We start from the raw sequence: 144,179 nt of genomic DNA on the forward strand, positions 1-144,179 counted from the left end.
GGGACCAGATACCAACAGAAATTCTGCAGTGTGAATTCTACTCTGGGTGGTGAAATGTGGTAGAAAGCTCCCAGGAGAAATTACTAGATCTTCTTTCCCTGAGATATTTAAAGAAAAGGTAGTCAGTAATCTGTGAGAGGGGGAACTCTTCAGATGCAGTTTTCCAGGAAGCTGGGCATATAGTAGAGTTGATTGCTAGAGGTTCTTTTCTAGTCTTACTCAATGGTTTCTGATATGCCGTTAAGAGCATGCAAAAGACAATTTGGCCTTTTAATGTTTATAATGTTAAGGACTTTAAGGTAAAAGAGGTTTTCTGTTGTAGATATTTTATTGTAATAAATACTATAAATAAAATAGAACCTAGTATATGCAGATATCTTTTAAACTTGAGATAGTCTTGAATATAGTGTATCCATAATTAGCTGTTTGATGTTGAATGCAATTGAGTTTTCCTGTTCCAGTGAACCAGACAATGGAAATCACTGGGGATTAACAACAGGGCTATGTGATAATTCTTGATATAGCAGACCTTTTTTTTCCTGTTCACTGATAAAAATATTTTATCAGTAAAGAAAGCACTCAGTTCAAATGCTTACAGTTTTAAATTTTAAAAGAATATCTAGAATTAATAAAATAATCCAAGTGTTTCTCACTATATTTTCACCAACTGAAATAAATGATACCTAGATGTTCTAATAGTAGACAGATTTCTCCAGGCTGTGAGAGGTTGGAACAATATTTTAATAACTGTGCTTTAAAATTTTTTTGTTAGAGGTGGGCTGTCTTTGGGGTGGTTTAAGAGGACTCAAAAACAATTTAGAACATTATCTTAAAAGTTTAAAAATGACAGTCTTACTTTGTAAGGAGTCATTGTACTTTAATAATACTCTACACATATTAGTGTTATTGGAGCAGTAGACAGTTAATTACAGCCTTTTCTGAGACATGGTAACTGTATATTAACAGTCATGTTAAAAAAGAATGATGTATACTCTTACATACAAGCTGCTGCTTGCTAGACTCTTTTCAAAATAGTCTTTTAGAATGTATGGAGTCAGATTTTGGGTCCAGAATTATCAGAGTGTTTTCTACTAAAGCAACTTTATTTTAAAACTTTTCATTGGGATGTAAGATTTTCAATTTTCTTCTGCTTCTTTTTTTTTTTTCTCTTTCTTTCTTTCTTTGTAATTAGCATTGGCTTGATCACTTTTGCCAGTGGCTTTAGAAATCAGTGTCCCTCAGTAGTTTTAGCTTCCCACATTGTATTTTGAGATGCCTACATTTTTGTTTTGTGATGACTTTGGCCAACATAAGCCATTAAAAGCTTATTGAGTTGATTTAGCACCTCTTAGTACTACTCTTTGTGGAATCGTTTTAGTCACTGTTTCTTGAGCCAAGCTATGTTTTCTTACAATTCTCTGTAACCTGATATTTAAGATACATTTGAGCAATTGATCATAGCAGTAGTTCTAAGAATATTTTATTCTCCAAATCTAAAGCCTGGGTTTTTGCTTTGGCTTCTGGTACGGCAGAACAATGCGTGACTGAAACTAGTGAGGTTTAAAGCTGGACTGAGCCTGCCTTAGACAATTCTATCAAATTGGTTAACTATTTGAACTCCCTTGGTTAACCTGGATATGTTGACCATGTAACCTTGTAATACAGCACCTAAAAATGCACCAGGATTCCCACTTTACAAATCTTTAGGTGCTGCCCTTATTTATTTCTACAAGGTATTCAACTACAAGAAAAAAATTCAATGTAAGGTACATGTCTGTGTTATAGAAAACAGTAGAAGCTTCGCACTTAGCGTTCTGTCTTGCGTGGAGAGCACTCGTTAAAGATTTGCTAAATTAATAATAAAATAGTGAATTTAGCTTGTGCTGATATGGTTTAATGGGAAAAGACTTTCCTCTCTAATTTTCTGTTTTTACTGGGGTTATCTGCACACTTAATCTACACATGCCCGTGTTCTGGATAATTGAGTGTTTTTTTTCTCTCTGTGCTCTGTCATTTTGGACAGTAGCACTGGGGTTTGTTTTATCCTCACTGACCTTGAGGATGAGGCAAAGTCTGTCTGATTAGGTTCATGGTCCTTTGGTGTTCAGTTGTGGTAACAACCTATTCTGGTATAAGCACGGAGCACTCCCTGGAGGTCCTTGCAGTTAGGCTACCATGTAATGGTTTTTCTGATATTCTGGGGCCAAAAATACTATGTGGCCCAAGTCTGATTGACCTCTATCTGTTCTTTTCTACAATAATGATTTTTTTCAGGACCCCACTGGATAAATATCAGCCATGATTAATTGCATAAATAGATTTTTTTTAATTGTAGCTGTATCCATTATTTTAAAATGTTTTGAGAGTTAGGGTATTTATATTAATGAAGATTTCACTCCATTCCTTAAGGGTTGTGTTAAGTGCATCTAAAACATTCTGAAAAGTTCTGGCCATTCTAGGAAAGTTATCTTTAAAAAAGACACTTCCTCTTTAAATTGATTTTCATGTGTGTGGCTCTTTACAGGACAGTGTTAGTTACACAAAGAAAAGTATTCCTGAAGCAGTACACTGCTGTGTGACCTATTCCATTATCATGCACATTCTGTCTCTTTAAAAGCAGTCTCCTCTATTTGCCCTATTAATTGTTGATATGTTGCCATCCACGAGACAAAAATTAGAGCTGTAATTAAATAATCATGTGATGCTCCTTTAGTGCCAGTGAGAGCAAACTCATTTTTCCAGGCCCTGATGGTCACTGATTATTGTATTACTACTGGCTTGTTTTATTTTTTTTTAATGATACTCTATCTGTAGATTACCTAACTACTGTCCTTCTTTGCAAAATTAAAGAACATAGAGAACATTCAGCCAGTTAATTGGCTGGAGGTCCTCAGGGATGTAAGGTAGACATACCTTTTTCTGCTTTTGGTCACCTGGTAGGTTCTTTGGGGAGGCTATATCAGTGGTGTGGTTGCCTGCCACTTCATTTACATTGGTGTTTTGGCTGGGTTGGAGGCATATGGGGAATGCCAGGAGAATTACAAAAGGAGCCGGGTATTAAAATTCAGAAATGATTAAAATTGAAATAAAAGGATGCTGCTTCTTTGCCAGTACTCTGGCAGTCATAATGACACATAGAGATTAGTTTCCACCTTCATCTTTTCCTTCTTTTTCATTTCCTCTTGTTTATTGTTGACACATTTTCCTTATGTCTGTCTCCCGTCTCTGTATCTTTTTGCACTATTGTGCATTCCTAGTTCTCCCTCTTTCCTTAAGCATGGAGAAGCCTACTTAACCTTATTATAACAATAACAGAATAGGTTATTAATATTTAATATGCACATGATTAAAATTTCTCTCCCTTAAACATAGGTCAGCTGTATTATTATTAACTGGCATGTAATTTTTCATTTAAAATATTATTATTCTGCCCTTGCTGTTTCTGAAATGTAGTCTGCTTTACTAGTGATTTAATACATAATGTTTAGAAAACTGTGGTCGGCTAGTGAGAAAAGAATTTACCAGTCATGGATAATCAATTATGCATGAATTCAGATGTAACAGATGGAATCTGGTGAGTTAAAGTTTCCCTTTGCCTTAGTGGTTTTTTTTTTTTAATTTGTTTGTTTGACACCTGTCTCATATATAGATAAACATCTAATGTAGCATGTGACAAATTTCCTTATACATCTCTATATTCTCTTTAAAGTGAACTTGATTTTTTAAATTGAATTTAAGGGCAGAGAATTTCTTTTTTTGTGTGTGGTCTTAAAGACGATCAGATTCTTTTCCAGCACTTTGTAGGTACAGAACCGGGTTCTGCTTGGCTTATGAAGGGTAACTCTTCTAGTTGGTAGAGGAAGAAGCAAGACCTGAATCTAGGCTTCCTACCTTTTCTCCACTTCTTTTCCCACTATGTCATTTATCCTTTTTTTGTAGGAGTTGCCTAATGATAGAACACTATTACACTAACTCTGGGTTTTAAAGACTTTCTGATGAAAATTGTGGTTGTCTAGTTTTAAGTTGTGTGACATTCTCTTGTATGACATGCAAATAGTATCTGTGAATGTATATATCATGTTATGCTATATGTATATCATATGTACATTTATTCATACTAGGTTGTTGGCCAAACAGTTGGATTTTTCAAATCTATTGAGAATGCCCCAAGATTTGGCTTATATCTGAAACTACAGCATATGCCAGCCACAAAGATGCCTTTACCCTAGCTTGCAGTGTTGTAAATTCTTAGTGACAAAACCCCTTTGTGCAAAGTGAACCTAAAAGTTATTTTTGAGAGTCTCGTTACCTCCACAGAGAGATAAGTTTAATTTTCATTAAATATGATATGAATGTGTAGTATTTTTTTCAGTTGCAGAAGTAATAAAACAGTGGGTATTGTCCATCTTTAAAGCAATTACAGTCTCAAAACAGTTACAAGCTGGTCCCCATCAAAATTTTTCGTAAATATGCTGTTTGTTTCTCTTCCAAGTGTATTTATATATAGATTAAAAAATACAAATGAAAATAGTCTTTACAGAATAAACAAAAATAAATGATTAAAAAATAGCCTGAAGGCTCACTAGTTCTGTTTTTAAAATTACACTGCAGCATTATTTATCAACTTTTTGCTTCATATCAGCTGGAAAGTTGCACGTGTATTTATAGTCCACGTTAGTTATCTAATGAATTAAATTCCACAATAAACACACTAATAAAGAAGGCCACACCTGCAAAATAGGTAACTGGATATGCTCTAGCTACAGTTATGCTGTGAAACTATTTTTAGTATTTTATTTAGGCTTTTATACCCAATAAATATGTAATTTTACTTTGGCTTTACTATGTAATCATATTCCTTAGTCATGCATCAGAAAAATACATATATATAGGAATGAACTTCAATGAGATACAATTTATATATGAATTTCCAGTACATTAAAAAAAAACTCCATCATTAATATAAAAGTCCCTAATATAAAATCAGTAAGAATAGATGATACGAAACAGAATATCAGACAATATACTGTAAAAATAAAAGATGATATTACAAATTATTGCATGCAGAAATAAATACTTCAATTGTAATTACTATCACAAAAAAGTGACTGATAAAAATAAATTTGAAAGCCTTTTGGACTTCTTATAACAAAAAATACACTCTTTTATTAATAAATAGGATCTAGAATCTTTATATAGAGACAGTTTATATAAATTATTACTTGACTACATTTATACAGTTGTTTTACCTCTGTGGCTGGACTGCATGAAAGTGTCCTACAGATGTTCCCCTGGGATGGTCTACTGTTTCATGAGTACAGTTAATTTTTACTCATTTGAAAAATATCGAGAAAGAATGTTTGGATATTTGAATGTTGGATATTTGGAGTGTTTGGTTTTTGTCTCTCCTTCCTCTTCTTTTGCTAAGATACAAGAATATAGAAGAAAATCTGAAAAGAGAACCATTTTCTTGCATCAGAGGACCATCAGATTACCTACTTTGGGTGAGATCTTGGTCTCTCATTATCAATCCATGTTACTTATCCTTGGGTCAGGTAATCATCATATGAATTAATTATCCAGCATAGACTGGACTGTGCTGTCGGCGGGTAAGGACAAAGCAGTGGTGGGTTGGCATCAAGGAGGCAGTTGTCAGTGTGTTGTAGCTCATTGTTTTTCTGTGTGGCATGATAATATATGTCTGCCAATCTTAGGAATAGATGAAAGATTGTTTTGCTTTAGTTTTGTTGTTTGTACATTTTTTTAATTGGGGTAAAAGATATATACCATAACATATGCCATTTGGACAGTTTGTAAGTGGCCTTAATTACATTCACACTGTTGTGCACCCAGTGCCACAGTCTCTTCCAGATCTTTGCCATCATCCCAAAGAGAATGTGCTTTAGTTTTGAATTACACTTCTCCTTTGCTTCAACAAATTTCAAGCATTATAGGGGTATTTAATCATTGTCCAGGTGTGTTGCACTTGTTTCTGGTGTGGTGGCTTTTCTTCCCAATGAACAACTCCTGTCCACTGCTTTGTGGCGACGGGCACAGCGGTACAAAATCAGATGTTGCCCTTGGCTGGTCCTCTCCCCCAAAACAATCTGAACCCGGATTCGGGTCTATTTTAACCTCAAACTCTTTTTCCCTTTAAGTAAGCCGAGAAAGATTAAAATAGCATTCACATCACTAAGAAGATTTGGTTGATATGTCTTGGCTAAATGTTGATTGGGAACAGTTCCTGTTTGACTTCATTGGAATTCAAATCCCCTGAGCTTCCTGAGAGCACCACACAGCAGCTAGGTGCCCTGCCACTAGCTCCTGGGCACGGACAACGTGAACACTTCAATTCTGCTTAAGTGCAATGACTAAGTCTAGAAATGAGTTGAACAGTTTTCAACTGTTGCAAAGGGAATCCCACTCCAGGTTGAAATTTTCTGGGAGAAAAAGCCTGCTGGACTATGTTGAAGAAAAAAAAAGAATTAGATAAAACTGGGATGGTTCTGGCTGCAGTAAATAATAGACCAGTTTTGGAACTTTACTTCCACGTGTAATTTTGTGTTTAGTCGCTTATGTCTGTGATGATAAATCATATACTTGCACAGAATTTCTGGCACCCCCGTTAAGTCTCACGCAGGTGCCCAAATGCTAATTTGTCATGGTTCCTCAAACAGCAGACTTATGTTAACCAAATCAATGATCTGATAGCTTGCCCCCTACCTTTTTTTTTTGTTTGAAGCAAGTAGCTTGCCTGCACATATATTTCTTAAATTGGGGGGTGAGTGCTGGTTCCTAGAAAAGCCTTAACTTTTCCAAGTGACCCCAGGATCTTCACCTCACTTGAGGATGTCCTAGCAGGTATATTTGATTTCCTGTCTTCAAAACATTACCTAATCCAATAGATGCCAAACTTGACTGTACCCTGGAATCGCCTTGGTAACTCTCAGCCACCGCATGCCTGGCTCCTACCCGTGGCAGTGGGGTGCAGCCTGGACATCTGGGTTGTTGAAGTAGCTCGCAGGTGATAACACGCAGCAGATTTGAGGAGCCAGCGAACTAACGTCTGATCTTGCACCTGGCTTTACTGCCCAAGATTGCAAGAATCTTTCTAAGATTCTCAGCAGCATTCACTTGTAAGAGCAGTTCCTGGATTCCTTTCCCTGAGAGGGCAGGCACTGTGAGACACTAATGGAATACAGACAGGAGTCCACTCTCAAGATGTTGACAGACTTCCAATTGGGAAGGGCAGACATGTAAATATGAAATGCCACACAGAAGGACAGGGGCTGGGATGGGGCATCGAGAAGGAAGTAGCTAATAGCTGGAGGAGGCTTTGGACAGAAGAGGTACAATCAAGCTGCATGTTAAAGGATGTGGCAGAGGGAGAAGCTGGAGGGCGGGCACTCAGAAGCAATGGGGAAAAGACGAGGCAACCTGAAACTCTTAAGTAGTTTGGTGGCGATAGCTACATAACTATGTGAAGGTCTCAATAGCATTGCTTTTGGAACCTGGCCCCCTCCCTACTCAATTTTGGAGCTAGGTCTAGATAGAGATGCCAGTTTTCATGGAATTATTACCATTGTGCCTTGTCAAGGTTATGCTCCACACCGACATCTATGGAAGGAAAGGTAGCTTTTTAAAAAAAGTTGTCCAATAAATTCTTGCTTTAAAAAAGATAATATTTCTGGGTGAAAGGCCCCGATAGCCCATCAGGTTCTAGAATCCAACTATAATGGCTGCTCATTTCCCTTAGCCCACTCTCTCCAAACTAGCTTAAACATTGGCCTTTCTTTGCTTAGCTTTAATACTGACCTTTGTCTATTAAAACCATAATCCAAATGACCAGTGGGTGTTTACATCCACCTTAAAGTAATTAGGAAACAACTTTTGATCACTCTCAGTCTGACTATAACTGAAACCCCATGTATTAGGGAAAAAACAAAAACAAAAAACCTTAGGCCCCCTATTTAGAGTTCTTTATTATTTCTCCTTTGTCTCTCCGGAAACATATTCAAGCCTTTTGCTATGATTTTCTGCAGTACACCATTGTTTGTTTGGTGTTTGGATGCCCTCCCGGTTTGAGTAGGTATCTACATTAAAGCTTCCAAAAAAGCCATTTCTAATGGCAACTATGCTTATTTAACGTGGGGGTGGGAGAGAGGATGGCAAGTGATTCTGTGGTTTTTAGCTTCACCTATGAGCTATTTAAATGTTCATGGAAAGCAGCATTTGGGGTAAATGCATATTATTCCAAATGTACTCTAGGACCCTTTCACATACAGACAGGTCTAGAAAGTTGTCTTAAATCTGTGTGCAGCGGTACCCAATTCTCATTCCATGCAACCTTACAGATCTATGGGCTCATTCTAAAATGGAAAATGACTTCAATTTGGACATGATTAGAATGTCTGAAAGCCATTCAGCATCTCTAAGACTCCTCCTGGCTAGGTCCTGGATTTACTTAGTCATCTTTGATAGAAGTTCTCCAGATAAATGCTGTCCGATAGAACTTTGTGCAATGGTGGAAGTGTTCTATAATCTACACTGTCCCATAGGATAGCCACTAGTCACATGGGGCTATTGAACACTTGATATATGACTGAGGAACTAAATTGTAAATGTTATGTAATTTCAATTAATTCACATTTCAATGATATAGCCACTTTCCCCTCTGCTAACTCCATCTCACTTCCGCAATCTCTAAAAGGAATTGTCGTTGCAATTAGCAGTGGAATTTGGTTGCAAGTGACACTGTGAGCGTTTGGCTCTCATTTATTTATTCAGAATGTAAATATTGCAAGGACGCTGTACAAATCCCTGGTGATAGGGCAGTGAGCAGGACGAAGCCGCTGCTCTCATAAGGATTACAGTCTAGTGTGGGAGATATTTATTAAGCCAGTAATTATCCAAATTGTTCATTGATGATAACTGTGACAAAGGAGAATTGCCAGAGGCTATGAGAGTGTAAAATGGGGACCAGACCTTCTTGTAAGATTAGTCAGAAAGTTTAATCAAGAGTTCTGTTTATTCACTAAATGAGGAAAGCGTGAGCCGGCTTCCCTTCCCCAAGTTCAAGGCTAGGTCAGGCTGACTGCAGGACCCAGAGCTCTCAGAGTAGGGCAGCTACCATGTGCCATGCCATGACCTCCAGAGATGCGGGGTCTATCTGATTCAGCTGCATACACACACAAACACACACACACACACACACACTGCAAACTTCTGAACTTGATCAAATAGATCCTCTCCCCAAGCTATGCAGTTGTGATGATGTCAGTCACAGATAAGATGTGAGAAGAAGGGTGCAGATGTTTACAGGATATTGCATTTCCTCTCCTATGTATGTTTTGACAAAGTTGTTTGGGCTCCAGCCCCAGTTCTTTTTTCCTCTCTGCTCTTACAAATTTGTATTTGGTCCATTCAAGAAACGATGTGGAAATCAGTCCTGACATCCCAGACAGACAAAATGAGACACATGACAGCAGAACATATGGCTCAAAGAGACATCCTTATATGGCCAACACAGACCGTATTCCCAGAAATTCATATATGGAAAACACCACCTGCAGCTAAAGCCAAAAAACAAAGAGTTGACACGACAAAAAGAGCAATATGCCACGTAAAATGTGCTGTTTTAAGAGTGTGGAGAGATAGCCAACAGTATTTGAATTTAAAAATTTGAAAAAAAAAAAAAAAACCACCATGTCCTTAGAAAGTGCTATGGTGGTAAGCACTGCTTTGCTAACACAGTCACTGGCGGAGCTGCCATATCTTAAAAACGTTCAAATTCTAAATACTTTCTCTGTTTATTACAAATGTATGTGCTATTCAGAACTCTGAATGTGTTTTAATGCTTTCGGATATCTGCCTGCATATTTATCTTAATATGTTGCCATCTGAAACATGCAGTAGTCCTTTTATTATTCAACTTAAAAAAAAATCTTGTCATCTGTTAAAATATTTTATCTCTGCTACCTTTGTGTAGCCAGTCTGAATGCCTTCTTCTGTGATAAAAAATTGATGCACTGTTTTAACTGTACACCCACGTTAAATAGTTCATGTATTTGACTTGCAATATTTCATGTTCCTGAGGTTTTCTATTTTTATAGCTAGATTTATTAAGTTTAACTTTTTTCAATACTCTCTTGCATCTTTGTTGCCAAATTTAAGATGCCTGTGTAGAATAAAATTGATGCCCCCCTATTATGATGGTTTATTTTCACATATGCCTGGAAAGGTGGCATTTTCCTAATTACCTTTCTTTTCTTCTTCTTTATTTTAGAATGAGTATTCTAAAGGGGTAGATAATATATAGGAAGTTCATCAGTGTACTGTACCACTTGGAGACATAAACCTCGGTGCCATTTTACTTATGTCATTTCTTATATAGTTCCTAAATAAAGAAATTATTGCTTGGGGGAAATTAGTTATGTATATGTGATTATAATATAAAGATTTATAATTGTGCTATATATTTTTTTAATAGTAAAGTCATTATTAGATATCTTTATCCTCATTTATTCTGTTCATCATTTTCCAAGGCCACGTCCATCCTTACTACACATTTTTATGTTTTGTGTTTGAGAATTAGCTTATAATTCCTGGATAGAAGGTGTTATTCAGATTTAAAGATTAATATTTTAATCCCCACATCATTAGGAGGCTAAGGCAATCAGGAAACTTTTTGTCTTGTTTATTTGTGTAAATAATGGGATAACCATCATTTACAATATTTTATGCCAATGTGTCTTAATATTGATATTTTCAGTCACCCTTTTTTAGTCTCCTTTTCTCTTTGCTCAAATTTTGTTCTGCCCAACAGCTGTCTTCCTTTTCTTGCTTTCTTTTTTTAAACACTCAACTTGAGTTGCATTTGCATGGATAAGTGATTTTTTGCAGTCCACTATACTTTTTCTCTATTTTTAAATTTTGCTATTGTTTATAAATTTGTACACTTGTGATGCTAGAATGCACTGTCCCTACTGAAAATCAGGCAGGTTTCAGGGAAACATGTCAGGCATCACCAGTTTGAAGCAACTATTAAAATATACATCTTGGAAATTCCTAATTTGACCTACCATATTGCAAAAATCATTGTCATTCTAAGGATAATTGAGTGTTATCCATGTTTTTCTTTTTGAATATCAAACATTAAAAAAAATAAGTTTACATCCATCCATCCACAATACCAACTCTGACACCAGTGCTGTGTTTTGCCATGTTTATATATTTCCTTATTGACTGTATTTCTTATACTTTAATTAAAATACCCGCCTCCATACTTCCCTACATTTCAACTTTTGAAAATATGTTATCATTTGAGCTTTTTAGGAAAGATTGCCTTATGTTTATTTTCTTGTTTTGGATGCTTTGTGTTTTATTTGGATGCTTTGTGTTTGGGCTTTGTGTTTTATTATCACGTTCTTTTGCCCTAGGCTTGGGTTTCTATGCGCCAAGATTCACTGTTGCCTTCCTCAATTTTCACTAACCTTTCTGGTTTTGTGGGTGAAACGTGGGTGCCATTAGAGTGATATATTTTCATTGTGTTTCTCCTAAACTTATCTTCCCTGGGAGGCCATTATTTCCTATACTTTATCTTCTGCTTTACCTTCTGCTTTCCTTAGATTTCTAATGTACACACTAAGAGTGTATTGGTAGTTCTAAAGAGCTTCATTTGCATATTTTCCTCTTATCTCAGTACTTGTGCTAACTTGTTGCTTTTTTTATGTGTAACAAAATGTTTCTCTGATTTTTCTCTTTTCCCTCCTAGTCTATTCTGAAAAATGATTCTTATAACATTTTTGTTTTTGTTTAACGATTAACTGCCTTCAGGGTTCTAAGATGTTAGTACTAAAACCTAAGCATCTCTATTTTGGGCATGACTGTAATGTTCTTCATTTTGTTAGGAACTAGATTTAATAGATTATCTAAATAAGAGGATCATACTTATGTGCTAATGACCATTTATCTACCTGGGTAATTCACCGTAGATTACAGAAGTATTTATTGCTACAACAGAGGTTCTTACCCACCCCAACTTTCTTGTCTTTCACCCGAGGTAAATTAAGAATGGTGGCATGTTTTCTTTTGTAATAACTAACTAGTCAGGTCTCTTTCAAGTGACCCAAATTTTTTTTCACTCGGCCACCGTGGGCCACGTACTTCTTCCTCCGACGTGTTCCCTGGCTCAGAAGGGACGGCGTTTTGAATCTACCTCTGACTAGTACAGAAAGGCTCTTACTCATCTTTTTTGATCGCTGGCTCTTAATAGTTTAGGATTCCCCCGCCTTTGAGGATAAATAGTCGCCAGAGCGTTTCAGGGACCCTGGCCTTTATTTCTCTGCAAACGCCTTATACACCCTCCGCGCTTCTCCTGAGAGCTGCACCTCCCGATGGTCCCCTTCGGCCACTTCCTTGAAGTCCCCCTGCCTCGGTGCTCGGCGCCCGTCTCCCGCGGGCCGGTGCGCCCTCCCCGCCTCGCCAGTCCCCCGGGTGCCCGCCCGCTACGCTCCCGACGTATTCCTTTCGGTGGCTTTTGTGGCGCGCTGGTGGGGTGGTTAGTTTCCCCCGGCCCTCGACCTCTCCTCCCCATCACTTTCCTCCCCCGACACCCCCCGCCGGCCCTGTCCCTCCTCCCGCCCCGCAACCGCGCACACCTGCCCCCGCCGCCTGCGCGCCCGGCGGCCGCGGCCCGGGCAGCGCCCCCCCCCCGGCTCCTCCTCCCCGCGCGCCCTCCCCGCGCGCGGCGCCCTGTTATTCTGGGTATTGTGTGTAATAAACGTCGGGCCGCCTCACTCTAATCAAGCTCATTACAAATTCTTGCGCGCCCGGGGCCGGAAATCGTGCGCTCCCCCCTCCCCGCACTCATTCACTAGTTACTTGTCTCGCTGCTTTTCTAACTCGCCGCCCCCGCCCCCTCCCCCAATCCCGGCCCTCCAGCCCGGGTTTTAATCCCCATCCCTTTTCCGCCTGCTCCGTGCACCCTGCCCCCCCCCCCCGCGCCGCCTTCCTCCTCCTCTCCCGCCCCCTCCCCCTCCGCCGCCGCCGCCGCCGCCGCCACTCGCTAGCTCGCTCGCTCCCGCTCCCCGGACGCGGCGGCGGCGGCGGCGGCGGCGGAGCCGGCCCCGCTGGGGAAGGGCTCGGGGCGGCGGCGGCGGGCGGCCCGGAGGAGGCTGCGTGCTCGGGGCTGGGGCTGCGAGCGGGGTGACTGTATTAAAATGAGGAGGAGGAAGAAGAGGCAGCCACAGCGGCGGCGGCGGCGGCAGCAGCAGCAGCGGCGGCGGCAGCAGCGGCGCGGAGGGCTGCAGCGCGGCCGGACGCGCGGAGCCGAGCGGGGCGCGGCGGCGGCCACCGCGCCCGGGAGGAGTCCGCTCCGAATTTGATGGGGGCAGCGGCGGCGGCGAGGGGGAGAGCGGAGCGGCCCCGTCCGGGGACCCGCGCCCGCCCGCACGCACACACACCGCCGCGCGCGCGCCGCTCCCGGGGCCACCCGGCGACCGCCGGCCTCGTCGCCACCGCAGCAGCCGTGGCCGCCCTCTAGCCCGCCCGGAGGCCCAGGCGACTCCGGGGGGGCGCCTCCCACCCCCCCACCCACCCCCTCCGCTTTCGGGAAACTCCTGCTCAGTTGTGTCGGGGTTTCTGGCTTCCTTTTTCCCCAAGTCCTAGTGCCATTGTGGAGCTCGTTGTTTATTTACCTCGGACTCCGGCTGAGTGAGAACTCGGTGACTTTTTGGGGGGAGGGGGTGGGGAGTCGGTGGCGGCGGAGGCGGCTGGGGTGCCTTCCGATCCCCCCTCCCCTCCTCCCAGCCCTCTTTCTCGGCCTCACTCTCTCGGCTCCCCAGACGCTCGCAGCCCCGCGTCCATGGGCAGGGAGGGGGTCCTCGGGGCTGTCGTCAGCGAGGGCCGAATCAAAAGTGGCATTTTAATGCCTTGCCGGGGCTTTTTCCGCGACCTCCTGCCCCCCACCCTCGCGGCCCCCCGGTAGATGCCCTGGTCGGGGGCGCGAGGCTGTGGGAAGAAAGTTGAAGGTTTGTTACTATCAGGCGCAATTGTTGGGGAGGAGGAGGGGGCGGGGGCGATCGGAGGGGAAGAGAGCCGGCCTTCCTCTCCCTGCGTTCTCCGGGGTGCCTGGAGAATAAGATTACAAGTGACAGCCAGAAGTAGACTTTCTGTCCTCACACCGAAGAACCCCAGCGAGCAGGAGGGAGGGAGGGAAGCGAGGGGAACCTTTCTTGCCTTTCTGGAGACCTTGTCCGCAGTGATTTTTTTTTTTTTTTCTTTTTAAGAGAATCCCCAGTCACCACCTCGCCTCCCCAGCACCGCCACAGTGTACTGCTCTTAAGGGGTTTTGCTTTGTTTTTACGATTCTCCCCCCGCAACGAATCACTTGTCAGATCAATTTTATCTTCTCTCTCCTCCCACTCACCCCTCCTCCCCCATCGAAAACCCCGTTCTCTGAGGTTAGACATTTTACAAACCATATATGTTGTTTTTCGAATTGTGATTTTTTTTTTTTTAACCCTTCTCTCCCATGGCTACTCTTCCAGACGTTTATCGGCCCTTCCCCCGCTTAGGGGGGCGGGGGTGAGGGAAGAGAAAAATAATACAATTTAAGGGGAAGTCGCCTTCAGGTCTGCTGCTTTTTTTTTTTTTTTTTAATTAAAAAAAAAAAGGACGTAGAAAACATCATACTTGAACTTCTCTTCAAGAACCCGGGCTGCAAAGGAAACCTCCTTTGTTTTTGTTATTTATATGCTGTCAAGTTTTGAAGTGGTGAGTTTCAGGTCGGTTTTGCTAATTTCACTCAGTAAAACTGCAGTGTTTCTGTTTCTAGATAGTACTTTGCTTCTTTGTCTCTTTAAAGGGTCACAGTGAAAGCTTGGCCTGGATCGTGCCGGCCATATGGAATGGATAAGGGCACAATCTCTTAAAATGTGATTATGAGGTTCTGTGGGCCGAGGGAGGCGATCCAGCACGGAACTCATTGAAAAGGCTCCCACGCTGCAAAAAATAGGTTCTTGAAACCGGAATTTCGGGCTTTGCTTTTTCTTTTCAAAGGAAATAATTGCTGTGTCTGAGTTCACTGTTTATTTCGTTGATTATCATATATGGACTTCGTTTATGGACAGGGAAATGGGGTTTTGAGAAAGTAGCCTGCTTTCAATGCGCCAGCCAGACGTTGCAGTAAAATGGGTTGTTTAAATGTGTAACTTAAAAGAAACTCTTCAGCCTGGCATCTGTTGAGACTGTACTTAGTTCCCGTGCTGTCAGTCCAGCGGGCCCCGTGGAGGTTGCTCTTTGCAATTCCAAACTCAGGTTTGGTGAACTTTAGCCTTGGGCGTAGAGTTTAAATGAGTAAATTGGGCGTTTTATGTGCATGTAATTTTGCTTTATAATGTAGAGCTTTTTACAAGATGACTGAGTTTGATAGCTGCTTATAGGTGGGTATTCATTCGAAGGACAATTTTGCATGACCTATATGACGTTTTGATTGTCAATACATTAACTAAATTATCATCTAACACTTCAGAGTTCATAACGCTGTTAAGCCTCATGACTACTTAATATGTTTTGTAGCATTAACTTTGATGCTTTTATCTACTACCCCCTCTTTTTTTTTTTTGCTCTTAAGTTGCCCCGCGGGTTAAGTATTTTCTTTTCAAGTCATATGTTTTAAAATTCATCTTCCGCTTTAGGGTAAGGCAGCCAATTTCAGGAGAAGCAGTTCTGTACTGTAACCCATATGAAGCATTATAAAGCGTGTTTTGAATAAGTTAATAATCACCACTAATTTTGGCTTTAGACTACAGTTTAATATTAGTGGAAAAGAGTAATCTTGATAAAAAAGTGGTTAAAACAGGCACATTTATTGTTAATGAACCTCATAACCAAAAACAGATGGGACCTCGATCAACGGTAGACCTTTGGTCTCAGTGTGCCACCCTGGAGTACAAGGATAAATAGCCATTATTTCTCTAACTTTATAGTTCTTCCATTGACATTCTTAAGGTTGCTTTTAAACCTACAGATTATCATTGCTCTCCCCTCCCCATCACCTCTTTCCTTGATTATAATGGACAAAGTAATCTACAGTTAAACAGGGTGAAAAAAAATGCTTACAGAAAGGCCATGCTAATAATACAAGCTGGCTTTCAAATCTGGATCTGAGTAGCTTCTTCAGTATAGTGTGTGTGTGTGTGTGTGTGTATATATGTATATGTATATTTTTTTAAGGGAAAGATATGTCGAATTACCAGACAGCTGGAGAAAAGTGATAATTGTCATATTGTCTCTGTTTTTTCTATATATGCTCCCCTCTCCCTTAGTGTCGTTGAACTCAGTACTTCAGGTATCATGAAAGTTCATAAAAGAATTCTACTCATCTGTTCGTATTAATGCTAGTTAAAACTGTATTTTAGAAGTGAGTTTGATAATGTACTACCTACTTTATTATAAACAGTATGAAAATTGATGTCCAGTGTATAATACAACTGAAAATAATTATCTGTTAATTTTTTTCTGAAGTTAATTGATATGTTGACTTTGCATGCTGAGATTATTTTTGAACACTGGCAATTGTGTTTTACCGAAATTATCAAGATGTTTTTCAAAGCGAGTTTAGCGCTTCAATCTAATGTGTGTATTATGAAATATTTTCAGAATTTTTGCTATTTAAATTGTTAACAGCATTCTATTACTAAAGGACCCCTAAATATTAACCCTAACACACGTGAGTTCTAACACTTCAGTACCGGGGCTATTTGAAGAAATCCTCCACTTCTATCCATTTGCTTAGGGGTGGAATGATTCAATCACATGTTTGAGACAAGACTTGACTAAATCTTTAAAACAGGTCATGTAACTCTTGATACTTTGACAGTAGAAAAGTTTTTCTACAAATTAAATGTAAAGCCAATAGAGAGTTTCAAAAGCAGAAGTTTGCTACCTTCCTTTGAGATGGTGTGTATGTATGTAGATATATTTTCTTCATGAGAATCAAACTGCATATAAAAATATAAGCAAAGACATCAGATCTAACTAATATTTTGGACTGTGATAATCTTTCCATCTTTGATTAAAGTGTTGTTATTGTGTTCTGTATTAAGTTTCTAATTTTTAAAAATTGGGACTACATAAATACAATTTGTTATTTTCTCTTTAGCTATACTTGTAAGTTCTTGTTCTAAAAGTAAGCCCATTCCCCCTGCACCTCCCTCCCCAGTTAGTTTTGCTGGTAGGTGACAAATTACCTTTTTGTTCATGTGTGTTGGTACAATTTCCGCAAATTATTCTGTTACCTTGAACGGAAATATAATGCGGTGATCTAGAAATAGAGTAACGTCTGCATTATATTATATGTCCAGTTAAGCAATCTTACAAATGAGAGAGAAGCATCCAGGGATAAAACATTTACATGGCGTTATAATACAGAGAGAGAGAGAGAGATGTGGAGACCCCCACCCAATTATAACATGTCTTCTTCTTTTTAAATTCTGGCAGGTGATCTTTAGAGAGTAACTGAGTATGGATCATTTGAACGAAGCAACTCAGGGGAAAGAACATTCAGAAATGTCTAACAATGTGAGCGATCCGAAGGGTCCACCAGCCAAGATTGCCCGCCTGGAACAGAACGGGAGCCCACTAGGAAGAGGAAGGCTTGGGAGCACAGGTGCAAAAATGCAGGGAGTGCCTTTAAAACACTCGGGCCATCTGATGAAAAGCAACCTTAGGAAAGGTAAATACTTTCGATCCAAATCCTGGAAGGCTGCAAGCCCTGTGTTCACCCAAGGCCACTTGGTATCGGGGTGGAGAGGCAGAAGGCTTCTTTGTTACATTCTTTTCCTTGATTCTCTTTCTGATCTAGTTACATTTCTGGCTGTAGGTTCAGCCACGTTTGAAAGTGTAGGCTCCGTGCCTGAGCCAGAGCATCTTACTCCCCCATAGACTGGAGTCTTTGGATGTTGTGGACAATAAGAACTGAATTAAATGTCATTGTCTCAGTTACACAAGGCTTCCATTGAGAAGATGTTATTGTAGTAGAGCATACAGAGGTGGCTATTGCTGAAACTAACCCTGATTATGCAGAAGACATGTGGGACTTCCCTAGTGGTCCAGTGCCTGAGACTCACGCTCCCAGTGCAGGGGGCCCAGGTTCGATCCCTGGTCAGGGAGCTAGATCCCACATGCTGCAACTAAGGCCTGACACAGCTAAATAAATAAATAAATACTAAAAAAAGAAAAAAAAAGAATAAGACATTTCAATTGTTTGAGGACCAACCTAGCTTTTTCATAGGATTACTGGTTGTAAGGCAGTTTCACAGATAATGAAAGTCTTCTGCAATATGATGTAAAAGTTTTGTGATGTTGTTTTTTTTTGGTGGTTTGTTTTCTTCAGAGCAAATTCATTATTTAGTAGCGAAAAACCTGATGATTCTAGTGTCTCCCTTTTGCTGTAACTGGGTATTTTTGATAAAAGAAGGGCAGATCTAGACAAGTTTATAAGGAGAGGGTATGTAACTGTGTGATTCCTTTCTACCAATTTTATATTCCATTGATGCAGTTGAATAACTTTGCGTTCAGCACTGTTGTTTCTATAAATCATTGCCTATCCTGGGCGTAGTGTGTGGGCCTTAGAAGGTCTTTATTTGTCTCCGAATAACTGTGTATAGGATTCAGATTTTCCTTACATTTGCTAAAGCAGAGGATAAAAATGCCATCTTGTAGCAACCAAGAATATTAAGTAGATAAAGTTAGCAGGCAGAGGAATTTCATTGTGTTTGATGCATAACATTTATCATACAATCATTTATTTTTTCCTTGGTTTGGCGAAAACAAAGAATATATTGATCCTGAAATGAACAGACACAGCAGTCCGTATTGTTAGATCTTTATCTATTAAAAATGGAAAAACAGCACTTCAGCAAATTCTTTGGCCTCTCCTCATGATTACCCTATTTATTGATTGTTTGCCAAGAATGTATGCATCTTAAGAAAGCCAGGGTAAGAGCATTAAAAATATAATTTATTACGGCTTTTTCAAACAGAGTGCATTAATATTGTACTGCGAAGCACTGGGGCTCTATAAAAAAGACTTTCTGACGCCTGCAAACATGTAAGTTCCATAAATTCCTAAATAGGAGATTTCAGCTGTCTCTGGTATTATGTGATATTTGCACAGCAAACTTTAATGCCAGGACAGTTTTAGACAAGGATTCTACAGACTTCACTGCTCCTTATGGCAGACGTGCTGTTTACACAGGCTCATAAACCTTCAGCAAAAGCTCCTAAGACTGCCTTCAGGTTTAAATCATGGGGTATTTTTAGCAGTCAGCAGTGACCAGCGCACTCCCCTTTCCATGCTGGAAGGTTATGAAGTTGGTGGAGTTGGAAGCCTCATCCAGCACTTACACAAATAATCAGACAGTTCAGAGAAGTCCCGTTCAGCTTGACTCCCAGCATCCGGAGGACAATGTGACAGTTTGCTGGAAGGTTTAGCAGCTAGATTGGGAATTAAAGGCTACTGTTGTCGCTTTATCAGTAGCCACCTTAATGACCTTACAGGGCCCCTCTAAATAAAGTCCAAAACAACTCTCATATATTTCAACAGTTCGAAAAACCTACAGTTAATTTCATAGGTCTCAGGAGAAGCAAAGCGCAGAACAGGTCTGTATCATTCTATAGGAGGAGAAATCAATGTGTATGTTTTTGTTGTGTTAGTAACCCAATTCTTTGAAGACCTCAGGACAGGGGGAGGAGAAACCAAAGTACAGTAATTTCACTTCCTGCTCAAGTGCTTTTTTTTTTTTTTTTTTTTAAGCATTGCATTCATAGTGCCATTTTAAAAATGCAGTTTAATTGTAGAAGTTTCTCTGCTTACTTCAAGCAACAAAATTCCTACAGCCTTTTGGTGGTGGTGGTAGTATTTTTTTAAATCTTTTTCAAGTGCAGGGTTTCTGTTTGACATGTGCTAGATAAAAAGGCGGGCCGGGATGAGAAAGCACACCTTAAGAAAAGGGGTTGGAGGTTTTTGTTTATTTGTTTAGAAGGTTTTGCCAAAGTACCTTCCAGCCAAGGAAGAAATCACCAGTTTGCACACTGCTGTTGTTGCTGTGGTCTCCCCCAGTCTCTTTCTGATCCCTGATGGGTTCTCTCTCTGGTATAAAACAGCCGAATGAGTGACATGAATATTGGCAAGCTCCACAGCTTGTTTTTCCTCCCTAGCCTGTTGGGTCCCTTCAAATGAGTTTGCAAGCCTTTCTAAGTAAACCTAAAGGGGTTTATTTGTCAGAGCTAGAATCTCTTGTGAACAGTTCACTGAAGCTGTGGGGTAGATGCACACGTAGAAAAATGTAGCTGCTTTTACTGCCGGCTTTGTTCAGCAGCAGCAAGCAAAGAGGGCGTTTTTAAAGGGCATCCCTAGTGTCAGGAGGAAATCCTGATTTTTATCTCTGCTTGGCAGGCACTCGACACCTTCAGAAGTTGGTTGGATTCTGTGAGTCCAAAGGGCAGAGCTTATAGAGGCATTCATGTGAGAGCACTAATTGGGGATCCTGGGTGCCCTGTTAAAGTAACCCTAGTCACCATTTATGCTAAAGATGATACCTCCTGGCAGCTTGCCACAGTACAGTTCAGATGCATCTGCTTTTAACCCTTTTCCGTTTATCACTGGAAGTCTGACAGTGCGCTGCATAAACACCTCGAGTACTACCACGTTCCGTGATTTCTGTTTCTAGAAGCCTCTTTGCTAACAGTGGTGTGGCCTGTGTTTATTAATCATCTGGCTACTGAGTTATTACGTGCGATTACAGTAAATAAAGAGAGAACACCTCAAGTCTATGCAGATTCCTGTATCCTAAGATGCCCTGATGAGGCCAGTTTCCTTTCCTCTCATTTTTATCCCATTTGCTATAGCAAAGATTGTTCATTTTAAAGACGTGGTTACTGTGATACCTTTTTAGTCGGGTAGATTAAATGAGTAGCCATCAGAGTAAAATCTTATTCATCTACAGTATGCACATATCGAAATCGTGTATTTTGAACATCAGTTTGGTTAAGTTTTGTGTTTCTTCTATGGACTCGTTAAAGTCAAGGTCTTAAAAAAGGAGGAAAATGCTAATAATTTTATCATCAAATATAATTTGTTTGGATACAGACAATGAACATTTAATGTTAACAAAAGTGTGTAGCAAGCCCAAAGGTGGGTTCTTTTGAGGACAAGTGTAGCGAATTGCATTTGCATACCGGGTACCACTCACAGCAGGTCAGACGAGACCCTGGCTCCCCTCTCATCAGCCTTATGATTTGATCAGAAAGGTAGTTCTGCATTAATTGATGTGGGGAAACGCACTGTTAAAATTAAAGCAGAGCCCAAGTTACCTCAGGACCAAGTTCACATTCTGTTTCAATATTTCTCTTACAACTTAAAAAAATAAAAATAAAGGCAGGTGTATGTGTGTGTGTGTGTGCGCGCCTGGATCTCTGTGCCCTGTCTGCCTTGGAAACACAGCCGCCCCTTCTCCCACTGTGTTGAAGATTTATTTTCACGGCTTCGTTTTTCCTCCCTCCAGACTGTATTTCTGAAGATCGTTGGTTTGCGTCTCTTTTTCTCTGTGTCCTTGATAGGAACCATGCTACCGGTTTTCTGCGTGGTGGAACATTATGAAAATGCCATTGAGTATGATTGCAAGGAGGAACATGCAGAATTTGTGTTGGTGAGGAAGGATATGCTTTTCAACCAGCTGATTGAAATGGCCTTGCTGTCTCTGGGTTATTCGCATAGCTCTGCTGCCCAGGCCAAAGGTAAATAATGCAGACGTGGGGTTGGAAAAATTGCTTGGCATCCTTTGTTTACCTTGCAGAGAAAGCAACTGAATATTTTCATTCAAAGAACTGTAGCCTGTGTGTTACATGGGTTCCTTCTAGACTGTGGCTTTAAAAAAAATTGGCTTAATTCAGTTTGGTTTAGTTAACACACATTTTGCTCATGTGGAATGTCGAGGTAGATTTTTTTTTTAAATTACTTCAGCTGAATCATTAGTATGCTTATTGACCTTAATAATCTGCTCCACTGAGGACCCACAAGGAAGTGAGGAACGTATTTGAGCAGATGGACTGTTGAGAGTCAATTTGCATTTATGACTGAATATCTAGTTCTGTTTCTTTTATTCTGTTTCTGATGGTTTTATGGGCTGTAAAGTATTTTTCAGTGCTGATTCCCATTGCAGTAGAGAATCTTATCTAAATCGTAAAGCCATTTAGAACTGGTTCAGCTATGTCTTATTAGAACTTCCTGCAAGTTAGGAAAATGTGGCCTCTGCCTAGGTTTTATTGATGGGGTTTTATTTCCAAAATAATAAACAACCCCACCGTCATTTACATAATTTCACAATTTGGAAAGCTAAGCTGTGAATATTTTCATTGACCTGCCTTTTTAGAGGGAAGGGAATCATTCAAACAAATAACAATATTGCTTGTGGTGGGGGCAATTAAAAAAGGAAAAGAACAAACCTTCTACTAGGTATGTTATCTGAAGGGTAAAATAGTTAGTGACATATTCTCTTTATCTGGAATAGGGCTAATCCAGGTTGGAAAGTGGAATCCAGTCCCACTGTCTTATGTGACTGATGCCCCTGATGCTACGGTAGCAGATATGCTTCAAGACGTGTATCATGTGGTCACACTGAAAATTCAGTTACACAGGTGAGTCAGGACAGCAACTCTAGGGCAGAACACTCTACTTACCTGATCATCTGAAATAAAGCATCTCTGGTCACCCTTCAGTTGTGATTTACTCTGTGTTTCAGAAAGGTTAACCCAAATTGATTTTGTTACCTTACCCCTTCTGCTTTATTTTCCTAACTTCAATCTATCATTAAAAAGCAACCTTCCCCCCAAACGCATCTATCTGTGCAGGTTATCAGACGACGAGACTTTGTATGTGCAGTGGATTAAATGATGCGTTACAAGAAGGCATTTTACATAAAGTTTACTTAAGAGAAAAATATTTTTGCATATCATGAACAGTGCCATCTGTGTACATTTTGTGAAAGAATGCCTTATTCGCTATTGCCGAGCTCTTCTTCATTTATGTATATATATATTTTTTACCATTTTAACTTGTATGAACAGAGTCCTGAAAGGAAAGTGTTCCCACGTTCCCGTTTTTCACCATGGCTCGTGAGAAAGCAGCACACCTTAAATTGTCTTCCCAAGCACATCAGAGCAGGAAGGTAGAAGTAACGTGAAAAAATAGCCACCACAGGCAGCTGATGTATAATTCATGCATCGATACAGCAGATGTGTTGTATAAAGTAATTAACTAATCGGAACAATCAGGAGACCGAGAGCAATCTCCAGATGCATCTGTTTGATGCGCAAAATGAAATCTGTCTGTCTTAAAGGAACGTTCTGCAGCAGGATGCGATCTGGTCATAATCCCCTTTCTAATCTGTGTCTCCAATAGTTGCCCCAAACTAGAAGACCTGCCTCCAGAACAGTGGTCCCACACCACCGTCAGGAACGCGCTGAAGGACTTACTGAAGGATATGAATCAGAGTTCCTTGGCCAAGGAGTGCCCCCTCTCACAGGTACTTGGCATTGCCTGTCCTAAATGATAGGACATTGTGGGCAGTCCTAGTTGGAGGTGTAATAGGGTTCCATAGTCTAAGGCAACTGGCATCGGAAGCAAGAATCTCCCCAAAAGGCAAAGTGACTTGACCGCTGGTGATTTGCAAAAATATGCCCTATTCGTCCTGAACAGAGCCTTTACACTTTTTCTCCCTTGGGGAAAAGAGTGGAGGAAAAACAGCTCAGCAGAACTCTACACTAGCTCGATTGTAGATTCCTCCTCTTGAGTGCTCTGAGTTTGGAAGCTACATTGTCCTGAGAGCCTTTATTTAAGGGAATAAAGGTGGTATAACTTCCAGGCACCCCTAGGTGAGTGGGAAGGGCACTGCAAGTGTTAATGTTCAAAACTGCACCATGCTACCTCAATAAAACAAGAGTATAGTATAGTTTTTGGATACTTTGTTCATTACCAAAAAAAAAAAAAAGAAGAAATAGCATTAGTAAAAAAAAATTTTTTTAAGTAAGAACAGAAATCTCTTCCCTGTAACTAAAGGTTAAATAGTTATTATTCATCAGGATTTTGTCACCAGTTTTATGGCATTGGTTTACCGCCCCCCACCACCGCCCCAGCTTTTTTTTTTTTTTTAGTGGGATCATATGTTTTCCTCTGAGACGCCTGTCATACCATCAGGGATTTTTGAAATGAGACAAAGATTTATTATTATTGTACTCGAGTTTTTAGAGTGAATTTTGGTAGAGGGGCAATTAAAACTCTACTGAGAGATTGCCTCTGTTTCTAAATGTAAAGCCAAACATCACTTTTGATGATGCAGAGCTGATTTCAAATAAAAAAGAAAGGATGCTGTGGACCCGCTCTTCATGGGTTGCTCGTGTGGTCACAACGTAACTGTGTCATAATGCCATCTCTCAGTGCCCACACCAGTGAAGGTCACGCCACCATAGAGTATAGTTGAAGTGCTGGTCTGACTAGATTTTTACTAAATTTTTAAAGTTTTTTCTTACAAGTTTAAAATGTAAGTGTGAATGTTAGTCTGTCAGTCATTTGGACTTGAACTGTATGAGTGCTGTAAACATTTCTGCAACTGAGATATTCTCAAAATGTGTTTCTAATGTGATGGCCGTGAAGATACATGGGTACCTTAGGAAGGAAGGTTGTGGCCTTTTGTGCTGCCGTTTCATGGAACCTCCATGCATTGCAGGTTTGCTGCGTTACAGTCAACAGCTTTACTTTGTTATTTGTTAGCAATTATAGGAATGAAGCAAATGAATTAAGTTTACAATTAATGATGGCTTTTTATATTCTTTTAAGGTAAGCTATGGCCACAGGTAAAATATTCTCTGGTGTTAAGTGTCCGTTTCTTGAAAATCAGAGCAAAGTCTTTTTGTCATTTTAGCTGATCTTCTCTTTCTCTCTCTCTCACCCTTGGAGTAGGCAGGATGTGAATTTATAACCATCGAATAAAAGTAATTTAAATTAATTAAACACAGTTAAATCAATAGGATGATATAATGAAGCAGGTGACTCTTACCTCTGGGGCTTTGGATTTTGCAGACAACTCCAGATAGTTTGTCACTGGTTTCAGCATTTGAAAATTTGAAATGTCCTAGAATTAAAGGCTGGTTTGTTTGTTTGTTTGTTTGTTTAACTCAGCGTTAAAATACATATAAATACCCAGTATAGGAATCTCATGTATCTTGATGTTACTAAGTGTCCCATTGATTTGGGAAGGCAGAGATTTAAGGCATTTACTGTGAGCCGGAGAAGAGGATGCTAGTATAAGTATTTATTGAAACAGGCAGTGAGAACTAATTGTTAAATGACATCAACATTCAACCAATAAACTCTACCTCACTATAGCTTATAAATACAATTGTGAGTTTACTTAATGTTATCATGGGAAATGAATTGAATACAAACTATTATAATGTTAAACAGAATTGACAAAATGAAATTCAGGACTTGGTTTTGGAGTCAGACATGGGTGAATTTCCATAGAGAGGCCTCGAGAGGAACATGTGGGCCTGGGTAGCTGGGGACCCTGCTGTCATCCTTAAGTGGTGAAACTAGGCTGTAACTTCAACATCAGTTGTAATTACAATCTTCCTTTCTTTAAAAAAAAAAAAAAAAAGAAAAAAGTATACATCGTTCAGCAGTGGCAGCAAACATTTGAAATTAATTTAGTATTTAATATTATGAAAAAGTGCAACTTGTTCTCTAAATGAGGGGGTTATTTTATATTCTGCTGCATCATCTTCTATTTCTCTAGAATGAATTCGTGAATCTGATACTCAATTCGGAATGTTTTAATTATGGACTATTTTCCATTTGCTTCTTTATTTTCTCTTCTGTCAGAAGTTATTAGTTAGAGGAAATGCAGACACTCTAAGGCCTCAGCCCCAAATATATGATGAGCTTGGTAAAACTGCTCTTTTTTTCCTCCCTGGTGAGATTTGGTGATGAAGATGCTGTGGTGAAAAATGCCTAGCAAATAAATACGGCCTCAGTCTTGTACAAAATGGAACCTAACACCAAGAAATGCTACAGCTTAAGACTTTTTCCCCTCCCGTGGAGTTTTGATTCATTCACGTGAGAACTTTTAGCATACAATTCAGCATGCCCATTTTGCTGTACATTAAGGGTTTTGTTTTGTTTAATATGGTAAAATAGCCCAGTCTTGAATATAGCCATTGGGTCCCTTAATGATATGCTGAGCAGAATGTCCACCCTGTGGGCAAGGAGATTCCCTTTACTGAGGAGTGGCCAGGAGGAAAGGGGAGGGGCAGCCCCAGGAATTTGCCTGCGGTGTCTGGCAGGCCACGCCTCCAGTGCTCCCAGGAGGATTGTCCCCTACTTGCAAAGAGCAAGTCCAGTTTGCACTTCGAATCTTAGAACTAGAAGATGTTATCTTTCCCAGAGATTAAAGTCAAAATGCTGGTTAGTGACTGACCCCAAAGTCCTTTCCCAAGGATGCGTTTTAACGTGTTGATTTTAAAATGAAGACTTAGGTTTTCCTGCAGTAATGTTTTCTTGGATAATCTGCAAGGTTTTCTCTAGCTGCAGAAATTCCATTAAGTGTGGGTGGGGTTTGATTTATAACTCAGACCTTTATTTCTGTGACTGATTTCCTATCATAAATCTGCCCAAATAGATTGACATCCATTTATTGTTTTTTCTACCACGTGTTTATTTTTGTAAACTGTTCTAAGGCATAAGAAACCCTTAGCTCATTATGGATCTGAGGTTGGGCGCTGTGTTGTTACTCTTGCTTTTTTCAGTGGATGTGGTTAGGTAAGGTGGGTGTTGTATTCTGACCTGCAAGTAAGGAAGGGAGAATAAAGTCTGACGTGCGGATAAGAAAGCTTATGGTCATGGGAACTTGGAGGGTATGGATTTGGAAGGTAAATTGGGATTTGAAAAAGTAAATATTTTGATGTACAATAAAAAACATTTCATTTTGATTTAAGTTTCCCCTGAAGTTTTAGAAATTGAACTTGAACATTAGATAAATATATATACCTTCAGTACAAGGATAGATTCATTTTGTTAAAAGTATCATAAGTAAAAGGTCAGTTATTACTTCTGCCAGACTAGCGTCTTCCTTCTAAAAATGTTTAGGTCACGTATTCCTAAGGGATTTTAATCTGATATATGTGCATTTTTACCACCCTTCCCCACCACACACACATTCACATTTGTGTACACAAACACACTCACGCTCACACATCACCACTTTCATATTTTTAAGGTGCCGGTTCTTTCTGTTTCATTTCTCACCTGGGAAAAGGAGCTCCAAGCCCGAGTCCTCATAAAGTGAGAACTGTCATTTTTATTTTCAAGTAGCAAAAGATATATAAAATGAATTTAAATTTGAACATTCCAGTTACAAGTAACGTGGAGAAAAATGATATTTTGGTTTTCCTTTTTCTGACAGCATCTAAGGATGTAGAATGTGTCAAACTTTTCATTAGGTATTGGCAAAACAGGCGAAAAAAGCAGCCACCTTGCCCTGCTGAAGCTTGGCGTTTAACCATGCCCATTCTCTGAAACTTGACAATCATTTCCATAGACATTAATAAACCCCTGTGTTCAGCTGGTTTTCAGTCTGTATTATACAAAGCACCAATTTAAAAAATCCCTATCTGTTAGGCTGTAGATATATATATATATATTTAACTGTACTTCATATTATTTTTTTCATAATTTTTGGACCAAAATGACGTTTCTAAAAAAATTCCAGTAAACATTAATAATCACATTTTCTCCAGAGAATATCCAACATCAGTATTCAAATATTGTATTTCACATGAGAGTCTAACCTATGAAATTTATTCACATATTCACATATTTATTCATTCAAAAATATGTATTGACAGTCTTCTGTGTGACAGGCATTCTATTTCCTATGGAGTAATAAGGGTGACACATCTTAGTAGTTGAAATAATAGTAAGTTTCATTTAGTACTTTTACAGTATCAAGAGTGTATCTATCACCCTGTGTGGTATATGGTTTTATATCCCCATTTTCAGTTGAGGAACCCGAGCCATGGAATGTTTAATCAAGTCCCATGATTACGGAGCAGGTGAAGCAGAGGGGCGAGAATTCATACCCAGACCCTGTGAGCTTAATCAAGTATTCTCGGATGGATGGATGGAAGGAAAGATAGACAGATAGATAGATAGAGACAGAGGCCTTTTTAAAAAACCTTTCTCCAACTAATTTGATGTTTTATAAAATACATTTCTCTGAAATACTGATAACTACTTACAGTTTTCCAACTGTATTTATTCTTACTGCTGAAATTTTTCTTTAACGTATGTTTTGTTTTTGTATCTTTGATTTTGTCATTCTTACATTGACTCGCTTTAAAAATACCGTCATGCCCCTAATTTAGAGTATTCGAGTGTGATTGAGACCACGGGGACTGATTCCTGGGATAATCTGGTATTTGGTAGGTTCCAAAAAGTTTGACTGTAAGAACTCTGTTGGCAGTCACTTCTCCCCGTCCTTACATCCTGTCTGGATCAGTAGGTATAATTGCGCTAATAGCCCTTTGTTTTGACCCCCAAGACAATGTTAGATATTTACATGGGAAACAGTGGGCAATTTCTGTAGTCTATGTGAAAATATAGACCTTAGTCATTCACTGGCTCAATGTGGTGACCAAGGGTATAACTGGCAGCTCTATTTAAAGTTCCTGTTTGAGATGTGCTTGTAGGATTTTGTACCTGCCCCTTCCTAGCATAATATTGTAAATATTGTAAATCTTGTCATTAAATATCATATATTTTGAGGAAAAGCTCCACGTAGGAGCTTTTCTTTCCTCTTTTAAATGATAAAACTTTTCCCAGTTTTTACCATACTGTCCAAGGTTATGAATATCTGCTTTGCCAGGCATGGAAGTACTTGATACTAATTGGATTTTATTACCACTTTCAGCGATTGTATTAATGGCGAGATCCATAAAGGAAATGGTAAACCAGTCTTATGGGCAGTTGTGTGAATTGCTAAACTTACATCAGATTACTTTTTCTGTCTCCTTTTTTGAACCAGTTATTACTTCACTCTAGTACCTCTTTAAAATTAGACAGTGAGATATTGTTCTGTGTTAATAATGTAATACGTAGCATCTACAATAGACGTGTCCTCCAAATTACAAATTTGCTTTTTTGTGTCTCATCTATCAGGCTCATTTTTAGCCGATTTATATACATAAGGGTTTTACTGTAGCTTGACATTAGTTCACTGTAACCTTTCAAAAAAGCCAAACTTAATAAAGCATCTAACTTCAAATGGATTGATCTCAGATATTTTATGGCCACTATCTTTTCACAAGAATAAAACATAAAAGAGTTTAAGCCATGCCAATTTAGAGGGTGCTTTGACAATGTGTAAGCACTTCATTTTCACTTAATAGATTTTTACCTATGCTTTGTTTTAGATCTGAACAGGTTTCCTCTGACCTCAAAATCACTAATGCAAGGAAAATTACCATATCATGAGTGCATTTCCCCTATTTTTTTCTGATTTGCAGAATAATAAATACTGCCAAGGCTTAGGAGTAGACATGGCCTGAGAGAAAGCCTATTAAATGCTAGTTTGTAATTTTTTTAAAAAGTTAACCAAATCATGCTAATCAATCAGATTTTTTTACTCAAACAGCTAGTTTTAAAGTGCTTTTGGAGTGTCTTTTGTCGGAATGACTACGTAAATTTCAAGTTGGGCTTTATCTGGATTTGCTTTTTAAACCTGTTTTATTTCATGTCAGATTTTGGTCCCAAACAAACTCATAAACAAACAAACAGAAAACCCTAAATTCAGAATAATCAAAACAAATACTACACGCACCAAATTTTTTCCTCTTTCTTTGGAAACTGCTGGATTGTAAGGTGCTCTGAGTATTAAAAAACATAACAGAGCCTTTAACATAACAGGAGAGAGCGTCAGCCAGGCTCTGCAGTTCATTGCCAATTGAAATAAGGAACGCTCTTGCTGTTGGGACTTTTAAATCTAGACTTAAAAGTTATTTGTTCTGCTTAGCATTTTTAAAACGGTTCTATTAGGAATTGTATGTGCTTTAGTTTTAATTTTAACTCATAATGATTGTAAAGCACCCTGGGATCCTTGCATGAAGGGCTCTACAGAAATGTAAGATTGTAGTGGGTTCTAATATGCAGTATTATTATGGGGTGCTGGAGTTCCATTATGGACAATTCAGGAGGCTGCAGAATTCCGCATTGTAGAGAAGGTGGCTGACTTGAGAATCTTTTTCTTTTCTCTCATTCTTACTCTGAAACTTCATCCTCTTTAGTCATCATCTTTTTCTTTCTCCTTTTCAAAAGACTATTCTCTTGTATGGCAATATTTCCCCATGAAAATGCTAATCTAATTTAGTTTACTCAAAGAGGTTAAAGAGGCAAATGATGTTGAAAGTTAAGAACGATTAAAGCTTTAATTGTTAGCACCGTTTGAGATCACATTCTTATCTAGATGACAAGACAGGGTATTTCCTCATTGGGTACCACCCGACTGTGCCAGGCTTGTCCCATTTTACTCTCAATCCAGCGTTTATTCCTATGCAACTGAAAAACGTGGAGCAAACCAAAACGAGTATTAACTTTATGAAACGTCACGATAAATATTTCCCCAAATGTGTTGAATCTCCTCGATTATGTTAACATAGGGCAGAGCTCGATCTCATTTTCTTTTTATTTCTTAACGGAACTATCCTTGGAAGTGATATATTTCATCAGCAACTCTTTGCCATCACATAATTAGTAAGCATTCGTTCCATGGGAGTCAAGAATGTGAGCTCTGTCGTTACCGCTCTGTAAATTCAGGCGAGTGACTCTCCATGCCTCATTTTTTAAATCTATAAAGTAGCAAGATAATAGTACCAACTTTTCAGGATTGTTAGGAGAATTACATGAGTTAATACTTGTAAAGCATTTAGAACATCCCTCAGTTCTAAAGTACAGTATAACGTTACTTGTTTTTCTACAGCGTGGGGATTGAGAGTTTGAAATGGCACTTGTGGGTCTAAGAAACTTTGTTGCTAACATAGAAGATTTTGATACAAGTGTCACTTTTTATGGAAACAACCAAGAACTTTTCATTTGTGAAAAAATTAAAGGGCCGTTTTATAACTAACTCATTCTAACCTTTAAGGAATGCTTTTAGTGCCATCCTTAGAATCAGTATAAAGGTCTGATGCATCTTAAAATGCAAGTGGGGGAAGACTCAAGCATGATGCTTTAAATAAGCACATTTGAAAGTTAAGCAGATGTGGTATCTTAGACTGGACAGTGTCAAAGATGCCTGGTGTGGACTGTCCTCTGGATGTGAGTTTTCCCAGTGCTCCTTCCTTTAACTACCCTCCACCCCCCCACTCCCTACATCCAAAGCTCTGTCCCTCCTTTATGCCCCCCCAATAGCACTTTCCACTTTGTTTTGTAATTATCTGTGGACTAACTCCGTTCTCTGAGAACACTGTAATTGATGGTCACAAAGGGACTAAGTTTTATTCATCATCACATTCAGAGATCTGACACATAGTAGGATCTCAGGCATATTTGTCAAACCTAAACAGCCTCATAGAATTTTCATCATGTTTATTTCGTGAGCCTATAAACTATGTCAGTAGTTTTGTTAGTAGTATTTTATATGTAGTCTTATCTGTAATATCTTACTTTACAAAATATTTTTCCTATTACACTTAATTCTGAATTTTTAATTTACCTTACCAAGAGCAAATTACTTCTACATTTTCCTCTAAGAAAACCTACTGATATTCCAAGCTGTCCCATATTTTTGCTTATATTGTTAATGTTCTTGAGTATATGTACAAAACTTCTATGTTTGTAAGCAGAACAATAGTCTTGGGAGGTACAAGGGACCCAGAGATCTAAAAACTGCTATAAAAGACCTAATTACACGTCACTGTTAAGCACACTCTTTAACAACATATTTCCGTGCACATTTAAAATTTTTCTTTTATAATCAACTATGTATTTCAGCTTGGCTAATAGGTTTCATTTTGTCTCAATTGCATTATATTTGAGATCCATGCTTTTTTACTATTAGTCTATTTATTTATGTTTGTCTATTTCTCATTTTTTAAGAAAAATATAAAGCGGGGGGAATGCCAATAGCAGAATCAAATGATTTATAGACCAAGATGCTGACACTGCCAAGCTGGAAATGCCTGCAGTTAGTACCACCCCGTGTTAGCTCACAATGTCCCTCCCTCAGCCGAGGTTCCAGAGGCCCCATTTGGCATTGGAGACTCCGTTTGGGGCTATAAACATATAATGTGTAAAAGTCAGCGGTGTGAAGGTCCAGAATCACCTGAATTTAGAGAGAGCTGCAAGTGGAGATAAGTGTTGAGCCATTCCAGAACAGGCCTCAGGGGCTTGGTTTGTCCACCCTTCTGCAGGAGCACCAGCTCAGCCTGGCTCTCATGCCCCCGGTGGTGGACTGAGCTCCTTACTTCATGACGGACAGCCCGTCCAAGCACATTTTTTTTACCATTTCACCATAACTCCCAAAGAGGTGATTACCAGTATATGGCATTTTCCTAAACTGTAAAGCATTTTCATAATACTGATAGAGGTGAGCTAGGTTAATTTGATTTTTCTCTATGACCTCATCTAGAGGTGACATTGGTTTATATTTATTTAGTAGACGTGGGAAATCTTGGCTAACAGCTAACAACTAATAAAACACAGAAATCAAGGACATGGTTTAGCCCTCAGTCTCCTGTGAAATCTTGAATCAGATCTGGGTGTGATCTGCTGCCCACGCAGTGGTCTCCCAAGGGTCTGTGCAGACCCAGAATTTCCAAGCCTCTTTGGGGGAGTATATATGTGGGGAGAGCTTCCATGGTTTCATGAGACTCCCAAAGAAAGTCTTTGGCCCCATAAAGCTAAAAAGCAGTCCTACTTTTCTCCCCAGTTTTTAAGCAGTGTGGCTTAAAAATCTAATAACGTTCATACAAGGAAGGAAGGCATATAAAATCTGTGAAGAGTTACAGAGTCTAATTCTAGTATTTACTTTTGGAAAAATGGATTGTTCAGACTACTTTAGTTCTTTTTTTCACTCTGTGGCTTGAAGTTTCTCAAAATGCTTTATTTAGGACCTCTGGAATTTAATACAAATTTGGTGTCTTTTTCTGCTATTTCTAAGTACAGATATGAGAAATCTTAATCTCCATAGAGAATGGGAGATTTAACCACACAAGGGCCATCAGAGAAAGAAGAAGCAAGCATTCCCAGTGCTCAAGATTTAGAATCTTAGGAAATGATTTTTGCTATAAAATCAAATAAAACTCATTAGATTTATCTAATGAAAAACTTGTGAAAATTCTATTTGGAGTAGTGTAATATTTAATTTAATGATAGTATATTTTTAATAATCATATTATAAGCAAGATACTGAGGGACTCCAACCTTCCTAAAAAATAAAACTGTAGTTGGGGATGTCTGCACAGTGAATGGATGATGGGTATAACAATCGCATCTTCTTTAGTCACTAAAGGAGACCCTGTAGGACCTGTGTCTGGGAATGCCTACAGATCTCATAGAATCTTCAAGCTGTTAGAAGGAACCTTGCAGATTATCTAGTTCATTTCCCTTCATATTGCAGATGAGCAAACCTAAGCCTCTATGTGCAGTTAGTTTGAAATATTACATGCCCTTAGTAACAGTATGCTTTTTAGCAAATATTTTCTAATTTAAGCTCTTTACCAACATATTCAATTCTTTTGAATAAGAAGGTTTCAGTAGCGTTAAGAACGATCTAGACGGATACTTATACAAAAAGATAGAATAGAGAATCTGGTCAAAAGATATTATCTGGGCCTTATGTAAAATTACTTTAATTATGCGGAAAAGCCATACGAACTGTGAGCCAGCATTTCCTTTAAACATGATGAATTGGCTATTTAAACCATTACATAAAATTCCTGTGCTTCGAAACGGTCACATTTTCATCTTTAGGAAATGTAGTAAGAGAATTAAAACAGAATTGCCCAGGTTCTCTTTGTGCTTCCTTTTGTATTCCTTTGGAGCTTTGTACCGAGTTTCTATTTTTAGCACGATACAAGGGTGACTCTGTGTGACGATGCCATTTTCAGGCACCGGGATTGATCAAGATGGCAAGAGCCATAACTATGACAACTGGAGTTTAAGTAAAATTTAGAAGTGATTAGTCTCTTCTCAACAAATCGAGATGCCGAGTATGCCCCAGTTGTATCTCCCAAGAGAATAGCTTAGAAAGCAATAAAGGATCCAGAGGGAAAGATTTGGGGAACATAAGCTAACATCACAAACAGAATATGACACGTAGAAATCCTGCCATTTGCTTCCCATAAATTGAAACCCGATTCCCGTCCTCCCCTCCCCACCCCTCCCTCAATACCAGATGGGGACTACCTGTGAATTTTCAACAAATTCATTCCATGTCACCATCTCCTATGATTCCTTGTTTGTAGTATTTGATATCCTTTGGGATGAAAAGAAAACCCCATTTACTGAGAATCCCTATTAAAACAGTGTTTGAATGTGGAGTTGATTCCATTTGATCTGAAGTTAAAATTTGACCTTTAAGTTTCCCACGCGCATCTAAAAACCTGCTGTGAAAATTCAGGCCATAGGCAGGCCGGACCTAGAGAAAGGGGAGGGCCAGCCGAGTGTGTGAAGTTACACTTGTCAAAAAATAAAAATGTGAAAGAATAGAGAGCCAGCAGTTTGACAGATTGTTCAGTAAATGCTCATTTTATTGAAAATTATAAAAAGGTGCTTAATGTCTCTGTGCCATTAATACAATACATAAAAAGGTTACTGTCAAGATTAGTGTTCCAACCCTGAAAATTAACTGCGGGGCTTTATAAAGCATCACTGTGTGTCGCCTGAGAAGTTAAAGGTTTCTGTATATACATTCTGCACGCACGGACATTTATTTCGGAAAACAATTATTTTAGACTTTATGCCAAAGACATTAGCAGTGATGTGCTTTCATTTAAGACGTGGATGTACCAGATATATATTACAGACAAGGTAGAACCATGAAAAATCGCCTTACAGAATTAAACCTGTGCAAGATGATTTCCCTGGTGTCTCTGGAGTATTCCGATTCAAAACATACATTCCTTCCTACAGAACAAGATATTCAGATTCCTTAGTTGAAATTAATTAGCATTCAGAAACCAGATAGCATGTTTTTGGGTATTCATGAGATCTCTGTTTGAAAAAAAAAATGTTTTTAACTTGTAGAAATGTGTTGCAACACACAGATGGGAAGAAAAAGGAAAAAAAAATCTCTTTAGCAAGCACTGTGTGTAAAAGGAATATTACATTTTGCACACTCCTGATTGCTCTGTGTAAACAGTTTTTGACATCTGTCTTTATAGTTTTCGAGGAGAGGAAGACTTTGTTAAAAGAATCATTTTTATACAGCAGTCCCCATTTCAGTCTTGCTTTACCTGTATTATGAAAGCAGATGGTCTGCATGTCTTTTGAATATTTATAACTATCAAAAACAATCTCTTGCTATTCACCCTTAGGCTTATGAGATGTCAGGACTGTTCTGGTTGAAAAAAAATCATCTTGGGTGTTTACAGAAAGAGGATTACATTAAGCTGAAATGACTATACATTTTCCAGTTTAATATTTGTCCATCAGCTGTTTAATCGTATTTAGATAATTGTGTAAATAAGATGTTGTAGCTTTTGCCCTCTCTGCTGATGGAGCCTGAAAGCTTTAAACTTGGGTGAACCACCATTTTGTAGAGGCTCTGGCACCTCTTCCCACCTCAGTCAGACCATCCACAAGTCTTTAGTAAGTTTTGATCATGATATCATAGCCCTGTTTAAAAAAAAAAAAAATTGTGCATGGAGAGCCTGTATGGAGATCACATGAACGCTAGGGACCTGCTGGCTTCCGGTACAGGCTGTGTAGTTTATTAGAGTGAACTGTAATATGCAAATAGGGTCCAGTGCTCCAATTACCCTTTAAAGATGGCATGGCTTTCTCTTTCTTCTCCATGAGCACGCAGCGCTTTGAGGGTATTTTGGAAAACTTTTGGTATAGTCGGGGTTAACTGGTTTTTTGACTGGAAGCTGAGCAATCAGAGATAACAGATTTTGCTGTGGTTGGTTGATTTGGCAGAAAAGCATGAACAGTTTTGGTTTAAATGATTGAATAACCTGATTAGCATTGTTTGGGGGTGGGTTTTTTTGTTGATGTTAAAGGCACAGCAAAGCAATTTTAAGGGTAATCAGATCACTGCCTTTTCCCCAGTTGATGAACCTTTTTTTCAGAAGGCCTCACCTCTCCCCCCAACCTCTTCCTTGGCTCCTAAGATGACCAAGGAGAAAAATAAAAAAACTCTCTTCCTTCGGTTTTCTAAATGTGTTATAAATACATACTTAACAGTGTACGTCCTATTCTAGCGGGGGGTTGACAGGATAGAATATTTTGAAAAAATTATGTAACCTCCACCAAATTCCTTATGGGTTTGGGGGTTGTTTTTTGTTTTTCAAACGCGGAGACCTGCAGTATTTGAGAGCAAAGGTTCAGAATGTTCTAACCATATCGAAGTCAGGCTGTAGAAAAATTCCACCCTTACCTTTTCACAATTAGAAAGGTTATAAATAATGTATTTGGCTGAAAAGGAAGCTCAGCCTGTGGCAGATGGTATCATTCTAGAGAACCAGGGTTTCTGTGAAGATGGCATTCTTTCAGATCGGAACTCGAGCAGACTCTCAGAAAGAGCCGGAGCTCCTCATAGGGCGCAGACATGTGCTTTATGGATCTTAGAAAAGCTTACAACTTGGCTCCTAGGACGAGAATATTGTGTCACACTGGGGTTAGGAGACCCACAGCCAATTTCTGCCGACTTCCAAACTGTATTTCCTGATGCTGGAAGCTGGGGGCTCTTCCTTGGTTTGTGTTCCTGGGTAGCATTTGAACTTGGGATTTAAACTGAAGGAGTTTTATCAGCCTGGTTATTTTAGTCCCTGAACGTGGATGCTTTCCCCAGACTGGCCACCAAATAAGAAGACTTGCCAGGCAAGTCGTGCCCTTTTCCCGGTGCTTTGGAAAAGCTCGTATAAATAGACACCCGGAGATCTGGGAGAACACGAGCACCGAGCTCCGTGACTTCCAAGACATCTGTGAGGAAGTAACTTCAAAAACCTGGAAGGGAGCTCTTGCAAATTCAAGAACAAAGGTTTCTCAAACTCTTTGAGTTCAAGCTTGACAGCTAAAACTGATGGATCGAAAAGATTCCCTGTGACAATTAATCTAACCTTATCTTTGACCTTTAAGAAAACGAAGAGAGAGGAGGACTTTCTGGTAGCCTGCAGTAATGACTTATTTCAGTGACCTTTTATCCATCACCAAATAGGTGCCCAGCCCTGTGATAGGTCCAGGCTGTATGGAGATAAGCCCCAAGGCTCACCCACCTAGTAGGAAATAAACAGCGTGACGGGTGCCATAGAGGTTCTATGTACAGGATGTTTGGGCCGTCAGGAAGAGCCTTGCAGGAGTCCGCACTGAAATTGTATCCTAGGTGAGCAGCTGTTAGCTAGAGATGGAAGAGGGCGTGGATCAAATAAGTCAGAGGAGTGGTGTGTATCTTCCTGTTGTCAGCTACCACCTGGTACCTACTGGCCAGCTTTGGAAGATACCACCAAATTGGAATATTGAAACAAATGGAAATGCTCTTTTTCATTGATGTTTTCCCTTGTTATCCCTTGACCCGACTTGTCACTGAATCATTTAATTTGTATCCTCTTTGTTCTTTCATAAGAAAATTTCTTTGACTTAAAATACATCATTTGAAAATTGTATCTAAGACTCATATGTTATTTAAAGCATAGTCTTTCGACTGATCTGAAATGTGATCACATAATAAAAGCCAGTGAAGAGGGAGGCGGAGGGTTGTCATAGTAATTAACTTCTCTTAAGTCCATACTCCATATGTTCCAGGCTCTGTGCTAATTGTATCACATTCATTGTTTTATTTATTGTCAGTCCAAGTGGAGATAGTATGTCTCTTCAAGTCATTATTTTTCTAGTGACTTGGTCAGTTCTAGGCACATAGCAGGAGTTCCATAGATAGTTGCTGGATGAATGAAAAAAAAAAAATGTCCATATGAACAGGTTCTCAGAACAGCCCCAAGAGGTGACTGCTGCTGACATTCCCGTTTAGTACTGGGAATTGTCATAGTGGTCAATTAATCTGACCGAGGTCACACTACCAGTGTGTGATACATCTTGGACTTGAATGCAGGTTTAGCTCATTCTGCTTCATCAAATGAACATTCAGTGTGTATTTAATACATGCCAGGCATTTGGGCTGGAAAGTAATACAGAGCCCCAGACCTGCATGGACTCATAGCTTAGTAAGTAATCTTTTTAAACTACATAGTATCTCCTTTTGATTGACAGAAGAATCCCAAGTTCTTTCTCAGAAACATGGATCTTCATTTACCTACCCCCTGTCCATCCTCAGCCCATAGGAAAGTATTATCAATCTTGACTTTCTCTTCTTTGTATTATCAAAACAAGAGGTGTTTCTTTATGATTTTCCAAATTGAAGATAACAGGACTGAATGTGATCTTTCAAATACCGTGTGCCCCCCCCAAGATTCTGAAATCTCTCTTCCCTGCCTTTAAAACTCATAGATCTAGTTAGATGCCATGCCTAAGCCTTCAATGGGGATTTTACCACAGGGAAAACAAATGTCTCATGCAGTGGCTGTCTAAGCAGTTTAGTTGGACATATCACTGCATATTGTTCCAGTAAAAATAGAGGTGACCCCAAGTTACCTGAATTATGGACTATTTCCCAGCCCCCTAAAAGCACAGAAAGATAGAGAATCTAGAAAGTTGCTTTGGCATGCATCATAACCTGTGGATTAGCCTTTTGACTTATGTCTCACTTAGGCTAATATTTACGTTATTCAGAGTTTCCCTAAGCCCGCACCACTTGACAGAGTAGAAAGCATCCAGAAAGTCACTTAAGGACAGAGCCTACCAATTTAGGGTTAAACGAGGGCAGGGGGAAGCTTTGATGAACACGCACATATGGATATTATTTTCTACATATGGGTAATAATGAACTACATAGCACAGTTACATATGGGCTCTAGTTTTATAAAAATATTTCAGATGTTTTTTTTTTCTTTTTCCCACACATTGTATATTTTTCTTCTTCCCCCACCCCCATATATTTTCCATTCTTGCTCTACTGAATCACATTAAATTGAAATGATCTGTTTACATGTCTCTTCCTAATAGATGGTAAACTTCTTGTAGGCAGAGGCTGTATCTATCTGCCCTTGTATCCCTAGTACCAGCCAGGGACGTAGTAGGTGTGCAGCAAAGAGCAAATCTCATAGATGGAACCATTGGCAAAGTCAGGTAGCCTGGACATTTGTCAAAAACCTCAGCAAAATTTTGATATTTCAGACTTTTCTGAAAACTAAGACATAAGCTACATCTAAAATTTACATGTACTATTATGTTAACATTTAAGAATCCGCCAGCATGTCTAAGTTGAAGAGTAATAATTTTTTAAAAATTGGACCAAAGTAGAAGAACATGGGCTCTCACCCATTTGCAGAATCACAGTGATCCATCAGCCATCTCAGTAGTTTTCTTAGTGTCTGACTTTATTGATCCATCATGAATAGAGTAAGTGTGATTGAAGCTGACAGATTGTTAACTGGATCAGGTAATCTTCTGGGTCTGGTTTTGGCAACATTGCTAAGTATCTTTTTGTACCTTGGACTGAGGGACTCTCTTAGTCTGGATTAATGGCAGAGTATCATGAGCACATTAAGAATGTCTTTTTAGAGAAATGTAAAAATGACTATCCAGTAGAAAGTGTCAAAAAAAAAAAAAGATATCATAGTGCCTCTTAGGAAAGATAGCCATGTTTTACATCAGTAATGGAACTCCAGCTTATCCTTCATTGGAAGTTCTTCAAAGATCCCCAAGGTTTACATATTACGGGAATGTGTGCACATTACAAAATTAACACTGATGACGGATGCCAGGAGAATCAATGATAATCAAAAAAGCTCTACATTATAAGTAGCTTAAAGAAGATAATGATGTAAAAATACTTTTGTCCCCAAACTGGATTTTCTGGTTGTTCCCCGCCTTCTGTAAACCGTTTCACCATAGACCACCTGAAGTCTGAAATGTAAGTTCTCATGTTTCTACACATAGGAGTGGAGGACAGATTGGCTCTGCAAAGTCTAACTATTCCTACGACTCAATTGGAAATTAATTTAGCCACTACTAGAGAATATGAGTGTTGTGGCTGGAAATAACCATGATCAAGTCACTGAAATGACCAGAACCAAAATTTCCTGGGAAGAAAATACTTTTCTTTGTTGAAAATGAGTTTAAAAAAAAAAGACAAAACTAGTAATACATCAAAATCATTGTCTTTCTTCATTTTTCTATGTTAAGCTGTTGACTCCATTTTCCAAGCTTTTGTTATTAGAAGCAGGATGAAGACAAGTGACAAAATAGGGCGTTTTCTTTTTTGTAGTATCCTTGAGAGATGAGTCACCATGAAATGCATATTTTTAAAAATGATATGGTTAGTTTGAAATTCAAAACCCAAGCTTTACTATATATGAAGCTAGCAATAAGATAGCAGCATATTTGTTTCTTCTGTTAGAGGATCTTTGTGAATAGTTTTTCTCTTCTTAAATGTGGTCAGTCAGCCTTGCAACAGTGTTAATTTACCTCCAAGTGAAACCCAAATACTATGAGTGGAAAGTGCAAGGGGTGTTTCCCAAACTTTAGTGGGCGCGCAAATCCCCGGGGATCTGATTAACATGCAGGTGCTGCTTGACCAGGTCTGGGGTAGGGCCCAATATTCTGCATTTCTAATAAGCTTCCAGATGATGCTGATATTATGGTCCCTGGGCCATCCTGGGAGTTGCAAGGATGGAGAATTTAGTCACCAAACCACAAAGTGGCATTTATTTATGAATTACAATCAGAAAGTCACCTCCAAGTATTTGGATATATTGGGATCGGTGGAAGTTTGAAGTTTGTCCGCCCAGGAACAGATGACATTGGTGGAGGTCCCATACATACTAAAGCAAAGTCTGTGGGTGTGATCATTTTATACCAGTCTCAGTGGACTGTTACTTTCTACTTAAATAAAGCATTTGATGCTCTACTTACTGACTTTGAAGAAGTCATGGCTTTAGGCTACAAGTGTGAAACAAAAATGTATTGGTACTCAGTTGATGAAAAAAAGTTACAGTTTCCACAATTGAAATCATGTCCATGTTCTGTCTTGTGCCGCTGTGTATTACAACTGTTTCCACCCCCCTCTTCATGCAGAGTATGATTTCTTCCATTGTGAACAGCACTTACTATGCAAATGTCTCAGCAGCAAAATGTCAAGAATTTGGAAGGTGGTACAAACATTTCAAGAAGACAAAAGATATGATGGGTAAGCAGAAAACCATTGCAGCGGTGGCTACATACCATTACGTGTCATTTGGGGGTTTATCCAAGTTGCATGTAAAGCCAGGTCTTGTGATTGCCCAATTAGAGATCAATTTAGAATGTTTCTTGGAGGGTGGGGAGTGGGTCTGAGTATAATGAGATAATTAAATTCAATAAATGTTTGTGTTTAAATCAGCCCAACTGACTTGGTTGTCAGACATGCAGGAGATGGAGGCGAGGCAGGGGGGAGCTGTCATTTTTTTAACATCTCAGTGAAGACCTAACCAGGCCTTGAATAACTAATATTGGCTGTGGGTTCTCTCAGAGATAAATCATGCTTTTATGTTCTTTTGAGTTTTGTTTGAGAGAAAGGGAAAGTGCCAATTTTTACACCCAATTTTTGAGGATATTCAATTGTATTTATAGTCTCCACAGTTGAGATCAAGTGACGTTTACAGCTATAGTCTCCAGCCCCCCAAGATAGGCACTTTGGTGAGCATACTGCTTTACCATCCGTAACCAAAGAACCATTGCATCATTCCTAGACTCTCAATGCCATGGCATCCTATCTTAACATGTAACTTTAGGTCAATATTTGTTACATAGGAAATACATTAAAATTATCTGCAGTGTGAAGTGACAGATAAAAGTTGTGTGTTGTACCCTAGCATTTAGATTATGTCATTTCTCCCTGTTGAGTTTGTTAGTGTTCGTTAAATCAAACACTGTGATTAAGGTTAATGTTTTAATTTCTATTAAGGTTTTCTTTCTTGTACCTTCCAAATAAAATGTTTTAAAATAATATAGGAATGGGATGTTTCATATGCATAGCATTACATTGTGTTTTAAGTCTATTTCTGTTTACTTCCATTACATTCATTTAGTAAAACAATAATAACTTCTCCTGAAGATTTTAAGAGGCAAGAGAACCTGAATTTTGAGCCTGTTTTAGCTTTTAATATTTGAAGCAAAACCATCCATCTACCAAAACAGATTCTTTGCCGTTTATAGCTTAGAGCTGTAATGAAGACAATGCATCATTTTTTGGAATAATTGCTTGAATTACTATTCCCTATGAATGGCCCACTTGGGCTGATATCACTGGTAGAAATGGAAGGTTTCTTCCCCAATGCTTAGTTATATTTTGCATATATCAGTGACTATAGCAATATGATAAGTTCCTCTAAATGTAAAGCCTGGATATTTAATAAAAAGAGAAATGATGATTAAAATCAACCCAGAGTCCACACATGGGAAGCATGGTGTACTATTTATTTATTTATTGGCTGCACCACACGGCTTGTGGGATCTTAGTTCCCCAACCAGGGATCAAACCCGGACCCCACAGCAGTGAAAGTGCGGAGTCTTAACCACTGGACCGCCAGGGAATTCCCATGGTGTACTATTTAGAAAGACTCACCTACTGACCATCCTACTGACCAATAGTATTGGTCACTTACTATTCACTCTCAGCCAGTCCACGTGAGGGATCTAGCCAAGGGAGAAACGTTCGTCCTGTGTGGGTGGTAATAAATTGCAAGATGGTGACAGTATCACCATTGCATCAGAGTGACTCCCTACCCCTTCCTTGAAAGATTGTCATAGCATCTGGTGATGGTCACAGCTTCTTCAAGAAGCATTTGGGTCTTAGCAACACTGGGTATGCTGGCTTGCAATACATTAAGTCTTTTGCTTCATTCTAAGAAATATTTGCAGCTATACCCGTCATCTAACATGATAGTTAGAATTCAGCAAAATGGGACGTATAAGATACCCAGCCCAGTGTTCAGCATGCACTCAGTTATCATTACTGATCATTATGACCACTTTTATTATTTATTATATTGATTACTTTTTTATATTAATGGCTAGGTTAAAATTGAACATAAGTAACATTTGTGTACTCTTTTTTTCTTGCAAACTTTTTGTCTAGAGTAGTAACAGTAAATGTATATATTATGAGAAAATACTTGCATATTTCTTTTTTCTACAGTTGCATATGATGTTTTCCTAGCTCCACTCACTCTTTCTAGTTGCCGTTAAGCAAATAGTGTTCTTCTAGAAGCTATTTGTTTTTTGGGGGCCACATGCACCACGTGGCTTGCGGGATCTTAGGTCCCCGACCAGGGATCGAACCCAGGTCCTCAGCAGTGAAAACGCCAAGTCCTAACCACTGGACTGCCAGGGAATTCCCTAGAAGCTATTTTAAAATAAATGTTGCCTTATAAGAAGTAAGAGTGAATAATCGCTTGACCCCCAAACTAGTCACATAGAATTTGAAAATAATTGATTTCTGGCCTTCCATCTAAACCACATTATAAAACTAGAAAGTGTTACGTGCCTTTCAAAGTTTGTGCCATGGTGCAGAGGACAAAAGTAAAAACATAGCCAGTTGCATTCCATCTTGAGATGTTCTTAGTTTCCTTGGACCTTGGGTGGGCCCTGTGCCTTCTGTCTATATTAGGGAATGATCAGAGATCCTTATCAATGCAGATCATTGTTGACTCAATGTGATTTTCCTTCTTGTCCACTTCAGTTGAAATGGATAGTCTCTCTGAACTATCCCAGCAAGGTGCCAACCACGTCAACTTTGGCCAGCAGCCGGTCCCAGGGAACACCGCGGAGCAGCCCCCGTCCCCCGCGCAGCTCTCCCACAGCAGCCAGCCCTCTGTCCGGACCCCTCTTCCCAACCTGCACCCTGGGCTCGTGTCAACGCCCATCAGTCCTCAGTTGGTCAACCAGCAGCTGGTGATGGCTCAGCTGCTGAACCAGCAGTATGCAGTGAACAGACTTCTAGCCCAGCAGTCCTTAAACCAACAGTACTTGAACCACCCTCCCCCTGTTAGTAGATCTATGAATAAGCCTTTGGAGCAACAGGTTTCCACCAACACAGAGGTGTCTTCCGAAATCTACCAGTGGGTACGTGATGAACTGAAACGGGCAGGAATCTCCCAGGCAGTATTTGCACGTGTGGCTTTTAACAGAACTCAGGTCAGTTTTGTTTTATGTGTAAATGGTTCCTCTCTCTCTTTTTTTCTTCCTTCTTTAATCCCATCTATACTAATGTTTATGCTCTGACTTTGTACTAACATTTTTTTCCTTCTCTCCCTGTGGTCATATTGTCTGTACCTGGGGGTGCCTACATTTTATCATTTCTCTGCTTATCGTAAACCTCTTGTACCAAGAGAAAGCTGCGTACAAATCGATCCTGAGTCAGGGGCCTTGAAAGAATAAATATCGAAAATATTTCAAATTGATATTACCTATGCTTTTATATAATGGAATTATAGACTGTTAGTAGCAGATTGAGAAAGGTTTCAGGACTTGGTCAAGGCCATTTCATTGGTAGGGCTCCAGGCTTCTAGCCCATTGTCCACCTTTCCTAGACCAGGGATTAGCAGACCTTTTCGGTAATAGGCCAGATAGTAAGTATTTTAGTCTTTGAGGGCCCTAGCAGCCATAGACAGAAATGCATAAAACTATTTACAAAACAGGCCCTGGGGTAGGCTTGGCCTTGGAGGCCTTAGCTTGAGACTTCTCACTGAGATTTGCATATACACCTTGTGTTCACACCTTTGTCCTCCTGGGCAAATTCCTGTGAAGATATTATCAGCAAGGAAGATATTTAGCAGGGTATGGAGAAAGGGTGATTTACAGGAGAAGACCTAAGATAAAGACCTCTGAAAAGCCCTAAGGAAATTGATTCCATTAAACACTGAATGAGAGGACTTTTTAAAAATGTTGTTTTTGGGAAACTAGTATGATATATACATGGTGTTTATTACACACACACACACCCTCCCCAGAAAAATCCCAGAAGAGCATGTAGCTTTGATTAGAATGAGAACATTATGTCCTTTTAACTTTCTTGTTTTACCACTGTTCTTTCTTTTGTCAATTTTTTTTTTTTGGCCTGACTCATACTTTCCTTTCGTATTTAAGTTATTTTGTTTATTACATGATTATAAGAATAAAATCCGGGGGCTTCCCTGGTGGCGCAGTGGTTGAGAGTCCGCCTGCCGATGCAGGGGACACGGGTTCGTGTTCCGGTCCAGGAGGATCCCACGTGCCGCGGAGCGGCTGGGCCCGTGAGCCATGGCCGCTGAGCCTGCGCGTCCGGAGCCTGTGCTCCGCAACGGGAGAGGCCACAACAGTGAGAGGCCCGCGTACCGCAAAAAAAAAAAAAAGAATAAAATCCGGGTACAAAAATATCTAGTATTAATTCCTTGCTGGCAGTTTCCATACCTAGGAGAATCCCAGCTGTGACTTATTTTTGATTTGCCTTCACTGGATTGAAACTTAGGAGGCGTTACAAAGCCTTTAACTCAGTGTTTGTTTTCAGTTTCTTTAACTGTTTTTTGTACATCATCTGTCTGTGTTTAAAAGGGTGGATGCAAAGTTATTTCTCAGGTTAAAATTGTATGGTTTTACCTAGTTTTATTAATATATCTTTACAACTTAAAAATGTGTTCATTATTAGCTGGTAAATTTAATATGACACCCCTATTCAGTTGGAGGGTCATTATTTTTAAAAAATTTTAAAAATGAATGGATGAAAGAATCAAGTCAGCCTTCTAGCTACTCCTGTTTCTGGCAGCATCCTTTATTTTTGTAAATAGCAGTAACTACCAGTAGTTCTCAGTACTGGGCAAAAACCTGGCAGGTCTCTGCATAAAAGTTGCTTGTTGAACTGAATTGAAAGCCCACAAAGACAGCATTGACATGGACACAAATGACTCACAGATTCAGTGGAAAGCATTTTGGAAATTGAGCAAATTGTTATTTCTTAAAGGACCAAGGCAAGCGTGTTTTATGTAGTAAAGAGAGTCCAGCTGAAGGTGAAAAGAGTAAGGTCACCACCCATCAGTGTGTTTTTTCTTCTGTGGGGCTGTAATGTCCCAGGCATCACCCTGGAGAGTGACCATTTGTTCTCCTTGGGTTTTCACGTGGACGGATTCCACAGATATCAATAGGATTTGTTACTGGAAAAAAGACAGAGTTCTCTATTTTATACCCTATCAATCTCTTTGAAAAGATGGTTATCTCTGTGGTTAACATTGAAAACAGTGACTTAATGTTTTCAAGGGAGAGAGGAGAATGAAACCCGGGTGCAGCTTGATATCCATCTCTTTATTAATAATAGCCAGTTGAGAAAGAGTCATTACCGAAGAATTGTCTGGAGCCCCGGATGACAGAGGGGTTTGGTTTTAAATCTGTATAGAGGTAATTGGGACTCCTCCATCGAAGTGGATGATGGGTCATGTTTGAAGCTGTCTGATTTCAGTGAGAGTCATTGTCTATGTATATTTAAGACTTCACTTTTGGGGAATTCGCTTTGGAACATGCAAGCATGCATGTCTTTTCGGTGGTCATACCAAAACGCCACACACACTCACGCGTACACACACAGCTGCATTTATTTTAATGATTATACATTCATATGAGTGTATGTCGTATGTTTATTTCAAACTGTATGCATTTCAGTAAAAGCAGGTGCATCGTGAGAGTGTATGGTGTGAGTGTGGAGGATGAAAATACACACGCTAATGCATATGTATAGAGCGGGAGCTCTGCAGAGTTAAACCGCACAGACACATTTGTGTGTACTTATTACAGAGTGCAATTCGGGCTCCAGGTTTTAAAAAAATTAATGTAAAATATGTACATACAAATGCAAAGTTCTCTGATGTGATCGGATAAAGACACTGGCATCCTATAAACAGTATGTTAAAACATTCATGTAATAGATAATGCTGTTGTGAATTGAGAATATCGACAGCTCTGTATAACTTTAAAATCCTGGGTCTCATCTTTCAACTCTTCATTGGAGAATTTTCTCATCAGCTGAATTGGGTCTCCTGAACTAAAACATATCCCTCTCTTTTAAGACATTCCGGTATCACTATTTTTTTTAAAAAGTCGAAAACGAAAGAAAACAAAAAGATGAAAACAAAGTCTACCTTTTCTGAAAGTTTGTGATGAAATTTATATAATTCCTTGTTTTAAGGATGTTTCCCCCTTCTGAATTGATGGCCATGTGTTCTTTAATTGCTACGGAAGGTACCAGCTTTTAGCATCTGTCATTCATTCAGTTATGCCTACTTGATGTCTTTTTAATGGAAACCCATGGCTAAAATTAATTGCTGAAGCTTCTAGATTTATACTTTTCAATTTACTCCTCTGTATTATTGCTACTTAAAGGTCGTGATAGAGGAAAATATATTCTTTAGTGCTCCCCCCTCTTTTTAAAATAAATCCCATAGTTTAACTCTGATCCCATTCTGTGGCTTTTCCCCTTTTTCCTCCCCCCTCCTCTTGTCTTTGGCACACTTTATTTTCCAGTAAAATAAAGAATGAAGATGGATTATTCAAAACTGATAACAGTAATGGACCATCATGTAATGTTTTATTGAATTTGAGTTCTGTAAATTATGTGGTGGAGAGAAATTTGCCTGCTTAAGTATAACAGAAATTGCTACTGTGTTCCTATAATTCTTCACAGTGTAATTTAAGAAAAGTCCACTCTCCATATCACTATTGAATAAAAGGTAAAAAGGTGCTATTACCCCAACGTGACAGCTCTTGTTTGGCCTCCCAACCGACAGAGATAAATGTGTCTGCTTATAACTTGCTTGGCCTGAGTCCAAGGTAGGAGGTGGAGTTTGAAAGTAGTCTTTCACCTGGACGTGTGATTAAAAATTCACCAAACAAGAGGCAGGTAGCCTTGAAGAATCTTCTACATGTTTTATTTTTAGAGGGAGGTTTCATCAAATCATATTTTCCTTCTGAGGGCTTTGAAGTTCCACGAAGCTGATAAAAATCTGTTTGAATCAGTGATTATGTTCAAAGAGGAGACAAACGGGAGGCCAGACAGGCTTTTTGTTCATATTGGCAGTCTCTTTCGCTTATCTGCTGTTTTAAAGAATTCATAATTAGCTTTTGGAAGTACTGATAATATTTATTGAAGGTTTTTCTTTCTTTTCCAATACTAATGAATTTTACTTGTAAACTCTTTCTGGAATGTAAAAAAGGTTTAGGAATTCATCAGCAAGTTCACTCTTTAATTGAAAACATTAGAAATCTCACAACCACTGTGGAATGGCGATGCAGAATAATTTTACGTTTTCATGTATAGAGCACATATTGAACAATTTGAAGATGTGAAGTGCCATGAAAAGCAGCTTCTCGTTTCCCATAAAATTGATATCCATGAGGTACTGGTAACATACTACATAATATACAAAATCGCAAGTTCTTTTTAGAAACAAAAATGACTAATGATTTTGTTTAATTTAATTCAGCAAATTTATTGAGCACCTATGGGGCATAATATTGGTAAATATTTTAATCCTGGTATTTCAGTGATAGCAAGGATGGTACATGATGACCTTGACATGTTATTTTTTAGCGTGAAGAAAAGTTTTTGGTAAGAGATCTCTCTTACTATCCACCACGGGGGATTACTACAAATGACCTTGACCTAACTTGGCAAGGCTTAACTGGATTTTCAGTCATGGGAAATGGGAAACAAGGGCCACATACATCTTGAATCCATAAATGTAGCTACTCAAATAACAACAACCCAAACAGGACCAAAACATGCATTCCCGTATCTGGATTCTAATGCCAGTCATTTCGCATCCAGAATTTTCTCAAGTGACATCATTCTCTTTAAAAAAGTAATTAACACATTCTAATCAAAACATTTTCTAATAATATTTTCAAGCATTTCCACCAGGGGGCACTCCCCTCATTGAAAGCCTGGGCCAAAAAAAAAAAAAAAAAAAAAACCCACAAAAACCCGAAGGTTTGTAAAACATCTGAGACTGTCTACACTGTCTGCTTTCGAGCTCTGTGAGTGTCCCAGGATTTGAAATATCAGTCTAGACCTTCAACACATCCCAGGCAGAAAACCTGCACTCGCTCTAGTTAGAATAATTAAGTGGAATAAAATGCTTTGCCCAGAAAACATTTCATATGCTCAAATGGGACGTCATGCTAACGTCAAAATATGAGTAGAGAAATTGCTAAATTCTCTCCCAAGTGACCTTCTATCTGTTACTTTTAGCTATACAGGAATGACTCAGTCTCATGTTAGCAAGACTTGATATCATTATGTATTTTTTCATGTGTTGGCTTTCTCACTGTAGTTCTCTGCTATCTCGGGAAACATTTCTAATAGAAAGAGATGACATTTTGTTATCTGAGATCTCTGAATGTCTAATTTCAAATTTCCCAAATATAATAACATCTGTTTATAGGATCTCTTTTGACCTAAAGTGTTTTGTTTTTTTTATTGAAGTATGGTTGATTTACAATGTTATGTTAGCATCAGGTGTACAGCACAGTAATTCAGTTTATATATTCTTATATATTTTTTTTTCAGATTCTTTTCCCTTATAGGTTATTACAAAATATTGAGTATAGTTCCCTGGGCTATACAGTAGGTCCTTGATTATCTATTTTATGTATGTTGATAGTAGTGTGTATGTGCTAATCCCACACTCCTGTTTTATCCCTGCCCCCCTTCCTCTTTGGTAACCATAAGTTTGTTTTCTGTGTCTGTGTGTCTATTTCTGTTTTGTAAATAAGTTCATTTGTATCATTTTTTTAGATTCCGCATGTAAGTGATACATGATACTTGTCTTTCTCTGTCAGACTTACTTCACTCAGTATGATAATCTCTAGGTCCATCCATGTTGCTGCAAAAATTTTTTTTTAAATTACTGAACAATTAGTGTAGATAAATGTCTTACAGAGTGCCACATAACTTTTCACTGAAGGCTCACCTTGAGTACATTATTAATTACCATTAAAATTTTCCCATGGGGAGCATATCTTGTTGTTAAGTTCCTGTCACCTATTTGGAATTTTTTCCTCCTATGGTCTGAATACACATAATCCATTTAGTAAATATTTATCAAACACTTACGTGGCAGGCATTGTGCTGGGATGACAAGAATATTAGACTATTCTACTCAAGGAATTTATAATGTATTTATGTGTACTGTATGTTTCTATCTCTTTCTGTAGAGTTAAGATATATTGCTTTGTGAAATACATCTTTTAATATCTTTAAAAATTTGTTATCCCCATTTGATGGGGAAGAGTTTAGAGCAAGGGCTGTTTTTTTTACACCTAATTTCAAACATTGTTTCTGAGACCTGTATTTCTTGGTTTCAACATGACACATCAAAAACGCAGTCAATCTAATTAGTTGGCCTTGTGCAAATTAAATAGCTGGGTGATTGACTGCCTGTTTGACTGAATTTTAGTTAAATTGACTGGATGTTTTGCTCATGTATAAACACTGTTGCAACATTACTTGTCAGTATTATAAATGAAAGGACAAGTACCCTTCATTTTTCAGTCACATTTCTTAGGGTGAAACTGGCTTCCCTTGCATAGACCAAATGAGAAACTAAAATGTACTCTTAAGCCCCCGAGCCTATTGGAGGATCTTTTTTAATAGCAGCCTATATAGGTCATTTTTGAAGTGGACACTGCTTTTATATTGTCTGTACCCAACTGTTATCTTGGGGCAATATGCTACATTTTCCTTGAGGAATTGGGAACAAAGCCAGGTTTGCACTTCTAGGAAACCATGAAAAAAACCCCAATGTTATAACGTTGGGGCTTGGTTGTTTTGACATGACACTTTACCTCCCTTTCCCAAATGTACCCTGTTGCCATTTCTGCAGGGTTATTAGAAAATGAAGTTTGCAAATGATATACAGATCTCCACAACATTTTATTCTGAGCCATATTGTGATAAACTGAAATGTAGAAAGCAAACATGCCTTGTCATTCCAGGCATTTTTTCATGGAGAAGGTTGAAGAGGTAAGGCCTGCTCAGTCCTTATCAAATGGGCAGAAAATGTTTCTAATCCTTGTATTTCATATAAGCCCTTAAACAAAATTGTGGAGAAACACCCATTTTTAAAATGCATTCTTCCAAAAATTAAAGAAGTAGTTAACAATTCTCTGTTATTTGGGGAGGAATACCATAAAGAAGTTTACTAATGGTTTGTGAATTTCTTCTAGCACTATTAAAAATGTTTATTCCTCAAGAAATTTGATTAGTACAGAATTTGATAATATTCTTTTTCTTGGCATGCTACGATGGATTTTTGCAGTGTGGAAAAGGGGTTATGTATTTCAAATTTAAAGGATGGTTTCTGAAGTTCAAATTTTCAACCTGTTACTCAGAGGTATATTGTATAGCAAGCAGTATAGTTTCCTTAAGCGGTAAATAGAATCACTTGTCATTGACTCCAATAATTTGAAAACCAAGGAATAATGTAAAATATTGCCTGCAAAAACATAGCATAAATCTTAGGTGATGCTTTAGTGATATTCTTTTTCCTAGTATGTTACAATTCATTTTCGAGTATTTTCTTTGTAAATCCTACTTCTCTCGAAATGGCTTTGTATCTTTACATATTGGGCTGTTGGCATTCCACTGCCTTTGTCTTGGCAGCTTGAGAACTATACAGTTCAGTGCTGTCGTATTATGAGCATTTCATTTATTCTTAACTTGCCTCAATCCTCTCTCTGTGAAAGATTTCATGGCAAGTTAAGCTACTCAAAAGAAGGAGACCAATTAGGCAGTTGCAGTTTATGTTATATGTAAAGCAGACGCTTAATAAAATTAGGAATACAATTGAGGCTCTCTTCTCTACCACTTCAATTGTAACTAATATATTCCTATGTGGAATTAATGCTTCTGACTGTTCATTTTCTGAACAGAGTGGAGAAGAAAAGGAAAGGATCACCGCGGGCTGGGCAGAGCATGGGGGCAAGCTCACCCTGTGCCTTTCATTCCCTGCAGGGCTTGCTTTCAGAAATCCTACGAAAGGAAGAGGACCCCAAGACTGCATCCCAGTCTTTGCTGGTAAACCTTCGGGCTATGCAGAATTTCTTGCAGTTACCGGAAGCTGAGAGAGATCGAATTTACCAGGATGAAAGGGAAAGGAGCTTGAATGCAGCCTCAGCGATGGGTCCTGCCCCCCTGATAAGCACACCGCCCAGCCGCCCTCCCCAGGTGAAGTCTCTTTTTCCTCCTCACCTTTCTGCTTTTTGTTTTTGTTAAAAAAAAAAAAGTCTAAAGAAGAATCTCAACAAGCATGAGAAAGGTAGATGGATAGGGCTTTTTTTTTTTTTTAAATAGTAATTCATAGACTTGCTTGAGGAGAATTTGGTCCCAGCTCACTAATTCTGATATAAAAACAAGCAGCTACTAATTAGATAGAGGGAAAAAAATTGCTTTGTGTTGCTTCTTTTGGGGGGTTCTTTGGGGGTGAAAAGTCATCTTTAAATGGGATATTTGGCTCTACTACTATTAAGTAAAAAGGTATTTTAAACTCAATAGGAAAAAAAAAAGTAATGAAGTCCATTTTATCCCTGCGCGTTTTAGAACCACCATTTGAATAGTAAATAAATAAAAATAAATAATTCCATTTGTATTTATGCTTTCCAATACCAACTGCAGCTGGTACCAATTACGCATCATCTCGTTTGTAATCTTTCATAATTAAGTTTAATACAATCCTTGAAGGCAGCTTTAAATGGGGCTGATAAGGAATTCCATCCCATCCATATTCCCAGAAATGGGCACATTTTCTATTTTCCCAATTTTTGCACTTTTTAGAAAGGACAAAAGTCATCTGCCAGGTAATTTTGTGTATGCTCATCAGTATTTTTTTTTAATCAAGTTTAAAAGGTAGCCTCGTAACTATTATAAGAATTGAGAAGTTAATTTTCAGTACAACTATTAGATACAAATTTGAGAGGGGATTAGATGTAAGATCCACAAGCAAATATATTTCTTACACATTTAATTTGTGGCCTGTGCAACTCTTAACAATGAGGTCAGCTAAAACGATGGAAAGTAAATATGGAATACTAATTAAAAGTGCTTATGTAACATAATGTCATAATGAAATTATCTCTTAATGTTAATTTCATCAATAGTAAAAAATGGTCATCCATTTCCAAGTATAGAGATAAAACTCACTCAACACTAAAAATGAAACTGCCATAGATACTCCATAAATAAGAAATAGACATAATATACAGCCACTTGTGGAGGGTCTTAAACTGCATATTGTAATGTTCTGAAATGATTATTGTTTAGAAACATCCCAAAGGTCCATTTTCTCCGTTTTATTCAATGAAAATCAATTAAGTCTTGATGTCTATAGGAGCAGACAATAAGGAAGGCATTGCTGTAATTTTAAGAAAGACATTTTTCTCTAGCAGAGAAGAATGGCACCCAAATACATGCATACATATCCATTTGCCGACACACACACTTACTGAATTTGATCTGTTAAGTCTTCAATACAATATTTCTTACCAAAAAGAATGAGGAACTGTTTATATACATATATGACTTTTGTAAGAGTGATTGAACAAAAAATGCTTGGACTTGATTGAACACTGAGTTTGTGGTGTTTAGAGTTATCATATGTACCATCATTAGTTAATTTTGCTGTTGCAGTCATCATTGGAAGACCTCTGGGCAGAGTTATTTTACTTATCACTTAATCTTGCAATACTAACCAAAGAAGGGCTTACTTAAGACCAGTGTGAATTTAAGCGTTGAGCTTCTTCTTTTTTTTGTTTTAATCTATCCAAATATTTGACTTAGTAGTTCCTTAATATAGCTTTTGTTTTCTAATTTTTCTAGGACTTTAATGCTTTTATTTGTTTTCCAGATATGATTCTGCTTTCCTTACTCATCAAGTTTTTTGTTTTTTGTTTTTTTAGCCAAAATTACATTAATTCTTAATTGTGATATTTATTTTTGTATACTATTAAGATACTCTGTGTTGCTTTCCTATATGTATGTCTAAAGACTATACCTGCTGATAAGTTGGGATAGAAAATATAATTTATTTTGGCCTGAATTACTGATAAACTGGTTGAGCCACCCTTAGCTGTATGTGTTTGTTCTCAAGAGGAGGTTGAGACCAAGCCTTTAGCTGGGATATTTAGCCAATGATGAATATACTTAGATACTGTAGATTCTTAGTGAAGCTCTTTCATAGAAAAAAAGTTTCTATTAACACAATATTATTGGCCATCTAACCACATTCTGAAATGATTATCTGATATGTGTGAATAATTTTATTTCACTGCTTCATAGAGAATCCCTTTGCATTCCTTAATTTTATCATAATAGCTCACAACCGGTTTGTTCACCTTTTACCCTTTGACAGTGATTCAGTGAATTAAATTTTAGGGAATTTTTAATGTATTAAATGTATTATCAATGTAAAATGAGTACTTAGGATTTGGAAAAACAGGTTATAGAGCAGTTGAGTTAGTACTGTTTTGCAGCAGTTGAAATCCAGTGCTTAACCTGGAACCAATATACCACACATAAGGTTTTCATGTGCTTATTTACAAATGACTAAAATGGAAGAGGAATAAAGGAGGAGACCACAGGTATAGAAAAGGACTGCAGGAAAAAAAAATTTTATATTTTTCCGGAGAGGAATCTGTGTGAAATCACTGTGCATTTCATTCCCCGCCATCCCCGCCCCTTCCAAATGAAGATATTTGAAATCTGTTTTGAGATTAGTCTTTGGCTTGGGTTGGACCAGAACAGGATTTCTTTCTAATGCTTGTTGAAGGCAGAGGTCCCTTGTGGCTCACTGAAGACCCAGGACACCTTTAGGCCTGAGAGACTGGATTATCTTCCAGCTTCTCTGAAGAGTTTAGGTCATATGGAAGATGATTGGGATGTCCCTGGGTCCTTCCAGACCAAGGACCTAAACCACTGAGGAACTCAGGTTATAAATCATCTTCAAGAAGGGGCTTCCTTCAGGCCCCGGGTGTTATTTTTAGGAGAACCTCACCAGGGAAAACCTAGACTAGCTTCAGGAAGCTCTTGGCTGGCTCTGCCTTGGCGAGATGGCTCCTGTGCACTCCTGTCCCTCAGGCTTCGGTAGGGGTAGCCACACCAGGAGCTTTGTCTTCTGGCTGGGTCAGTAGGCTCCAGGCCAGACCTGTTTGTTGAAAGCATATTTTCACAATGTATGTGCTCTAATTCAAGAAATATGAATACCTTGCACTTGACAATGATTCAGTTTTCTCAGCACCTTCACATGCATGAATTCATGGAATCATTATACCAACCTTTTGGTATGAGAAAAATGAGAAAAGTCAAATACTTAGTTTTCAAATCCCCTACTCAGTCTGATGCTCTTTCCCCTACCTCAAGCCACGTCCTCAGAAGACAGACATTTTAGAAAGGAGAAAATGAAACTCAAGGACTCTTTCTGTTTGTCAGAGAGGATGAGAAGTTTTCTTGTTAGAAAGAGGAACACATGTGAAATATTCTTCTGATAGGATACATTGAATATTTGACAAATGGTCCACTTTGGAAGACTTTAGACAGTTGGGCATTTCTGAGATTGTAGAGAAACAAGCCCTTTCCAAACTTTGGTAGTAGGAGTATCTGGGAGAAACCAATCCCTCCAGAGCTCCAAGGCCTTAGAGATTTCTTTTCTGACTATCGCTTAGCAAATTTTCCAGATGATTTTACAAGGTGAATCTTATTAATAGTAATTAATTATTATTTTCTGGAAGTTGTCTATTGCACTAAACATAGCCATTTTAAATTGATGGTTTCTGTTTAGGTGTGCACTTATTATGGATTTATTTGTGTGTTTTAAGATGTGTGACTTTTGGAGTTAAAGTAGCGATTTCTGTCTTCATAAGGACCATTTGAAAGCCTATAATTATCAAGTTATAACTTTTACATGAATTATATAATATTTTTTCTTTTTTTAACATCTCTTTATGGCATTCTTTGGTTTCTTCTGAAGATGGGACATTTTATAACAATGTTTTAGAAAATGTACAAAGTTTATATCAATAGAAGCGATATATAATTAATCTGGTAGCTGCACACTTCTGTATCTTCACAACACATTCTTCTATAGTATAATGAAACATAGGTTCAGTTATGGGCAGGAACTTCACACTTGATAAAAGTTTTATTTGTTATGAATCCCTTGACCAGCTTTATTTTAAGATCACGTATGTGCTTGGAAAACGCTTCTCATTTATGGTCATCTTTTAAAAACTAGAGGACTTTTGAAAGTCCAGATCTGGAAAATAACTAATATCGTTTCTACAAAAGGAAAAAAAGTGTAAAAAGATAGAACCATGTTACTCGAACAGTGTTAATATATAAAAATATGAAAATGGGGACTGTTTTCTATCACCAATAGGAATTCCTCAAAATAGCACGGATTTTTTAAACTAATGATAAAACCATTCCCTACTAAAAATTAGACATTCATGAGCTAGATTTAGCAAAGGGCCACCAAAAAGCAGGTACAGCACGTCTTAAAAAATAATAAGAATTTTCCCAAATAAAGAAGTCCTATATAACATCATATCCTCAGTGTATTGCAGTGATTTCTAAGATAAGCATTGGTGTTAGACTTAAGTTCAGTTCTCAGCCTTGCCCCATGGACAAATTACTTAACCTCTCTGTTAGCTTCTCAATTTAAAAATGGGGCAGTAATGTGACATTACCTACTCAGGGCTATTATGAAGGTTAATGTATGTTAACACAAGGCCCAGCTCATAATAAACAACTGATAAATGTGAGTCTCTCTTATTATCATAATTATTATTAAAACTACATCAAACTTTAATTGCATATGGGCATGCCCTCACGTATGTGTGCAGTATGAGCTTGCAGGCAATTCCACTTGCATCAAGGAAGAGCACACATGCCAATCAGGACCACAGTAGAGTCCATTTTGTGTAGCCTGTATGTAGTACATATACAATACGTATGTAGTATATATAGTTCATTTTGTAGTATGGGTTGATGAATTCAGCAGCGGTAAAAGAGCAAAAAATTCTCATGGAAAATCTGTGTTCTACTGAACAATTGTAGTGAAATAGAAAGCACACCCTAGTGCTACACCCTCTCCCCATGTGGGAGGGTAAATAGCAGAAGCTCCAATTCTTAACTACTTCCCTGGCGCCACCATAATGATGGAGTGGTACACGCTACCTTGATAAATGCTATTCAGAAAGCAACTGCATTTATTTTACCTCCTGTGCTATTTGCAGAGAAGAGCTGAAGAGTAGTTTGTTTTGCCTGCAATGAACTACTTTATGAATTTTAATGTGTGATATAATATTAAAAGCTAAACCAGGATTAAAGAAGATTTTTTTTGAGCTAAGCTAAAATAGTACTTAGTAGAGTGAGGTATAAAAGATTTTTGTTTCCATTTTTACCTGGGGAAAAATTTCAGCTTTCATATTTTTGAAAAGCTGTCCAAGTCAGTTCCCCTTAAGCAATACCTTGTGTTTAGAGAAAAATGTGGTTCCAGAATTCTAATAGCTTATCTCTAATAAGATGCATATCTGAGCCAACAAGATGATAAGGAAGAGCTTTTCTAAATATTTTTTAAATGAGTAATACAGTTTCTTAATATTTTTAAAACTTGTTGCTCTCACTTTTTTTTTTTTTTTGCGGTACGCGGGCCTCTCACTGTTGTGGCCTCTCTCGTTGCGGAGCACAGGCTCCGGACGTGCAGGCTCAGCGGCCATGGCTCACGGGCCCAGCCGCTCCGCGGCATGTGGGATCTTCCCGGACCGGGGCACAAACCCATGTCCCCTGCATCGGCAGGCGGACTCTCAACCACTGCACCACCGGGGAAGCCCTCTCACTTTTTTTTTTTTTTAAAGAACTTTTACAAAGAACTTTTAAAAAGTACTTTAAAAAAAAAAAGTACTTTTCAACTTTTGATTGTGTTGGCTACTAGATTTTATTTTTATGATTTAAAATGTTTGCTTTTTGGTTCAAATTGTAATTGCTTTATTAAAAAAAGAAAAATTAAACCAAAGAAATTTTTAGAAACAAAATCACAGGGTTGAAACAAATGATTATAACCCACCTCGAAGATAAATTCTTAAACATCATTTTTACAAAAGAATGAAAATGATTTTCAAAACACACTGAGACACCAAGTTTCCAAAGCCTGCCCTCTTAACTGTTGCTAAGCAGATGATACCAAGGAACTGTTTCTTCCAATGCCCTGAACTTCATGCCTCCATTTCCATAACATTCAATGTTCAAAGCGATTGAAATGGCTTTTCTTTTCTCTTTCATTTAAGCAGTGAAAAAAATAGGTATTAAAAGGGACCCCATGTGGTGATCAAATCTATCCTTCTGCCTCAAAGCAAGACCACCCCAGAGCAAAGTTGCGAATCTCAGCAAAGCAACTTTGTAGGCAATTTATGGTAATGCATTAACTCTTCTGGCTCCTAAAGTGGTGTTTAGCAGATTACTGCTTCAAAGCCCTGTGTCTGAGCCTAGTGGCCCCCAGTCCTTAGGATGCCTCCGTGAGTTAGTGCCCTTGCTTACTGGAGTGCAGAGCTGGCAGGGGAAGGCTGGAAATCCAGCCTCTGCTCTTGACGTTTCTGTCTGCGGATTATGCTTTAGGAGAGGCCAGTGAGGCCAGCCAGTGGGTCCCTCGTCCTGCCTCACCTTCTGTGTCCTCACTGGGGGCCTGTGGTCCAACCATTTCCCTGCATTATCCTTTCCGTGCTCCCAAGGGTAGTGTCCAGGTGGGAGAGTCTAGCTGCATTCTCCAGAGGTGAGTTATTTTGCTCACCAGCTAGAAGTTACGAGTCAGAAAGCACGTTGTAAAGGAGACTCAGCTTTACTCTCTAAGTGCAGGGAATTAAATGGCTTAGGATAACCTCTGCCCCTCTTTTGATACCAGATAATTGGGGGCAGGGTGAAATAAACATTAGAAGACTTACTGTATGACTGGGAAGGTATGTCATTTAGTGCCCCAAAATCACTTGTTTATCTTAAAATGAGCTTCATTTTCTATTGTTCCTAGTGGATGAGAGAAATGGTCCAAGATCGTAAGTTTCTAGAGAAGGAAAACCTGGATTCTGTAAAGGACCCTAAGAAACGTGGTCCTTGATGAATCACTTTGCCGGGAGAAATGTGGTCCTGCATCTGGACAACTTTTTATTTATGTTTTCATCAGTTTCCCAGTAAAAAGCAGCTACATGGTTCATATGTGAATTTCCCAGGCTGGTTGGCTCCTATAAATGCTCAATAAAGATCAAATTTTTATTTTAAAGTTTTAAAGATTGTTTTTAAGTTTTGAAGATTAATCATGGTATCAATAAATTTTGAGGTTGATTTTCCCCCTAAATTTTGTGGCATTTTTCTGCAGCTATCTGCTTATCATTATTACCAAAGGCATTGATATTAATTTCTCACTCAAGATTATACATTTTGAATATATTATTAAGTCACTGTTTATATATTTTGTGTAACTTGCAGTCATGTTCTATTAAATATTGCGAAACATTTTCTTATTGTCTGGTTCCACCAGTCAAAAGGAAAGAAGTTATATACAGCGGTGCCAGGAAATGATGAAATAATTATACAGAACAGCTTGGACATGCATGTGTAAAATGCAACCAGCCTTTATGATAATTAAGCAAGGCACTCTACCTGTTTCATGGATGGATAGAAGATTTAAATGTGCAGCTCTACAAATGGCTTTGTTATGGAAGATTTTTTAAATGAAACATAAGAGGAAAAGGCATTAAAAAAAAAGAGTCTAAAATTAAAAAGGCCATAGTATGTAATAGCTATTAGTGATGCAGTTGTCTCTTAGGCATCGGGTACCCAGCGAAGATACAGCACTGTGCATTATGATTTTAATTGTGAATTTCCTTTGTTAGAATTGCAGTGGAAGGTAATTGGGAAAAAATTAGTTTAGGGTTTTCAAGTCTTTGAAACTATTCCGTTTTCCAGAAAACTTACCTTATGGCATTATAATTCCTGGTTGTCAGCTGGCAGTTGCTGTCGTATTACAGCTGCAGTCACCTGTGACAATATGACTTCCTTAAGCAATCTGATATCCAGCTAAGAACTCATGTTGAATGACCGCATTGTTGATCACCTTGATCATAAAAGGAGCAACAGTGTCCAGTTTGGATGCCAAGCCTGAGAAAATTCAAAACAGTTTGGCCAGTGGAAAATGACAAGCATGTTCAAAATGTTTTGTAGGTGAAAACCGCTACCATTGCCACTGAGAGGAATGGGAAACCAGAGAACAATACCATGAACATTAATGCTTCCATTTACGACGAGATTCAGCAGGAAATGAAGCGCGCTAAAGTTTCCCAAGCTCTGTTTGCAAAGGTGGCAGCAACCAAAAGCCAGGTAAGAGCCTCTGTTAGGCATGGAGAATGTTTATCTGCGATGCCTGTGAAAGTTCATTCGAAGGGGTGTCTATTTGCAAGTTGAACTTGCATCCCTGAGAGGTCACGGTTTCCAGGATTATTGACAGAGCTCATGATGAAACAGAGTGTTCAGATTCAGGGAACAGAGACACTTGGTTTGTTTCCTCCAACATCTACTATCCAGACCACAGATTTCTCAGGAAATCCCTGAGTCAGTTAATAGTTGTTTCCAGAGGAGTACTGTAATGTATAGGAGGTTTCTCCATCTGGTCTATTGTAATGGAACAAATAACCTGAATTATTATTATTTCATTAGTACTTAGGTGACCTTGATTTCCATCCTAAAATACTACGAGCATTGTAGTTCTTTTCTGTTCCAACTCAGGCATCTAGAGCTGTTAGGTGTGCTTATTAAAACAAACTGACACACACACAGCTTTGCAAAATAATGATTTTAGTTTATATATACATATATATATATATATATATATATATATATATATATATATGAGACACACAAATTTAATTACAATTAGAAAAATTGTCTAAATCTTTTGAATTATAAATGAATCGAATTGAATGGGAAAAGTGACAAATCACTACAAGACATCCCTACAAGATAATGCAGTCTTTTTGTCATATATTGATAATTTATGTTCATTAGAAGTAGAGTCATCTATATGAACAAGCTCACAGTTATCTACAAACCCTTGTTCAAGGCCAGGAATACTTTTTAAAGGACCAGAAGAATACTGGTCTTGTCCAGTGTAAGTCTTGTCCCCTTTGCAGAAAGATCTGATAACACTATCAAAGTGAGATTGAGAGGCAATTAAGGAAATTTTAGACAAATATATTTCATTATCGTTAATGAACTCTCCTTTGTAAAACAGCCTGGCTGCTGTCAGCCTCTGATAAAATTATGCAGTCCTGAGACTATTTACAATATGATGTATTTACAATACAGTACTTTCATTATTAGGTTTTTCTGAAATTTCACTCCAGCAACATTAATAGTGGTCCTTGATGGGAATTTTGCTTGAGAAAAGGTTGTTCTTGTTTAAGTTATAGGCTGGCTGGAAATACGTAAGGGATATCTTGGAAATGTTATATAAAAATGATTAAACTCAAGCTGTGGACTGTAAAAATTATAGCTTTATAGGCCACATGCCTGCGTACCCTTCAATCACTGTCAAAGTGATAATTTCTACAATAATATGTTTCTTTTATTGTGAGATTCTAAACATCAAGTGCTGTTTAAACATTAAACTGAATTGTTTATGTTAGTGCCATACTCGGCGTGTCATACATCAGGCCACCGTAATCTCTCATGGAATGTAAAATTCTGTCATGAATCATGGCTTGTATATCGGAAATTACTGTAATTTTGATTGGAAATTACAGGGCTCTTGAAATGTTTCTAATTATGATAGAATGTCAGAGCCGCTTCAAACCTGTGTGCTTCTTCAGATGTCTTCATTTACATGCCAAGACTAGGCATTAAGGAGAAATGTCCTGTTCACACGTCACCCCTCACCCACCCACCCTGCACCTTCTTCTTTTGGCTATTTAGTCTAATTAGGATGAGGATCTCATATTTCAACATAGTTTATCCTGCTTTTCTTTCTGATTCTGCATCTCTTCTGACCTTTCCAATTAAATTATCAAGAATAACAGACTGTCTTCTTACAAGGCCAAACACTTTCCCCCAATCTCCAGAATAGATAAACAGAGAAACGAAACATGCATTATTGTGATAAGGGGCAGCCTTAAAACCAACAAACAAAAATAGAATATTAAAACTTTTGGGGAAGTTGGCATCTGTCATATAATCACCACCACCCTCCCTCTCCTTTCTGATGAGAGCATAGCTCCTTCTGGCTAGCAGTGTTTTTGCTACCTTCATTCTTTCTTTCTTTTAAATGATAGCCCCAATTCTCCCCTCCTGGGCTGAGTTCTGATTTTGGAGCTATTCAGACAGTGGCAACAATGGGTTGATAATGTCATGCGAGTGATGTTCTAGGGGTTTTTTAAACATCTTTGCTCTTTGGACTCCTGTCCTACAAAGCTCCCCGTGAGTCACTTTCAAAGATGTCAGTTGCCAACTGTGTATCTGCCATGACGGTGTGTTCCCCAGGACCCCCAAAGCCGCTAGCTCATCTCCTCATTACTGGATGAAAGAGATTCCAAGGGGCCAATTGTAGACTACTGGGGTCCAGCAGACTGTTAACTTTCATCCCCTCACATAGTTTTTCCTAACTACTAATTTACTGGAACTTCATTAAAAAGCGTTTCTGTAGCTTTCTCTTAGCTGTTCAGTTTAGATGTTAGTACTGCCCTCTTTATGAAAATCTAAAAGTTGATGATTACTGAAAAATAAGACAGTCCAAAAACTGTATATATCTCTAAGAGAAGAGATCTGACTTAACAAGGGCAGGTAGTCCATTGACTTAAGTTCTTTTGACCTGCCATGATTTTTTGTGAAGGAAATAGAAAAACTAGAAAACAAACCAAAACCCCCCCAAAAATCTTCAAATCCGACGTACCTTTCCCATGGTCAGAATTCTTAACTTGCGGAAGAGTTGTTTATGCCTTGGAGGTAGGTGCCAAGGCTTGTCAGCATGGGCAGAGGTCCTCCCAAATGAAGCACGTGTACAGAGGAATGTGCTGGAGCCATTTTATCTCAACCGGTCCAGCCCCATCTGCTTCTGTATCTCGCCCTGATTCTCTATGTTGGCCTAACATTCATTACCTTTTTTTTAGTGCTAGACCCTGTCATGCATTATATATTATCTGCATTTCGTTCTCAGTAACCCTGTGGGCTGTAACATTGATTTCCTCATTTTATGCGAGGGTTACTTGACTAAAAAGTAGGAGAGCCAACCCCAAATTCTGCATCTCTGCATCACTATTTTAGTGTCTCCTCAGGGTTCCAGGCGGCTTCAGGACCAAAGGAAAGAGGAATTAGGGATGCTGGACTAATTGATAGTGGAATGGGAGGGGCTTTCCTGACATATTCATGGAATATGGGCCCTTAGAAGCTAAGCTTTTTTTTTTTTTTGCGGTACGTGGGCGTCTCACTGTTGTGGCCTCTCCCGTTGCGGAGCACAGGCTCCGGACGCGCAGCCTCAGCGGCCATGGCTCACAGGCCCAGCCGCTCCGCGGCATGTGGGATCTTCCCGGACCGGGGCACGAACCCGTGTCCCCTGCATTGGCAGGCGGACTCTCAACCACTGCGCCACCAGGGAAGCCCAGAAGCCAAGCTTTTTCATGTCTGTTTCGGGTTGGGGTGTAGGGAAGGGTACATGGTGGAGGACTCAAAGGACACTATGGTCCAGGCTGAGTCACTGCTGTTCTGGTATTGGGAAATGATTTAACCTTTTTGAGCCCAAGATTTCTTTTAACATGGGAGAAGGTCCCATGCTGTCATGCATGCAGAAGAGCTTTTAGATTTACGGCACTGTAACACAAATAGATAATGTCTTACAATGTGCTAAGCAAAAGACTCAGACCTGCACACAGAGTGACTTATTTATTATCTATTTATGTATCTCAGATACTTTTTATTTTACAAGGTAAAGCTTTAGGTAAATCCCCTGAATGGCAGGCAGCAGAACTATTTTGAAAAGATAGTACAGCCCCAGAATGTGGTGGAACCAGACGTGTAGCTGTGGTCTGCAGTGACTAGTGCACAAAGTATTTTCAGGAAAAGAAACCAACTTTTCAGATGCCACCATTTCGCATGTATTATACTTTCTCTTCGATGAGTGATAGAAATGAGATTGTTTTTAACGTTAATAGAAATGTCTGTGTAAAGTATGCAACTGTAAACTGAAGGTAGGCTACTTTTTGTGCTTGGGTAGGAAAGCAGGCTAATGCAAACTTTAAAAAGATGATACGCTTTAAACATAATATGAATAGCTACAAATGAATACACTGTATATTGTGGGTATTCAAACAAGCAGCCGTTTTTCCAAGTGAATCATATTAGAATTTTATCAAACATTTAGTCTGATAGCATTCAAATAATTATGAGAGCAGAATTCACTAATTTTACTGTTCAAAAAAAAATAGTTGATTTGGGTAATAACCATTACGGTATCAAGGTTCAGCTACTGTTCAGTGGTTATAGTGTTTTCATATGGGAGACGGAAATGGAATTTTTTCCTTAATGGTGGCAGATGTTGGAATCTAATTTTATTCCACAGCAAACCTCCTGAGAGCTCTGAGACTTAAGGTGTATGTCCAGCAAGGGGAGATTAGCAGTGCCGTAGGCCTTGCCTTGTACATCGAATTGTTACATTGATTTTCATGTTTGCAGAGGTGGAGCTTGCAGATACAGTATGCAGTCAGAATAAAGGGCTTTTCCAGAGCGGTTGTATCCCCACTTGCACTTAGAAAATGATTTCGCTCTAGTGCTTTATTGAACAGGGTATTTCTTTTAGGTAAAGCAGCTAGATGATGGAAATTCTATTTGACTGAACATGCTTTTCAATAGAATCTTTTGCAGTCTCTACCTACCAGTCCTGTAGTTACTGGACTCTTTGGCTGCAACAACTTCGACTGCTTGATAGGTGTGGTTTTTTTGCACTGAAAAAAGAATTTCTGCCTCTGTGAAGATAGCACGACCAGTAGAAGAGACCAAATAATTTGAAGTCTTTTGCTTTCTTCCATCTACTTTTCAGACACTTTTGTCATTGAGATTCAAGACCTCTAGGATGGGAGAGAGAGGGGAGAGTGAAGGAGAAAGAAGAAAGCTTTAGTGCTCTTTGGGCTTGTAGGTAAAAAAAAGAAAAAAGCATCTTCAGATTTAGTAATTCTTAGATGGTGATTGGAATGCCTTAAATACGAGTAAGACATGATATGTCACAAATCATTAGAGGTAGAAATAGGGCTAAGAATGCCATTTTCATTGCTGGTTATAGGAATCTACAGTGATAAAATCCAGGAAAAAAAAAAAAATCACAGTACCATGACTGCATTCTGTATTCTAGCATGTCAGCAAAGGCATCTTTTATTTTCTTAGCATCAAATTACACTTCACGGAAACTACACTTTGAAGCCCTGTGCTGATTCATTTTTTTTGGAATGTTCACATAACAGACTTCACTGCAACACGATTTTACCTGTGTAGCCTCCTGTTTCAGATCTACAGGAGGCCCCTGCAGATTTGCGGGTCACATTTCCGGTTATTTCTGGTGCCACATGCTTTTCTAGCAGCCTGTGGGAAGATCTTTACATCGTGTCCTCAGAGCCCCTTCTCTTGGGCTAATAGAGTTGCCTTCAGCCAGCATCTAAGAAGAGAACTGCCTCTTCATACATTTTCCATCTAGTGCCTTATTTTATTTTACTTTATTCATTTATTTATTTTTTTTTTTACTGGGCGGGAGGAGGTCGTGGGGGGATACAGGTTAGGTTTCCCTGGATCAGCTTCTGGGAAGAAGGAAGAGGCCAAAGGAATGCTTGAAGGGAGAAGAGAAGTAAGACAGCCCAGTGTGTAGCATCTCAGGACCTGCCTGTATTCAGGTTTACATACATTTGGGGAGGACCCGGTGCTGCCTACTTGATAAGGACGTGGAGACCTGTCCATCTCCTATTTAAGGTGTTCTGTGGGAGCCATCTCTAAAAATTCCTTCTGCCTAAATATTGGGAATCCATATTGGATTTAGTTTTCTGCAGTGTAGACCTATCTTTATGTCTCTAGTGGTTGCTCAACAGGACTTTTGAAATTAATGGCTTTAAATACATAAACATTGACATAGTCTAGCACTTTAAAGGTACATGATTGTATGTTATACAGTGTTTTAAGAACTAAATTTGTGAATCTGAATACGAGCCCTTTCCACATTTCTGTGTTATAAAAACAAGCATATGTTTTAATTAATCTAGGGTTTGATCAAGGAGGTTCAGAATTATTAAATAGAACACGTACTTGCCGATCATAGTTTTGGCTAAAAAAAATCACGTAAAGGGGTGTTTTTCCCCCAGGCACTTGATATTGTCTATTGCAGCAAGTCGAACCAAAACTTCTTGGTTATCTTATTGCCACCTTCAAATTTTTAAAAAATTTCTTTTCCTCTAAAATTTAAAATTCGATAACTAGAGTGATAGAAATTCATCTTCCTCATTCTCCCATTTAATAAGTTCACTGTAACAAGTATAGTCATAACTCATTAAGCCCAGTTTCTCCATCTTTCAAAAAATGTCATAGGAAAATATTAGTCAAGATTTGAAAAGAAGCAATTTGTGAATATTGAGCCAACTCTCTAAAGAGGATCATCATGTGAGGAAGTTCCGGGAAGGTGACCACAGGAGTGGTCCACTTTGAAGCAGGCCAGTTTAATGCATTCTAAAGCATGAGTATAGCAAGTACATATTCGTAGAATCTGCTTTAATCTAAGGCCACCTTTTGTCCTAAAATGTAGTATAAGTTGAAAAGTGTGGACTCACAATATCCTACGAAAGTTCCTCTTTTTGGAAGCCCTTCTAGAATCATCTTTGACAGTTGAAGAGTTAAAGTTCTTCAGGATAGGATCCAGTATCTACAAAATGGGAGTAGGGAAGAGACCAAACCCATGGGGTTTTAACTCTTAAATAGGAATGAATTTCAAAACGGAATGTCATTCAGTTAAACTTCACACATAATTATAACACTGATTTCGTTCTTTCACAAACTACCAAGTGAAAAGACAAAGTGTTTCTCAGAAGTCTCAACAGTTGTCTTTTAAGGTTTGGGTAGTAAAGGTAGGTTTTATTTTAGCTTTATCTTCTTTTTCCCTCATATGAGGAATGAAAATAAAAACCCCGTGAAATGAATGAGCTCTAAAAGTGCATTTATGCAAAATGACAATAGAAAAATAGCTCTGGAAGAAACTGCACTGTTAAACTTTCACATCAGTAAAAGATACTAAAAGAGGGATGGCAGAACTTATGTTGGTAATAGGAGTCTGATGTAGAATTTTTTGGCCTTGCAAGACCTGCACCTTAAAAAGTAACCTTTGAGATTATTCATTTTTATAACTATAGCTGTTATGCTTTTGCACATGCAGTTCTTTTGCGTGACAAAATGACACAACTAAATCATAGACCACCCATTTATATATATAAAATATACATATTGAAAATGTTTTTTATATATATTTATATTTATAAACATATTTATATATATAAATATAAATACATAAAAATGTAAATAAATAAATATGTTTATATTTATATATCATATATAAATATAAAATATATATGTATATTTTATATATATAAAATATATATGTATTTTAGAGATTAATAGTAATATAGCCACTTTATAATTTATCATTAAATACCTTGTAAAAATATAAGCTCCAGTCTGCTGGTGGCGTCGCCATACAATTGCTAAATTGATGAAGTTGTCCTTTTTCTAAGACTTAATCTACTTCTGTTGTCTGGTCATAGAGAATCTGTTCTCCTTTGATTTCTTGCTTCAACCATTCCAGTGGCCTTTTGTGTAATTTTTTTTTTTTAAAACAATCCCCTTTTCAACCCGTATGCCTCAGGAATTGGGTTGAAACACACTGTTTCATAAACCGCCAGCCTCCTCGGCTGCCTCGGTGCCTCTGATTCTGTAAATCAGATCATAGGCAGCATGCTGTCGTATAATAAGGTGTCTGATCCTTATTACCAGTTTGTTGATGCACAGGCTCCTTCAAATTGACCATTGCAACACATGGTTTCCCCTGAAACTAGCTGTGATAATTAGCGTGGTTCTAATGAGACAGAATGTCACTGATCTTGTGCTGAACTGTCGAGTCTTGATGCTACGGATGGGAACTGTCAGAGCCTGCCATCTGTGACAGCGCTTGGCGTATTCCGGTGGCAAGGTAGAGCATGCTCAATAGACTAGTTTCAAACAAATGGCCCTTTTCTTGACGAGAGCTCTGTGTTCTGTTCAACTCAAGAATGTTTGCCCCAACTTCAGCCTACGCCAAAACCCATTTTGAGATCCAAAGGGGAAGAAATATTTAAACCTCTGTTATATGTTACAAAAGAGAGGACTGTTTTGTTTAGCAGGTGAATTTTAAGTGGCATTCCTTCCCTTGGGCCTTTTTTTTTTGCCTCTCCCAGTGGCCCCATATAGTCAATAAGGCAGTCCTGGAAGAGCCTTTCCCCCAATTTTCAAATTGCCTTGTTTAAAAGAGATTTGTTAGGGAGTTGGGCTGGCTCATCATGATGGAGCAGTCAGATTTAGCAGAGAGAGGGGAAAGGAAAGGAATAGTTGAGAGTGTGTCTAGGAATACACAAGTTGAATAGCAGAATGAAGATGGACAGGAAGTTAGATCTGTAGGCTCCAGAGAGAAGTGAGAGATTTTTTTTTTTTGCGCTAGAGTACAAGTCCAGCACTGCTTATCATTCCAAAATATGCTTTGTTGCTTTTTATTTCCTCTTCTCTGGCAGACCACACAGGGCTTGTTCTGAAGAACATTTTCACTAATCTGATCAGGCAGCCAAATACGCCGGGAAAACTGCTTTAATGATCCCACTAATTACCTCAAGTCAATATGAACTGTATTATTAGACTGAGGGAAAATATTCCATTAGGTCTCCCCCTTGGGAGTTCCTCCGCTTTGTGATGTCACCGAAGCCTTCACCCTCTCGCTTGTAATTAATTTTATTTACACACGCAGGCACGCACAAGGTCACACCTGCACAACCGGCGCTGGCCAGGGAGCTTGTGGCACTCGGGCTTAATCAGATCTGTCATAATTACCATTCTGCATGTTTCTGACACACGCTGTGAAATATTTCAATTTAACTGCCGCTACCAGCACAACCAGATGTAGTGCGAGTGTGGCTGCATTGGAAATATTATTCCTCAGGATAAACTCTCTCCTCCTCCTCTTTTCCTTCCTCCCCCCCCCCGCCCCCAATTTACAGCTAATGTAGCACAGAAGCTGATGGGTCCTGTAAATCTTGAATGCAGCGCTAGATTGATAACAGGCGATTAGACAGTTTAACCACAAACAGCTTGTTCATTTTTCACAAATGAAAACCACATGTGGTGTAACTAAAATTTCAGGCCCTTTTTTTTTTTTTTCAGAGTTGGGGTCTGTATGTGTGTGTGTTGGAGATGTGCTTAAATAAAAATAAAATGCAATGGAATGAAGTGTCTAGAAAAATGGAGAAGTTGCCTAGTTTTTCTCCAGGTGATTTTATCAAAACCATCATCAAATTCCATGTTTTCACTTTTGCCAAAACTCGAATGGAAAAAAGATGGTACTCTCCGTTTCCTTTTTTTGGTACAATTTTTCTTTTCTTTTCTTTTCTTTCTTTCTCTCTCTCTCTCTCTCTCTCTCTCTCTCTCTTTTCTGTATGAGAGGGATAATATCCTTGGAGTCTCTGCCTTTTTTATTTTGTCAATGTTAAGCCTTTTATTTGAACATAAATTTTGAAAGAATTTCTACAGTGGGCATATGCAGTTTTTTAATGGACGGTTTCCCTTATTTTTGTTAATGAAAAATGGTTAGTTTAGGCGTGCTGGTCATATCCCAGACAATCCCAAAACAAAAATGGACCCAATCAAAAAATTTATTTCCTAGAGAGGTGTGTTAATCTGCAGAATCAGTTTGAAAGGTAGAGTTGAAAACCAGTGAATTCTGTTGCTGCAGACATAGTGGAGATAACCTGGCAGAAAGTGCAGGTGCAGGGTAACCATATAAGGCCAAAGTTATCACCAGTCTCAGAAGAATTCAGCCATAAGAAAATTAAAGTATTGGAGCCATACGAAAGCAAATAAACTGGTGGAAAACTAAAATTAAGAGAGGAGAAAGGAATAGGATCAGTGGTGATTTAGAATCGTACCTCTAAAGAAGGCTCGCAACCATCCACTTTAGAGAACATTTAAAACGTAGATCAAGGTAATTAAGTGTCTTTTAATGCCAAATAAAATACACTCTCTCTTTTTATCTTTATTTTTGTTTCACTACTAAAGTTATGAGCCTCGTTTGGAAGCTTCCTAAAGTTCTATGGTGATTCCTATTACTGATAAGAGGTACCGTTCCCCATAGAAGAGCAGATTTTTCCCCTTTATTTCCTTTCCTTAACCATTTTTCCCTCTTCCTTATTTCTTCACATTAAAAAAAAAAAACTTCCAGTTTTTCACTGTTTGCTTAGTGTTTGCTCCATAATATCTTCCAACTTTGAAATCTAGCATTTTTCTGCCTATTCATACTTTCTTCTGGCCTAATATCACTTTAGTGGAAAAGAAGGTATTTTCTTTTTAGTTAGAATCCCTCTTCCATCTCAGCTGCTAAGCAGTTTACATGGTTAATACCAAATTATTAGGTCAGTTTCTTCAAACAGTCTTAATCTACCTTTATAATCATTTTGCAAGATACAGTTATTGTGGAAGATTTGATTCAAGCCTCACATTACCTGTCACATCACTGTTGCATACAGATATAACCTCCGAATCCTTCTTAGCACAGAAGTGAAAGCACCCATTACTAATCAGTGAGATCCACCCACAATGGCTTGCTGTCACTTTTTATTTAGGATTCCCAAGAAGAGGTTTGACACATATAGTTGTATGGGGATGAGTCCAAGAAATAAGGAAAGTAGAGGTTAAAAAAAAGTACAGCTTATGACTTCATTGCTCCTGCCCTTGCTTTAATGACCCTGAAGATTTTGCATAGCTACTTCAAGATATGTTAGTCAGCATGCAAATTGAATCACATTTTGCAGTCCTTGGTAACACTCGCCACTTAAAGGAAGCTTGCCTTGTTTTTTTTGCAAGTGAAAGATTTCATTTATAGCCTGAAAAATCATCCCTAGCTTTCCACATTTGCAAACTTTAGTTTTCATGTGTTAGGATTTCTTTGTGTCTAAGTACACCTGTAGATACAAAATGGAAGAGGAAAGAAAACCAAAAACAAAAAAAAAGAATTGCTGTTTAGGGATGCTGGGGTATGTGTGAGGTTTGAGAATATTCAATATTTTGAGTATGATGGAAGAGCATGTCTTTCCATTAAATTTAATGAGACTACAAGAATCTCATTATTCAAGGAAAATATTGTAATTTTCTTTATGGACCCTGCTGGGTCCCCGTCTAACGAAAGGACAGTTTTCATGTATCTGTTAGCAAGTGCCAGCGAAGATTCGGTTGAAAAGGAATTTATAAACTTGATCCTGCCTTTCAGCTCAGTCCACCTTCTTCAGCCACTCTGCAGTCGCTCTTCTCCACTGCCCTCAGATCCTTAGGAAAATGTACAGGAAGGAGAATTAGTTTCTTTGAATACTTTCTGCTGTTTTCTTTTGGACCACTGTCTGCATTTTTCATCAGCATTGTCGAAGTCATCAATATCGTCTGTTAGTGTAGCTCACATTTCTATTCCAAGCTGAAAGGAAGGGGAGGGCATGGTTCCTGATTATCTACATGAGAAATAGGATTGTCCATAAAGTCACACGTGGTTTATATAACAACTTGTACATAAACTGCATCTTTCAGAGAGAGCATTGAGGATTGGCAGAGAGTGGGGGGTGGGGGTCCCCATTTCCTGTCTACCATGTTGTGGATTTCCCTGGGCAAGTTGCTTGACCTTTCAGGCTTCTAACTTTCCCTTCAGGAAGGTGACATAGATTGGGTCGGACTCTGTAATGTCCCAGGTAGTTCCAGGTTCTGTGAGTTTGTTGCTGAAACAGGTTCACAAGTGTGAAAAAGGATGCTATTTTGACTGAAGGTCCCGCTGACAGGTGTGTTAGTCTGGGAATGAGTCACAAAGGAGGCAAGGTTTTGAATAATGGAAGGGCTTAGTTTGTGGGGACAAAGTGCTATTTTGAGGTCTGTAGCCCAAAAGGGTTATTTATGTGTGGCATATAGTGCGGAGAACTGATTGTTTGGAATCCAGGGTATGAACTCCATGTTATACAGTGTGAGATGAGCTCAAGTTTGATATGATCTCATCTGAGACTTGTTGCTAGAAAACTGGAAGATCCCCCTCTCTCATCAGGGACCTAGCAAAGTCAGGACACTAGAGAGAGGAGGTGAGCTTCATTCAGTTGGGCGTGGGCTTGGCTTACTATGTGGTGAGGTAGTGGTTGCCAACACCATATGACTTAGAGATTGCTCAAGAGTTTCCCCCTTTAACATGTCTTTTTTGGGTTTTTCACTGATGCCTGAAAGTCCACCTTTAACTTCTCATTTTGGGGGATTAATGCAAGTTCTTCAGGGGCAGGATAGCACATCAAAGAGGAAAAAATAGACTCAGTCCGTGAGAAATCACAGGTTTGGAAGAGGTTCGTGAAATGGAGAGTAAGCCAGGAGGAGGAAGCAGGGAATGGCTGCTGATGTGAAGGAACATCCTGAAGCCCATATTTGCAGTTTGTAACTTGGTACCTGTAGCAAGCGTTTAATAGCTGCTGAGGAGTGCCCGTCCCCAAGTGTGTCCTTTAAATGTTTACCCATTTTACTTCTGGTACCAACACTAGGCTGCTTGTCAGGGTGTTACTTGGCTGGTACATTGATGGAGTATTTGGTGGTTTAAATGCAATGCAGATTAGGTAAAAATAAATTACTTTCAATACGGTCAAGAAAGTGAAGGCTATAAATAAAATATACATTCACAAACAGACAAATGCTATTAGGAAATCCAGCTCAGTCCATGCCAAGCTGTTACTGTCTAAATTGCCTTCTTTCTTCCGGGCTTCCAATTAATTTTTGCTTGTGTGTTTGGAGATTGGGGGCAGGGTAATAGCCTAATGGGTAATGATTTTATTTTAGTATTTTGATTAAAGAGACTAAATAACTTGGACCCTGGGTAACCATAAGGACTAAAGCCTTATCCATCAAGCTTAATTTCTAGGCAGAAAATTGTGTTTATATTTTTGGATAAACTTAGCATTGCATTATATATAATATAAAGTGATGAGATGGTTATGTGCTCATTTTCTACCTATCCCCACTTCCTTTACCCTCTTTCCTACTCACTTTCTTTTCTTTCTTTAATCCTTTGACTAGCTTCCTTCTGCCCTGTTCTCACATCTTAAAGGCGTGTCCTTTGTGACCATTTGCTCTTTGAAGAGGTGATGAGAGGAAAGACCAACCGTTGTTTGATTTGTAAGACTTCCCCCCTCTACCTCCAGCCCCCAACAGCAAGCACCTGCCTTAATTCCATTCCTTTCCCCGCCTCCATCCTGTATCTGCCCTGCTACTTTATCCTCTTCTATTTGGGAAACCCAGGTGTCTTTGGAAAATTGATAGTGTTCCTCTCCTGGCACATACAGACATTTCTCAAAGGATACTCTACTAATCTTGCTTACCTTTATAGTTATTGGGGTGGTATGACGTTAGTTAACTAAGTCAGAGTATGGATGCTTTCTTTATTCAGAGGTGGTAAACCCATTTACTGAGTTTGTAACAGGACCAGGGAAAAACAGTGAGGTATATATATGTGCTCGTGCAGTTGTTAATCAGGAAATTTCAACCTGTAAAACTGTTGTTTTATGAACAAAAGCTCATCCAGAACTGAAATACGTAAATGGGATAAAAGTCTTCCCCCATTCTGATTGACTTGAGGATTGGTTGGGGGCGGGGTGTTCTCATCAACACCCCACCCTATGTACACACACAGCCAGGGCACTGCTGAAACACCCCTGGTGGAAAGCTGGGCCTCCTCAGGACGCAGTCTGGGAACCATTACCTAGTGATTAACTGTTTCCCTCCAACCCATCTCTAAGAGGCATGGTCCTTTAGTGGCAAAAAGCAAACAAACAAACAAACATGATAAGCAGATCTGTTCCAAGAACTTATAAATACCAAAGTTTTGTAATCTACTAGGAGCTTATATAAGATAGTTCTGGAATAATATTTGAAATATATATGTGTATGTATCTATGTATGTATACAGACACATATATACTGGAGGGGGCACCCTCTTCAGGAGCTCTTAACCTCTGTCCCATCTTCCCCCAGGGGGTCCATGCATGAACTTGAATAGAATAAAAACACTTTATTTTCACTAATGTCTTACTGAAATTTGACATTTTATTTAATTATCAATATAAGCAACAAGTCGCAGTAGTAGTAGCAATACCTATGAATTTGTCACCAATAAAAATCACAAATATTTTCCTATCACATTTTTATTGCAGATATCTCAAAATACTATTTTTTTGCTCATCACTCCGAAATTACGGTAGTTATTAGATCTGTTCCTAGATCTTGCTATTTGTTATGTTAATAAAGAAGCACATATATTACTGTATGATACAGTTTGGATGACTGTATTTCAGTACAGTTGGTTTTCCTCGTAATTTTATGCATTTTATTTCAGGCACATAAAAACATTGTTCTCACAACAGTGGGCTTTACCAGACTGCCAGAAGGGTCCATGGTGCAAAAGAGATGAGACCAATGATTAGATAAGTTGTGTGTTGGAAGAAAAAATGATATGTTTTTTTAACATGTTAGCTGAGGAATTCTTGAATTTGCCTGGGAAAGAATTGTTATTTGTTTATTACTTTTTCGATGCTTATTTTTTCAAGTGCCCTTCACTCCAGAGCATGTAAGCAGGGTTTATGATCAGATCATTGCAATGACATTTCAAACAACAACAAAAACCTTACAGGCAACTTTCTCCAGCATTCGAGGAGAGAGTACCTTTGCCCTTAGGCTAGAAACTTTTTGCCAGTTAAACTACACCTTTGCTATCAGCTTACACATGAAGTTCAAGCTGTTCTTACCTCACTGGACAGTAAGTGCTGGGAGAAATAATTCCCTATTATGTCTGTCCCCGCATCTCTTAGCCTCACAGTAGATGCCACGTAGATGGCACTTTGTAGTTTTTTGTAGAAGGGTGGAATGATTCAAAAGCAAATTCATCTGATCACAAGTTTGCCCTCACAAAAGTGGGCATATTCCTAAGGTAGTCCCAGCAGGGGACCCTGTGCTCAGAAAGACAGGATAGGGCCAGACTCCACCCCTGTCCTTCTGCCCCGGGCCCCTCTCTGGACTTGCCCTCCCCAGTGTAACACAGGACCAGTGGTTGTGAGGTGCAACTGCCGGCCTGAGTGGCCCCAGCCTCCCTTGTCTCCTTTCATTGGTAAATTTCTAACCTGGCCATTATCACTGGGACCCCCATGATGCTTCTAGAAATACTTACGCTTTCTTTTTTTAAAGCCTACTTCTGAATCCCAAAATTTGAGTCACTCAGTTAAGCCGACTTCTGATGAGTCGGTTTGCATAATGAGTAAAATGATGTGGTTTTTGGCCACAAAATGGGTGTTACTTTATCAGCAAAATCATAAGCAACTTGGGAGCTTGTAATGACCCTGCCCGCTTGATTGTTCCTCTAAGATATGAGTCCCATAACTTTTACAATCCCGAATTGCCTTCCCCTGGTTTTAAAAATTCTTTTGTTATCTCTCCTAGAATATCATAGAGGGAAGATTTAAATTTTTAATTCCCAGCCCCTCAATATGCATAATGGAAAGTATAGCTCATCTGAGGAGATATCTGCAATATTGAAAAGTTTTATATAAATCAATTAAAAATGCAGTGGCAGAAATATTTGTTTAAATTAACCTGACAATAAATTATTTTTGTCAGCAAACAAACCAGTGTATCGAGTCAATCATAACCTAAAAATTATTCATTTTATACGTTCATATTTTTATAGTTTTTTTTTTGCACATGGCATGGACAGGTATTCGGCAACAGTTTTTCTTAGTGATCATCATAAATTTGAAGAGAAAAATAAAGATTGTAAATTTTTCATAGTGACTTAAGAATGCAACATGATAAGAAATTTGCTTCATAATATTACAGTATAAGAGCACATATTTATTGGGGTCAAGGGATTTGGGAAAAGGTAAGTTTCCCAGAAAGCTTCTGCTTTAAACAGTCTAATGTATTTGCCTTCGATAGAAGCCTTTAATAGTGCTTCTCTGCCTCTTACACCTACTAGGCTCAGCTCGCTTTGAATCTTATTCCTTTGAAATGCAACATTATTATGAATGTAAGTTGTTGGACTTTGCTGCAATACACAATGCCCTCAGGAATTGTAGAGGTGTATACGGTTTTTTGCCACTAACTAAATGTCCCAGACTGTGCCATTTTTCTGTTTTCCTTTGATCCCCCCCAGCTTACTGCTGCTTCAGTGTTGCAGGAAATCTTTTGCTATATTTTTACACTCACTCATTCAAGTGTGAGCCTTAAAGCGTCTCCAAGCCCCTTGGGTGAAGGAAAGTGTAGAGTATGCTGTTCAGGGGGCTCTTTGCATTGACATTTGTTTATGATAAATGTAACTCAGGTAACAGAGATGGGGGTGGATTGGAATAAAGAAACCCATCAGCCTTAGTTCGTGGAAGAAATGCTGAGGGCCTGAACCAGAGCAGTAGGAATGGAAAAGAAGGAACAAATTCAAGACGCCTTCTGAAGGAGTAGAATTGACAGGGATTCATGATTGTTCGCTTATGGAGGAAACAAAGAAGAAAAATCATATTTTTTAATTGAAGCCGTTTGCTATGTTGTTTTTAAATTAAAAAACAGTACTAGCCAATCTAGAAAAAAAATTTTAATGCAAGCATAAAGGAGGAAAAAACATAATCCTAATTAACTAGCAATAACCTGATTTTGTTCTTTGCATACACACATACGTGTATGTGTGTATGCATGTACGTATACATATGTATGTATACACATATACGTGCATGCACATGTGTGTGTGCATATATATGCCTTTCATTCATTCATATGCTATACCCACTTTTTAATTCCCTACTGAGGTATATTTAAGTAACACTGTGAGTGGTGGTAACATTACCCCCATTTTACAGAGGAGAAAATTGAGGTCTAGAGAACTCAAGGAACTTGACCAAGGTTACAGGGCTAGTCAGTAGTAGAATAGGTGTTAAAATGAAAATCCAGACTTTCTTAACAAATAGATCTTAGAAGTACATTTTAAAGAGGAGATGAAGTCACAGTAATTAAGTTGCATCCTCAAGAAAGTATGGTAAAAAGCAATGACGAAAGAATGGATTCCAAAGCAACTAGTCTATTTTTCCTAGCATATTGCTAATTCATCTTTTTTTTTCATTATTCTTCCCACTCTAAATACTGCCCATTCTTAAAAGCCAAACCAACATGACTCTACATCAGCAAAGACTTCCTTGACCACCCCAGTGGATCTCTTCTTCCTGTCCTCTTGTTTCCCACTGGACGTCTGCCCCTCACTGACCTTCACTGCATACTGCTTTGCTCTAGTAGTTATTTTTGAATGTTGCCTCTTCCCAAATGTACTGTGAGCCATTTAAGGGAAATGCTTTTGGTTAAGTCCATTAGACCTTTTTGTAGTTATCACGGACCAGACACTGGGCTAAACGTATCCTATTTCATTTGTACCAGCCACAGTCTTGTGAGATGAGTACCATTATTATCTGCACTTTGTAGAGGAAGATCTGGGGTTCAGAGAGGTAATTTGCTCAAGGTTGCGTACGTAAATGCCTATAACAGGATGTAACCCTGGACTGGTATACTGAGGTGGTTGAGAGTGGCTGGAAGGACCGTTAGTATTCGGGTGGGCAGAAAAAAAGGGGACAGCACTTTCCTGTTCAAGAGAACAGTATAGGGAATGAGAGTAGAATGTGGGGAAATGGGCAACAGTTAACAAATGGTCCAATGAATTAGGACCTAAGTGTGATTGAAGGAACCTTCAGTGACCTCTAGGGAGGGTGACCTTTTTCTCTGTCTTGGGAAGCTTTGAAGGTCATTTTGAGCAGTAGGATAACTTTGGGTAGTTTGAAAGCAAAGACCACAGCAGTGGTTTTCATCCCAGCCTCCCTTTTCCAAGGGCATCTCAAAGAGGACGAAGGGGATTCAAGAAAGCTTAATTAAACCTGTGTATTTACCTGTCAGGAAGTTCCACAGGCCAAGTCAAGCATCGTATTTATTTGCTTCTTGTAGGGATCACAACTCTCTATGATAACCCTTGTCTTCTCATTCTTCCCCAAAACTCTAGTTGTCATTGGTATACACTTTCCCCTAAGTTAAGAGAGGAAAAGGAGTGATTACTTAAAGGCTGTTTTGTTCAGAAATTAAGATAATTGTCCATTGGGCATAATTAAAAAGAGTGTTTGGTACCTAAGAGCATCATTCAAGGAAAATGTACCCCAGCGCTGACAAGTCAGTGGTGGGTAGAATGGAAAGGAGAAGACGATTCTTTATGGTAGAAACAGAGGTGAAAATCGATGCAAGTGTTACAGCATGAACCTTGGGGATATGGTGTTTTCTGTCTTTTAATGACACTTGCTATGAAGAGTGAGGAGAGAATAAGAACTTAAGATTTTTTTGTTAAACAGATGCGGTATTTTATTTTTTATTTCTTTGGATTTTTTTAAACTGAAGTATAGTTACTTTACAATGTTGTGTTTCAGGTGTACAGCAGAGTGATTCAGTTTAATATCTATATATCTATTCTTTTTTCAGATTCTTTTCCCTTATAGGTTATTACAAGATATTAAGTAGAGTTCCCTGTGCTATACAGTAGGTCCTTGTTGGTTATCTATTTTGTATATAGGAGTGTGTGCATGTTAACCTCAAACTCCTAATTTATCCCTCCCCTCCCTTAAGATTTTTAAGACAGAGAGTATAAATGTTAAACAAGAGCCAAACCATATCACTGAAACTTACGTAATGTCAAAAGTACATCCTGGGGCTTCGCTGGTGGCGCAGTGGTTGAGAGTCTGCCTGCCGATGCAGGGGACATGGGTTCGTGCCCCAGTCCGGGAAGATCCCACATGCCGTGGAGCGGCTGGGCCCGTGAGCCATGGCCGCTGAGCCTGTGCGTCCGGAGCCTGTGCTCCGCAATGGGAGAGGCCACAACAGTGAGAGGCCTGCGTACCGCAAAAAAAAAAAAAAAAATCCTGGATTGAGAGGGAAAAACAAATTCTTTTTCAAAGTCTGTATTCAGGTATTGGACATGTAAGCCAGATTTTTATTTGTTTCATTTAAACTTTGAAGAAACCATCCTGAAAGCAGCTTTGAAGCCTATGAAAAAATAATCTTTAAATTAGATATCTTCCAAATATACTTTTTTAAAAGTAAAATGAAGGCTTTCTTTGGAAATCCTCTGTTTCAGTCAAATTAAGAGATTATCTTCTTGCCAGCTAGTTTAATATGTTGTCTAGAATTTCATAGTTTTATCTTCAGTCCTCCTTTTACTCCTTCTCAGATTCTTCTTGAAAATATTCTTTAAAGCTTCCCTGACAGTCTTAAGTGAGAACCATTTTTATGTTTTTATCTACCCTGGCCATCTGATAATCTTGTTACACACCAAACAATCTATAGGAAAAGAAAACACCATATTTATGTGTTCCCTAAAGTCAGTGGCTTTGAGAAGGTGAAAAAGAGGTGAACAATCAAACCACAGAAAACAAATGATGTCTTTTTTTTTTTTTTTTTTTTTTGGCTTGGTTAAATTTTAAGCAAAATTGAAAAATAAAAATCATTTACCAGTGATTCTGAATATTCCTTCTAAATTCAGTAAATTTTAATGTGAGCTTCCCCTAGATTGTAGAAACATTTCTTTTCACAAATGCCAAACCTCCAGAAACTCTGCTAGATGCACTTAACCTCTTAAAGACAAAGTGGCAAAAATTTACTCAAGTGAGAAATTCATGGGTAGCCATTTTATGTCCTATTACTACCACAGTATGGAAACCCACAGATTTTTGGCTAAGATATTGAGTCCCTTAAATAAACTATAGAGTCTGGAGAGAGTTTAAAACAGTAACAGTTTAGACGTTTAAAATAGTAATAATTTTAAAAACTAGTATGATTGGGTTTTTTTCCCCCAGCAAAAATACAAGCATCAGAAACCACACCTTGAAAATAAAATATATTTGGGGATACACACACATATACATATATTCCATTTAAGTATGTTTCTTTTTAAAACCCATCTTTGAATAAAGTGAGTATAATATGCTACTTTTCGAATGGCAAATGCAATTATTGCTGCGCCTCTATTCAAATTTATTTCCCATGTTTTCTTGAATCCAACCAATGTTAACTTAGCAGGAAAAAGTTACTTGTAGTGCCTGCTGAAATTCTCTTTACACAAAGTAGATATTAGTAAACTGGAAAGGAAGATTCATGTATTTCCTGCTAATTCCATAGAGAACATGTATCTTTATTAATGTTAATGGCAGGGACCTCTCATTATGTTATAGAATAATCTGCTTTAGCAAAGGTTTTTCTCCTCAAGAACTTCATAACATTTAAAGGTTAATATGTTAGGTAAAGAACAATATCTTAAGATAAGCGTTTTTATTACAGGACATGAGGGGATGGTTTTTATTAAATTATATGATGATTTGAATGGGGAGAAAAAAGTGCATCGCTTCTTTGCCCTCAACTTTAATGCCTTTAATCAAATAATGACCTTCTGGAAAATAGTTAATTTTCAGCATTTGGAAAGATCAATACCACTTTGCCACCAAAAAATGGCCCAGACGATGAAATCTGATGTATTTAAAGTATCATTTCACCCTTTTAACCTAGTAAATAATTGAAAATGCTTTCAGTAGTGCTTTGCCGCTGTTTTGTTTCTCACTGTTCAAAGTATTATGATTGTTCTTGAAAAAAAAGGTTTAAAGTTGTGTGAAGGAAGGAAGGATGCAGGCCTCACACCCAGAAGTGGGATTGTACCCCCATCAGGCCTTGTGTGTCTCTGCATTAGGGGCATGGAGGAAGTAATATGTATTAATACTATATTTGAGGCAGAGTGTACATAAAGCACAAAAAGTGTGAAAATGGAACCCTTCTGGAACATTCAGGGGGTGGTTTAAAATACCATTAGTCACTTTGCATCTTTTGTGATTTCTTTCAACCTTTATGTTGGGGTAGGTAAAAGATTCAGTAGTTCTGACAATTAGAACCCATTTCCCCCCCACCCCAGCTTATAGAACATTGATATGAAATTACCCACGAGCACAGATAGCTTTGTAAATTAAAAAAAAAAAATTGCCCTCTATTAGCATGTTTGTGGGCAAATTAAAAACTGTCTTCATTAGCATAAGTAACAGATTCTTTTAACAGTAGAAAATTATTTGCTGAATGATAAATTGCTAGCTCTCTAGTTAGTTGTTGTTGAAAATGTACTCATTCAAAATTCCTGGTGTAGTTTAGTCTACAGTACTGAAATTTTTGTGTGTGAGAAGTACTATTTAATGGATTATGTACTTAATCCTGTTCCTAATACTTGCTAAAATGTAATTCATGCTTTCCACTAGAATGTTTGTATCAAATACCTCCCTATTTAGATTGATTTCTTTTAATATCATATATTATTATACTATATGCCCCAGAGATTGGAACAAAATACTCCTGCAAACAACACATGAAAGATGAGGGTAAGGAGTGGGAGAATAAATACAGACTGTGAAATGTTTTGCTTTTTAAAATTCAAATTACCCATTCTGTTTTTTTTTTTTAATGTTTTTTTCCTTCTTAGTTGCAGGGAGAATTATTTGTCATTTTCTTTCTCTCTTTATAGCTCTTGGGCTTAAAATGTATATGTAGATAATGATAATATATACATATCTGTATATTGTATTAAGTGACTTTTTTTTTTTCTCTCAGAGAACACTGAAGTCTCTTTTCCCCTGGAAAACTAGTTGTGTTACGTGCTCCCAGCTCTGTCACAGACCAGGCCTTGTAAGGGTTCTCTTTTTATGTGTGTGAGGAAGCCTAGGTACAATAAATTCATTCGTGAAATGAGGTTGCTTTCCTGACTCAGTTAAAAATCACTGTGCACCCCTTATCTGTTAAAATGATAGAAGCAGCGAATTGACTTGAATTAACTGTTCTAAAAAGAGTGGAGTGGAAATCAGAGATTGAGTTTGGGTGGAAATTAAGCAGCTGAGAGATGAAGGTGCCAGAATTTTTATTTCAGTGTGGTACAACAAGATTCTGTCGGTAAAGCACATCATTAGAATATTGAGTTTAGAACTGCTAATTTTTCCTTTAAAATGAGCATACAGTCATGTGTTTCATGGACCATGATAAATTGCCATTGTGTTGTCATTGAGTTTGTTTTGCTTTTTTTCAGTACTGGTTTGGCAGTCGTTCTGCATTTTCTCTTTTCCTTTTTCTCCCCCTCTGATCTTCCATGTCTTTCATAGATTCCCTAACCAAAACCAGTCCAAAGAATGTTATTGATTTCATACAGTCTGAGGTTTAGCATCTTCACCATTTTCTTGCTTACAGTGGCAAGACATTTACAGATGGTTCTTGGTTCCTATAAAGTACATAACAGTATTTCCTTTGTGGCAGATGGATTCAAGACTTTTAGTTCTCAATAAATGTAGGTTTACAATACATAACTTTACAGGATTTGTGTTGTCTATAACAGGTTTGAACATATTATCTCAGAATTCATCTGCTTGGCATTTTCAGCTTGTTCAGGGTCCATGCCAGTTTTTTTTTAAGTAATAGGGGAAGTGCTGTGATTGATAGCAACAGCTCAAGGCGTGATTTTGAATAGAAACAAAGGGTTTAGAACAGAAGGTGTCAAATTAAACTTTGTCAGTTTGAAAAGTAGGAACATCCTGAAAGTTTTACTTATTTACTTACATGTGGCTACTGTTTATATTTTGCCCTCTTTATATTCAGTACAATGTTGCAAATTTACTCCATTTAAAGTTTAGGTTGCTCCTTGTGCCATTTTAGTTTTCTGAGAATAGATCAGTCTCATTATTTTAAGGCTGTTAGTCTCCTGTCTTTTCTACTGTTCAGAACAGTTGTGATCTAATTTAATTGTCAGAGCAGTTCCCTACCCCCGCCTATGGTCTTACGATATTTTAAGTCCCAGAGACCTGGCTTAAAAGGTAATTATGTTCACATTTTGCAACAAAGTGCAGCACCTTATTCACCTCCTCCACCCAGTAAATCTATGCGTGTATCATTTAAAAAACCAATCTAGTACATGGGGAAATCATTATTTTTATTTGTTACATATTACCAGTATTCTGACATATCATTGTCTTTATTTGCCCTAATGATACGGCTTATGGAGAAGTGACCTAGGAAAAGGTATTGGGGAATTAGAAAGCATTTGGCTTTTTTCGTCACTTTCTGCAAAGCATAGATCAGATTACTGTCATCATTAATAGAGTCTCGATCGATAGGATTGGAGGGCGTCAGAATATTCCGACGTGTTTAAATGGTATTATAATAAATTGATCTTCTTTTTGCCAGTGTAAATTGGGAATGAGCCAGTTGATTTCTCTGCTGACAAAGAACTAGCCTGTCAGAATATCTGTTTTCCGTTATTTGTTGAGGGCGACGCACAGCACACCGCCCCTCCCCCCATTTTTGTTTTTTGGAATACCCTTGTAGAACTAACAGTTCCCAGCTGCACGCACCGTTAAATATTTTTCTAAGAAGCATCTGATTTCAGTCTCTTAAAATCATCACGTCTCTTGAAAGGCTAGCGGAGACATGCTTCAGATTTATAATTCATCACATTATTTTTAGATAAGGAATTAGAAGTATTATTTAAGGGCAGAGGTTAATAGCAAACTACTGGAAATGTTATGTTAGTCATGCGCAATTAATAAAAATAAGAATCCGTCTCATAAGTATAGAGACAAAGAAGTGACAATATGAGCAAAATATTTGTTGAATGAGTCAGGGCTCTTTTTCTGAAATATTTGTGAAACCAGCATGAGTGTGATTGTTTAGGAATTAACTATCATTATTAGCCATTTTAAAAGAACTAATGATTTTCTTTTCCAAAGAACATCTGTGATCCACATGTTTGTTTTTTTTTCACATATATGCAAGTGCTAACTGATCTCTGTGTTACTTTTAAAAGTTTCTAAAAGGATTCGAAAAATTATTGGAGTTCTTCAGCTTTCTCTGAGAAGATTTCCTTATGAGTCGTTCTTAATTTAACTTTTAGCAATTTTTAGTTACAAGCATTTATTGCTAAGAAAAAAAAGACATGCTCAATGTTAAGCACTTATTGCAATAGTATAATTCTAGCTAAGTAAAGGGGAAAAAAACTAGTCTGTTCTTGATGAACCTTCTAACATCTCTTGAATGGTAAATAAAATTGTAGCAATTTGCTGTGTTTAGGCATAGGGGCCTGTCAATTGCTATAGCTGAAGAATGGAGACAGGGGTGGGGGGGGTAATATTAACCATAGTTAATATTCAAGCCTTCAGGAAGACAGATCTAAAACCTGCCCTGCATCAAAACATAGAGGTAAAGTGTAAAGAAATAGCTTAGATGTAGGAAAATATAAAATATTTTCATGGCTTAATCGAGGGAGCAAATATTTGTCAGTAAGAGCTAAATAAACATCTCTGGGGCACCATATGCAAGTGGGTCTCAAATATTTCAAATACTCAAATACAGTTTTGTAGTTAATGTTCTATTCACATAAATAGAGCTAAAATGTGACATGTCACCATATGATTCCAGAAAGAAGCATAGAACTGCCATGGTTAGAAGAGAAGCACGTTCAGTGACACTGTCATCACAGTTACTTTTATTTTTTATTGAGCTAATATTCTTTCAGGTAAATCTTCAGTTTACTGTCTGTTCTCTTAGCCTGGAATTATGCATTCAGTAGCATCAAATGAGTGCATGATTACATGACCGTCTGTAGGTTAATTATTTGTTTAATTAAACAACATGTTGAATGGAGAATCAAAGGCCTCTTAGTTAGGGTTAAGGCTGGTAGATGTCATGAGGTTTAGCAGCTGTCACCCTTGACTGGGTGGTAGGTGTGCCTTGGGAAGCTAGTGTTATCAGTCTCCATCTTTCCTTTTAAAATGTTTCAAATAGGCCATTTCAGGGAGAATAGGCCTTGCTTCTTCCCACTGTATATTACAGTTAGAAGAGAATTTCTCCAGTGGTTCAGTTTGAGAAGAAGGAAAGGAAAGTCACACCATTTTCTGATGTCACCCAGAAGTAACAACAACAAAAAAGCAACTCCCTTTGGCCAGTTCTAAAAATCAGATACTAAACTGTACTCTTTCCATTCCCATCCAACTAATTTACTTAGAATTTCCAAGAAACCCCTTTGTCTTAGGTCGAGTTCCCTAAAACAGAGGCTAAGATAAGGAATCAGGGGCTCATGATTTGGTGAAGGACCCGGCAGGCATTCAGGAGAACAAGAAAGAGGAAGAGATCAGGAAAGAACGTGGTCTCAGGTAAAGTCCGTATTGATGGGGAAAGGCAATGAGAAGGTTGGGGAGGGCCATCTCTGGCCATCTCTAAAGGATAGAGTGAGTCGTCACTGTGGGGCAAGAGGGTGGGTCAGCCAGTCGCTGGCCACCCCAGGGTGAAGGGGCTAGTAAGGGGTAGAGTAAGCATCCGGGCATCTCCAGGTGCGATGGCTCCAAGACATTTCTCCAGAAAAGAGTATGATTGCAGGCCAACAACAGGCAGCACGGCAGCTGGGGCTGGTTGCCTTGGCTGGTGAAGGGGGTGTGGGTGGGACCTCTTCCCTCTTCCTGTCCACCCCATTGCAATCCACCCCATTGCTTAGTGTCCATCGTGGCGGCCAAGATAAAGAAGGTTTGAGATGATGATTAGAGAATGTGAGACATGAGAATGTGAGACAGCGTACTCTGTCGGACCACTCGGTTCTTGAGAATCTGAGGATCAGAAACTGGGCCTTAGGAGGCATCAGAGAGGTTCAGGTTTCGGCATTCATTGGACATTTCCTTGTCTCTTAGCCCAGGAATTCTATTAAAATGCTCACTTGATGAACCATGTTTGTACATAGCAGCAGGGAGGACTCCGAGGTGTCTTTCTGCAAAGTTCCGTCTTGGAGAATTCTTCTAATGCTCATTCTAAATACAGTGCCTTACCTTGGACAACATTCTTGCTCACATAACTGCACACGTCCTTTCTCTCCCTTTCCTGCACACTTACACACACACATGTTCACACAGAGTTGCCTTTCTAATACAAAAAAAAAAGAGCCCTCTTCCGCGATAGCCACAGCTATTCTCTCTTAACAGGTTAAAAAAAATTTTTTTTAACAGATTGGGGTGTTTTTATTTTTTATTTTATCTTTATTAATTATTTATTTTTAGCTGCGTTGGGTCTTCGTTGCTGCACATGGGCTTTTTCTAGTTGCGGCGAGCAGGGGCTACTCTTCCTTGCAGTGCGCGGGCTTCTCATTGCGGTGGCTTCTCTTGTTGTGGAGCACGGGCTCTAGGCGTGCGGGCTTCAGTAGTTGTGGCACATGGGCTCAGTAGTCGTGGCGCACGGGCTTAGTTGCTCTGCGGCATGTGAGATCTTCCAGGGCTCTAACCCGTGTCCCCTGCATTGGCAGGTGGATTCTTAACCACTGCGCCACCAGGGAAGGTCCTGGAGTGTTTTTAGCTTGTGAAAAAGGTTAACTTCACAGGGTCCTTCCTTTTTAGCTCCTAATGGAAAATGTCAGCCGACCCCCCTTCACCTCCCCCTACCATCAGTCTGAACTGACCTGTTATGCCCTTGTCTCTAAGGGGTGGCTGTGTGAGCTATTACGCTGGAAAGAAGATCCTTCTCCAGAAAACAGGACCCTGTGGGAGAACCTCTCCATGATCCGAAGGTTCCTCAGTCTCCCTCAGCCTGAACGCGATGCCATTTATGAACAGGAGAGCAACGCGGTGCATCACCATGGCGACCGGCCGCCCCACATCATCCACGTGCCCGCAGAGCAGATTCAGGTTCGTTTACCTTGGCCAATTCAATATAACGCTCGGTAAATAGAGGTTTAAACTTAGCAGGGAAACGAACGTTTCTCTTCTTTCCGCCAGTCTAAACATAGGCTTCTGAGCAAGAGATAACAATACACTGCCATCTCACTCAGGGGGAGAAAAGGGAAATGAACACACGTGTTCCAACATGTGTATTGTGTTCCTCTCCTCTCATCTCCCCTCCCCCAAAGCGGTGGAACCCCCTTCTACACTTATTTGGCAAGTCTGTCTTTGTTAGAATTGGGTTGTTTTGTTGTGTGAGAGCTTAAGAATTTTGTTGTCGCTTTTGAAAAATCAGAATTTTTAGAATGCCACCTCTTTTTTTAATGAGTACCAATACTGTCCCCAAGGAAAGGCGTGACTGCTGTTTCTGTACAGGAAGTTTATTGGATCACAACTGTATACCTTGGATTCTGTCCAAAAGAGAGGAGGGGAGGGAAACTAAATTGGCTTCTGGCTTCTGACTCCCTGGCCCTGCCTTCACTTTGTAGCTCTATCCTCACAGCCTTAGGGAGCACAGGTTAGGGGTGAGTCACTTTTGTCTGTCTTTCCTTCAGAGCCCCTCTCCCAAGACCCCTGGGAAAGGAGAGTCTAGAGGCGTTTTCTTGCCAGGCCTGCCAACCCCTGCACCGTGGCGTGGTGCTGCTCCTCAGGTGAGCAGGCACAAGTTACCTATGCCAGCAAGACAGGGACACACAGAGAGGGTGGTGCCAAGACCTGCTCTCTTGGTCAGGATGCTCAACCTTGCAAAGGCCATGCTAACCGCGGCATTGGCCGAAGATCACTGTGCCGGCAGAGTCAGCCTCGGGCTCAGCTTGTCTCATCCCGCGACCTGTCTCCACTCATCCACTAAGTGGATCCACTAAATTCATCCCCACTGAATTCAGATTGGGAAGCTCTGGGTCCAGGTCGTTGTTAGCCTCCATTGCTTAGGAAGTGTGTTGAAATTGAACTTGAGCTGTACAAATTATTTGTGTTAAATCTAAGGGGACGCTTTTAGCTTTCCCCTTTCAGGGAAAATGCCATTGCCTTCCAGAGTCCTAAAACTCTATGCTCTCTTTGTTGAATCACCTGCATATTATTTCTTGGTATTGCTATTGGGGGGAGGGGCCGCGGGGGGGGAGGGGCCGCGGGAAGGGGAGGAATACACACACACACACACACACACACATATGTACACAATAATAGCATTATCCACCCACTAAGGGAAAAAAAACCTTTGACTATATATTAAAGATAAATTGAAAAAGAGAATCCCTTAGGATATCAAGCACTAAAATAATCGTGAAAGCCTGAAAAATTTACTGTTTAGCAAAAACAGAAACAAAAAAGACATGTGTTAAGTTAAAAAAAATAGTACTTGTTTGAAAATGTAAATCGTTTTTAATAAAATTGCTTCTTAGGGGGATTAAGGAAATGCTTAGGGCACAGTACAAACGTTCTAGTATTTTGGGCTTCCTCGGGTTGATTTGCTTTGCTGATAAGAACCTTGGATATGGAATGTATATATTATGTGCATGTGTCACACGTTTGTTATGTATGATTGTGTATGGAAATTACAGCATATATACAGATACTAATTATGAAAAAGTGTCTGTATACACTAAATTTAAATCCTAATCACATATGAGTTTAGTATAGACAAAACAATTTGCTAGCCGTTGTGGGATGGATGGAACCTTTACTTTTCGGTAAGAAACAAACTTGCAGTGTCAGCCCAGTGCAATTTGGTAAGAAATCTGTGTGTCTGTTAGATTGAAACTGTCTAGTAGGACATTCACACGTGACAATCTCAAAAACCCTTTGGATTCACAAGGGCTATGCTGCAGAAGAGCAGAGGCTTACCCATTTTATTTGCAACGAAAATAAGACTTTGTATGCGTATGCTTGCTCAACGTTTTACCCATCCAGTGAAATGGGACAAAACACACATTTCCTTCCCCAAGTCTCCACAGCTCACCTTTCGAAAATGCCTTTGAAATCCTTACTTCCCAATCTTCATTTAAAATCTTTGTCAATTATTGACATAATTTGCTTTGCTGTCTTCGCCTCTGATGCGTATCCTTCTGGTGAGGTTTATGGCTCACATTTTCAGAGCGCCGAGTTCCAGCCACCGTGAGCTAGCCTAACCTCTGACGAGGAAGCCCAGGAGCCCCCCAAGCCCTCTTAATTCCTCCCTTCCTGGTGATCATTTTGACTTTCTTCCTAGTACTGTGGGCCATTTAGCTGGCTTGCCTTTTCGCCCGGGATCCCTGTCCCCGTCCCGGTCCAGGCAGGTGCATGTGGGATCCCTGACCACGTGCTCGCTCGTTGGGAGGCCGCATGCGCAGTGGGAGAGGCCGCAGCGCAGTGGCCGATCCTGCGTGCACGGTGGCCAAGCGCGCCGCTGACCTTGTACTTGTTTCTTTCCTGCAGCAACCGCAGGCACAGCCGCAGCCGGCGCCGCCCCCCGCTCAGGCGCAGGTGCAGCAGCCTCCGGCCGGGCCCCGGCTACCCCCGCGGCAGCCCACCGTGGCCGCGCCCGCCGAGGCGGAGGACGAGAGCCGGCAGAAGGCGCGGCCGCGGACCAAGATCTCGGTGGAGGCGCTGGGCATCCTGCAGAGCTTCATCCAGGACGTGGGCCTGTACCCGGACGAGGAGGCCATCCAGACTCTGTCCGCTCAGCTGGACCTGCCCAAGTACACCATCATCAAGTTCTTTCAGAACCAGCGGTACTATCTCAAACATCACGGCAAGCTGAAGGACAACTCGGGCCTGGAGGTGGACGTGGCCGAGTACAAGGAAGAGGAGTTGCTTAAGGATTTGGAGGAGAGTGTCCAAGACAAAAATGCTAACACCCTTTTCTCGGTGAAACTAGAAGACGAGCTGGCGGTGGAAGGGAACACAGACATTAACGCCGACGTCAAAGACTGAGATGAAAGTCTTCTTTTCCTCCATCATCACCAGTGAAATTGACTAACGACACGGAAGGTCCACCCTGTACTCGCTCAGCAAACCTTGTTGTCCATTGTTTGGCCAATGAATCTTCAGAAACTTGCACAAACAGGAAAGTCGAGAAAGGATGATTCAGACTGCACTAAGCGTTTTGCTCTCTTTTACAAACTGCTTGGCAGCCCCAGGTGAAGCATCGGATTGTTTGGTATTAAAAATGAAAATTTGTGTTCACGGAACACACCCAGGTGTGTACCCCGTAAGCATGATACCAGTGATTTTTTTTTAAATTATTATTCTGGAGCCTCAAACAAGCATTATAACTTCTGTGATTATTATTTCCTTCCTTTAATTATTTCTGTAACACTTCACACTGATCTTTGGAAACTCGCCCCTGGTTTTAAAAAAAAAAAAAGAAAAAAGTTTGTTACTCTATTGTATGTTACAAAAGAACTATAGACTGTGGAATGCAGTTTAAAGATGACATATGCCAACAAATGCCTTGTATTATATGGCACTGCCGTAATTCAAATTTGTTTTTATTTTGGAAATAAAAGTTCACTGTATTTTTTTTTCATTCTCATTGTTACATGATTTTTTAAAAAATGAAAAGAAAATGTGAAACACAGTTTAGTCCTCATTATTTATTTGTAGATCCTGCAGCATCATGTTGTAATTAATTTTTTGGAAGTTTCCGTTAAGTGTAAAATTGCTTCTCTTGTTACCATACTGATTCTTTTCTATTTATAAATGTATTTTGATGGGCAGTAAAACAAAGTGTCTTAAAAGTTTTAAATAGATAAAATGTGCTTTACACAGTTGCCTATAAAAAGTGCTCTATGTTATCCAAGCAATTCATACTATAAGCTTCACTCTTATTGTTGTATGCAATTTTTACTATCATGCAAATAAGCTTAGGTAAATAAAACTAATAGATCACCTTAGAAAATTATGCAATTAATGTGAAAATAATTGATGTTTGCAATGTGTCTTCCTTTGGTTTACAATCAATTTTAAAGCTACATCTGTATAAAATTTCTGTATAAAGGTGTTATTTCTTTTTTATGAGTTTATGGCTATGAAAACACCAGCTATTTTGTTACAGCTGGCTGTTTTTATAAGTATCACAATTTTCTTTATGCAGAAATGTTCTGATTAGGAGTGGTTATTGACTGTAACTACACAATTAAAATTGTTTGTATGGTATGACATGGTAGGGTTTGTCTGCTTATGTGAAGTAACTTACAGAGTCCAAGACGGCCCTCTCAGTTAGATGCATGTTAATACTTTCTTGATATTGAAAAAGAGCAGTTGAAAAGTCACTTGAAACACTGTATATTTAAATCACAAACACATGCTCCCTTTTTAAGTTTAACAATGAAGATGATAACCTGTTTTTGGTTAACATATTAATAAACAGAGATAGGAGGATGGTCAAAAGACTCGCCAACAAAGACATCAGTTCAGTCTCTAGCAGATAGGTGCTTAAAATGGATTCATCTGCATTTACTTCACAATACTTCCATCATGGCGACACTTTTTTTAAGCTGATGTATGAATATTTTTAAAGGCCATTAATAGTAACATAAATAGGGGAAAAAATGGACCTTCTGTTTAAAAACTCCTTAGTAAGCAATGTATTTTTTTTAAGTTGTAAATGGAATATAACTTAATAACTCTGAGCTCATTTGGTTGTGTATGTCATAACTATAAGACCTCCATGAAGAAAATAAGGATAACATGGCTGGAATTGAAACACGCACTTCAAAATTCTTGCAACATGAAACTCAGTAAAACTCCAAGATATAAAGTGAGGTGTGCTAATGGTCATGAAAAGGATTGGGGCCAGTGTTGCAGTTTTGGTTATTTTTTTTTCACATTCACTTTATCTTTTGCTGCTGCTTTTTAAGATTTCCTGCTTGTTAGCAGGTGTATGTTTTCCTTTGCTTCTGAAATCGCCCACTCTATTCCTGCCCATCTTTTCCCTGGGCCCTGATGAGCCCCATCGGCGGGCAACTGGACTGCTTTAATGCTGAATTTAAGAAAATAAAATGGGATCACTGAAAACTCCCAATTCAGCTTTCAAAGTTACTATTTACTTTTGAAGCACAGCTGACTACTTCAAAGGCACCTGGTTTGCTGTAAACTTAAAATTATATTGGAAAAGTTTTCAATTCTTTTCATTAAATGAGAAAAACTTTTAAATATTCTTGCTTATTACTAGGGTTCAGAAAATAAGCAAAAGAAATTTGAGTTAAAATAGAAAGTAGATAGTGTGTATTAAAAATAATAATTAAATAGAATAATATGCCAGGAAGCTTAAAGAAAAACAACCTACCTTCTTTCTTTTCTCTGAGTTTAAAGGGAAAACCTAGAGCAGAGGGTAGGTTTTTTTTTTTTTTCCTACACCAGCACAACACCTCATACAAGGTGTCAGATTTAATAATATTTAGAAGGAGAATTTGGGTTGTGAATTAAGATTTTCTTATTCCCAGTAACCTCCTAACTTCTTTGGAAATAACATTTTCAATGAGTTGCTGAGTGTGTGTAAGAAATCAACATGACAATACTAATAAAATTCTCACTTAGGCCCTTTAACTCAAGCAGCATAATCTTACCAATATGACTTTTTAAACCAAAAAAAGAAAAAGCACATGTGTATAAACAATGACGGCCATGATGGAGTGAGCAAAATTGTTTTCAGGGAAGATGGCACATTTTGCAAGAGGTTTGTCTGGGGAACCTTCCACATGGCTCCCCCAACGTCATATATTGCTTATACCAGTCCCAGTGTTGCCAGAGACTATGGTAAAATTCCTTGAACAAACTTCACTGTGTGCATGTATTTCAGAGACTTTTAAAAGATGGGCATGACATAGCGCTTCGTGCTGTTAAGACCTTAGCAGAGTCAGGTAGTTTACGGGTAATATTCAACCTTGTGCATCTGAATCTGTCATGGATTCCTTCCCTCAGCACTTTGCCACTAATTTGTATTACACTCTGTGGCCATATAATACTTGCACATTATGCAAAAAATAATGTTGATAGTATCTCCTTGGCACATAACATGCAGAGATGACACATAACGTTTGAAAACCAAGGTAACTGATATGTGTGCCCTAGTTGCATGGCACTAGGTTACAAAGCCTGTACATATTATATATAAGATGTGTATTGATTAACATTTAGTCCTAAGGAATTCTGAGCTTAAAAGAAGTGGTTTTTTTCTGCATTAGTGATATCTATATCTAACTGTGCTTATCTAAAATATATAGCTTGAGTAGAAAACATTTTCCAATTGTTCAAGATTGAATGAAAATGACAATCTCATACATTCCATTATTCAATTCTACCCTATTCCATATTGTTATCATTGGCTGATATTAAGGTCCTTGACTGTCACGATATTATCAATAAAAGGTATTCTGAACTGCCTGGTGATATTTTCAAAAAGAGCAATTAAAATGTGTATACCTACCATATTATATAGCCAATAGAAATTGGACTGTTGTGCTAAAGCAAGCCAGAATTTGTATGATAGTGTGAAAACCAATAGAGGTCCAAAAATACTAATCCTATCTAAAATATCAGAAGATACTGATACTGTAGTTAACCTTACAAATAAATATTTTTTGCTTTTTAAGGGAGCATATCATGGATTCAGCATTTCTGAGACAATCCGTTTAATGTAAATACTAAATACTTGCATGTCTTTCGACAAACGCTAAACTACATCTGTTAACATGCACATTTTTGATGAAATATGAAGTACCCTCATTTAAGAAATGTGATAGAAATTATATGTCCAGAATACTATTACCTGTTTAACAATACCACATGTTAAGTAAAAATAGTTTGGAATTCATGTTTAAATGATGAACAACATTTTAAGCCTTCCTTACATTACCCTCCTTATGTGGATCATACGTATTTCCAAGTTTAATTTTATCAAAATAATTCTACAAAAATCTCATTTTGGTTTCTTGCCCTGTATCAAGGTTGTATATTAAGTCACCTTCTTCTGTCAACTATTTCAACTGCTAATATCCCTCTTGTGATCAAAAGCACATGACTAGGGCCCTGTTCTCTCTCATACTAGTTGATGAGGTGGTGGGTGAGGAAAAACAGAGCAGTACATTATTTTTGTTGCCTTGCAAAGAAAATACAGAGAAACTCTAAAGTGACATTTTGCACTGAGTTAAGTATTGCCCATTATTTTTTTACTCTTAGTTGCATTTTTTACTGTTATTGAATATTTGCATTTTATGGTATTCAGATAAGTTTTCATGACAGTGACAGTCTCTTTCCATGGCCTTATGCCCCCACCCCCGCAAAGAAAATATGTCCCATGGGCTGCTTTGATTTTCCACTCACAGGAGAACCATCAGTACCTGTTAAATGAGAACGCTGAGAAAGTTCAAATATTTAAGCGTGTGCATTAATTCACTGAGCCTGTGGCAATGTGATACAAAATAAGCATTTGTTCAGCACACAAACCTGCCCAACAGCCTCTTTCACCTACTCCACCTTTGTTTCCAATTTTAATTTCCAAATATTTGTTGTATCAGATCTCATACCAAGGCTTTCTACCTTCTGAGGCCCCTCCCTAGCATTTCCCTCAAATATGCTTAAAATGATAATAGCAGCATCATTGGTAGAATGCTTCATTTTACAAGGCACTGCCACACCATCTCCGTTCCACTATGAGTACTTAAGGCAGTCACAAGGGAGGGGAAAGTCAAATAGGGTAACTGATTTGTTCAGCTGTTAAGGTGGTCATATTTGTTTCAAACCCAAGTCTTCTATCTACAAATTTCTATCTCTGTTTACTGCTTAATAAGAGCTTTTTCAAATGCAGAAAATATAAAAACAATTAAATGCAATTCGATATTGTCAGAAAGAGTGTAATGTATCTTACTAATATGAAAAAGTCCATCACTAAGTAATTGAAATCAAGTGTATAAAATATTAACCCCAAAACTCTGCTGTAAAATCCATATACACCAATTTTTTTAAACATACATTTTATTATAGGAATTTCCGTATACACCCAAAAAAGTAGAGAGAATAGTATTTATAATGCACCCGCAAGGATTCATCACCCAGTTCAACCATTGTAACACTTTTCCATTAATAAATACTTTGTGAAACTTGCTAAAATTTTGATGAAACGTATGAAAATATCGAAACTATTCGATGGGTTTTGTCCATAATGACGTGACATCGTCTTGCTTTTGCAAAGTAATGAATTTTTTGGTTTCTAAAGAAAATATTAAAATGAAGTTTTCCTCGGAGCTCTCTGAGAATTTTCAAAAAGCCAGTTTTAGAGAACTTTTGAGAATTCCACAAATATTTGTAACAAAAAAAGAGAGGCAAACCAGCCGCTCTTTATTTATAAACAATACGTGCTTTCATATCACTGTTGAAACTAAAGTACATAATTTTCAGTTATGCATAATAAAATATGTAATTAAGCAACATTCCATGGTGGATTAAAGAATTAAAAGCTTCAGGTGCAGAAAAGAATTTGTTGGCATTTTCTTTTTCAAGGTGGTATTTTGAGATGTTACTTTTCATTTTCCTTTGACATCTTATACACAAATAAATAGAAACAGGTGAGAAGCAGAGAAACAAAGAATTGGCTTTACTACGATGGACCTGAAAAACAGAGTGAGGTAGAGTATTTGCAATGTGCCCATGAAGGCAAAATTAAAAAGGACAGAAAAAATCTTCTTAGCCTGGGGAGAAAAAAAAAAAATCTCTTAATAGGAGCATGTGCTCCAAGAAATAGAAATAACATACAAAGTTAACTGCATTTGGCAATTCCTATATTTCAAACTATGTTAAATTAACACACACTCCAATTGATACAGTCCAGTAAGCTTATTTTTCAAGTGAAGAACTGAATCTAATTAATAATTCTATGCTAGAAACACTGAAGTTCATAGAGGCGTTTGGCATGTATCCTATTTTTAAAAAAGGGTAATACATCAAATAAAATCAAACCACTCAAATGTCAGAATGTGTCAAGATGATTCTGAAAATAAATTATTCTACTGAACATCTAAGAAAAAAAATAACATAGAGGTGAAACTCTGCATCTAGCATCAGTAGAACTTTCTACCTAGTATCCGCAGTTTTTCGTGCAATGCTTTATCTACAGTTACAGTCAGCCATATATGAACAAGTTCAACATTTTTTGTTTATATTACTCAAAGAAATATGCACTTGTGAGCAAATAAATGTATGAATGAGATCAGACCATTTAGAAGAAGTGTTGGGGTATGGTATGGAATGAAACCCATATCCCATGGACAATCCTCTTGGCGGTGGGTTTTTTTAATTAATTAATATATTTTTAATTGAAGTATAGTTGATTTACAATGTGTTAATTTCTGCTTTACAGCAAAGTGATTCAGTTATACATATATACATATATGTACACATTATTTTATATATGTATATATTCTTTTCCCTTATGGTTTATCGTAGGATATTGAATATAGTTCCCTGTGCTATACAGTAGGACATTGTTGTTTATCCTTTCTATATATAAAAGCTTATATCAGGCTTCCCTGGTGGCACAGTGGTTGAGAGTCCGCCTGCCGATGCAGGGGACGCGGGTTCGTACCCCGGTCTGGGAAGATCCCACATGCCGCAGAGCGGCTGGGCCCATGAGCCATGGCCACTGAGCCTGTGCGTCCGGAGCCTGTGCTCCGCAATGGGAGAGGCCACAACAGTGAGAGGCCCGCGTACCGCAAAAAAAAAAAAAAAAAACTTATATCTGCTAAACCCAACCTCCCACTCCATCCCTTCCCCAACCCGCTCCCGCTCTGCAGCCACCTATGTCCGTGAGTCTGTTTCTTGGTGGTGCATTTTAAATTGATGTTTGTACAGAGGATTTGTTAGCCTTTAACATCTCATGGTCCTGCTGAAATATGGCATTGTTGTATTTGTTTGTGTGTTTTTTTATACCCTATCTTATTACAAAAGGAATTTGCTAAGATGCTCATATATACTACACTGACATAGGATAAAAAAGAAAAGAGAACAAAATTAATCCAAAATTTGGATAGAAAATAACACAAAATGAAAGGTATGTTTGACACACTGAAATACATATCCTGAGAGCCTATACAATTTATTAGAGTGGGCTACTAAAATTGTAACAGCTTTATTGAGGTATAATTGATATACAATAAAATATACATATGTAAAGTGTACAATTTGGTAAGTTTTGACATGTATGTCAAATACAATTATGACACACACACACACACAACTGAGAACATAACACACCCAACATTCCAGTAGTTTCCTTGTGCCCTTTTGTAATATTCCCTCCCCCTCACCCCTCCCATCCTCATCTGTCACTGTCCCCATGAAACCACTGATTTGCTTTCTGTCAGTATAGATCAGCTTGTATATTCTAGAATTTTATACAAATTAAATAATTCAGAATAGACTCACTTTTTTCTGGCTTCTTTCACTAAGCATGATTATTTTAAGATTCATCCATGTTCATTCCATTTATTATTGTGAAATATAACCTTTTTCAGCTGTAGCACAGTTTGTTCATCCATTAAGCATTTGATGGATATTTGGGTTGTTGCCAGTTTTTGACTGTTATGGATAAAGATGCTATGAGCATTTATATGCATACCTTTGTATAGACATATTTCATCTCTCTTGGGGAAATTCCTAGGAGTAAAGTAACATCTCATATCATAGGTATTAGTTTAACTTTATAAAAAACTGAGAAACTATTTTCCAAAGGACTTTACTGTTTTACATTCCCAACAGCAGTGCATGAGTGTTCCTGTTGCTTCACATTCTTGCCATCACATGATATGGTCAGTGTTTTTAATTTTAAACATTCTCATAGGTGTGTCGTGATATCTCATCATGATTGTAAATTGCATTTCTGTAATGAATTGCATTTCTCTAATTGAATATCTTTTCATATGATTTAGTATTCATATATCTTCCTTTAAGAAGTGTCTGTTCTTTTACCCATTCTTATTGGGTTTGTTTCCTTATTATTGAGTTTTGAGAGTCCTTTATATATTATGGTTGCAAGTCATTTGTCAGATATATGATTTGCAAGTATTTCCTGTCAGTCTACGTTTTATATTTTCATTCTCTTAACAGTGTCCTTTAAACAACATAAAGAAGTTCTTGAATTTGGTGAAGTCCAATTTAACAAATTTTTTCTTTTGTAGTTCTTCCTTTCAGTGTTGTATGTAAGTAATATTTGCCTAATACAAGGTCACAAAACTTTTCTCCTATCTTTTCTTTTAGAAGCTTTGTAGTTTTAGGATTTACATTTAAATCCATGATCCATTTTGAGTTAATTTTTGTATATGATACAAAGTATTAAGTTATGCAACAAAACTATTTTTTCTTTTCTTTTTCTTAAAAGATGTATTTCCAATTGCAACAGTACCATTTGTTGAAAAGACTATTCTTTCTCCATTGAATTGCTTTTGCATCTTTGTCAAAAATCAGTTGGCCATATATGTATGTGTCACTTCTGGACTTTCTATTTTGTTTTGTTGCTCTATCAAACTTTCCACCAAGACCACACTGTCTCTATTACTATAGCTCTACAATAGTCTACAGGTAATCTACATCTTCTAACTTTATTCTTCTTCAAAGTCAATTTGATGATTCTGGGTCTTTTCATTTTCCTGTGAATTTTAGGTTCAGTTTGTCAATTTCTACAAAAAATCATATGCTGGATTTCGATTGGAATTGCTTTAGCTCTATAGATCATTTGGGGAAGAATTGGCATTTTAACAACATTGACTCTTTAGACCCACGAACAAGATACAGCTCTTCATTTATGCAGGTCTTCTTTTATTTCTCTCAGCAATGTTTACAGTTTTCATTGTATAGTTCTAGCACATTTTTCAGATTTATTCCTAAATAATTTTATATTTTTTATTTCATTGCATATGATGTTCTTTAAAATTTTGACTTCCAATTATTTATTCCTGGTATAGAGAAACACAATTGATTTTTTGTATATTGATCTTTTATCCCACAACCTAGCCTAAACTCAATAGCTTTTTAATAGATTCTGTCAGATTTTCTACATAGACCATACTGTTGTCTACAAATAAAGACAGTAGTAGCTGTAGTTTTTGCCTTAGCATTCACTGTTTTATCCTTACTTACCACAAGGGTGACAGCTTTAACACTCAACTCCTGAGTAGCTTGTCAGGCTATGCCACAAAATTCTATTTGAACAAAGTAAATTTGAGATGTGGAACAAGAGTAGGAGGAGGACTGTGCCAAAAAATAACCCAAGGGGAAGAAAAGGAGATCTAGGAGAAGGAAGAGGGACACAGAAAGAGGATGGTAAATATGTTGGAATGGAAATAGGAAGACTTTGGCTGGTAAGTGAGATTACTCAAAGGGAAAGTATATCTTCTGCATATTTCCCTGTAATGAGTAGAAAGAAAATCAGGAACCACATGGCAAACTGACCTCTTTTAGTCATTCTAGAAACACTGCCTATTTTGAAATTTGGGGCTTCTAATAAGTGCTCTAGTTTTGGATAAAGAAAATATTTTTATATATAATATCAGAGGGGATCAAACAACAGAATCAATGTGCTAAATCAGTGATTGGCAAACTATGATATGTGGGTCAAGTTTGTTCTGCTACCTGTATTGTAAATAAAGTTTTATTGGAACATAATAAGGCCCATTCTTTTATGTATTATCTCTGGCTGCTTTTGTGCTCAACAGTAGAATTAGAGTGGTTGGAAAAGAGACCACATGGCTCCCAAGCCTAAAATATTTACTCTCTGGCCCTTTGTAGACAATGTTTCTCACCCTCTGCCCTAGGACATTAAGCTGTGCCTAGGTTTACAAAGGTCAAGAATTAAAGCAACTTTCTGGACAATTTGTGTCAAAACAAAATAATCATTTTAGTGTTTTTCAGAAGAGTTGGAGCCTATATTAACTAGAAAATTCTTTTGTTCTCAATTCCACGTTTCACTTGATATGTATGAAGAACCTAATTCTTTCCTTCTACTAATTATCTCATTGGGCTACACAAGAGCACAAGACCAGAGATGCTACACCCTGTTACTCACCAGTAACTGTTCCATAAATTTAGAAAATTATTGACTAGAAATTTCACCCCTTCTTGATAAACTCAAGAAGTGTTAATATTCTTGGCAAAATTGTTTTTGTACTAATTGCCATATCCATCTGCTCTGTGAGATGTATTAGACTGTGAGAACATTTGCTCTCTCCTGCAGTCCGTGCTTCCTGGCCCTGCAGAAAGCTAGACCTGTCTTATTTCCACCCTGAGAAGGACACACCACTGACAACCATAAACTTTTCCTTTGGGAATCTGAGATTCAGTTGGCACTGCCCTTGGCTTGATGGCCCTTAGGGAAATCATTCTGTCTAGAGAGAGTTCTGTTGAAGGAAACCAATACAACAGGAGTTTAAATGATTTCTGCTTACATAGAGAACCTCCCCTATTTCAGAAAAGCTCCCATATTTCTATAGATCTGATGGTTGGGTACCAGGTCTTGGAAAAATGTTCTACTCACCACTGGAGAACACAGGAGGAACAAAGGCCCCTGACCTCATCCCTCTTAACTCTTGGGCTTATGAAACCTGTAGAGACTGAGTAATGCTGTCAGTGTGTCTAGAGGAAAGAAGCCTCAGGTCCAAATCTGTCTGGACTGGACCCAATATTTTATTTATTTATTTATTTACTTATTTACTTATCTATTTATTTATTTATTGCTAAAAAAACCCTGTCACAACAGCCTATGGGTTAAAAAAATGGGGAGAAACTTAAGAAAGAAAAACTTAAATATTTATTCAAAAACAGCAACAAACTCCTGCCATTACAGTGTTCCTCATGAACCTTATTGCAACACTATATTAGACATTTATCCCAGAACTTACGTATATGCAGTTCAACGTCCTACAATGAAACAAACAACGTGATTTCACAGATCAAGTGTGAAAAGACACCTTTCTCTGCAAACCAACAGAAAAAATCTGAATAGAATTTCATTTAACAAAATTTTATACTCTCCTTACTATGGGCCAGGTAGTGTGAGTTTAAAATCACCATTGCCAGAGAGGAAAACTAGAGCAGGAGTTTCCACATGCTTGTCTCTCCATGGGTACTTATGTAAAATTGAGTTTCCACTGGACCAGAGGGAGTTGAGAAAAATAAAAAAAAAAAAAAGAAAGAAAATGAAGGTAAAATTTTTTATAATGCTATATTATACATTTTAAAGAACTGCAACTTCTTCTGAGATGTTTTGTTTCTTGGTGGTAAAACATCTCTTTGGTGAAAAGAAAATGGTGATAAATTATGTGAGGACCCATCCTTTTTTTACTGTCTTTGATTTTTACCATCTTGGTGTCATGCAATGAATAGAAAGCAATCTTATTGAGACTACATTTTAAAATCCTTCATTTTCTTTTGTTTTACATATCCATGAAATCCAAAACCTAAGAACCTTTGAATTTAATCATAAGTTCTCAAATCTTTTGGTCTCAGGACTTTTTTATACTTGTAAAAGTTATTGAGACTTCCACTTCCATGAAAATAAAGTAGAGACACTTTTTCTTATTCCTCCTGCTGTGTACAACTAAACCCCCTGGACATTATATATAAAACAAACACTGAAAGACTCCAAAAGAGGACAAGAAGGCAGACCAGCTAGGGGCCCCACAACCCAAGGAACAACATAGTGACAAGTTCCCCAAATTTCCTTTTTTCCTCATACATCCCAAACTTGGAGTTGAAGAAGCCAGCAACCCAGAAATGCCAATGGACACAAACCAAAGAAATCCCCAAAAGCCTACCTTCTCCAGACAAAGGAAAAGAAAAAGGGCAGTCTAGCAAGACAGAAAACTTTTAGGCAATAACTGACTTACTCCAGACATACAACACAGAAAACATTGTGCCCTACCCCTACCCAGGCCAGCAAAGCTGAATGGAGAGTCTAGATTTCCACTCTCAAGAGACTGTAACAATTGCCCCAGCCTCGCCAGGGGGGTGGTGTCAGAGGTGGTCAAAAGGACAATCAAGAATTTCATCACTGCCCAATGGTTACAAAACCATTCCATACCCCATCATGGAGGCCACTTAAGGAACAATAACAAGGTACTCCTACTTCTCCCAGCCAGGGAGATATTCCTGGAGTCCTACTAGGGAGCAGGAACTCCCCATCCTCGATGAGGAGAACACATCCAGATGTCAATAAAAGCCAAGTGCGGAAGCAGTCTTAGTGCATTCTCTCTATTTAATGTTCTATTTGTCATGTTTTCTTTTTATGAAACTACATTTTAAAATCTATCCAACAAATATGTATTGAATAACTACTGTTTTATTTTGGATTCCCATGAAAGCAGATGCTAGGACTTAGACTTGGTTTCCAGCAGTGTATTTTGGGAGAAGGAGCTGTCAAAGTGAGACACTGAAGGGGGAAAACCCAGTGAAGTGTGTGTTAACCAGTGGATTACAAGGAGAACAACTAGGAATGAGTCCCATTAGAGACTCAGAGAAACCATGTAGAATGAAGCTCAGGATTGTCCCCTGAGTGATGGGAAGGCTGAGGTAGTTATCCACTGATTTCCACCTCTCACTGGTGCTAAGTTGCATTTGGGTCTGTTTAATCTACATCACTATGGTAGCTATTCTTAACATAATTTTATTGGCAAAGTGTTTTCAAACACAGCAGGAAATTCCAGGACTACTAGTAACGTGATTGGGGGGGAACAGGCTAACAGAACATATTCCAGATAGCTACTTACCTGAGAACATAAATAAACCACATATTGATTACAGCCATGGCTTTCATAACGTGGTCCAGAGAGCAATGCCGCTCTGGGTGCTTTCAGGAGAGTCATTCACTGTGAAATTTAAGAGCAATGGATTGGGATACCCCAGCTCCTGACATGAGATTCTGTTAACAGGGAAAGTATGGCACATTCAAGAAAGATTTTTTTTTTCATTCTTGAAAACTCCATATTAGAGGCTACTAATATGCATATCAAAGCCCCAACCCTGCGTATCATTATATCTTCCAGGACATCTTATGACATGTGAAAAAAAAAATCATGAATAGAAAAGCCTGAAATGAGGAAAATACTACCATAACATAGAGAAATATTTCTCTCTAGGAAACCCATCTCAAATCTTTATTTCTGAGAATGTTTCATGGTTGCTTAATTGTTTGTAAAATCTTACCCAAATATGAAGTTCCCTTTCCTACTGGCTAGAATAGATAAGGTACAGGCAGGGTGGAATGGAAATTCTATTCACAAACCAAAGTACATTATCCACATGACTCCCCAAACAATAAACTTCTAATGTATGAAATATTTCTTTCAAATTTTTCAGCTGATGATAAATATACAAAACAAGTTCACTTTCATTACAAACATATGCTGGAAAAGTATCTTTACCAATGGTACTGAGGCATCATATTGACCTGATTTTAATCTATTCCAGTGAACATTTCCATACTTAGAACATTTGTTTCACTCAAATAGAAATTGCTGATTAGATGACAATACAAGAAACTAAGGAGAACTAAATTTGAGAAAATCAAAATTATACAAAGTATATCTTCAGATGTAATGGAATTAAACTAGAAATAGGTAACAGAAAGATAACAGGAAAATCTCCAAACACTAACAAATTAAACAATATACTTCTAAATAATCCATGGGTCAATGAGGAAGTAGCAAAGGATATTAGAAAATATGAAGTGAACAAAAATTCAAATATAACACGTCAAAACTTGTAGAAGCAGCTAAAGCAATGCTTAGAAGGAAATTTATAACATGAAATACTTATATTTTAAAAGAAAGAAAGTCTGAAAGAAATAGCTTGAGTTACCACCTTTAGAAACTAAAAAAAAAGAAGAGAAAAATGAACCCAACTGAGTAGAAGGAAGAAAATAATAAGAAGCAGCAAGCAAAACAGAAAAGAAATAGATGAAATAAATAAAACCAAAACCTGAATCTTTAAAAATATCAATAAAATATTTTTAAGTCTAACAAGAATGACAAAGAAAAAAAGACAAAAATTACCCATATCAGGAATAAAGGAGATGATATCACTACAGACACAGCAGGTAAAAGGATAATAAAGAAATATTATGAACAACTCTGTGCACATAAATTCTACAACCAAGGTGAAATGGACCAATTCCTCAAAATTGACAAACTGCTAAAGCTCACCCATGATGAAATAGATAACATAAATAGTCCTATAATTATTAAAGAAAATGAATTCAGAGTTTAAAAAAATTATAAAAAGAAATTTGCAGGCTCAGGTGATTTCACTGATAAATTTGAGCAAGCATTAAATAATACTAAATTTACACAATCACTTCCACAAAATAGTCGAGGGGGAGATAATTCTCAACTCAATTTATGAAGCTAGCATTATCTCATACAAATCCAAGACATTAAAAGAAAACTACGCACAAATATCTCCCAAGAATATAGACAAAAAAATCCTCAAAAAATAGAAAATTGAGCCCAGCATTATGTCAAAAGAATAATGTATCATGAACAAGCAGAGCTTATCCAGAGATTGCAAAGCTGCTTCAAAATGTGGGAATCAATCAATGCAATCCACCACATTAACAATGTAAAGAGGAAACCCACATGGTCTTATCAATATGCAGAAAAATTTTGAAAAAATCCTACTCTTAGCAAACTACTAATAGAAAGTAACTTCCACAATTTGATAAGGGGCCTCTACCAAAAAGTCTAAAACTAACATCATTCTTAATATTGAAAGGATGAATGTTTTCCCCCTACTATCAGGAAAAGGCAAGGATGTCCTTTCTCATCACCCTTATTTTTTGCAATAAGGCAAGAAAAAGAAATAAAAGCCATAGAATTTAGAAAGAGAGAGATTAAACTGTCCCTACTTGCAAATAACATAATATTTTAATGTAGAAAATTCCAAGGAATCTACCAAAAACCTTCTAGAAATAATAAGTGAGTTTAGCAAGGCCACAGGAACTAAAGTGAACAAATAAAAATCCAATTTCTGTAAACAAGTAATCCAATATTGGAAAAAGAAATTTTAGAAAGCAAGATCACTTACAACAGTGTTAAACAGATGAGATGATCTGGGATTTTCTCTTGGCCAGTACAGTCAGACACAATCTGAACAGAAGACACTGATGGGATAAACTTCTGCTTTGCTTCCTTTTTCCTTTTTTTCAGACAGTTCTATTCCTGTTCTTTGAAGGCAGACACTTTTGGGGGAGCTGAGAAAGCTCAGTGAATAATGTAAAACAGAAGAAACAAAGATTTAGAGAGCCTTCACTGGCTTTTTAAAAGCTGGTACCAAATGGTCCAGCCATCTCACTCCTAGATATTCACCCAAGGGAAATGAAAGCATTATTCACATAAAGACTTGTGAACAAATGTTCATAGCTGTTTTATTCATAATTGTCCTAAGCTTTAAACAACCTAAATGGCTGTCAATTGGTGAATGGACAAAAAAATCGTGTCACATCCGTACTATGGAATACTACTCAGAAATAAGAAGGAATGAATTACTGATATATACTACAGGGTGGATGAATTGCAAAAACATTATACTGAATGAAAGAAGCCTGACACAAAAGAGTATATACCATTTGGTTCCATTTATATGTATTTCTACCACAGGAAAAATCAATATACAGTGACAGAAAACAGATTAGTGGTTACCTGAGGCAGCGGGTTGGGGGGGATTGAGTATAATGGAGCATGAGGGGTGAAGGAGGTGTTCTATCAACTGTGCTTGCTAGGTAAATAAAGTTGTCAAAACTTATTGAAATTGATCTACTTCAAATGGGTGATTTTTAACATAGGTCAATTATATCTTATTACTGTTGACCAAAAAGAAAATGGACAACAAGTTTTCTTTACTGTCTTCTACCAACCTTAGGGTTTTCTTCCTTTCTTTCCTTTCTCCTTTTTTCCTTTCTCCTTTTTTCTTTCTTTCTTTCTTTCTTTCTTTCTTCCTTCCTTCTCTCCTTCCTTCCTTCCTTTCTTCCTCTTCTCTATCTCTTTTATCTTTTCTATTTTTTTCAACTCAAAACCCCCTCAAACTGCAGGTGGTTCCACTCATCTTGCAATAATAAAGAAAGCAATACCCTCTGGTCAACAAGCCCCACCTGGAATATGAAAAGGATCTGACAGCTGGCTGCAACTATTTGGAGTCAGGTATGATGAAAACATATGCAGTCAACTGGTTGAAAGTATGAATCAGATCTGTTCATGTATTTCTAAAACAAGCTCAAGTTCAGTTAAAAAATGGTGGAGAGATTCCCAGCAGTGATACTGGTGGCAGAAGGCAAAGCTCTTAATGTCCAAAGACTGCAGGGAAAGAGGAATGTTTTGGAGGCAAAGGTAGTTATTGCCTACGGCAACGATACTGATCGAACCATCCTAACAGAAAAAAACTAAGAAAGATAGCACTTCCTCTTAATATCGGATCTGGCCTTACCACCATGATGAAAGGAAATGAGAGGGAGAATTTCTCTTCTGGGACACTAAGGCCATAAATATGACTTCTTAGCTTTTGCTTTATATGTTTCCAATGTTTGAAATCTAATTTCTATCTTAACATAAATTTTATTTAGGAATGAGGAATTGTTCCTTGAGAGAAGAAAACCTCTGCTTGGTTCATTAGGCTAATAGTCCTCCTTTATTTTTTTTTAACCATAGATATCAGGACACTTCCAAAGGACAACACATAGAACAGCTAAAACTGCAATCAAAGAAATTGTTTTGACATCACTGAAAACAGAAATTTAACTAATGTAAACTTTTTCCATTTTTCAACAAATTTTATTTGAAGGAACAATCTAAACCCCATTTCTCCATCTAAAGTTCAGTAGCAGAGAGGAACCAGTAAGATTGTATCAGCACATCCAGGTGAGTGCACCAATCAATTTGGCCTTGACAGACAGGACCGGCTATGAATGTGGGTCATGATGATAAGGTCAGGAGTGTTCTTTTCTAGTTCAGTGGACAAAGCCACATAGTGGTTGAATGGTTTGGCTAAACATCTTAAGGGAGTAGGCACAAGGGATACATACAAGTGTGTGTGTGATTGTTTCCTGCTCCCACAGGCTAATGACTACTTCTTGAAGCAACAGTCACTGAAATGTGATGGGAAATGTCCATTTATTTATGGTACCTACACCCCACTAAGAAGAGCCAAAAGTTTGATAATCAGAGAATGACACTAGCAGATGACTAAAAAGGACAGAATGACACTAGCAGATGACATTAGCAGAATGATACTATTTCCTAGAAAAAGAGAAAAATTTCATTTCTGTGCAAAAATTATTTTTTAATTATAAAAACATATTGACAAAAAAAAGTGATTTTGAAAGATAAAAGCCTAATGTTATCACCTTAATAGGATTGTTTTCAATTTTGTACATTTCCTTACTATTGGTCCATAAGAATGAAGATGTCTTTCCTTTATTAAAGTCTAGCTTACTTATAATTTTGTTTTATGATTTTGTCATTTAGCAATAATTTTCATGAAGTCTAGAAATATTATTTTTAAAGGATTTTCTTAGCTGGAAACAGGCATATGGATCATTTAATCTAGGCTTCCCTAATGTGCTTTATCTGGATTTTAATAGTTGGTAACCTGAAAAAGGATTCCATGATTAAATAAGTTGGCTGACTTCTGATAATGGCCACATAGACTTGAGAAATGGCTGTTGATATGACATATTTTTAAACCTGTTTGGATTATAGGCCCCTTTTGAAAAGCAGCAACTCATAGGATTTGTGTGTCCCATAATTTGTTGTTTACAAAACATTATTTAAATCAATTTCTCTATCAGGAAACTGAGGCCCAGAGACATTAATTAAGACTCAACATTATGCAGTTAATTTGTGACAGAATCTAGACCAGAATTTATAGATAAGTTTCCAAAAATAAAACTTCAACCAAAATCTCCTTGACTATTTTGACTGAAATATTGCCACACTGCCACCAAAGATTCTCAGTTATTGACAATTCCACAAATATATTCTCTATCATCATGTCTTCCTGTTGGGTCATTGGTATAAACAGAAGCCCTCCTTTTCACCTTAGAACAAAACAAGGTGTTGAAGCCTGGGGGGTAGTTATTGAAGGAGTGTCCCAGGGCCCTAGAACCTAGTGATGGATTAAGCAAATCTATGCCTAAATACATACAGAACCAAGCAAATTGTTCATAAGTCCCGCATGTTGGGAAACAAAAGAATGTCGTTGAGAAATTACACCAGGAAATTTTTGAGCAAAAAGTTTCTCTTTTTTTGCTGTTATTTCTAAATGTCCTAAAATAAAACTATTAAAAATTTCTGCACTAGACCATAGTTCACAAGGAAAGGAACTGTCTTAGTGAAAGAACACTTTTTTCTTAGCCCTGTAATGCTTTAATTTTGATTCTGAAATTCTACACAATACTCGGTCTGCTTGCCAGAATTGATTGATGAAATCCCACTATATTATGAAAGAAAGTATTCTTGGCATCACATAGAGTTCTTTATTAAACATTCTATTCGCTTACATACTGAAGTTATTTGAAGGCTACTCTATTAGTAATAGCTTAGTTCAAAGCACTGCTCCCTAAGGCATATGGTTAAGGTTACTTCTGCTTGTTAAAAAAAAAAAAAAAAAGCATCCCCGCCCCCATTCTCAGGGTGGCAGCTGACATTCCAAAGGTAAATTTGTATTTCTTTTCACTAAAACTGGATCCCTTTGTAATGCTAATATAACAAAGACCTCCTCGGTTTGTAGAGGCCAATGAAATTTCAGGAACCCAAAGTTCTTGTTCTTGCCCTGTCTGCCCAGACTAGAACGTTCTTCCACTTTCAAAATCTCCTCTGTGTATCTCTGGGAATCCCCAGAGGGCTGATCTTTACCTGGCAGGTACTGGTACACCAGTGATTTACAACAGGCTTCTGGTCTAATTGGCTGCTGTCAAGTTAAGTATTTTGCATTGATACCCATGTATGTGCTGACAAACTAGGCAGTGTGCTCTGGACAACTGTGTCAAGTACCCACTCCCAAATGTCACTCCTGCCAAGGTGTGACTTTTTGACACCTTGAAAAAGTCTGTCTTCTATGCTCGCAGAGCTACTGGTCTTTGATGTGTCATAGCAGACTGCAAAGGAAGGGAGAACGGCTCTTGCCATTGCCATGGAGAACTCCATGCCACGATGTCACCTACACCTGAAGCAGACTTGCTTCTTCCCAGAGCTTCACCAAGTCCCTCATGAAAGTACATGAAGATCTCATTGTAGCTCTCAGACACGTCACCTAACCAACCCATTCCTAGCCCCGAGAGCAGGGTAAGTCTTAAATGCGTCATCACCTCTTCCAGAGCACCATCTCCTCTCTGCATTTTCTGGACTCTATTATCACCTAAATTCTTCCCTTCTCAACTAGTCACAAAGTGAAGATGTCCTTGAATTTCAGTGGCTGCCACCTGAGGCTCATGGTGCCTTGGGAGTGAGTGTTGTTCTCACCAGTTGCCACCTGGATCCCAAGTCAAATCAGAAAAATACCCCTTTACACTTATTAAAAAGCATCAGCCCTTGGGGGGATAAATGGGCACATCGGTGTATATATAAAAAGACTTGCATAAGTAACAAGGGAGAGTTTGGAGGGGTGGGAAGGCTGTGATGAAGCCATATGGAGCATTTACATTGAAATAGCTGTTTCTTGGATATTTCATGAAAGCATTGCCTGTTGACAACATAGACTGTTCTATCTGTACTGAGAAATGACTTCCTTCTTAACTCCACATAGAAAAAAAACATGCATCGGTATCTTTTAATTTTGTTTTAAATGGCAGTAATTTAAGTCACAGAATAATTCCTTCAGACTTAGGGTTGCCATGAAAAATCTGACCTTTGATATTTCCAGTTTTAAAACAATGGATTCTATAAAAGAATGAAAACACTGAGTGCTGACAGCCATGGTCAGGGGAAAACTTGAATGATGTTGGTCAAGTTCTATTCCAAAAAGCTCCTTTAAACAATCAGATATGATTCAGCCTTTCAAATAAGTTATGAAGTTTCAATCAGTGGAGGTGGAATATTTCCAAGATTAAAAAATGGTAATAATCTAAAACTGATTTCACATATTAAATCAATGTATCCACATAACTATGACATCTAATGTGACTTTTGCTCTGATTTTTTGAAGTTACCATGCTAAAAGAAATACACAAAGAGTTAAAACACAGCCATGTAATACAGTAAATAATTTTAATTTTTATTGGGAATTTTCTTCAGTATAAGCATATAGTGTGATTGCAGCTCTAAAACATACTGTTTTATAAATAACAATAATGGTCAGTTTCTCTGGTTTGATTTGGACACCAACTCGAGTAACCTTTATGAAGAGGACAAGGGCTTGACCGTGTGGGTTAAGAGCAAGTGAGGGTGAGGAAATATCTCAGAGGTTCAAACCACAAGACATGGTGTTTGGTTGGACGTGGGTAACCATGAAGAGAGCTAGGTTAACATAATTTCCATGCTTTGGAAGCAAGGTGGGTTGTGCTGCCATTTACCAAGGCAGGCAACCTGGGGTGTAGTGGGTGTGAATTGACTTCAAATCCATTTGTTTATAGCAAAAAATGAACTTGTAAAGTTTTTTTTTTCACCACCAAAAAGCAAAAGACATATATTATAAGCCCAGATGTAGCAGAGAGAGTGATGCTAAATCTTCTGCATCAGGGGTGTTCCCTTCAATGGCTCCATTTCGCCTAGATCCCAGATCAATCCAGTGTTCTATTGTGGTCCCCGCTCTCATTCAGTGTGGAATAGTTGTTATCTAATGATTTTATGTTTGATCCCATACTGCTCATCTGAATTTCTTTCTGACCAGGTTTCTTATCTGATTTCTGGTTCCAGTCAATGAGAGAGAGAGAGCTATCATCATATCAATGACTACTCTGGCTTCCAGAAGCATTGTTTAGATTCACCTGAAAGTCTGATTTCTTCCATCCTTCTTTTTCTAGTGGCTTCTGCAGTGCCTTTTATCCCCAGATTGTCTGTAAAACAAGTGCTGCGGCTCAAACTTCCTTTTCTGAGCGGTTCCCTGATTGTAAAGTTGTTTTGATATAAAACAACTTTCATGGCACCTGTGATTGCCCAGCAGCACTCAGGAGCTCAGCTGCTGGGGGCCGCTGCTGGGGGCTTGGGGATAAGAACATATGAAGAAGCAAGTGTGGCAGGGGACTGTTAACCTGTAAACACCCAGAGATTGTGAGAACTCTCTATGGTGTTCGATCTGGACAAGGTGATTCTTGGCTGATCTAAATAGCTCTCCAATGACCTTGGGGCATTAGCTCCTGCATGGACAAGTGGTGCGAACCATGCAGTGGCTGGAAGAAAAGCTCATCTTGCCAGCCACCACTGGAGCCTTCTTCCATAGCAACGTGCTTTAGCAAGAGGGACTTTAAATTTCACCCGCTGCTGGACGTCAGCTCCTGATTGGCTAAACTGACTCTCCGGAGCACCAACTCAAGGAAAGTTTCACCTCAGTTAAATTTAGGCTTTATTCCTGTCCTCTCCCCTTTGCCTGGAGCAATTGTGTAATTAGTCTATCATTGATTTGGAGTGTGTTATTTCTTTATTGGTTTATTAAGTAAGAGACATTATCCTGTATGCTACTGGCTTGTGGAATTCTTACAATTCTCACAGTCAACCTGTGTTAACTAAAATATTGTCAAAGACAGTCTCAGTCTCTGAGCATAATTTTCCCCAAAACAAAACACAACCCAAAAGAGGAAGATCATGAGGGAGGAAGCTGAGGAAGTGGTTCTGGACATCATGAAGTTAAGATGTCGTAGGTCCAGTTGGCAGTGATATACGTGCATCTGGACTACAGGAGAAGTCAGAGAGTTGACAGGGATTTGTGTGGTCCATCGGCAGAATTAGGAGTTGAAATATTGAGCAAGGATATAAGGGTATATTGATAAAGGAAAGAAGAGGTTAACAGAAGAGCCTTGAAGAAGTCAGAGCTTTCAGAATCAGGGAGAGAAAGCAAAGCCTGAGAGAAGGAAGAATGTTCCAGAAGCAGGAGAAAAACTAAGAGAACCTGGTGTGATAGAAGCTGACAGAATTTCAAGAACAAAGAAAGAGTGGGTATTGGTGTTTTGACCCTTAAGCATCTGGTTCCCCTGTGCCTTTCCCTTCATGGTGAGTGGTGTGGGTCAGAGGAATTGCCTGTTTTCTATGAGGAGCCCAAAGGGGCCAGGTGCATCCTCCTCTTGTCCTGGGCAGACAGATCTAGCTGGGCCAGTGGGGACAATCTCTTCCATGACTTACAATGTTTTAAAAATTTATTTTATTGAAGTATAGTTGATTTACAACGTTGTGTTGGTTGGTTTCTGGTGTACAGCAAGGTGATTCAGTTTTTCATATTCTTTTCCATTATGGTTTATCACAGGATATTGAATATAGTTCCCTGTGCTATAGAGTAGGACCTTGTTATTCATTCATTCTATATATAATAGTTTGCATCTGCCAGTCCCAAACTCACAGTTCATCTATCCCCCATCCACCCACCCCCTTGGCAACCACAAGTCTGTTCTCTATGTCTGTGAGTTTGTTTCTGTTTCATAGATATGTTCATTTGTGCCATATTTTACTTTCCACATATAAATATCATATGATATTTGTCTTTCTCTTTCTGACTTACTTCACTTAATATGACAATCTCTAGGTCCATCCATGTCACTGCAAATGGCATTATTTTGTTCTTTTTTATGGCTGAGTAGTATTCCATTGTATATATGTACCACATTTTGTTTATCTGTTCATCTGTCAATGGACATTTAGGCTGCTTCCATATCTTGGCTATTGTAAGTAGTTCTGCTATGAACATAGGGTGCATGTACCTTTTCAAATTAAAGTTTTTTCTGGACATATGCCCAGGAGTGGGATTGCTGGATGGATCATATGGCAACTTTATTTTTAGTTTTTTGAGGAAACTCTATACTGTTTTCTACAGTCCTATACCAATTTACATTCCCATCAACAGTGTAGGAGGGTTCCCTTTTCTCCACACCCTCTCCAGGATTTATTATTTGAAGTCTTTGATGATGGCCATTCTGACTGTCTCTGACTGAAGTGTTACCTCATTGTAGTTTTGATTTGCATTTCTCTAATAATTAGCAATGTTGGGAACCTTTTCACATGTCTTCTTTGGAGAAATACATGACTTACGACTTTTAATGTGAACAACAAGAATGCAGGGAGCAGTCAGAGTTAACACATCATGATGGTGGTGTGGACAAGGCTGTACCTGGTGAGTGAACATAGTGGTCGTTCTTTTACCCAGTTCTCTTGTCCCTCCTGACTGTGCAATTTCCTATTCATTTTTCCGATAAATTCACTTTTACTTAAGATAAATAGCTAATGTAGAGTTAAAATGGGTTATGCCTAAAAAGATAATCTAAAATAGTTTCATTGTATAGATTCAGATTCAGTAATATTAAAATTACCCAAATTCACAGAGTTGATTTTGGCATAAATGGAATTCATGTCTCTTAACTTCCAGGCTAAGACACTGTTTTTTGTTTTGTTTTGTTTTGTTTTATTGTGGTAAAATACACATCACATAAAATTCAACATCTTAAACAATTTTAAGTGTACAGTTCAGTAGTGCTAAGTACATTCACATTGTTGTAAACCAATCACTAGGACCCTTTTCATCTTAAGCTAAGTTGCTTTCCAATGTACCACTGGTGGTACATGACCACCCCAAATCAATCTACCTTCCCAGCCTCCCTTGCAGCTAGGTCTGGCCAATGGGATGTGAGAAGGTGCGGCTTGTGCAGCCTCCAGGTTGTAGTCTTGAGAAGAAAGAACATGTCCTTTTTTTTCCCTCTTTTCCACTTGAAATTAATGTGGACCGTAAGCCATTCTCATGAAGCCAATACCTAGGGATGAAGGTTGAACAAACATGAAGAACACCACGGACAACTTCATGAAGCAGAGCTGCTATGAGAGCTCCAACTATTATACATAAAAAAAAATTCCAACAGTATTTAAGCTACTTTTTTTGGGGGGGAAGTGTTTCTCTTAGAGAAGCTGAACCAATTGTACTTTATACAGCCAGCCTGACTTGTATTTGCCTTCCTCTTCTCAAACACCACATGAAAAAATACAAGGGATTTGCCTTCTTTCCTACTGAAATGTTGAGTAGGCGGAGATTCACATTTATTATCCTTGGACCCAAAATCCAAGAAGAATGACTTTTAGTTTATCCTGTTAGCAAGGTCAAGTTGATGGAGACACACATGCATATAATGCTGCAGTTCAGTGGTTAGGGGGAAGCTTGGAGGACATTGATTTGGGGCAATGTGTTTGAAGTGGGACCTTTGTACAAAAACAGCTTACCAAATAAATTAAGGGGAAAAAATAACCATCTTTTTTATTCAGATGTATTTCTGGAAAATTAGTGTGTGCAGGTGGGGTGAGGGATGAGCAACAAGAATACTGCACAAACATTTTAACGTATTCTTACACATGTGAAAACTAGGAATATTCACTCAGGAGTTGATGGTTCCACCAGGTGGTAAAATGCTGGATAAAGAATTCAGGAAAGAATGTTTAAGGTTTATATTTAGCAAACGATGGAGAGCACTATAAACGTATTCGTTCTAATTCACAAAAGTCTATAATTCTTATGAAACATGCATTTTATATAAAGATGAATTATAATGTTGTACATTTTCTTCTAGAGGCATCTTGGCTAGATAAATCAATCATGTACTACTTGGAAAACAAAGCTGCTTAATTTTTCCCCCAGTAACAGTGTATTCAATATAGATGCTCAGTACATTAAAACCACATGTCTATGAATCAGACTTAGGTACAAATCCTGACTCAACCACTTGCTAGTGTATGATTTGAAAAAAGTTACCTAAATTTTCTGAGCCTCAGTTTCCTCACCTGAAATTGCAGGTAATCATATTGGTACTAGAGGGTTGATATGATGGTTAGGGAATATAATTATGTAAAATGCTGAGCATGTTAACAAGTGCTCCGTGAATTGTGCTTTTTGTTATTATTATCTCTATTTCTAAATGATAATTTCATTATAATAAAGCTTAATTGCTGTGAGTCCCCTCTCCCATGTTTCCTCTTCTTGCATTTTCTTGACCCTGGTGATTCCACGTTTTTCAATATGAATATTGTATTTTAAATTAGAAAAATCTCAATTAAAATGTAAAGGGAATTTCTACTTGAATTAAAATCAGGTTGAATATTTTCTTAAAAGAGGAGAGACAGAGAGACAGAGAATCCAATTCATATAGAAAAATGCAGAAAACAAAGGAATATAAAAGAAATTATAAATAACAGGAAGCAAAAAAGTAAGATCCTTAGTACTTTGTCAGTGCCCAATAAATATTAGGTATCACTAGTGTGAAGTATTATTATTGAAAAACTGTGCATCAACATAAATAGAGATAAGTTTTTGGAAATGCAAGGAATAATATACAAAACATTATTTTACCAAACAACTTAACCCATTCAGCCTTAAATGGACAATGCAAGTAAAAAGTAAATAATGATGTATGGGATCCATGCAATATAATTTCTATAATTGAATAGAGTTAATGTTATATATGCATTAATCTTTAGACCTTTCAGAAAATACAATTGCTTTAGGCAACTATAGAACATGTATAAAATATATGAATCAGAGGATCTTTACTACTTCTAAAAAGCCAAACTTATACAGGCTCTGAATTTCAATGCAGAGAAAATAGAAATTCGTTGAAGTTAAAAATTTAAAGCCCCACCTACTCAAAAAATGTAAAAACAACTTTTGTGCTAAAGAGGGAAAAAAAAGTACAATTTCAAAAATACTTAGAAAACAGTGGTGACAACACTGTGTATTTGTAACTGTGCACTGTGGTCAAAGGTATACTCAGAGGAAAATTCATATATTTTCATTTTTAAATAAAAAGGAATTTAGGAAGACAAACAGCTGTTTAATGCAAGGGCGAGGGAAGTTCGCTGAGACCCTAAATATCTTTAATCAGATAACATTCACTTTAATCAGATAATGTGTATCCTGTATCTGTCATTTTATGACTAGAAAATCATATTGGTTTCCAATGAGATTTACTTTGAATTTATTGTATATGCTCATCATGGGTTGGCTGCAGGCCTGTGCCCTGACTCCCATTTCCAAGATGGTGAAGCGGACCTTAAGGAGACGGATCACAGCACAGGAAAAAGAGAGCATGTCAGAAGCCATGCAGTGGTTCTTAAAAGTTCTGTTCAGTGGTGGTGCATGGACCTTCTGCTCATGTATCATGACAGAAACTGACTTCAATAGAGCATGAATGTATAATTCAACCACGAGAAAGGACAGCAAATATTTTGAACAATAATACAATCTTACCACGGTCTTCTATCTTGGTCACAAATATTTTCTTCCTTCCCTTGTGCATGCAAAATACACTCAGTCGCTCCCTAAAGGAGACAACATGGAAGTCTCCTCCTATCAAAGTATCAGACTCAAAAATCCAGAATTTTTGTGCTAGTCTCTACCCCTGTTCTGTATGTGGCTTCTTTTGATCTGGAGATTATGAATGAAAAAGGAATCAGTGACAGGATAACCATAATAAGCACAGCCTTTTGGAAAAGGAGTGAGTGGGAAGTCCATGGAAGCCACTGATCCATCCATAACAATGATGAAAGCCCACTAGACATGCTAACCAGGACCCTGACCCATGGTACTAGAAAATATTCCTTGTGCAAGTCCTGGTTCAGCCCCTGCAGTAGATGCCCAGTCCAATATTCTCCATGGCTCTTGGTTCTGTCTCTGGGAGGTCCTTTCCTTTCCATCTTCCCCATTGGCTACATATACCTACCTTGGGGAACTGGTTCTCCTTGGGGGCTGAGAAGCTCTCTTGACCTGCTTCTTGGCTATAGAAACAGGAGGATATGAGTGTAATCTTCCTGAGGTTGGGGTGGAGGGAGCAGAACATATTTTGTACAATAATACAGTGTACCACATATGATTTACAGGTGTTGAAACCTTCCATGGAAAACCAGTTCCACTGGCTTGGGGCCATACTTGGATTCCCTTTAGAACATGTGTTTCAGGTTCTAAGTTTTTGGCTTTTTAGTGAGCTTACAACTTGCCTTAGAAAGAAGCTCTTTGGTTAATCAGCTTACCCTCCGGTACACCCACATAGTTACGCTGACTTGGTGTTATTAAATCTCAATTGAGTCAGGAGCTCCTAGGAATTTATTCCCCACTTCTGCACCTGTCCATCAAGGCAGAGGACACTGAAATGTATCAAGATATGATGCTCTTCTTGCCTTTTGCTGCAACAGCCTTGGAATAGTCTACCTGCAATGAAAAAGGGGCTCCCATTGAGGCACCGCAGTCTTTTCCTTAACTTAATCTTAAACCTATCCCTCAAAATTAGGAAATATGAGTGACAGTTTTAGAATGAAAAAAAGATATTTCCTTCACATTACATTTTTTTCTTTAAGGTCGTTGTGAGTTGCTTCGTGGTTTCATGTTTCAATTTGATTCAAAATGTACCTTCTGTTTTCAAAATAGAAATACAGTTGGCCAATTAAAACAAGGGGAGTTTGCAGAGATCTACCTTTACATGGATATTTTTCAGTAGCTACACACTACAGTACTACAAGATCTTGTCGGTTGAATCCACAGATGCAGAACTCAGGATATGAAGGGCCCACTGTAAGTTATACTTGTTTTTTCCATTGCTCAGAGAGCCGACACCCCTAACCCCCATGTTGTTCAAGACTTAACTGCATATTTATTATCTTTTCTGGTTATAAAAGTAGAGCTGCTCATTTAAAAAAAATTAACAGTATGAAATTGACAAGCCCTGACCTGGTCACCTCACCCACTGGGAAGTAGAAATTTCCATCTGGACACCTAACATATGGAAGAGAGGCAGGTGGATGCCATAATCCAAAGATGGGCCCCACGCTTGCAGTCAGCGGTTCTTATTTAACCAAGTCCAGTTCATCACCAGCTAATTGGCAACACTCAGAGATGTTGCTTTCTTAATATGAGACACAGGTATGTGCAATGTTCTGTCTTTAGAAGACCTTCCCCATTTTCTCTAGTGGGGCTCCTGTTCCCCAGAGCCTAGACTCTGTAACTGGATTTCACCTTCGCCAGTAAAATTTCTCCACTCTGCACTCAATCTCTGAACTCTTATTTTTTTATTTTCTTCAACAAAAACGTTTTTATGATCTGCTTGATAATTTCAACATCTGCTTCCTATCATTACCAGTATATGATTTTTCCTATTTTTCTGTTTTCTTTTTTTTTTTTTTTTTTTTTTTGCGGTACGTGGGCCTCTCACTGTTGTGGCCTCTCCCATTGCGGAGCACAGGCTCTGGACATGCAGGCTCAGCAGCCATGGCTCACGGGCCTAGCCGCTCCACAGCATGTGGGATCTTCCTGGACTGGGGCACGAACCCGTGTCCCCTGCATCGGCAGGCGTACTCTCAACCACTGCGCCACCAGGGAAGCTCTGTTTTCATTATTTTATATGTTCTTTTTTAAATTTGAATTTTTAGGAGTATTATCCTTTTGTGAAATATGTTCCAAACTTCTCTCCAAGTTGTTGATTTGTTTATTGTGTTATTTTGTCATATAAAAATTCAACTTTAAAAAGTCAAAACTTCTAATTCTTTCTTTTATTATTTATGATTTTGGTGTCACAAATTATACTATATTTTCCTTACTCTGTCCCTTTTTCTTTTTTTATCAACTTTAGGGAAAAAGTTTAAAACTTGCACTTAATACATCTGTAATTCCATTTTATTTATAAGAATGTCCACTTCATATGTGTAGCTGTAATTTTATTTGATAGAGGAAAGTTTATGATTTTTATATTTTCTCTGTCAAATATAACTTTTTTTAATATAAAATGACCTTTCAAGACAAGCAACTCCTTTATCTGTAGCACTGAATTCTACTTTGTCTAATATTGACCCCTCAACATTGTTTCCTTTGACTAGCATTCATTAAATATATTTTTACCTGTACTTTCATGCTTAATGGCACACTTTGTGTCAGTTTCTGATGTGGATCATTGTGGGTATATAGCTGGATTTTGTTTCTGACCCAGTAAAAAATCTTGGCTTTTCATGTGGAGATTTAATTTATTTATAATTTTTGTTAGTACTTAAATATTGACTTTTAAATCTATCACCTTATTTTGTACAATCTATTTTATGCTTTCTCATTTTTCCACTCTTTTCTTACTTTTATTATAGAAGTTATGTTTTCATATTTCATCATTTCCCAGGTATGTACAGATAGGTTCTGATTTTAATTATATCATTGGTTATATTTAATAGTTTCAAAATAAATATTTAACCTATTTTTCACTAATCTTCAAAAATCTTAGTGAAACAGCAAATTTTGAGTTTCTCCCCACCCCTTCATAAGTAAAAGAGTTCAGTACACCTCTTGCCCTATACCTCACTTCTCAATCTTTCTTAATATAATCTGGGGTTTTAGATGCCCATTATTATAGTTACTTTTTCAGTTACTATATATCTTCTATTTTGAAAACAATTCTTGACAATTATAATTATTTAATAGCTAGTTTTTAATAATATCATAATGCTTTATATTTATTGATACAGTTATTGGCAGTGCTTACTATATCTTGTATCCGTTTCCCTCTTTCCCTGAGCTTTTTGTTTCTTCACTAAGTGATTTGGAAAATATCATTATTTTTTTCCAAGAAGGACATGTGGTTGGTATATTTTAAGAACTTTTGGATCTCTGAGACTGTCTTGGCTCTGGATAAAATCTTCAAGTCAGAATGTTTTCTCCAAATTCAGTATATATTCCTTTACTAATATCTTCCATTTAGTGCTGTAGAAGAGAAGTCTAAGGCTGTTTTTATTTTTGTTCTCAAGTAATTTTTAGGTAGAGTACCTGTTTATTATCAGCACATAACTGTTTTTCATATATTATATATATATATAAAATGATATATGATGATTTTTGTGTTAGCATGTAATAAATTCATAATTCAAAAATGGCACCAGGGTGTGTTAGCTATTTCTGTGTAAAAAATTACCCCCAAATTTAGAAGCTTAAAACAACAAACATTTGTTATCAGTTCTGTGGGCCAGAATCCAGTAGAAGCTTAGCTGGGTAATTTTGACTCAGTGTCACTGGTGAGGTTGCAGCCTAGCTGTTATCTAGGGTTGTAGGCGGCTGAAGGCTTGCCTGAGGCAGGAGGATTTGCTTCTAAGATAGCTCACTCATGGCTGCTGGTTGTTGACTGGAAGCCGTAGTTCCTTTCTGGGTGTCATCAGGATGCCTCAGTACCCTACCACGGGAACTTCCATGCAGGGCATCTGACTTCCCCCAAAACAAGTGATGGGGGGGGGGTTGGGAGAGAGAGAGAAAACAAGAAACTGTGGTGCCTTTTATATCCTAGTCTCTAAGTCACACACTGCCCTTTCCACCTTATTTTATTTATTTTTTAGAAGCATGCCACTAAATCTGGTCCACAGTGAAGGGAAAGGGAAGTAAGATCCACCTCTTGAAGGGAGGATTATAAGAGAACTTGAAGACATTTATTTTTGAATTACCACACAGAATAAGCCGGTTGTGGGTACGGTTTCAGTGATATTTCCCCCCCCCCCGCAAATTATTAGCCTATGATTTCTGAGTTTTATTTAGTTTGTAATTTTCTTTTTCACTAATATCTTTGGCATTTTCTTCCATTGTATTTCTTTAGCTTTTCTTCATGAATTCTAATTACTCTATAGTATTTCTTTCAGCTTTCTATTCTGTATAGTTATATCTCTTTTGTAACTTTCACATCTGTGTTTTTTTCCTTTGCACGCTGGTTAGGGATCCCAAGTTTGTACTTGACATAAATTCTGCTCCTTTTGACCTCCAATAGCATCTTAAATCATGCTCTTGTTACCAACCAGGGTTCTTGGCCTCCTTAATCAATAGAAATTGGTCAGAGACCAGACAAGAAATTCAGGCAAGGCTTTATTGGAACCCCTGCTGAAGCAGGAGATTGTGGAGAAAAGGGAACCCTCTTGCACTATTGGTGGGAATGTAAATTGATACAGCCACTGTGGAGAACAGTATGGAGGTTCCTTAAAAAACTAAAATTAGAACTACCATACGACCCAGCAATCCCACTACTGGGCATATACCCTGAGAAAACCATAATTCAAAAAGAGTCATGTACCACAATGTTCATTGCAGCTCTATTTACAATAGCCAGGACGTGGAAGCAACCTAAGTGTCTATCGACAGATGAATGGATAAAGAAGATGTGGCACATATATACAATGGAATATTACTCAGCCATAAAAAGAAATTAAATTGAGTTATTCATAGTGAGGTGGATGGACCTAGAGTCTGTAATACACAGTGAAGTAAGTCAGAAAGAAAAAAACAAATACCGTGTGCTAACATATATATATGGAATCTAAAAAAAAAAAAAAAAAAAGGAGTGGCTCTGAAGAACCTAGGGGCAGGACAGGAATAAAGACACAGACGTAGAGAATGGACTTGAAGACACAGGAAGGGGGAAGGGTAAGCTGGAACGAAGTGAAAGAGTGGCGTGGACATATATACACTACCAAATGTCAAATAGATAGGTAGTGGGAAGCAGCCACATAGCACAGGGAGATCACCTCGGTTCTTTGTGACCACCTAGAGGTGTGGGATAGGGAGGGTGGGAGGGAGATGCAAGAGGGAGGGGATATGGGGATATATGCATACATATAGCTGATTCACTTTGTTGTACAGCAGAAACTAACACACCATTGTAAAGCAATTATACTCCAATAAAGATGTTAAAAAAAAAAAAAGAACAAACAACAGGTTCCCATCTTGCTTGCTCCCTGAGGAGGAGCAAGCTGGTTCCTTATATGGGGTGAAGGGAGGGGTGTGTCCAGGGGTTGGGCAGGAGGCATGGCTTAGGTGGTTTGCCCACCCCTTTGGTGGTGCTGAGCGCAGGGGGCATGTGCAGTATCCTGCTTTTGCTCCCAACACCCTGTTTTTGCTCCCTGCTCTTCAGAAGTTGCAGTTGGGTTTTGGTCTTTTTGTATCTTGTTATCCATAATTTGCCCCAGCTGCATATGCACGCAGTTAATTTTAGTCCCTTATAGTTCCTTTGTATTTTGTTGCTTGAGGAGACGTTTGTCCAGGTGCAAGCCCTGCAGCAAAGGGTCCCAGGTCCCATGTTCCATCCTGTCTCACTATTATTTTCTTAATTTATCTTCAGTCTGTCCACATCTAGTTTTAGCTCTTAATGTTGCCTTTTCATGACAACTTGTTGGCTTTCTTCCTCGGTTATTCTCACCATACACATTTCAGCTCCTCCTCATTGAAGTAATTTTTCCTTGTATCAGTTGAAGATGCCAAGGAGTTTCATGAAATTTTCTTCTGAACTAGCAGTTGATAATTTTCATAATTAGACTCCTCCTCTGAACTTTCCATATTGGCGTTATTTCTTCATAGGCTTAATGGTCCTTTCTTTTCACTTTTGTTATAACCTTGGTGTATGTCAACAAACAAGATGTGTGGCTTCCCTTGGTTCCGTCCACTTGCATAATGGTGACATTTTTTACTTATGACAACTAGAGGGCAAGTTGATGAGTTTACTCCAAGTTCAATACCTACCTTCTAGAAGGCACCCATCTGTTGCAGCTCTGCCTTATTGAGAGGCATCTACTATTGCTACTCTCTGGCTTTATGATGCTGTCAACAGGCAGAAATCCTGAAATATACCTATATACTCATTGATACACGTTTCCCAGCATTCTGCTTATCTCTGTGTTCCTGACTTAGAGAGTTTGTTTTGGGGGCTACATTCTTTCCTAGGATTAGAGGCATTTCCACCAGCATCCTGTTTGTTTTATCTGTTTTCATTCTGGGTATAGCTGTCTCTGTAGTGGTGTAAAATATTTGGTATTGAAGAAAAAGACTGAGCATCCTTCAGAGGCAACATCTCTAGTGCAAAGAACAGCTTCTAATTTTCTGCTTGGGGAAGATCTTGGATTCTGAGGAGACAGACAGTGGGAGAACATACAGTATCTTTTTTTTCCCCCAAGTGGTTCTGTTTCACAGGGGTGACGGTTAGGCATTTCATGACATGAAACTTAAATAGTTTCGTTTTTGCTCAGTCTTTTTGTCTTATAGTTAACATTGATTCCTTTCAGATTCTTGCATTAAATTGCTCATAAATCAAAGTTCTTAGAATTGCTGTGAATTTTTGTTGTTTTCTGGTCTTTACCATTATTTTCATTGAAAATTAGATGAAGTTTTATTGTGGTGACCAACCAGGATGGCATTTTAACCTGGAAATTTCTCTTGGTACTATTTATATTAACAAAAAGGAAATACTTTGAATGCTCAGCAATAGGGAATAAACAAAAAAAATTATGGCATATGTCTGTGAAAGAACACTTTGTAGTCTTCAGAAACCATATTGTTGAAGCACATTTACTGGCATAGGGAAATGCCCACAACTTATCATTTGGTAAAAAAAAAAAATTACAAAACAGTATATACAATGTGATTCCAATTTCATATAACAGCAAAGAAGGGAAAACAAAAGACAAGAAAGATCTATAATATAACATTCACAGAGGTTCTCCAGACAGTAGAATTCCGGGTAACTTCTATGCTTTATTTTGAAGGTGTTTTCTTTATTTTAAAATTTTCTGTTAAAATAAGTATTACTTATTAAACTAAGGAGAACAATTTTTCAATTAGCAGTTTATAACTACAAGTTAATTTATCTGCAAAGGTGTTATCTTTAAGGATTAATATTATATACATGGTGGTTTTGGAGTGGGAAGGGAAATGTATTCTCAGGTATAGAAAAAAATTTCTCTTAATAGCAGATATGTGAAAACCACAGTGTTCTATGTTTAATGTAACACTCATTAGGTACGGATTTATTGTCCTTCAGAGTAAATGATATATAAATATTACAACATACGTGTGTACACACACACACACAGACACGTGTGTGTGTCTTCTAAAGTTGATTGAAGTTATCTGATGGCCACTTTAATAGGATACTGGTACCTTTCATCCATGAGAGGACAATAAGGAAGATTAATCTATGACCCAGTGGTTCTCAAAGTGTCATCCCTGGACCATCAACCTCAACATCACTTGGGCTCATATTACAAATGCAAATCCTCAAGCTTCCCCTCAAGACTAGACCTACTGAATTCAAAACTGTGCTTTGAGAAACCCTCCAGATGATTCTGATATATACATATTTGAAAGTCACAGCTATGGATGTTAATTAATGTCCTTTGAAGTGAACATTATCAAACAGACAGAAGCCTTTTATAGGTATGGTCATGAAGAACCCTGCACTCTGAGAAGCAGAAGCATCTCTGATACGCAGCTGGATAACTGTTCAGAAGACATGATCTATCACAAGTGTCTGATTGAAAAATAGGAAAGTGAGAGCTTGATCTTATTTCTTCTGTGGCTCTGGTGTTCCACATCTATTTATTGTGGAAAATAACAAATAAAAATATCGTGTATACTATAAACTTCTTGTGAACACATCAGTTTAACTTGTACACCATTATTATGTGAGAATTGGCAGAGGTCCAGAAATAGGCTACCCTGTGGTTTGGTGGAAATGATTTGCCATCTCTCCACCCCGGGGATGTTGATGTTGGGTGCTGATGTTGATGAGCCATGTCTAAGGTCATCTGTTGGACCACAGTGCATAGTGGCGACAATTTGGGAGTAAAGACTGAAGGTCCTAGAGCTCAGAGACCTGGAATCAGGCTGGCCCTTCCTAGTCTTTCTTTTCATACATAGTTGACATGATGGAGGGGCCTGGGTCACCTTTCTGGGGAAGCCGGACTGAGAGGATTTGACACATCTGCTGTAGACTTTTAGGAAAGAGCTTTCTTCCACTTTCTTACTTGTGGTGCCCTGTGCTGGCAAGAGGGCTGGTAATGATGTATGTGATGGGGATATGGTATGGGTGTGGGCCCAGGTGAATGGGACCAAGAAGGGCACTTGCCTTAGACTGACAGGTAGACCAGGTACCGGGAGTCCTTTTCTTCTTAGTAGGGTTGCCAGATTTAGCAAAAACAAAACAAAACCAACAAAAACACCCGGTGCCCAGGTAAATTTGTATGTTGGATAAACAACAAATAATTTTTACTATAAATATATTTATGCAATATTTGGGACTTACTGTATAGTATATTGTATACATTATTTTGGTATAAAATATTTAATATGTATAATATTTAGTATGTTATTATAGTACAGTTAATATTTCATTATATTGTATATCTATATGTCTTTTCTCACTCCGTGGATCTTTTGGGGTTTATGGATTATAGTTTATATCTCTAGGATGCAATATTTGGGACATGTTTACTTTAAAAGATGATCTGTGTATCTAAAATTCAAATGTAACTGGGTGTCCTATATTTTATCTGGCAACCCTCCTAGGTAAACTTGGCTAGATAGGAGACTCCATTAGGATTTGGGACAAAAGCCCTACGAGGAAAACAAAGCTTTTGCCTGAATGATACCCTCCTTCAAGAAGCTGCTTTGAATTTGGGTGTCAGTGTTCCTGTGCCCCAGTGTTCCTGTACCCCATCCTGACACCATCTCAATACAACTCACAAAGAGTGGCTATATACCTGACTGGCTATATATTTAAGTCATTTTTATTTCCTTGAATAATTTCAAATTTCTCAAGGATGTTAAAAAGGGGTGGTGGGGGCAGTGTGGGGGGAGCGTGGTCCTTTGTCATGACCCATGATTAATTTCTTTTGAGAAATATATTTTCCTGGTTCACTCACAGCAGAAAACACCATCTCATTTCCTCTGAGTATGATTTCCAAACAGAAGTAACAGCTTTACTGATCAATGGGTCCGTCTCTAGGACCAGCAGCCACATTCAACCAGGAGCTCAGAAAAACAGTTGTGATTCATACTTGGTTTTCACATTCCTGTCTCAACAACAGTTTAGGAGACCAATTTTGTTACCAAAATTTTTTTCAATAAGAGGAAAGGCCATTTTCTAAAAAAGCCAAGTCTGAAGTTCATCCAAGAAGGTTAAAGGAATTTACTTTGTGTCCTCCAACTTGGTCTGTTTGTCAGTCTGGGAGCAGGGTTCTGTGCAAAGGCTTTGCGTGCTGCTGGCTTTCAGCTGGGGAAGTTGTGTATGAGCTACTGCTCCTCTCCCAGGTGAGAACAGGTGTACACCACTTTAAATTTCCCGTGGATCTGATTGCATCATTTGTTATATTATCCAACATAATGACATGAAATACGTAAATAATAAAATACCAGTTACCTGCTAGAAATTTAAAGTGGCAGGTCCTCTTTCTTCCATGGGAGAGCATGTTGTCAGTTGATGGAGCTTTCACCGCTGAAAAATGATGACCAAGCTGAAGGGGGCCACAGGGGAAAGCTTGCTCCTCCGGCTGATGAAGCGAGTACAAAAAAGAACAGCAGGGCATCACCCTTTCTCCACTCTATGCAACTGCCATATCTTCCCGCAGTTATCAGGTGCTTGACAAAACAGATTAGCTTGGAGCAGCATTTAAATCATAAGACAATGGAAGGAGTGTGTTCAAAGGTCAAATGCTCCAGTTTCCACTGTATGTGTGTGTGTATATATATATATATATAGTCACTCTTGCTTGCTTTTTATCCAAGTGTCAACTTGATGTAAATGTTTGTGTTGGGTAGAATCCACAGCACAAATGCAAAGCAGAATAGCTTGACTAAAGATTTCCCATGGATTTGGAAACTCAAGGCAAAACTCTCCCAACCTTTCCACATACAGTTTGTCTCATTACCTAAGTTCCTTAAAATCCAAGAATGTTCCCCTAAACTTGAGTAACGTTATCAAGCAGGTTTCCATCCACATCATAAACAAAAGGAACTACAATTTTTTATTCAGTTGGATTCAACACCAGTGCACCGACCACCCATTCTGGAAGCTTTGTGTGAGGTGCAAGGAATTTAATAGTGAGTAAAATATGGTTTCTTCTGGAGGCCTCACAGGAGACATAAACAGTGTGGTGAAGGACTTAACAGGGGATCTGGCTCTGGAGCATTGCTGGTGTGTGTTGGGTAAGGAATGGATGCCAGCATTGTACACAGCTATGCGACATGCCAGCTCCAAGTATTACTGCTTATGAATTAAGAATGCATTTTGATGGTACTCTGCTAATTTGCCTAGAGGAAGGAAAGTGAGAGCTATAGGAACAGAAAAATCTCCCAGATGGGTGAGACACTGATGACCGCAATGCTAGGTAAGTTGCAATTCTGCATGGATATGGTAGGAGCAAACATTATGTACTTATAGTGTGACTCTTTGGGGCAATGTTTTGGATGGTATACTGACTATAACTATTCTGACTTAAAATATGTCATTTGCAACAAAAGTGAAAATGAGTTTTTGAGATACTATTCAGAACTATCCTTGTGTTTTATGTTTACTTTTGGTTTCATATATGTTAGCTTCCCGTCTGTGCTTTGTCTGTACTCTTCCCTCCAGTTTCAACTTGTTTTCTCTTAGCCATGGGAGTGAAAATATATTGCAAACTGATGATGGCTTAAAAGTGTGAATTGTCATGAAATGACAGTTCTTTACCTCTAAATTCCTTTTTAAAAAACAAAGGTGTAGTTTTTAGCTAGCGCTTTTTAACCATTGGTGCAGAAGTAACCACTGAAGACTGACTTACCAAATGTCTAATGAAATGTGAATAGTATTTCCCTTAAAATGGAATAGTTATACAAAATTCCATTTTAGTTATATACATATGTGCCTCATCTCACTTATGTGTGGTTTTGCAAGCATGGATTTTACCTTATACCTCTATGAATCCTCTATAGTACCTTGAACACAATAGATGCTCACTAAATATAACTGGTTAAATGAATAAATGAATAATTCTAGAAAAATGGGAGAGAATCGTTCACAGACCTGTTGCAAAATGATACCTCATACATGTGTCTTAAATGGATAGGAGATAGAAAAACTAAGGAACAGAAGTATCAAAATTTCTGGGTCCATAACAAATAGTGCTTTCCAGATTCAAACCTGCCCAATGAATCACTAGTTTATTCTAACAGATCTCAGGCTTACCACCAACATGGCAGAATATCAAGTGAGGTTTATGGATGAGCTGATCTTTTTCCTCAAGTCCTTGGTCCTCTTGATCTTGGTCTTCCATTCAGAGATTCACATTCCATAGTGTAAGTAGAGATCTACCAAACTAGTTCCCATATGTTTGGCTGGTAAAGGCCAGATACCTAGAAAATAAAGTAGTTAAGCCAAATGTTCAAGGCTTGAATCTCAGCTCTACTACCTGCTAGTGACTTGACTGCCATGGCTCTCATTTCCCTCCTTTACAAATGGGGGAAAGTAGTTGTGAGAATTAAGTTGGATAAATGAGTATAAAGCAGCACATAGTAAGACCCTGTACATAATAAAATTATAGACTACTGGGGAAGATGGGATCCTTTCCTCCTGTTGAAAGTTGGAAGTAGATTTCGAGCTAGGCCTTAAAAGAAGAGCAGGGTTTTCTTCAGTTAGTTTTGTTTTAGGCACAGAAATAAGGGAATGAGATTCCAGACAGAGGAAACAGCATGAGCAAAGGCATTGGGGTTAGAAAATACAGGAGGGATCAGAAGACCATCCATCTATGGTCCATAGGTGGCCCCTAGAGCATAGGGAAGAGCACACTGGATGGAGAGGAGGACATTCAAAGTCATGGACTTGTTCATAGTACAGAATGTGTTAGAACCTATCTCTTGGCTTCCAATGAATGATTTCTTTAACAAATACCAATATTCCTGATACTAGAATTTAAATTTCCAGCAGTTTTCAGTATCTCTAAGGAAGTTTAAATGCAGTCTAAACAGATTGCTAGGGAGAGGCTCTTTATTCAACCCCCTGAAAGCCAAGAGCCTACCTGTTCTGGGTGAATATTAAAGGCTTCTCAGCATGTGCCGACAATAGGGGCAGATGTTGCTGCCAATATTTTTAGACAGAATTCAGAGACCTGCTAAGAATTCTGAGCAGCTGAGCATTTACACTCCGTAGAGGCTATTCATCATCCCACAGACATATCTTTAGATGCCCTAGTATGAAGTTTGCTCGTCTTGATCATGCAATTCCAACTTCAGCTGTCTGTGGACGGTTACTTAGTAATTGTGATTTAAAGAAGTGCAGTGGGGTACACTTAGAGTGGACCAACCTATTTATAGACAGGAAGCCCAGAATTACTGTCATGCATTGGGAAAATTATGGTTCTACTTATAATGACTTCTAACTTTCCATTACCTTCAGCTAAAGGGAAATAAAAACTGTTTCTTTTTTTTAAAATAAATTTATTATTTATTTATTTATTTTTGGCTGTGTCGGGTCTTCAGTTCCTGTGCGTGGGCTTTCTCTAGTTGCAGTGAGCGGGGGCTACTCTTCATTGAGGTGCATGGGCTTCTCATCGCGGTGGCTTCTCTTGTTGCAGAGCACGGGCTCTAGGCTCACGAACTTCAGTAGTTGTGGCACTCAGGCTCAGCAGTTGTGGCGCTCGGGCTTAGTTGCTCCGCGGCATGTGAGATCTTCCTGGACCAGGACTCAAACCCGTGTTCCCTGCATTGGCAAGCTGATTCTTAACCACTGCACCACCAGGGAAGTCCTACAACTGTTTGTTTTTAACTTGGTTTTTTGATTCGCTGTGCAGGAGTGCAGTGATTAGCACAAAATGTTCAATAGCATATGATAGATATTCCATGACATATGATAGGCATATTTTCAATCAATATTTGTTGAATGAATAAACAAATGAAATCAGTTGAACCATACTTTTAAGTTGTGTTTCAGAATGTGTGGAGCATTGGTTAAAGCTGATGCTTATGACCATGTTATTATTATATACAAAAAAGAAGCAAGATATGTTCTAGAAAGATTCCTGGGCAGGTGTCAGTTTAGTGACCTTGAGCTAGTCATTTAACCTCTCTTATTTCCTCTTTAGAAAAATGAAGGGTTTGGACTCAGTAATAACTAATGTCCCTTCTGGCTCCAAAACCCCATGACCTAAATTCTGGTTTGGCTGATACTCTTGTACATGAAATGATCCCTAGTCACACTGGCCTGAAGTTGAACTCTTTTGTTTCACATTGGAAGCCTCGCAATCCATCTTAAATTTCTTTGTGAAAATAATGTCTTCTTTAATCGTTTGCTGCCTGATTGGAATGTTTTTCTTCTGCACAACTGTTGCACTTTATACATGTACATTTCTGATGCTGGTCTCTTTCTCTCTAGCTGGGCATCCTGAGAGGCAGAAACTGTGTTTTATTCATCTTTATGTCCTTTAAGCACCTAACACCATGCCATGCAGAACAGAATCCCTTCTTTACAATCCCAGTGTTATTTGTTTCACAGTCATCCTGGAATAATGGTTCCACCCTAATTTGTGGGTTTAATAAAATGCAGCTGCTACAGCGGCCAACCCATTTCATCTCTCTCTCTCTCCCTCCTTCACTGGGTTCTAGCCATAAGGCTGCTTTCGAGTCCTCAAAAATGGCAAGTCTGTTGTGGCTTCTGGAAGCATGTCCTGTCTGGAATGCTTTATCCTGAAGTCCTCATTCAGGTGTCATTACCAAAGCCACCATCTCAGAAAGGAATTTCCTAGCAACCCCTCTCCGGGTTACCCCTTCAGCAAATATTGCCTCTTCCTTATAACCCCACTGCCTGAAATGCTTATGGATTTTAAACTAGTTTTGTTTTCCTTTCCCACTAGAATGTAAGCTCTGTGGAAGCACAGAGTGTGTCTCTCTTGCTTTTGCCTCTATCGCCAGCAGCTGGAACAGTGCCTGGCATGCGGTGGCTTCTTGTTAAATATTTGTGGAATGACTTCATTGCCCTTTTCCACCTCCTTCTCCACCTGTCACCTGCTGCCCCTTCCCACTAGGTCCTCACCACTTCCTCCCCCTTTGCCTTTGGCCCACCTTGGTCACTGGCCATCACTGAGCACTTCCATGAAACGTCATTTAGCGTAACTTCCTTTTTGCTACCTTCACACAATCAACCAGAAAATTCCTTCTATCCATCCCATTTTATGACTCACAATAGGAATTATCATCTGTAAACAAGCAAAGATTTTATTTTGTCAGGGAACAGAGAAAAGTTCTTTGAAATTTTAATGTGATGCTATTGCTAGACATTCCATGGTTAGAATAATGGGAATGCCGTTGTTGAAAGCATGCCGGAAACTTGCAAGTAAACTTGCCAGTTTATGGAATAAAAGTGTGCTAATAAGGATTGTTGAAAGACTTTGTTAGCAGCGATCTTACCTTGGGTTCTATATATAGAAGAAAGAAAAAGCAATTGCTCACCATCAGGCAAAGCAAATAAACTAATATTTAAAAAATAACCATAATCTGATGACATCAGAGAGCATTTCGCGTGTATTATCAGGACAGCTTTTCACAGGAGGACGGCCCTCCAAAGAACACTTGCCTCCCGAAAGCCCCATTAAAAACCTTATAGGCAGAAGAGCAGGTGGAAACAGTTTCAGGCATAATCCTGCTGTAGTCCCAAACATTTCCTTAGGTGGCTGTGGTAGTCAGGGGACTGTCCCAGCTCTGCTACATGTCACAAAGGACTGAAATGTGTGCATCCCAGTTTCCCTTGCCAGCTGGAACTCTGGCAATGGAAGGTTCTGGAAGGAAATTGGATTGGAAGGAGGGAAAAACCCAGAGTCTCTCTCCTCCTGTTTCGCTGCTTTGGGCTGTGCCCTCCAGCAGTGGTTGCCTGGCCTCTGGAGATAAGCCCTGGCACCTGGCTCTGGTTAGACCACTTCTTCCTTCTATCCTTCCAGCCCGAGAGAAGGACAGCTTCCTGCTGTTATTATCTGGGCTGTCTCACCATTTCTTCTCTCCCCTTTTGTTCTTACAGTATCCTTCTTATTACTTCCTGATATAAACTTCCCTCTTTTGAAAGATTTGGTGAGAATTCTGTCGTTCGGAGTATATCCTGATGGTTACAACAGCCTGGGAGTCATCCGTTTGGGAACTTTGTGTTTAAATTTCTGAACCTGTGGTCTTTGGAGAGACTTTAAGAAAGAAAAACCCATCTCCATCAACATGGACCATATTCTTTTCAGGCACTCTATGCCGTGCTTAATCTCCATTGGAAAAAAGTAATTGAAGTTTAAGAAGGATGGAACATTCATGCATAATAATAATGAAAGCATGGTTTAAATGTAATAATGGGAACTTCAGTTTTTAAAAGACCCATTTAAGTAGCTAATTAATAAAGGAACAAGGAAGGGCAATAGAAGGTTCTCAATACAAAGCGACTCACCCAGAGCACAAACGAAAACAGCTTTCTTAGAAACCAAGGATGTTTGCCTATTCACAGGATGTGGACAGCTCGAAACTCATTCTACTGATCCTTGAGAACAAGCTAAATTCAAAGCCAAAGGACACTGAACAAAACATTTCTAGAGAATTATGTATCTCCACACAATATGCAGGGAAGATAAGCAAGAAGGGATTCAAAGACTTCGCTAATAATGAAAGCCAAGTCCCTTGTGATACCAAAATATAGGGCTATGCGTTCCAAGAGGGGACACAAACGCCAGTGGCAGAGGGAAGAGACAGTATTGTTAGAAAATTGGAAACAAATTAGACAACCCATAATTTTAAAAGTTTAATTTACCTGAAGTGAATACCATAAGACATAGACCTGCCTCTCTTTGGTGAAGAGACAGGACCTTGAGGAGTTTTGATGTCACCTACTCAGGTATGCTCTAATTTTCAGACTGCTTTGCAGAAGACCAAAAGACATGACCAGAATGCATCTTCCTCAAATGGAAGTTTCTGTGAAAAAGAGTTTACCCTGTAAAACTTTGCTTTGCACATTTATACTGCTCCTTCTAGCCCTCCGCAGGCTACTACAGCTCTCCCCTTCTTTCTCTGGCTTCTGCAGTGTAACTCTTGAGACCACGAAGAGCTTTCTTTTTTGTGACTTCTTTCCTCCTCTGTTGGCATGCTGTGTTCTCATGGTCTAAAAGCTTGTCATTAAAAACAGATCAGGCACAAATATGTCCTGAGGAATATGGGATTGTTAACTATCCAGAAAGCTGCCTATTTTGGGGAGATAGTTAAAGGTATGGAGTATTAAAAAGCCACTGATTTTCATTCTAGCTCCAACACATCGATCTTTGTGTGCTATTAGAAAATTGACTTAAGGTCCATGGGTCTTAATTTATTCTACACTTAAAAGGAGGATAATATTAATAGTACCGTATTACTCGGGTTTCTTAGCTGCAAATAATAGAATCCACTTTAGCTCTTTTAAGGTGAAATTGAAAATTTTAAGGATATTAGGCAACTCATAAAATCAGCAATGTAGTCACAGGCTCAGTTGTAAAGTTTCAGAACAATGGGCAACATCCTAAACCATGAGGAAGAATCGGACGAATGAGGACGCTCCCACAGCAGCTGTTGCCTCCTGGACCCACGTGGACATGAACACTCCTGGATTCACCACTGTCACCCATTTCTGCTTTCACCATGCCAAGAAAATGAACGTCCCTCTCTGCCATGCAGAGCCTCTGACCTCAGGTCCCTCAATTCTGAATGAAGTCTTGTGGAGGAAACTCCATCAGATAGAGGTGACGATACATCTCCACCCTAGCTGCAAAGGAGTCTGGGGTGGGCAAATGTTTGTGTGCATCTTGGGAAGGTGGGACTCATACAGGGAATCATCAAAACAACAGGTGTCCACTACAGATATAGAAAACAAACTTATGGTTACCAAAGGGGAAAGGTGAGGGAGGGATAATTAAAGAGGTCAGGATTAACAGATACACACTACTATATATAAAACAGATAACCAACAAGGATCTACTGTATAGCACAGGGAACTACACTCAATATTTTGTAATAACCTATAAGGGAAAAGAATCTGAAAAAGAATATATATATATATATATATATATATATATATATATATGTATAACTGAGTCACTGCGCTTTACACTAGCATGACATTGTAAATCAACTATACTTCAATTTAAAAAAAAACCAAAAAACAGGTGTCCACTGTCAGTACTGCCAGATGTAACTGGAGTAGGGAACGTGAGGTGATGCACATAAAACATTTAATAGATGTTCAGCCCATAATATACCCCAAAAGCCTGGATTTTATTGATAGTTGTTATACGAAGTTGGGTATAACCCGGACACCAAAACTGAGCACCAACTAACTGCTTGTCAGGGAAAATTAGCTCAACCACTAGGAACTCTCATACAACTAACCCAATATTCACTTAAAAAAGTCAAGAACAAGGCCTTCACCAGTGAATATGGAGACCACAAGCCTAGTCATGGGGCTGAGGGCAGGGAAAGCTGGTGCAAGGATTCTGTAGATTCATGTGAATAGACGCAAGGGAATCCTGGGAAGCAGACCCTGGATTGAACTGACATGAGAGGAATCAGGAGATTTGATTGTACATAAAATCCTGCTTATCAAAAAATGTCTGGCCTTTCGTGACTGTTTTTGTCCGCCTATTTCTAGATGAAAGATATTTGTGATTGTTTATACTTTGGTTGAATGGCACTTATGGAGAGAATGTATTATTTTTGAAAGGCGTTTGTTGAAATATAAGGCATAGACTAGGTAACTAAAGAAACTTAGGACTTTTACGTTACCCTCCCTTCTTCTCCAAACTCTGTGTAGAATTGCATACCACCGTGTAATACAGAAGAGGTTACTCTTCCACCAACAGATATCACATGTGGTGGTTTGTATGAAAGCCTGGATGTGGCACAACCCTTTTCCTTAGCTCCTAGGAGATGGGCTTTTATTCTGCTTCTCTTTAGCATATGAGGCACCTTCAGTTTAAAATGCAGATGTTCTTGGCTACAGTTGCTATGTGAAATGTTACAAGATAGAAATTACTGTCGTAATTAATAATAGGTAAAGTTTTTACCTTTGATGTGCTGCATCCTGCATGTGATTGCATCTTTTTGATTGTATTTGTGGTGCAGCTCTAACTTCCCATTGGTTTTCTGGCTGTTTGTGTGCTTAGCTGGATGTCTGTTTCTATTTAGTCAAGGCTATTAATGCCTTTCAGACTTATTTTCGACTGCTTTGTAAACCCATATGGTTTAAGTTGAAAGGGAGATTTACACTATTACTCTCTTGGATATTAAAACCCACTTGTGTCCTTCATTTCACTGTCCTTAAAAGATGTTGTGATTTATGAGGAAGGTACATAGAATTTTGTGCTCAGAGTAGCCAAAATGAGAACAAAGACAATCCAGAAACTTGGCTCTCCCAAAGCCAAATATTTTGGTAAAATAAAGATCCCAAATATATGTAAAATTGTTACAACTTACAAAACCTGTTCACATATACCAGAGAGGTATTTAATGTAACCAGTGATTGGGTGGACACTGCATGCTTTTACTTGTCCAGCATCTTTTTCTCTTTCTTCTGGGAATAACTTCCTAATTTTATTTTGAGAGACGGCTCCTCCCTAACTGAATACAGTATTGGTGAGTCTGTTAATCAAGGTTACATGACATCTCCTGGCAAGTGGATGGGCACACGGTTACGGAGATGTTGGTCTCCTTCTTCCTAAAATGTGACTAGTGAGCACAATTCCTCAAAGACCAAAAATAGTTGCATGTCATTCATTTTGACCATGTACCCTAAAAAGCCTTCTTGTTAAGTTAACTAGACTTATGCAGGTTCTAATAATTTCCAGAGCCTGAGTTTGAGCTTTTCCTCCAATCCTAGGGGCTATGTGATATCCGTTTAGTAAGACCATGCATTCTTTATTCTTAGGATCTTTCATCGGCAACCAAAGGACCCTGATACAAAAACTGGAGCATGGAGTGGGAGACAGCTCTCACTGTCAGGAAAATGTGTAATATATGGAATTAGAAATTAAGTGAAATACACTGAGGCACTAAGTTGCTGCCTCTGGGTATGCGGCATCATATGCCCACTGAAAACAAAAATCTAGGGTACATGTTTCAACTCCACATAAAAACTTAAAAGGCATGAGAAATTCTAGCACAGGAGTGGAGTTAGCATTGATTATCTTTAAGGTAAGGGAATGGCAAATTGAAAGATATAAACTCTTTGGTCTCAAGACCCTAAATGAACTTTAGAGACTGTCCTGACTGTGCTGAAAGGACCTCTTGCCTCATATAGATAAGGGCTATGACCACCAAAACACAAAGCCCAGAGTAATGTTCACAAAGTTGCTGGACAATAATGACAGTTGAATTCACAGCCACACAAAGCCTGTTATGTGAAGCTTAGGTAGTGGCCTGACTCCTGACAATAGGAATGGTGATATCCAGGGAGAATTCAGAGTGCCTGCAAAACACTGACATCACAAACACCCTCTGAAAAACTCCCATGAAATACCCCCTACTTCCTCTACTGCCTGAGGAAGCAGAGAGGAGACTGACCCTAACTACCTCCTCTCTGCCCCCACCCCCCATCTGATTTCAGTCAGCATGGACAGGGTGGGGAAAATATGGAATCCAAGCCAAAAAAGGGTTGCATGGCTTGCTAACATATATCAGCAAAATCTGTGGTTTATTTGTGGGGGTGGATTTTGAAAGTACTTGATCCAAAATCACAGAGGGGTCTGAATTCTATAATGTGAAGGTGCTTGTAGAATGTTTGTCCTCAGTGTCTGTGCTCAGACACACCTCGCTGTGGCTCTAAAAGCTCTCAAGTTTGGTTAACGCAAACATAGATCTAACACTTTCCCCAGAAAGGGAAGAAAAGGCCAGAAATCCTATGACGTAACGGAGAACAGTGGTTCTCAGTGTGTGATCCCAGACCAGCAGCATCAGCATCATTTGGGAAATTGTTAGAAAGGCCCCAGCCCAGATCTGCAGAATCAGAAACTCGAGGGACAGGACACAACAAACTGTGCTCCAACAGGCCCTGCAGGAGATTCTGATGCATGTTCAAATGTAGGGGAATTAATTTAAAAACAGGCAGGCTGAAATTCTGGTTTGTTTCTGTCATGTACTTTCTGCCCATGCACTCCCCACCTATGCCTTTCTAGAGGGGCCACAAGATTCTCTCATTCAGGAAGAGCTTGAGCACAAAATCGTGGAAAGAACTCTCTTGGCTCTTCTCTCTAGGATGGCAAGACTTAAGGAAAGGCATATACTAGAAACTCCCCTTAACTTCACTGGGCACCATCTCATGGCAGCAGAGAGATAAGATGTCAACTTATATAAGCATCAAGGTTAGTGACATCATCAAAAATATCCACAGATCTCTCTGGATGTTCTTAATTAAACATGGCTTGCAAGCATTGAAATTAATAAGGAATCATCCTTTAGTCTTTCTTGATTTATTTAATACACAATTAAAAACACTCCAGGTCTGGTGACTAGAAGTCCAACTTGAGCCATCACCCTAGGGACCCATAGCCCCTTGCTAGATCTCAGACCTGAGTCAGTTATGGACCCAGAGTCCCAAAGATGAAAGAAAGATGGAACCCCTGGAAGAGAAAGCCTGCTGTTCACTATTGATGCTTATTGCATATTTTCCATGTAGCCCTTCAAGGAAGGGCCCTGCACACATGTATCAAGGTAACTGTGCCCGGGGAAAAGGAAATATTTGGGGGAATTTTGACTGAATTCTGCCTGACAGTAGATTTAATAGGTTCTCGAATATATCCAAGAGTTAATTCCCCAGATTTTTAATACACAGTTGGAATAGATGTTGTTGGCAGCCAACAGAATTCCTTCTTTAGATCTTTGAGTAGGTCAGGGCTATTACAGAAAGGTACCCATTGAACTGATGCTGCTCCCCTGCCATATCAAAGAACAAATCAAAAGGCATTGAACATCCCTGAAGGGGGCGTGGCAATCAGAGCCATACTCTGATGTAACAGACTTGATGGATATAGGGGAAGTGTAACATTCATGTACTGGTCACTAAAACTAAGGGTGGGTTAGAGCATTGATGATGAAGGATGCCCATCTCCAGGGACTCTGGCATGGCACAGTGGTCAGGAGCATGGACTCCAGCACTAACCAGACTGCCTGGGTTTGATCCCAGCTCTGCCACATATGAGCTGTGTGACCGTGGGTATCACTTAACTTCCATGTGTCTAAATTTCCCCCTGTATAAAATGGAGGTGGTAGTAATAATTCCTAATGTATAGGATTATTATGAGGAATGAATGAGCTAATATTTGCAAAGCACTTAGTACAGTATGTAGCACCTACTAAATGCTCTATAAGTTGTTATATAAAATCAGAGAAATTCAGAGCTATGTCCCAGTTTGTTTTTATTTATTCACGACCAATGGCTACATTTGTCCTGTAGATTATTGTGTCAAGGTTTTAAGTTGGTTCAAATCAACTATGATATGCTCATCTAGACAATGGATGGTCCTTTCAGTGCATCTGCATTAGTTTCTTAGGGCTGCTTTAACAAAGCACCACCGACTGGATGGCATGAAATGACAGAAGTTTATTTTCCCATATTTCTGGAGGCTAGAAGTCCAAAATCAAGGTGTCAGCCGGGCCATACTCCCTTTGCAACTTGTAGGGAATCTTTTCTTTCCTCTTCCTAGCTTCTGGTGGTTTGCCAGCAATAGTTGATGTTTCTTGGTGTGTAGATGCATCACTCCAATCCTCCGTCTTCACATGGCCTCCTCCTTGTATCCCTGTGTCTCTTCTCTTCTTATAAGTACACCTGCCATATTCTATTAGGGGCCCCCTATACTTCCCTCCCCTCATAACCACTCTTCCCCTTATGACCTCATCTTAACTTTACTAATTCTATGTGCAATGACCCTATTTCCAAGTAAAGTCACAGTTTGAGGTACTAGGAGTTAGAGCTTCAAAATACACTTTGGGGGGAGATACAGTTCAACCCATAAGAGTATCTTCAAATGAATTGTAATGCCTGTGGATAGGCATGTGCTTTTGATTTTGCTACAGGTGCCACCACTCCATATTGCCTCATCTCATACCTGACTTGCTTTATTCATTCACATGACCTGCTTTCCCTTTGCTCTAGACCATGACTATTAACTAACATTTGGGTCAGAAAAGTAGAAACAGCCTTATAAAATTGGATCATGTTCCACACACCTAGAAACACCATGTGTCTATACTTGAATGCTATAGAAAATATCAGATTTTGAACTTTTTTTCTCTCTAAGAGCTCAAGCTTTGGAGTCAGAGGCATTTGGGGCCAGCTGGCATCTCCACCCCTTGCCAAAAATGAATCTAAACTGAACTGGTTTTATCATCTATAAAATGGAAAAATTAATATCCATCATATTTAGTTGATCTGATTATTAAGTAGAACCATCTATGTGAAGTCTTTAGTATAGTTCCTGGCATATAGTAGGCTCTCAAAAAATGGTAGCATAGCAGCAGTGGTAATAGTAGCAGTAAGAGTGGTAGTCATTCCTAGATAGGTATTAACATCAAAATTGACAAAGTTGTACTTTAGCCATGCATTCTGGTTTTTAATTATATTTGTTGATTGTATATTCTTATTCATCTTTTTTTAAACTGATTATATGTTTAATTTAGCATCTTTTTCTAAGAAATCAGGGCCTTAATACTTATCTGTCCTTGTGCCAGAGGGTCTTGCCTGACCCTGTCTGTGCCTGGTGACATTAGTACACCACTTGAAAATAAATTGCATATATATTTTATACTCAACTACATCTTCAGCATGCTCTTAGCATTCAGACTTCATATATCCTTGGTCTATGTTTGCATTATTTGTTCACCCTTGGAGAAAAAAGCCAAAGAAAGATTAATTCGTAAAAAATGAATGGTTGTTGAACCTCTTCAAAGCCTTGATTTACTGCATAATTAGTAGACAACACTAGAAAACAGAGTATCTTTCTGCCTGTGAATTAAGTAAATTGATTAATTCATTAATTACACATGATAAATCCATAGATAGCATAATTGTATCACTGGTTAACAAAACACAGCAAAAGAATCAAGCATGTTTTCAACATGATCCAAAATTTAATTTACAATATTGGGTTCCTCTCTTAGAATCCTAATTAAAGATCTCAGGAAAGCCATATATAGTCCAAACACATTTCTGGAAGGAGAGTTGTATTACTTACAAAGCATTGTCACAATTAGGAATAATCCTTTTTTCTTCCAGAATTTCATCCCAACCAGGAATCACTCATTCGTTTATAATTAACAGAATATTACTGAACAATATCTGTCTTTATGTGACTGACGTAAGCTTTGGGGATACAACAATGAACAAGTCAAGTAAAGATCCCTGCCTTCATGGTACATACATTTGAAATCTATTCTGTTCATTATGGTATGTAACCACCAGCCACATGTGGCCATTGACATGTAAATTTACATTGATTGAGTTTAAGAATTCAGTTTCTCTTTAGGTAGGTTTATTCCTAGGAATTTTATTCTTTTTGTTGCAATGGTAAATGGGAGTGTTTCCTTAAATTCTCTTTCAGATTTTTCATCATTAGTGTATAGGAATGCAAGAGACTTCTGTGCATTAATTTTGTATCCTGCTACTTTACCAAATTCATTGATTAGCTCTAGTAGTTTCCTGGTAGCATCTTTAAGATTCTCTACGTATAGTATCATGTCATCTGCAAACAGTGATCGTTTAACTTCTTCTTTTCCGATTTGGATTCCTTTTATTTCTTTTTCTTCTCTGATTGCTGTGGCGAAAACTTCCAAAACTATGTTGAATAATAGTGGTGAGAGTGGGCAACCTTGTCTTGTTCCTGATCTTTGTGGAAATGGTTTCACTTTTTCACCATTGAGAACAATACTGGCTGTGGGTTTGTCATATATGGCCTTTATTATGTTGAGGTAAGTTCCCTCTATGCCTACTTTCTGGAGGGTTTTTATCATAAATGGGTATTGAATTTTGTTGAAAGCTTTTTCTGCATCTATTGAGATGATCATATGGTTTTTCTCCTTCAATTTGTTAATATGGCTTATCACATTGATTGATTTGCAAATACTGAAGAATCCTTTCATTTCTGGAATAAACCCCACTTGATCATGGTGTATGATCCCTTTAATGTGCTGTTGGATTCTGTTTGCTATTATTTTGTCAAGGATTTTTGCATTATGTTCATCAGTGATATTGGCCTGTAATTTTCCTTTTGTGGCATCTTTGTCTGGTTTTAGTATCAGGATGATGGTGGCCTCATAGAATGAGTTTGGGAGTGTTCCTCCCTCTGCTATGTTTTGGAAGAGATTGAGAAGGATAGGAGTTAGCTCTTCTCTAAATGTTTGATACAATTCACCTGTGAAGCCATCTGGTCCTGCACTTTTGTTTGTTGGAAGGATTTTAATCACAGTTTCAATTTCAGTGCTTGTGATTGGTCTGTTTATGTTTTCTATTTCTTCCTCATTCAGTCTCAGAAGGTTGTACTTTTCTAAGAATTTGTCCATTTCTTGCAGGTTGTCCATTTTATTGGGATATAGTTGCTTATAGCAATCTCTCATGATCCTTTGTATTTCTGCAGTGTCAGTTGTTACTTCTTTTTCATTTCTAATTTTATTGATATGAGTCTTCTCCCTTTTTTTCTTGATGAGTCTTGCTAATGGTTTATCTATTTTGTTTATCTCCTCAATGAACCAGCTTTTAGTTTTATTGATATTTGCTGTTGTTTCCTTCATTTCTTTTTCTTTTATTTCTGCTGTGATCCTTATAATTTCTTTCCTTCTGCTAACTTTGGGGTTATTTTTGTTCTTCTTTCTCTAATTACTTTAGGTGTAAGGTTAGGTTGTTTATTTGAGATGTTTCTTGTTTCTTGACATAGGATTGTATTGCTATAAACTTCCCTCTTAGAACTACTTTTTCCCATAGGTTTTGGGTGGTCATGTTTTCATTGTCATTTGTTTCTAGGTATTTTTTTGATTTCTTCTTTGATTTCTTCAGTGATCTCTTAGTTATTTAGCAGTGTATGGTTTAACCTCCATGTGTTTGTATTTTTTACAGATTTTTTCCTGTAATTGATATCTAGTCTCATAGCATTGTCGGCCAAAAAGATACTTGATATGATTTTAATTTTCTTAAATTTACCAAGTCTTGATTTGTGACCCATGATATGATCTCTCCTGGAGAATGTTCCATGAGCAGTTGAGAAGAAAGTGTATTCTGCTGTTTTTGGATGGAATGTCCTATAAATATCAATTAAGTCCATCTTGTTTAATGTATCATTTAAAGCTTGAGTTTCCTTATTTATTTTAATTTTGGATGATCTGTCCATTGGTGAAAGTGGAGTGTTTAAGTCCCCTAGTAGGTTACTGTCAATACCTAGGAATAAACCTACCTGAGGAGACAAAAGACCTGTATGCCAAAAACTATGACACTGATGAAAGAAATAAAAGATGACACAAACAGATGGAGAGATATACCATGTCCTTGGATTGGAAGAATCAACATTGTGAAAATGACTATACCACCCAAAGCAATCTACAGATTCAGTGAAATCCCTATCAAACTACCAGTGGCATTTTTCACAGAACTAGAACAAAAATTTCACAATTTGTATGGAAACACAAAAGAACCCAAATAGCCAAAGCAATCTTGAGAAAGCAAAACGGAGCTGGAGGAATCAGCCTCCTTGACTTCAGACTATACTACTAAGCTACAGTAATCAAGACAGTATGGTACTGGCAGAAAAACAGAAGTATAGATCAATGGAACAGGATAGTAAGCCCAGAGTTAAAGCCACACACATATGGTCACCTTATCTTTGATAAAAGATGCAAGAGTATACAATGGAGAAAAGACAGACTCTTCAATAAGTGGTACTGGGAGAACTGGACAGCTACATATAAAAGAATGAAATTAGAACACTACCTAACACCATACACAAAAATAAACTCAAAATGGATTAAAGACCTAAATGTAAGGCCAGACACTATCAAACTCTTAGAGGAAAACATAGGCAGAACACTCTATGACATATATCACAGCAAGATCCTTTTTGACCCACCTCCTAGAGAAATGGAAATTAAAACAAAAATAAACAAATAGGACCTAATGAAACTTAAAAGCTTTTGCACAGCAAAGGAAACTATAAACAAGATGAAAAGACAACCCTCAGAATGGGAGAAAATATTTGCAAACGAAGCAACTGACAAATAATTAATCCCCAAAATATATAAGCAGCTCATGCAGCTCAATATCAAAAAAACGAACAACCCAATCCAAAAAAGGGCAGAAGACCTAAGTAGACATTTCTCCAAAGAAGATATACAGATTGCCAACAATCACATGAAAGTATGCTTAACATCACTAATCATTAGAGAAATGCAAGTCAAAACTACAATAAGGTATCACCTCACACTGGTCAGAATGGCCATCATCAAAAAATTCACAAACAATAAATGCTGGAGAGGGTGTGGAGAAAAGGGAACCCTCTTGCACTGTTGGTGGGAATATAAATGGATACAGCCACTATGGAGAACAGTATGGAGGTTCCTTAAAAAATTAAAATAGAACTACCATATGACCCAGCAATCCCACTACTGTGCACGTACCCTGAGAAAACCATAATTCAGAAAGAGTCATGTACCACAATATTCATTGCAG

At 38.4% G+C, this 144,179-nt stretch overlaps 1 protein-coding gene across 3 annotated transcripts; it reads left to right on the forward strand.

The window, feature by feature from the left end:
* Positions 1 to 17,526: 17,526 nt before the first annotated feature.
* SATB1 (SATB homeobox 1) lies at positions 17,527 to 90,472 on the forward strand (the record flags this gene model as incomplete). 3 transcript variants are annotated; one of them, XM_079705330.1, is made up of 11 exons in its annotated part: positions 17,527 to 17,737; positions 21,625 to 21,801; positions 22,575 to 22,701; positions 23,465 to 23,588; positions 41,465 to 41,576; positions 44,109 to 44,563; positions 52,404 to 52,616; positions 60,651 to 60,806; positions 87,326 to 87,529; positions 88,117 to 88,263; positions 89,975 to 90,472. In XM_079705330.1, the coding sequence occupies 11 exons, from the start codon at positions 17,527 to 17,529 to the stop codon at positions 90,470 to 90,472; spliced, it is 2,424 nt and encodes an 807-aa protein (XP_079561456.1). The 3 variants fall into 3 exon arrangements, with proteins under 3 accessions (XP_079561456.1, XP_079561457.1, XP_079561458.1); XM_079705331.1 differs by having other exon boundaries at positions 88,117 to 88,212; XM_079705332.1 differs by lacking the exon at positions 88,117 to 88,263.
* Positions 90,473 to 144,179: the final 53,707 nt, after the last annotated feature.

The sequence above is a fragment of the Hyperoodon ampullatus genome (assembly GCF_949752795.1).
Source record: "Hyperoodon ampullatus genome assembly, chromosome: 5".
NCBI classification, from domain to species: domain Eukaryota; kingdom Metazoa; phylum Chordata; class Mammalia; order Artiodactyla; family Ziphiidae; genus Hyperoodon; species Hyperoodon ampullatus.